This window comes from Dicentrarchus labrax, unplaced genomic scaffold, assembly GCF_905237075.1.
Source record: "Dicentrarchus labrax unplaced genomic scaffold, dlabrax2021, whole genome shotgun sequence".
In the NCBI taxonomy this organism is placed as follows: Eukaryota; Metazoa; Chordata; class Actinopteri; family Moronidae; genus Dicentrarchus; species Dicentrarchus labrax.
In genome coordinates this window covers 20,299,199-20,415,405 of record NW_026136705.1, presented here as the reverse complement: position 1 = coordinate 20,415,405, position 116,207 = coordinate 20,299,199, and the positions used below count along the sequence as shown (strand labels likewise).

The 116,207-nt window shown below is 38.8% G+C and overlaps 11 protein-coding genes, 1 long non-coding RNA gene and 1 other non-coding gene across 22 annotated transcripts; 6 read left to right on the top strand and 7 right to left on the bottom strand.

The window, feature by feature from the left end:
• The first annotated feature begins 3,971 nt into the window (after nucleotides 1-3,971).
• On the top strand, nucleotides 3,972-7,696 carry LOC127364271 (pinopsin-like). 2 transcript variants are annotated; one of them, XM_051401666.1, is made up of 6 exons: nucleotides 3,972-4,001; nucleotides 4,526-4,895; nucleotides 5,404-5,572; nucleotides 5,677-5,848; nucleotides 6,292-6,525; nucleotides 7,532-7,696. In XM_051401666.1, the coding sequence occupies exons 2-6, from the start codon at nucleotides 4,553-4,555 to the stop codon at nucleotides 7,694-7,696; spliced, it is 1,083 nt and encodes a 360-aa protein (XP_051257626.1). In that variant the 5' UTR covers nucleotides 3,972-4,001; nucleotides 4,526-4,552. The 2 variants fall into 2 exon arrangements, with proteins under 2 accessions (XP_051257626.1, XP_051257625.1); XM_051401665.1 differs by lacking the exon at nucleotides 3,972-4,001 and having other exon boundaries at nucleotides 4,481-4,895.
• A 655-nt stretch (nucleotides 7,697-8,351) lies between these two features.
• LOC127364273 (protein-tyrosine sulfotransferase 1) lies at nucleotides 8,352-18,364 on the bottom strand. Of its 3 annotated transcripts, none has more exons than XM_051401667.1 (6): nucleotides 18,115-18,364; nucleotides 14,472-15,197; nucleotides 13,611-13,769; nucleotides 13,178-13,446; nucleotides 10,265-10,466; nucleotides 8,352-9,236 (listed from the first exon to the last, which is right to left on the bottom strand). In XM_051401667.1, the coding sequence occupies exons 2-6, from the start codon at nucleotides 14,877-14,879 to the stop codon at nucleotides 9,201-9,203; spliced, it is 1,074 nt and encodes a 357-aa protein (XP_051257627.1). In that variant the 5' UTR covers nucleotides 14,880-15,197; nucleotides 18,115-18,364; the 3' UTR covers nucleotides 8,352-9,200. The 3 variants fall into 3 exon arrangements, with proteins under 3 accessions (XP_051257627.1, XP_051257629.1, XP_051257628.1); XM_051401669.1 differs by having other exon boundaries at nucleotides 13,193-13,446; nucleotides 18,115-18,362; XM_051401668.1 differs by having other exon boundaries at nucleotides 18,315-18,338.
• Nucleotides 18,365-19,863: 1,499 nt separating this feature from the next.
• On the bottom strand, nucleotides 19,864-25,072 carry crcp (calcitonin gene-related peptide-receptor component protein). The gene is made up of 6 exons (XM_051400818.1): nucleotides 24,993-25,072; nucleotides 23,385-23,421; nucleotides 23,172-23,270; nucleotides 22,955-23,049; nucleotides 22,746-22,803; nucleotides 19,864-20,531 (listed from the first exon to the last, which is right to left on the bottom strand). Exons 1-6 carry the CDS (start codon nucleotides 24,998-25,000, stop codon nucleotides 20,382-20,384), a joined length of 447 nt encoding a protein of 148 aa, XP_051256778.1. The 5' UTR covers nucleotides 25,001-25,072; the 3' UTR covers nucleotides 19,864-20,381.
• A 209-nt stretch (nucleotides 25,073-25,281) lies between these two features.
• On the bottom strand, nucleotides 25,282-39,369 carry LOC127363855 (serine protease FAM111A). Of its 6 annotated transcripts, none has more exons than XM_051400809.1 (6): nucleotides 39,248-39,369; nucleotides 37,889-37,960; nucleotides 37,233-37,286; nucleotides 36,989-37,087; nucleotides 36,541-36,889; nucleotides 25,282-27,601 (listed from the first exon to the last, which is right to left on the bottom strand). In XM_051400809.1, exons 2-6 carry the CDS (start codon nucleotides 37,940-37,942, stop codon nucleotides 26,061-26,063), a joined length of 2,097 nt encoding a protein of 698 aa, XP_051256769.1. In that variant the 5' UTR covers nucleotides 37,943-37,960; nucleotides 39,248-39,369; the 3' UTR covers nucleotides 25,282-26,060. The 6 variants fall into 6 exon arrangements, with proteins under 6 accessions (XP_051256769.1, XP_051256772.1, XP_051256771.1 ...); XM_051400812.1 differs by having other exon boundaries at nucleotides 25,282-26,246; nucleotides 35,213-36,889; nucleotides 39,248-39,358; XM_051400811.1 differs by having other exon boundaries at nucleotides 25,282-26,780; nucleotides 35,735-36,889; nucleotides 39,248-39,358.
• Nucleotides 39,370-39,807: 438 nt separating this feature from the next.
• asl (argininosuccinate lyase) lies at nucleotides 39,808-45,463 on the top strand. Its single transcript, XM_051400816.1, has 16 exons — nucleotides 39,808-39,994; nucleotides 40,139-40,333; nucleotides 40,880-40,963; nucleotides 41,148-41,204; nucleotides 41,395-41,492; nucleotides 41,617-41,694; nucleotides 41,809-41,886; nucleotides 41,973-42,025; nucleotides 42,164-42,226; nucleotides 42,365-42,479; nucleotides 43,000-43,084; nucleotides 43,627-43,686; nucleotides 43,779-43,862; nucleotides 44,433-44,513; nucleotides 44,874-44,980; nucleotides 45,100-45,463. Exons 1-16 carry the CDS (start codon nucleotides 39,980-39,982, stop codon nucleotides 45,242-45,244), a joined length of 1,398 nt encoding a protein of 465 aa, XP_051256776.1. The 5' UTR covers nucleotides 39,808-39,979; the 3' UTR covers nucleotides 45,245-45,463.
• A 317-nt stretch (nucleotides 45,464-45,780) lies between these two features.
• Nucleotides 45,781-53,664, bottom strand: ca4c (carbonic anhydrase IV c). Its single transcript, XM_051400817.1, has 8 exons — nucleotides 53,496-53,664; nucleotides 49,740-49,787; nucleotides 48,392-48,556; nucleotides 48,141-48,286; nucleotides 47,945-48,037; nucleotides 47,783-47,849; nucleotides 47,504-47,667; nucleotides 45,781-47,116 (listed from the first exon to the last, which is right to left on the bottom strand). The coding sequence occupies exons 1-8, from the start codon at nucleotides 53,647-53,649 to the stop codon at nucleotides 46,928-46,930; spliced, it is 1,026 nt and encodes a 341-aa protein (XP_051256777.1). The 5' UTR covers nucleotides 53,650-53,664; the 3' UTR covers nucleotides 45,781-46,927.
• A 1,563-nt stretch (nucleotides 53,665-55,227) lies between these two features.
• aldh3a2b (aldehyde dehydrogenase 3 family, member A2b) lies at nucleotides 55,228-66,663 on the bottom strand. The gene is made up of 11 exons (XM_051401796.1): nucleotides 66,500-66,663; nucleotides 63,960-64,122; nucleotides 62,494-62,725; nucleotides 60,102-60,187; nucleotides 59,471-59,679; nucleotides 59,210-59,327; nucleotides 58,855-58,996; nucleotides 58,530-58,696; nucleotides 58,227-58,326; nucleotides 57,395-57,633; nucleotides 55,228-56,144 (listed from the first exon to the last, which is right to left on the bottom strand). Exons 2-11 carry the CDS (start codon nucleotides 64,119-64,121, stop codon nucleotides 56,130-56,132), a joined length of 1,470 nt encoding a protein of 489 aa, XP_051257756.1. The 5' UTR covers nucleotide 64,122; nucleotides 66,500-66,663; the 3' UTR covers nucleotides 55,228-56,129.
• A 4,344-nt stretch (nucleotides 66,664-71,007) lies between these two features.
• On the top strand, nucleotides 71,008-75,395 carry LOC127364133 (retinal homeobox protein Rx2-like). Its single transcript, XM_051401362.1, has 4 exons — nucleotides 71,008-71,014; nucleotides 73,932-74,053; nucleotides 74,301-74,479; nucleotides 74,574-75,395. The coding sequence occupies exons 2-4, from the start codon at nucleotides 73,933-73,935 to the stop codon at nucleotides 75,204-75,206; spliced, it is 933 nt and encodes a 310-aa protein (XP_051257322.1). The 5' UTR covers nucleotides 71,008-71,014; nucleotide 73,932; the 3' UTR covers nucleotides 75,207-75,395.
• Nucleotides 75,396-75,453: 58 nt separating this feature from the next.
• Nucleotides 75,454-75,527, top strand: trnat-agu (transfer RNA threonine (anticodon AGU)). The gene has a single exon. It is a non-coding gene; the product is annotated as a tRNA-Thr (tRNA).
• Nucleotides 75,528-76,783: 1,256 nt separating this feature from the next.
• On the bottom strand, nucleotides 76,784-80,500 carry vtnb (vitronectin b). The gene is made up of 8 exons (XM_051402182.1): nucleotides 80,331-80,500; nucleotides 79,623-79,739; nucleotides 79,279-79,521; nucleotides 78,819-78,958; nucleotides 78,431-78,587; nucleotides 77,714-77,872; nucleotides 77,301-77,624; nucleotides 76,784-77,153 (listed from the first exon to the last, which is right to left on the bottom strand). Exons 1-8 carry the CDS (start codon nucleotides 80,392-80,394, stop codon nucleotides 77,017-77,019), a joined length of 1,341 nt encoding a protein of 446 aa, XP_051258142.1. The 5' UTR covers nucleotides 80,395-80,500; the 3' UTR covers nucleotides 76,784-77,016.
• A 138-nt stretch (nucleotides 80,501-80,638) lies between these two features.
• LOC127364123 (uncharacterized) lies at nucleotides 80,639-84,119 on the top strand. Its single transcript, XR_007884979.1, has 2 exons — nucleotides 80,639-80,668; nucleotides 82,005-84,119. It is a non-coding gene; the product is annotated as an uncharacterized LOC127364123 (long non-coding RNA).
• Nucleotides 84,120-85,536: 1,417 nt separating this feature from the next.
• Nucleotides 85,537-96,409, top strand: slc13a2 (solute carrier family 13 member 2). Its single transcript, XM_051401684.1, has 12 exons — nucleotides 85,537-85,920; nucleotides 87,441-87,569; nucleotides 88,099-88,235; nucleotides 89,394-89,650; nucleotides 89,745-89,913; nucleotides 90,011-90,133; nucleotides 91,117-91,326; nucleotides 91,807-91,907; nucleotides 92,105-92,220; nucleotides 92,934-93,095; nucleotides 93,186-93,323; nucleotides 94,087-96,409. Exons 1-12 carry the CDS (start codon nucleotides 85,810-85,812, stop codon nucleotides 94,216-94,218), a joined length of 1,785 nt encoding a protein of 594 aa, XP_051257644.1. The 5' UTR covers nucleotides 85,537-85,809; the 3' UTR covers nucleotides 94,219-96,409.
• Nucleotides 96,410-96,457: 48 nt separating this feature from the next.
• On the bottom strand, nucleotides 96,458-114,264 carry unc119b (unc-119 homolog b (C. elegans)). 2 transcript variants are annotated; one of them, XM_051401685.1, is made up of 5 exons: nucleotides 113,649-114,264; nucleotides 100,176-100,289; nucleotides 99,218-99,317; nucleotides 98,871-99,043; nucleotides 96,458-98,554 (listed from the first exon to the last, which is right to left on the bottom strand). In XM_051401685.1, the coding sequence occupies exons 1-5, from the start codon at nucleotides 113,905-113,907 to the stop codon at nucleotides 98,442-98,444; spliced, it is 759 nt and encodes a 252-aa protein (XP_051257645.1). In that variant the 5' UTR covers nucleotides 113,908-114,264; the 3' UTR covers nucleotides 96,458-98,441. The 2 variants fall into 2 exon arrangements, with proteins under 2 accessions (XP_051257645.1, XP_051257646.1); XM_051401686.1 differs by having other exon boundaries at nucleotides 99,218-99,308; nucleotides 113,649-114,254.
• Nucleotides 114,265-116,207: the final 1,943 nt, after the last annotated feature.

The following is a 116,207-nucleotide window of genomic DNA, read 5'->3' as shown; positions in this document are numbered from 1 at the left end:
TTAAGTATATATGGTTGTTAAAAACTATAAAAATACATAATAGATAATTGTATAAAAAGTGAAAATAAAAAATATCAAGAAAATATTCCTGCAGTTATTTTGTTCACTATTTGGGTTTATTGTACAGTTAATCAGTTGAATATAAGAGGTTGGGGACCACTGCCTTAGAATAAAGTATTATGGACATAAAATACTCCAGAGGGGGTCAGGTGTGTGTGACCTGGATGTCTTGTCACGTGTGTTGTATATATTATGTGCACATAATGTATTTCATTCATACACTTTGTGTTCTGTTTGAAAGGCTTGTTTAAGCTTGAAGTATCAGCTTTGTTAAGTGCAGTGTGACTGTGTGTGTGTGTGTGTGTGTGTGTGTGTGTGTGTGTGTGTGTGTGTGTATTTGCAAGTATGTTGCATTTTGTAAATCAGAGTATAGCTGAGATGTCTGTGTCACATTGTGTTTCAATTGCATCAGAACAATGGAACAAATCAGGCATTGTTTTGTTGCTGTATGCTTGCCCTGTGTGATTTTCAACATATTTCCTGCTGTATGTATTTATCTATTTATTCATAATGGGCTGCTGCAGAACCTGCAGCCTTAACAGAAAGCAAGAGAGAAGAGCCTCTGCACTACAGCAAAACATAAATATAAAATGAATATAGGTGAATATGTGCACAAAAACATCCCAAGTATTAAAGTGGCTCTGATCTGTTGGCAGGAGATAAAATTCACCTGCATTTTGCGTCAAGATTTACTGTGTAACCACAAAACCTTCAGTGGCTTTCTTCTCGTGTCAGGATGTTGTGTACGTGTAATTCATTGTCTATGTGTGATTTGATCTGTCACACACTCTGTTGTTCTTTTGGAACATACTGATATGTCTTTGTATATGTTTCTGTATATTTACCACCAAATAAGATTACTCTGACTTTACTGTGGTAAATCACCACCAACAACAACAAAAACAACAACAATCAAGATTTTGTTCTACTTGTTACTTCATTCTATCATTAGGCAAAGAAGGAGGCAGAAAAAAGGACAAAGAAGGATGATATGAATTAATTTGACGTCTGTAGGTTTTCACTGCAGAGATACTTAATATTAACCACTAACCTCTAGTGATAAAAGGTAAGTATTGTATTAAAGGTCCAGTCTGTGTCATTTAGGAGGATCTATTAGCAGAAATCAAATATAATATTGATAGGTATGTTTTCACAGTTGTATAATCACCTTTTGTTTACCTTTTTTGTCTACAGAGGGGTCCTCTTCTCCAAAGGTCGCCATGTTGAACAGCCAACAGTAGCCCAAAACAGGCAAACCAAACACTGGCTCTGCATCGAGCCTTTCGCATTTTTCTTTGGTTTTGCAGCCACTGCAACACTTGGAAGGCCGAGCTGTATTCACTAGATGCAGTTTGCACCACTAAATGCTACTAAATCCTGCACACTGGTCCTTTAAAGAGTTTGTATAGACTTTAAAGTAGTTCAGCTTCTGCTGCTTTATATTTCTACTCTACAGTCCATAGAGGAATATTATACTTTTCACTCCATCACACACTCTTCAGTCAGAGGATGGGCTTGAAGATAATTAATGAGCGAAGAATACATGCAATTCATGTATGTATTCAAATACATCTACAACAGAAAAATATTAAGATATCTTTCTGTCTGGATCTACATCAAAATACTGAAAACATTTATATTCAATTGAGTCAGACTCATTAAACCACTAGCCATTTAATTGAATCTTGCTACAATTAGTATATGTGTCTAATGTTATTTGGTTGCATTTGCTCAGTTGTGGCAGTTTATATTAAATGTTTAATATATATATATATATATATATATATATATATATATATATGATGTTGCAGAAAAACGGATGTCACAATTGTTCTCTAATTCAGTGCCTTTAAAGAGTTTTTGCTCTGATTTTTTCTTCTTTTCATCGTGTTACAACATTGAAATCACTACGGATGTTTTAAGCTGATAAACAGAAAAGATCTGAACACTTCTTCCACCACTACGTACGTCATCCCTTAAAGATAACTCATGTGAAATGATTAAATAACCTCACAGTAGAAGTATTCATGGCAGTAGAATACTTATCACATTTATTTTAGAAACCAGCAGTAACTGCCTGGTAAAGACAGAATCATAAAACCTAATGTTTTACTGTTTGGTACGTCTGCTCTCTACCCTGCCTCACCACTAGATGGCACTGTAATCCTGCTGTTGTCTCTGTTCCTTGGTGAAACTTGTTCTCCTATTCAGATTTTACACTTTTGTCACATTAAGGCCATAACAGGACTGTAGAGGGGTCTTTGAGTGATATTTTGAATGTAGGACTTTTACTTGTAACTGAGTATTTCTACACTGTGGTACAGCTACTGTTACTGAAGTAAAACATATGAGAACTTCTTTTACCGTTGGAATCAATATTAATTAACTGATGTTCTATTAATCACATAAAGTCATAGTGACTTCATCATTTATTAACAGTGTTGGGCTAGTTACTCAAACAAATGTAATGTATTACTCATTACTCTTTTAAAAGCAATTTAATTACTTTACTTATTACTCCCTTCCAACAGTAATTAGTTACACTACTAGTTATATTACTTTTCTTACCACAAAATTAGTAAATGTGTCCTTTCTCCCTAAAGTTCAGACTTACAACGATTAAAATCCAGTTTTGTTTGTTTAAATCAAAGCAATATGAATATTTCCAGCTGCTGAATCTTTCCATCATTAGTTTCCTCCACGATTACAAACATTAATCCAAGGATGTGATTGGATTGTTGGATTTCAAATCAGTAGGGAGGTGACAATAAAAAAAAGTAATATAGTAAATAATTATTTTAAGGAGGAGTAACTGTAATATTATTACTGAAAAGTATTAGTAATTAGCTACACTAATAATTACAGGGAAAAGTAATATTATAACTAGTAATGAGTTACTGCCAAACAGTAATGATGGGCAACAAGAATTCATGATACTTCCCACATTAAATCATGCATAAAATATATAATGTCAATTAAATCCTTCTATAACATTGGAACAATAAACAAACAACCCTTACTGTCAGAGAAACCCTCAGTGTCTCCTAATAATCACTGATAATGGACAATAAGAAAGACACATCGTGCAGCCGGCTAAGTAAATTCTGTGCCGCTCACCTGATCAGACCTGTCCACCCCCATGACAGCTTTAATTACAGTGGATGAACGGTGACGTAGTTTCATGCCGGCACAATGGCTGTGTGGGCGGCCACACTGGGCCGAGGTGACTGCATGTGATGTTGTTCAGGTCCTTTTTCTTCCTCGACCAACTAAGAGTAAAATGACTCAAGAGCGTGTGTGTGTTGTGTGACTGGATCAATGATTGTGTAAAGTGGAAGGGTCCTGACATACTGAATGGAAGAGGTCATAAACATGAGCTGCAAGTTCAAGGGATGTGTGTGTGTGTGTGTGTGTGTGTGTGTGTGTGTGTGTGTGTGTGTGTGTGTGTGTGTGTGCAAAGTAACAAATAAGGAGAGGCATCACTGAAGGTTAATAAAGGTGGTCACAAACCAGCACATCTATACCTACAGTCATTGTGTGTGATTAGTTACAATCTGCAACTTCATCACTATCTAATAAATCCTACACACTGGTCCTTTAAGATTAAAATAAAAATAAATAATTATAGAAAGCTTTAAAGAAATGATATTGCAGAAACATCACCAAACAGCAGTGTCTTGTGATTGTCCATCAGTTTAACGTCCTCTCATCAGTTACTGTCTTCTTGGCTCATCCTCTGAGGCAACCAAAGCTTGTATTATTAATATGTTGGCTCAGTTATTTAGGTCCCCAATCTGGTCTAGAATAAAGGCTGAATACCAGAACAGAATAAAGACAATGATGTTTCTGACGGTCGTCTACGGCAACACGTCAGCGTCTGCACCTTTGTTGGATTGTTTCTTTCATTCTTTCTTTGTGGGAGTCCTTTGTGTCTTTGAAAGGTTTGAAGATGTTTTTGTATTCTATAGAAACTGTGATTGAAGGATTCATTATGACTAATGTTTTGGTTTCTTTGCTGGTCTTGTTTATTGTTTATATTTATGTTCTGGGTTTCCCAAATGTCAGTATAGCCAGAAAAAAATAAATCACCTTTCTTATAATTGTATTGCCTTAAAACTGTGTTAACCATAATATAATTAGATACAATTAAGCCAGTCTTCTTCCTATTTGTATTCTTTTGTTGTGTGAGTATTTCATTCTCATTGAGGGTCTGTCAGGTTTGTATTGAACACAATCAACGAACAAGGGGGGAGGAGGTAAGCTTATGTGTGTGAGAGAAAGAAAAAGTTATCTCTCCCACCCCGTTCATCCCCTCCTCCAGAGTATTTAAACATCTTGTGGTCGTGGATTTCTCCTCATTGAGTTGAATATGTTTGTTTTCTGCCCCAACATACCATTTGTAAGAGTTACATAACAAAAACCGTCATTTTTTTCTTCGTTTTATAACTTCTGCCTCCGATTTAAGTCACCCTGCAGGGATAACCACGTTGCCATGGTGATCCTAGTGCAGCATAGCAACAACCTCAGCACCGGGCTCAGCTCCGGGTCGGACCCCGCCGCCGGTGCGCTGAGCCGGTCCGGTCACACCGCGGCCGCCGTGGTCCTCGGGTTCATCCTGGTCCTGGGCTTCCTCGGTAACTTCCTCGTACTGGTGGTTTTCTCGCGCTTCCCCCGGTTGCAGACCCCCGTGAACCTGCTGCTCATCAACATCAGCGCCAGCGACATGCTCGTCTGCATCTTCGGGACTCCGCTCAGCTTCGCGGCCAGCGTGCGCGGCAGGTGGCTGACCGGGACCTACGGGTGCCGGTGGTACGGTTTCTCCAACGCGCTTTTTGGTGAGTGATCAGGTCCTGTGTGAGTGTTTGAGCCCGGTCAGGAATCTGATTTCTTATCATAGCGAGAGAACAGTACTCACATACACCCCATTTAACATCTTACTCAAGAAGTATTCAGCAAAGTCAACCTAGTATCAAAACTGAAAATGTCCACTGTGGGTGTTATATTATTATATTTTACTGTTAAAGTTAATTTAAACTATTTTATATAACCGTCTGTTGTTAAGTAGTTTAATCTATAGTCAGATTTTAGGTGGATCATATGTTTTGGATGTAGAGTCAAATTAAATTGTAGCTACAGCTGTCAGATAAATGTGGTAAAAAGTGAAATATTTCTTCTGAAATGGAGTAGTAAAGTACACTTTCTGTGATTTTTGTCATAAAACAGTCTGAATGGAGATGATTTATTGATTGATTGATTGATTGATTGATTGATTGATTGATTGGCTCAGTTTGAGCACTAACTGCTGTTCTTTACTTTGCTATAATGTCTCTCTCTCTCTGTCAGGCATAGTATCCCTGGTGTCTCTCTCTCTGCTGTCCTTTGAGCGGTACTCTGTGGTGCTCCGGAGGACACAGCCGGACTCCTCTCAGTACCGCCGGGCCAGGCTCGCTGTCGCCGCCTCCTGGCTCTACTCGCTGGTCTGGACTCTGCCGCCGCTGCTGGGCTGGAGCAGGTCTGCATACTGCCCCTGATATCAACCCATCACTCCTCTCATAAGATCATTCACTAGGACGTATGTTAAAATAAATAGAGCATATGTTGTGTGTTATGGAGCAGCTACGGGCCGGAGGGTCCCGGCACCACCTGCTCGGTCCAGTGGCACCAGCGCTCGGCCACAGCTCGCTCCTACATCAGCTGTTTGTTCATCTTCTGCCTGCTGCTGCCCCTGCTGCTCATGATCTTCTGCTACGGGAGGATCCTGCTGGCTCTGCGAGCGGTGGCGAGACAGGTGAGCGCACAGCACACGTGACCTTTGACCTCCGTGTAATGTGTGTGACGTCAGAACTTCCTGCTACTCACTGCGTCCACCGTGTGTGTGTGTGTGCGTGTGTGTGTGTGTGTGTGTGTGTGTGTGTGTGTGTGTGTGTGTGTGTGTGTGTGTGTGTGTGTGTGTGTGTGTGTGTGTGTGTGTGTGTGTGTGTGTGTGTGTGTGTGTATGTGTATGTGTGTGTGTGTGTGTGTGTGTGTGTGTGTGTGTGTGTGTGTGTGTGTGTGTGTGTGTGTGTGTGTGTGTGTGTGTGTGTGTGTGTGTGTGTGTGTGTGTGTGTGTGTGTGTGTGTGTGTGTGTATGTGTGTGTGTGTGTGTGTGTGTGTGTGTGTGTGTGTGTGTGTGTGTGTGTGTGTGTGTGTGTGTGTGTGTGTGTGTGTGTGTGTGTGTGTGTGTGTGCGCAGGTCAGCAGGCTCAACCGATCCTCAGCTGAACGGAGGGAAGGCCACGTCCTTCTGATGGTGGTCTCCATGGTGACAGGCTACCTCCTGTGCTGGATGCCGTACGGTGTCATGGCGATGCTCGCTTCCTTTGGACGGCCCGGTGTGGTGCCGCCTGCCGCCAGTTTGATCCCCTCCCTGCTGGCGAAGACCAGCACCATCCTCAACCCGGTGATTTATGTGCTGCTCAACAACCAGGTAACAGCAACTCCCTGTAAAAACTACAAAAACTACACAGTCATCCGAGCATTGTTAGGTGATTGTATTCCCTTTGTTTAATAAGATCAGTTTTATTAAACTCCAAACAAAACAAAACTACAGAGGGCTTTGCTAGTTAAGAGTCTCAGTGTTTCATCATTTTATATCCAATATAATAACTATAATAACACACCATACTTCTAGCTACAAGACCACTGATTTAGTCTAAAGTTATATTTCATTAACTAACATTGTCAGACTCTCAGTGGACTTTTCTTTTAAAAAAAGGATTAAAATCAATGCAGCAGAACCAGATATATTGTCTTGTTACTCCACACTTTAAAAGGTCCAGGATGGAACATTTAGGATCTATTGGCAGAATTGGAATACAATATTCATAAATCAGTTTTTTATTGGTCTAAAATCACCTGAAAATAAAAATAATTGTTTTTGTTACCTGTGAATGAGCACTGCAGGTCACCTTACACGCCATTTCTTTTGTCTGTTCAGTAGCCCAGAACTGACAAACCAAACACTGGCTGTTAATAGGGCCGTTTTTGTGGCCATCGTATTTTCTTCTTCATGCTTAGAAGGGGAAGGTGAAGCGAGGGGGTTGCAAATCTGCAACTACACCTCTAGATGCCACCAAATCCTACACACTGGTCCTTTCATCTTCCTTACAAAACCTGGCACTTAAGTCAACTTTGAATTGCTTCATTATTACCAAACAAATACATCAATTTACCTGCTTTGCCTGGTTGGTCATCCAGCCTCGGTTTATATTCTCTTTTTTTTATCCCTGACTATGGTACCCCCACCTCGCTTTCAGTCTCTGTACTATAACAGACTTATAATATAATAAAAGGGCTGAGTGCCATTAATAATAGTGACAGTGAACAATCACAATAGCAGGACCTCCACTAAGTGGAACGCATAAATCATTCATTTCTTTACATGTTCTTGACCGGGAACAGGGCCACAGCTCTTATTTTGCTGCGTCTCTCAGTTCTACAGGTGTTTTCTGTACATGATCAGGTGCGGCTCAGAAGATCCGCCAACCCCGGTCCACCACCCACTGCCCAGCAGGAGGGGTGTGTGGCTTCACGCCCTCAACCCGCCAACCGAGGAACAGAACACAGCGGCTCCCATGTTTACATCCAGAGAGCTGTAGGTAGAGCAGCCTGCCCTGGTGCTAGTGGATCATTGTGCAACATAGAAGTTATTTTAGCTGCACGATCAATAAAAACATTACGTTTTTTAGTTTGAGATATTTTGTAACAAAAAACAATGCTGCAGGAAAGATTTTTGTTCTCCTTTTCTGTTTGACTGGTTTTGTTGATGGATCTAAATGACCATGTAGCATTATTTTAGTCCACTGTTAAACTTTGTGGTCTAGTCATATGGGCATGTGTGTATGTAGTTTACTTTAAACTACAATTTAATTATATATGTTAACAGTCAGCAGTCCAATCTGTCTCAGGGTTTGACTACATGTACCTTTGCACATTTATTTCTACTGAACCATGAAGACTGAAGTGTCAGAACTCTTATATATATATCTATCTCTATCTCTATATATAGAGATAGATATAGATAGAGATATCTATAGATATCTATCTAGAGATATCTCTATATATATCTATATATATATATATATAGATATATATAGATATATATATATATTTTTGTCTGCAACCAACATTTGGTGTTGTGTCTTTGTACCACAAGAGGGCGCTGTGGCTCAACTGACTGTCTAACATACATACACAGAAGGCAGTATGATGGAGTGGAGTGTATAAACTGAATAACATTTTTTTTTTAAAAGGTGACATTTAGGCTCTTTTTATTCGTCTTCAACAATATACAACAATTGAAAAGCCTGAATTCAGAGTAAACAACTTTTTAGATTCCTGAATGAATGGTCGACACCAAAATAATTTATTAAGAAAATAAACATACGTCTTCAAAAATATACAGTCATTATGCTTCATGAACACTGACTGAAATCTCAGTAAGTGAAAGACTTTTGTCTAAAGACACATTCACATTTGTGGTGAATCATAACAACTTACAGACATGTTGAAATACTTTCAGGTACGATGTGAGAGGACGTGTCAAAATGCAGTGTAATACTGTCGGTTCACCCTGGAGGAAATGTGAGCAGGTAGTCCACATGCGGTTCTCAGAGCCAAGATATAAAACCAGAACCGCCTTGAAGAGTCCGTAATTTAAACTGTTCCTCCTATTCCTCCGATATGGCCAAAATGTGGTATCGGTGAGTATGTGCATCTGTGCACGGATCTGATATCACATGATTTATTATCCCCAAAATAGGATGCCTTTTTGCGAAGTCACGACTCACAACAATATGATACCAACCTATATATATATATAAATATATATATATATATATATATATAAATATATGAAGTTCAGGTATCAGGAGGGAAAAAGGGAAAAACTGGTATTGAAACATCTCTATTTGATCCCCTCCAGTTGTATACAGACATTAACACCGCACACAAGTCTTACAAACAATTGAAAAATACACATGGAACACTTTAAAAACTTTCCTGTGAGGTGTATTTACTGCTGAGCTGGAAGTCCGTGTTAAAGGTGCATCCATATCGCGTAACAGCGAAAGCCTGGTTCACAGCATTTTTTCCTCTTCCCGCTTAACTCGGGTGTGGAGCCTCTGTTGCTTTCAAATTCTGAGGAGAGAAAAGCCACAATGTTCACTTATAACTGGAACTATTATCAAGGCTGAAAGAGAAAGTAAATAGTTATCTGTGTGGCTGGAGCTCAGTAGGGGTAAGTGGGAAATGTTTTTGTGACTTAAGTGTTAAACTTTATCACAATAAAACATTTAACTTCAGTCCATATTAATAATTATTGATCATTTTTCATATTTCTTTGTAAAGGCGAGGAGATTAAAAATTGAATTTAACCACCTGATTTATTGTTAAAATATTGTTGCTGAGTACCTCTTCATCGTGGACTGCCTGTGGGTTGTTTCTTGAGATATAACAGAGGTAGGCTGCGACTGATGACATGTTGTGTACTCCAAAGAGCGGATGTGACTATGGTGATTCTTATCGCATGCTCCATTATTCCATTATCAAGGAATATGAGAGGATGTTTATGAGCCATAATGTTGGTATCTACAGCAGAACGCCCATTAACCGCATTCGTTAAGTATTTAATCTTAAGCCTCAATTTTCTCTTCTCTTTTTTACCAATCGGGTTTGTGTTATTATTATTATTATTATTATTATTATTATTATTATTATTATTATTATTATTATTATTATTATTGCATTTAAAAAGGGACTTCTAATTTGGGCGTTCTCTCCATTTTTCTCTTCACTTTCCACTTGCAGACTTTAAGCTGTCAACATGCTCTGCTGAGCAGTGTCCTATTGCAACAGGAACAATCTTTTTTCACATAAAATCCAGTTGAAAATCTGTAGTTCTGAAACAAATACTTGATAAATTGATTGAAAGAAAACTAATGAACAACAATTAAGATAATCAATTCATCTTTGAAGTAATTTATAAAGAAGAAAAGCCAAACACTCAGGTTCCAGCTCATCCAATTAGAGGATTTGTTGCTTTGTTTTCTATCAGTGAATGGAATATATTTGGGTTTGGACTCACCCAAGTCAGATTAAACAATCAATAAAATCTTTGTCTTTCAGTGAACTTCAGTTCTTACTCAGACATTTTCTTTGAACCTCACCTGTGAGTAGTTGAACGGAGATAACATGGGTTCTGCTCTTGCGTAATCGGGAGGGTTGGCGTTGGGGTCATAGCCCAGGCGAGCCAGCATGGGGGCAATTTCAGCCATGTCATTTATAACGTCGGAGGGAATGTGTCCAACCCACTTCGAGAGGGCATCCGTGTTCACCGGCTTCATCACCTGGTCTGTGGAGCGCTCAACCCTGCACACACACAGTCGAACACAAGGTTAGTGTGTGTGTTAGTCCATAATGTTAATTAGTTCAATATGGAGGAGACGCTTGCCTCCGGACATTGAAGAGTGGCAAACTATGGAAGATTTAAAAGTTTTTATTTAAAAAAAAAATCGAATTCATTAAGTTAAGAGAAAAAGATAAATAACTGTCCTAATATATGTTGTCAATGGAATTGAGTCACAGTAAACGCATATTTAAAAAAAATAAAACAATGTGTATTGTTTTTCATTTATTTATCTTTTGTTTGATTTGTTTTAATTTAGGCATTTTAAATATTCCATACCTATAAACCCGTCCACCCTACATAACTTACGCCTGTACACATATGATTCAGAACCACAACATGCCATATTTCGTGATAATTAAATTTCTGAGGAGGTTACAAAACATTAGTGTGACTAATATTGCGCCAACCGTTGCATAACTAATCAAAATAAGGGTGCTAATTCTCTCAGAATGTGGCCTAATTCCTTCAAATACACGCCAGGTTTGGGTTTTCTGCGTTATGAAGCAGGCAGAGTCCCATCAAATCTCTTGAGCTTCTGCCCTGCAAAGAGATGCTCGTCTTGAATCACGACAAATAAGTAGAGCAACACAAATTAAACGTCTGTAAGCTTTACTTGACCTTTAAAAAGGTTCAGATGAAAACTGTGGCAGGCGTCCTGGAGGCTCAATGGACTCAAATATACGACTTGTGTTCTGTTCAAATCTGCTCACAACCTGGGCTGCATTTCAATTCAAGCTGAGTTTTTATGAATGGTTATTAAAATTGGCTGTTTTAAGACATATCAATATGAAATGAACAGATAAAGTAGTATCTTCCAACACAATTACATATGTGGAACTGTGGCAAAGGCTTTGAAAGTTGGCTGATGCAAGTTACAGAAAACAGTAATAAATACATTTTGTTTGGTTTTTCTTTTGTGTTCAGAAAATTGTTTGAATTCCCAGACTGATTTTGTGCTTTTGGAGGCTTGTCAAAAATCTATTAGTTAGGCAGAGTTGCACTGGGGGTGCTTTAAGTGTTTTTTTAAATTCCTAGCTACCAGGTGGTATAATTTAGTCTTTAGGATAACTACACAATTGTACATAATATAAAGTCAAAGACAATTGAGGTATTTTAATTGTACATGACTTGTATTATTAAGGTATTTTTATTATTTAGCCTTTTAATGGTCCCGTGTGTATCATTTAGGAGGATCTATTGGCAGAAAGGGAACATAACATTCACAGGTATGTTTTCATTATTGTAAAATCACCTGAAAATAAAAATATTATAAATGTTTTTTATGGGAGCGGGTTCTCTTCCACAGAGACCAGAACAGACAAACCAAACACTGGCTGTTTTTCCTTGGTTGGAATCTGTAATCTCACTGCTAGATGCCATTAAATCCAACACACTGGTCCTTTTAAAAAAAGAAAATCAATGGGAAACATCACGTTTCAGTGCAGCGAGTTCCAGAGAATCAATATGTTGGGTTTTTTTCTAGCCACCACTGTCAACAATCATAGATAGAGAAATCCAATTCAGAAGAGACTAAGGCTTAAATGATTAGTCCATTAATTGATCAGTAAATCCACAGAGAAATAACTGGCAACAATTCTGATCATATATTAATTGTTTGATTCATAAAAAATGCCAAAAACTGACTGGTTCCAACTTCTCGAATGGTAATTTTAAAATTAAAACACTTGTTTTTATTCATAATGTCAGATGTCCTTCAAGGAAGACACTAACTGCAGTAGAGGAAGGTCACTTGAGGGACATAAATAACACAAAATAAGACCTAGATTGAATTGTCTGATGAGTCCTGTGATTTCTCTGACCCTGCACTCTGACCCCTCCAGTGGACAGGGTTTCTTTTAGATTAATCAATAGAGTTTTAAATGACCTGTACCGCCTCCTTTTTACCCACATCCTCTCACAAATGGCATGAAAATAATAAAAACCTTCAGAAAATATCAGTACAAGTAAATCATTAAAACTAGATGTCTTGAGCACTTACTCTAAGATATGTATATACATTGTACAGTCATTAACAAGCTGCACGGGTGGAAGCAAAACCTGATTATTCTGAGCAACCGCTCAGGAACGTGTTTGGTTGACTGTTCTGACCGAGAGAGATGTGTGAGATGTGATCCTGAAATATATCCACTCCTAGTCAGCAAGGTGGGAATTCACAGGAGGAAAGATTATGACAAATAAAACACACAGCTAGATTAAGAGTTTTCTATCATTTACATGCATTTATATGGACTAACTATGGACAGTGGGGTTGAGCAGAGGAATTTCTGCTTATTAAATGATTTATGTTTGGTCACTGATAATCAGGCTGGTGTGTGAAATAAAAAATGTGTTTAGTTATCTAAAATCAGGGATAAAACCAGGAACAGTGTCCAACAAAAACAAAATAAACCTTTAAAACTGAGTTGAAGACAACAATACTGTGTGTATGTTTATGTATTTAGGCTATTTCAGACCTTGAATAGCATGTCTAGATACTGTTGTGGGTATTCAGACAGTTTCAGTTTAGTGTGCTGAGGTTTAGAGATACATGTCTCTGAAACTTCTCTACCACCGCAATTCATTTCAACATTTGAAAAACCTCAGCGCATAAAAATGAAACTATTTAAACTATACCACTGGAGTGAAAGAGGTAAGCTTGGAGCACACACACATTTCAAATACCCACTTGGACAGAGACACACCACCGACTTTCCCAATCAGCTCTTCGTGGTGCAATACCGACGGGTCCCACTGCAGCTCTAGGAAGTGAAGCAACTTCCTCATTTCCTCCTCTGCGTGGAGGACGAGCTGCTCATAGCGGACGGGCATACATCTGCCCTCCCCAGCTGCCTGGCACTGACTGTACATGGTCTCCACCGCGCTGCTCCACTTGGTCAGACAGTCCCTGTAGCTGGTCAGGTCGAACCCAGAGATGGTGACCTGTGAATGGAGTCAGATAAGATTAACACGGGCAACCAATCACGACAGAGAGTAAATACAGAATGGAAACTTTGTGTGGCACCAGCACAAACTTGTTTTGGAAACACGAGTTTGTAAGGATGTCCACCTGCAGCTCCCTGATAAGAGAAAGATACCCAGCATACCTTGCGTGATATCATGGAGTGGACAGTTGCCCGTCCGTCTCGTAGCATGAGCACAAATTTGGCTTTGGGGAAGATGCGTGACAGATATGACAGAGACTTCAAGGCGAACGGATCCTTGTTGCAAAGGCGAGGTGCAGGCTCCCCATGGCCGACTATCACCTGAAACACACATAGAAACAGTCAATATGACAACAAGAAATACAAGCAAACCATTCCTTCTAAATAGTTTTTTCATATGCAAAATATAAATGTGTCATTTACAACAACATGCTGGTCTTATTAAAAACATTAATATTTCACCAATAGCGAATATAGATTATGCCCAGCTGAGAAATGATCTGGCTCATAATCAGAAAATCACAAATTCTAGTTTTCACACATCACTGTAGACAGTTTTCAGTCTTTAATGCTAAGCTAAGCGTGTACTGACTGTAGCTTCATATTTAATAGACAGATTTGAGCGAATAAGTAAATAAGCAATTTTGTGTTAAATAGCCCTTTATAATTTCTTTAAATATTTAGGAGACATATAAACAAGAATTAGGCTATATGTGGTTTTAAAGTAAAATCTTACAACATTTTCTGGTTCCAGCTTTTAAATGTGAACAATTATTGCTTCTGTGTCATGTACGATAGTAATATTATAATATATAATATTTTTGGGTTTTGGATTATTGATCAGGCAAAGCAAGCAATTGAAAGACATCATCTTGGGCAATTTTGTTTACTAGCATACATGATACATCAGTCAATTTAATCATGTTAATTGCAGCCTTAGAGGCATATTAACAGGCAGATTAACAGATGCAGATGCGTGTATTTGGCCTAATTCAACACAGCAGATTGCAACGACCAGCTCACCTCTAACAGGAATGCTCGTACGGCCGAGTCCAACACCTGGTCAGTGACGCCGGCCTCGTCCAGTCGTATCCTCTCCTTCACCGAGCGGCTCCAGGTGGCCCGCATGGCCAAGAGGCGGGGAATCACTCGGGTCTCTTCCCCACACCGCACGTGACTGTGGGCATCCAGCATGACGCGCATCAGCGTGGTGCCGCTCCTGGGAAAGCCGCCAATGAATATGAGGGGCGTGTCTTCGGGGAAGTGTTCAGTCAGGGATAAGCTCTGATTGGCTGAGCCCAGGTTGAGCTCCATCCACCGGTACCGATGGCTTTTTGGAGGGCAGTCTATCCCGCTCATGCCCAGGTAGAGCAGGGAGGCGGAGCAGAGGAGCACACAGCCCAGCAGAAGGCTAAATCTGGTGTTCCTCATGGTTGTGTGTGTTTGGGAGTCAGATTCATAAAACAACAATCAGGGGCCACCTGAGGAGGCTGGCTGAATGTATTTGCTTCTTAAATTTCAACAAAGGTTAGTTGAAGACTAAGCTACACACTGACAGCCTGGAAAATGACTGCGAGAAAGACAGGAATGCTTGACGTTGTCCCAAAGGGTGCAGCTGGGGACTGATATTCAGGTGAGGGCTGGGGAGACTCCTCACTCCTCTGCAGCTCCTCAGCCCTGCTGTCGGATAGCAGGATCCAGGCCTGCTGCGCTCCACAGCAAGCCACGTCTCTCGTCCATCGCTCGTACCTAAAAACGTGAGAAGAACGTGTTTTACACCCGAGCAAGAGTTACACCACAATCAGTTTATATTGCCTACAACCAAAAAAGAGGAAGCATCTGTTTTGCCAGGATTGCAAATTGTACTGTAGAGCAATGAGAGTATTGGCTATGAGCCTCACTGGCAGGTAAATGTTTGTACTAAAATGGTCATGTACTAAAAACAGAGAGAGCCTGTAGTGCGTTTTGGTGTAATTTATGGGCGCACTGCTTTTTACCACTGCTATCTGTATGGGGTCACACACACACACACACACACACACACACACACACACACACTTTTACTTGTGTCTAACGTGTAATGTACTAAAACTAATGTACATGAACACTAAAAGACAATTTCTTATTTTGGTCTGTGGATCAGTCCTCTTGGCCAGTGAGGCAAAAAGTTAAAAGTTGGACACTGGTATGAGCTAATTTTTTTTAGTCCATGCATGATTTCACATCTTAACAAAAAAACAACCAACAACCCATAAAATTATGTTTTTAAAACTTAAATGAATAACATTAAGCCCTGGATGAGTGAGCTATTCTTAGCAAGCAGGGTGGAGTGTGATTGTTTGCCAAGAACACTTTCAGAGGGGCTGAAATGAATCCAGTTTTTTTTTTTCCCTCAAAGAAGCTATTTTGCATCTTCCTCCTCATGGGGAGGCGCTGACTATTGGCCATATCAAAGTTAACTGTGGTACACAATGCAGATAAACTCAGGCTGCAGTGTGTCTGAGGGTGTATCTGACAGCTTCCTCATGTTTTTATTCTCACTGACGGTTTCTGCCACACTGAAGCGCACAGCAATTTATTTAGGATCAAATTATTGACCGTTTGAGCCACCCTGCAACTTCCCAATTTCTCTTCTGCAAAGTGCACAGGAACAGTTTCATCAGCGCACGCTGGCCTCCAATTCCTCTTCTTAGAAAACACGAGCTTGCAAGAAGAACTGAATTATGTTGAGGATTTCACTACAGTGTTTGAATTACTTTTAAAGCCACAGTACAGCTTTGAAACTCTATAAAATCAAGACTCAAAGAGCAGCTTTTACTTCTTAGAGAAGCTCTAAAGCAAAATGTCTCCCTCTCTCAGAGGTATTTTGGTTTCTGTCTGTTCAGACTGAATGTGCAGGGATCCTGACATCTGGATGCCACGTGGGGAAAACTCCTCTTCCTGGCCTGGAGTAGCATGCCTGTAAACTTCAGTCTGACGATCAAAGCAAAAAAAAAAGAGGAAGAAACAGCTGGAAATGAGGACATCCCGGCCTGGTTGGGATACTTAGGTGCTGCCTTAAGCCATGCTAAGTCCAGTGGTATCCACAAGCTTTACATGTTACTCTGATGCATTTCCATGCAGAGATTAAGCCACTTGGAGTCTGCAGAGAATTAGGCCAGTGGTTTAAGACGAGTCATGCTGCTTTTTCCCCTCTAAGGGCTTTTTTACTTTTTAAAACGCTGGGTCGCCCAATGAAAATGTGTATTTTATCAATTTAGGGCTGCAACTAACAATTATTTTCATCATCCTTTAATTTGTCAATTATTCTCTTAAATAATAATTTGTTCGAGTTGAAAATCCCCATCATGATTCCCTAAAGGAAGGGAAACAATGGATATTTGGCTTTTTTGATGGAAAAAGATAAATGAAATGATTATTAAATTATAAAAACAGTTGCAGATTACTTTTATGTCCATCAGTAGAGGCAGAAATCTGAGAAATAGTAATATAACAGGCCAATAATACCCAAACTATGAGCCCGGTTAGACACTACTAAAGGTTTTTTCCTCCATAATGGTTCCTGGAAAGAATAACAGTGGATACTCGCTCTGATAAATCTGGGGACTGACCTTGAAAAGGCCACCGTGTTTGCTGATCAGGGACAAACCAACAAACAAGTCTATAATAAGCAGAAAACAGCGACCCGTGATCACAGTTGGTCTGTAGACGGTCGTTGTGGTGGCTGGCAAGAATGCTGACATTTCTTTGAGCAGAAGGTTGTCAGGAAACCCAAAGCCAGTGCCACCTCCTTACGGTTCGCAGGAAGGAACAAACCTCCTGTTAAAGGGATAGTCTTAACAGGGAGATCTCGTCCTACGTTTACCCTGAACTCGGGTTACAGCGCTAATATACGACAGTGGAGGAGCCTGTAAACTCTCGGAGCCGTTTCCTTGAAAGCTTTCCCATCTAACTTGAGTAGTTTTATGTATTTTTGCAATGACAATTCTACTTTTTTATACTCTTTTTTTTATGCTGCGTTGCAGATGTTGTGGTGATCCAGATGCACATTTGTGACATCTTTGACCAGCAGGTTGTCAAGAGATCCAACGCCTCCTCTATCCTCACATGACAGGAGGGCGACTTCCTGCTGAAGGGAAAGTCTGAGAGGAATTATTACTTATTTTTTTCCATGTATTTCTGTATGAGCTTGCTCTCTTAGTGGCAAAAACTATGAAATGAATGCCCTGAAGGCCACATATTCAGATGCAGCTGCTTCTTCGTGAACATTTTTCTTGCACAAAATATGTGGTGAGCCAGGTGCATGTTAGTAGAAACAAATCAAAGCTTTCCGCGCAGGCAATAGTGTGTGTGTAAAATAGGATTTACTCTGCACAAGGGAAGGCCCCAGCAGCCACGAACATCTGGCCTGGGCTTCATGATGCATCTTGTCTGCAAATATGGACCCGAGGCAGGCAGACAGGCCACCAGGTGAATGACCTGCTATCAGTCAGACACACCGTGACAGACCAGCGGCCACCTAACAACACACCATCACCCTCCTGCTGGTCACTGCGTTATTTAACCACCTTTAACCCAGTGTAACTAGTCTTATTTAAGGTGTCTGTAGGTAGCCAACACGCGTTGTATCTACATTTAAGACCCAGTAAAAATGGTGTTCACTCACCAGAATCTGGGAAACTGCCGGAGGAAAAAAAAAAACACACACACACATGAACCTTAAACCAACAGCTCGTCTATCCACGCAGACACACCGGTGTTTCCTCTCTCATCGGTGGAGGTAAAAAGCGGTAATGTCTACGCCATTTCTTTTAGATTAAAAAACAAACACATCATTAAGATATTAACGTTTCTCTGCGCGCTCACCGACGTTAAGTTTGCACCGTGAGAAGTCGAGCCGTTTTCTACCGTTGAGAGAGAGAGGGGGGGGGGCAAGAGCGCAGCCAGGCAGAGAAAGCTGAGCGCTGATTGGTCGAGGGACGTTCTGAATACTAATACGTATCTGTTTAGGCGGTTCCTATTGGTTGAGCTGTTAAAGGGCAATTCCGCCGCAGAGACAAACCAAGGTTGTTGTTTTCTCTCTCTCTCTCACGCTCAAGGCTAAAATTACTTTACTTCATCGATTCGTTGTGCTCTGCGTAAAAAGCCCACAGGGGGAAATTTAATCACAGTGTGGGGTTGAAGTTGAGGTTAAAACCCGCCTCGTTTAATTTTACCCACCTTTTCATTAGTACAACTTATTCTGGTAACTTTATGGTAGACTGCAACCCTCTGTGGAGGACCAAAATGTGACCAAATTACATGGGTAACCTTGTCAAATAACAATAAATAAAACATAAAATAACCACTGAAAATCATGAATAAGTAATTAGATATGTCAATAATTAATGAAATAAGTACATATGAAATAGGAAGAGTGTTCGCTTGGTGAGAGGTGCACAATAAAATCACTTTTGAGAACATTAATGACTGATTTTTACCTTATCTTGAATACATTTTATTTGCAACACATTTACCTGGATCGGGGGGAAAGTCACCCTTTTTAAAAACAATCCCGGTTAACTTACTTCGGCTTTTTCTTCCCCTCTTTTTTTTTTTTTTTTTTCTTATTAAATATATTTTTTAAAAAAAATTAATTATTTTTTTTTTTTTTTTTTTTTTTTTTTAAAAAAAAAAAAAAAAAAAAAAATTTTTTAAAAATAAAAAAATTTGGGTTTTTGGGTTGGTTTTTTTTTTTTTTTTCTTCTAAAAACCCCCCCTTTATTTTTTTGGGGGGGTTGGGGCTCCTGGATGTGCTGCTACAAAATCCGTGTTCACGATTTTCAGTTTGGCTCAGTGTCTTGCCCTTGCAAAGTACTACTGTTCAGTAAGCAAAGGAAACTGATGTGACACATTAACAGGAAGTTCAGAACAGAAAAATACATGAGTCTAACCAGCACATCCTTCCTTTGCTACTTCACAACATCCCAGCACAGAAGGCACAAGCTAACCCAGAGACTGCAGTCTTTGGGTTTCCGTGTCACCTTTTATATCCTGTGTTATCTCTGAGAGGTTACAAAAATCTACGAAAAACTGTGTGCTCAACTAAATGGGAACAATATTATTACTTAGGATGAGTAACTATTTACTTCCACCAGCAAATAGAACGGCCGACCTATTTATGGCGTCCCACAGGTGCTTTTACTACCATTGTGTTGCGTCGTCTGACTGTGAAATGGTTTCAGATTATGGTCCTAATTTAGCACCAGTTCTTCAGTCTGTCATGTCGCCCTGCCTGTTCTGAAAGCTGTTGTGCCAAGTTCCCTGCTCACTGACCATGACATTCAAAGTGACACAGATGCAGACACATTTCAGCTGTTTCATTTTGTTACAGAAGGAAAACATCAGCATGTTAAAAAAAACAACAACAATTACCTCTTGGTCCATACTCTTTATTACATAGCCTCTCTTAATAATACTGTCTGAACTTATGTTAGTGCTGTGTACCAGTGTAGGTTTAATTGCATGACTGACTAATATTACAGCTTGGGGAAATCATACAGCAGCAGAAACCCTTATTTCTATGCACCATGGGAGAAAGTGACGACTAACATTAAGTCAGAAACCAAAAATCAAAGTCTCTGCATGAACATTATCTGATGTGAAATACAGATTAGATCAGTCGGATGCAAAACAAGACATTTGTGAGTCAGAGTCCAACCTGTACTTATGCAAACGTGCACAAGTTTGAAGTTGTATGTGTACACGGAAATGCAAAAATCTGAATGAACTTGCTTTAAGCCCCGGTCAGGCTGCCATTGTGCGTCCCATCTCTCCAAGAGTTGTTCAGTTCAAATGGTGACGCAACAGGGAGCGCAGGTAAAATCAACCAGTAATAAAGATGAGCCTTCACTCCAGTTCTCCACCTTCAGTATGAGTCACTTCTGGCCTGTGTCACGACTGTTCTCCGGGTTGTTCATCCATCTCTACATCTGCTGGAGCTGCATTTTCCTGCTCCGGGTCACCGGGTAGTGCGTCTGCGACCGTATGAATGAGCTCCTCAATCTGCTCCTCTGATAACCGCTCTTCACTTTCTTCCACCATCTGAACACAAACAGAAAACGATAGCTATAGTCACCGATGTCTGTTCAGCAAGTCTGACAACTTACAGCTTAATTTTTTTTTCTCTGTGCCACACCCAGCCAACAGACAATGAGCAACAGGGTTCACATGACAACATTCACAACTTGGATCCATTTTAATAAAACCTTTTGATTCTTACGGACTAAAGGAACATAAATAATGGAGGAATGGACACTTATGGTACGGACTTTATCGCTTCAAAGATTGTAAGTCATCCCTTTTTCCCCCCGTCTCTCCTGTTTACTATGCCTGTAAATCTGAATGAATTATACTTTGGTGCTCATAGTTTCTGTAAAACGAACCAAATAATTGAATTGTGGAGAATCTAACTAATGTAACAATGTGTAGCATGCCAGTATTGACAAAAGTTTAAACAATTATATTTGTGTAGGCGCCCTAACCAGCTTATAACTCGCTCGAGCAGGCGACCATCGAAAGAATTCCTATAAAATTCAGACCAGGCCTCTAATGGAGACCTGCATCTATTTGGGACCCTGCTTTTATTAGAAGTTTTACGGTATTACAAATAGTTTGAGCACTCAAGAACTTAAACTGATTTTATTTTCCTCTTTATTGTGCTTTTTAAACACTGAAGCATTTCTTTATTTTATTAAAAGCCTTATTTAAAGCTCTTTGGTGTGTAACTGCTTTGCCTTAACCGTGTTAAATCAATTGATCTGCAGTTGTCAGCTTCATTCACCACCACTTCATCAGCAGCAGAGTTGTAGATGTTGGTGAAATTGCTAATATGGATGACAAGTCCTTAAAAAAGGACATATTATACATATTTCCAGGTTTATCATTTTACTTTGGGGGACTAGAAAACATTCACCCGCTTTGATGTTCAGAAAACAAATTCTCTCGTACTATCCATTGCCTTGTTTAACATCAGTCAGACTACACACTACTCTACAAACAAAGGAAAATCACTAAAACATTATGTAATATAAAAAAGAAAAATTGGATTTTTGAATATATTCAGTTTTATGACAACTGGCAAACTCCTTCCACTGATGAAGATCATGTGGTAGGACAGAAAGCATCATTTACTCATAATTTGGTGCACAATTTGTTTTTGCAACAGCAAGAGATGTAACATGATATCAGTAAACAAGGCAACAGCCAAGGGAAATATACTTTGCATCTGACTGAGTCGAGGTTGCTGCAGGGCGAGTTTACTTTTCTATGTGCACCACTGCAGTTTATTGATGTTCCCGGTGATGAACTGGATATCTGTAAACCCCCACAATGCAATGTACATGACATATTCTACAGTGAGCATCTCCATGAGAGCATCAGACAGCAGTAAGTGACTGTGACAGTGGTTTCCCTCCTATAATGGGATCAATGGAGTCATGTACTGTTCACAAATGGCTCCACACAGCTTGTGTTTTGGAATAGTGCGACACATTTAGTTGATCAAAAATAAAACGTTATTTAAATGGGTTTATTACAGAGTCTTAAAGGACAAGGCTGGCATTATTCCATATTTTTCTTATTATCAAAAATCCCATGTTTCTCACTACTTCCCCCATCCTGTCTGTGGCGCTCAGTGTGTAACATTTAGGAAGAACTATTGTCAGAAATCAAATATAATATTCATATGGATGTTTTCATTACTGTATAATCACTTGAAAACGAGAATTGTTGTGTTTTTGTTACCTTAGATTAGAATGAGCTGTTTTTATCGACAGGAGGGAGCAGGTCTTCTTCTACAGAGTCTGCCATGTTTCTACAGTAGCCCAGAATGGACAAACCAAACACTGGCTCTAGATTGGGTCTTGGCATAAAGCTGACAACTCAAACAGGAGTAAATAGTGCATTTGTTGGGGACTATTTTCACCTGCGGATTAATACACATTTGGTGCTCTAATTAATATTTCCAGCGTAAACCGCAGAGCCGTGTGACAGTGAGGCTCACTGATGTGTCCAAAATTGTTTTATACACAAACAATATATGTTAGTGAGATTATTTAATTGTTAATTTTGGGCTTATAAATAAATAATAAAAAAGAAAGTAGAATATCATTAGTTATATCCTTTAAGCAAGTCTGATTAAATGCCACACTACCTTATATATACACCACATGAAATGTGTTAAATAGTCATGAAAATGAACACCAGTAGTGAATAACAGATAAAGAAAGTAATAATAATTTAATTGTTGACACTCACTAGCTGAATTTCCACTGCTGTCTGTGGCCGGTGGTTCAATAGCTGCAGTTTTTCTGCCCTGATAGGGGAAAAATATCAATGAGTATATTGTGTTCAGAACAGTACATTCAAAGAGTACACATGGACACATGATCATCTAAAAAAATATATAAAAAATAATGTGCATCTTATGTAATCTAACATCTATGCCTTTGTGAGAGCTCACTGACTTTGTGAGCTTGTGAGGCATCATGGTGGTGAGGAACTCTTTGACAATCTCTGGACTCTGTCTGCTGCAGGGCATCTTCGACAGGTACTTCAGCGTCTGTTTGGAAATGCAGAAGAAACTGTGGGTAAACTGCTGCAATTTAAAGCGCACATTTGGCACAGCAGACACAGATAGAGCAGGTTTAAGTCCGTAAGGAGAGGGAGAGGACGTGAGCCGACCTCATACATGATGGTGTTGAGGTTCTGCTGCCCGGTGCTGTGTTTGTTCTTCCCGCTGTCCTTCCTTTGTTCCTTCAGGTCTGTAAGGAGTTTGAACACCTGAGAAACACACAGACAGACAAACATGGAGTGACACACGATTATTTATTATTATTATCTTTTGACTGGACAGTACCAGAAGATTGACCAGTGGGACATAACACATTATCTTACCTCATAGTTACTGAGCATAGCAGCATTAGCATTTTTCCTGAAGAGAAGAAGATAAGTCATGTTTAGGTTTCATTCTTGACCTCTGGGAACTGTATATATGTAACAAAATAATCTAAGGTCAAAAGGTCAATTTAACCAAATCTCATAGTCTTCACCTCCAGTCGCTGAATGAAGTGAGGTGGCTTTTGAAAGATTGTTTGGTGGACTTTTGAGCTTATATTTTTGGGCTTTTGACTGCCTTTATTTGATAATGATAGCTGAAGACAGACAAGAAAGGGGGGCAGAAAGAGAGGGGATGACACGCAGGTTGGATTCGAACCCTGGAGCCGCCGCAGCAGCAAGGACTCAGCCTCAGTACATGGGTCACCAGCTCTACCGATTGAGCTAACCGGGCGCCCAACTTTTGAGCTTATATTAGTTTGGTTACATAAACATAAGAGTTATGATGAGAGTTACAGATGCAGGCAAAAGTTTGGCCACACCTTGACAAATAACCCAACTGGTGATGTAAACACAGCCCACTTGAGAGGCTGTTTTATGGACATAAAACACAATATTTGCAGCAAACATTCATGCATTGTTTAGTTTTATTTTATAAATTGAACAAAAATAAAAACATCTTTGTGGTGTGTGCAAAGGTTTTGGGCAACCTAAGAGAAGACAACTGTGATTAGAAAGCATCAGCTGGTGCCAATTTAAAAAGCTTCACAAACACACTCTTCGGACCTTGTGTGAACTCTCACCAACCAGGGGTTCCTCTAAGCAGCTGTGTAAGACTCTGTCCAGAGCTGCTTGTGCAAACAAAAGCTTCATGGAAGAGTCAGTAGAAGAAAACCTGACCTGTGTCCACATTATAACATTTAACGTCAGGAATATGCAACAGAACATCTGTAGAAGCCTGATGTGGAAATAAGTGCTAATGAAGTTAAAATAGGACTCTTTGGCCACAGTCAGCAAAGGGATGTTTGTAAGAGTCGGGGTGGATGTTACTGTTTCACCCAGATGACTAAGGGTAAATAAAACAAAACAATGCATGAATGTTTGCTGTAAATATCGTGTTTTATGTCCCTTAACCTCATGAGGCTGTGTTTACATATTTTCAATGAATAGTCACCAAAATGTTATTTACAGACTTTTACATACAGCTGTAAATTAACATAAAACTGTAATATATGCAAGTACACAGGGTGCACTAAGAAACAGTATCTTTATCATTATTTCATGATCAACTAATCAATGAGTCTATAATGTCAGACAATGTTACACACACACACACACACACACACACACACACACACACATTATAAGCACATTAAACAAAAAGGTCCAAAACCCAAACAGATTAAAGGTTTATGTCAATTACCACTAAACCATTTTGTGTTTAAAGCATATTAAGTGTATTATAACTTAAACATTACGTAATGTGTCGTTAACGTTAAACTCGTTTCGCGGAAACCGGAAACTGCTGTTGGTGTAACAACGTTAGCTGTTGTGGCTTTTAACGACGATATTTGGCGATTAAAATACAAAATACGCAGCTACCAAATAACAACCTCACTGTGCAAAATACTGTACAGACGGAATAAAATATCAATAACAAAAACTCACACTTCCATTTCGCTATTCAGATGTGGTCCGTTGCAAAAGTGTCCGGGTTCAAGGTTCCGCCGCCAGCAAGCTAGCGTTCCGCTTCTTTTATTATTTATTTTCAATGAAAGAAAACGTTTTGTCTTATTACTTCTTCTTTTGAACTGTCCTCCACACTATGTTTGTTTTCTGTCATTCTGTTCATGAGAAAATAGTTTTACTATCAGGCATCAGTTTCCATCTGTGGTGTTTGACTTTTGACCTTTTATTTATATATTTATGCTGTTGGTAAGAAGACAAAGAAAAAACATTCATTATCTAAATATGATTTATTTATTGATTATTGATGAATCATCATTCATTTGTTAAAAGTAATGACATGATTTAACCAGTTAAGAAATCCCACTTCTCATTTTCAAGATACATTCCCAAGACAGCGATATAAGAACAATGACAGAATATTATCAAATATTATACAATTGTTGTTCAAATAAGATGAAATCAAAATCTCAAGGTGATTTTCTTAAAAACAGATAATTAAAAACAATAAAAATTAAAGCAAGATGGATTTAGAACATGTTTTTAGAAACAAACATTTCTGTACAAGACACTTTATAATCTGTGCTCTCTGGTGGACAAACTATGTAATAGAGGCACTGCTTCCATATTTCCTCATTGTCAAACATAGAGTATGTTTTGCATTTCTGTACTGCAATTTCTTGTTATCTGACAACAGATAATGCTGTCTGTTTTATTCATCAGTCTGGCTCTATAAGAAATCCAACCACTGCAGTGATATTTGCTGTAAACACAGAATTAAAAAACACAAATATAATATACATGAGCTTTCAGAACAACAATATGATAGTTGCTTAACAAAGAAAATTAACAAACCATAATAAAAATTAACATTTAAAGATACAAACATGTGGCAAATGACTTTTGAGTAAAGCATAGTTCCCTTTATCCTAAAACTGATTATGTTCTCAAAACAATGAGAGAAGTATCCTGATATATGAAAACAAAGACCTTAAAGCTCAAAATGCTCTGCTTTTGTCAGCAGTTAGCTTTATAACTATCTGTGTACGCTCAATCTATGTCCATTGGGACAGGTTCCTCTTTCTGAGAGATAAATCCAAAGAACTTCATCAAACTTTCGTCATTTGTGACCTCTGAATTGTTAACTGCATTTTTAAATGCTGTGAGATTTCTGCTCTCGACCAGTTTCTTCAAATCACTCATCAGGTTTTGGTGTCGCACGTAACTGCAAGAGAGGTATTTCTTCAACACATCAAACCGTCCTCTTTCCACTAACTGGACAATGAAGCGTACGATAATGACGGACAAAGGATGACCATACTCTATCACACTCTGGGTTTCGCCCCTTGCATCGGGGTAGGCATACCCCCCTGTATGCATTGCAACAACATTACAGTGCTCGTCAAAGACAGGAGAGCCAGATGAGAAAAAATAAAAACAAGACTCATAAGTTAGGACCTGTCTCCGTTTCTCAACAGATTCTGCAACACTCTCAAAGAAACGGGGAGTAACACATTGAATGGGTCCTTGGTTTTCAAGGTAATGCCTCTCCACAACCTGGATGCGGTTATCAGTTGGAACAATCAAGCATGGGTCTATTTTTTTCACACCACCATCAGGATGCCCAATAATGCAAATACCTTTACTGCGGGTAAGGAATCCAAAGTGTGCTAACAGACTATTGGGCAATGTCTGATCATCACCCAGCCTTAACAAAGCCCAGTCAGACTCTTGCCCTGACTCATTAAGACCGAACTCAAAGCCAGTGACCTCTTCCACTTTTGATCCTGAGTCTTGCCCTTCCTCCTGCTGGTCTAGACTTTCAAAAGAGAAATGGACAGTGACTGTCTCATTAAGCTGCCTTGTAGTCTCATCATATACTTTCATTACATGGCCATTTGTGAGGACAAACTTGTCAAACAAGAGAAAGCCACTCCCTTCTGGACTCCCATTTACTCTCACCTGGCAAACTGAATCACTGAGTTTCATCAGTTTCTTCATTGTTTTCACTTCTGCACATGTTTGAGCATTCTTCCCAAACTCCACACGGAATAAATTCTGGATACGGGAAAGCTTAGATTGAGGGGTTTTTAGGCCTTTCACCAAACTTTCAAACTGTGAGGACAGGTAATCCTTCATGGTTTTTGAATTGGGTATTTCACAATTTCTTTCTGCTGTCATATTATCATTTACTTTTAGTTTCTCTTTTGGTGTGTTGCTATTCACTGACTCAGTTGTGGCAGACTCCTGTGGAGGATCTTGGTTTCTGTCAGATTCAGAGTTCAGAGATTCATTTTGTATCATGTAAGCGTCATCGAGACTACCGGGCTGACTTTCTGGTGGAGCAGACTTATTGAGCAGAATGATCTTGAAGATTTCTCCATCAAGATCATCAACGAGACTGGACATTTCAGTGGTTACATCAGTGCTTTTGTGAGAGAGGCAACAGTTCTTTTTGAATACAATATCACGTAAACGGCCGTCTCTTTTCAGAGCGCGCTTCACTTTTTCCCCTTTGTATGCGTAAACAGTAATTTCCTGAAACTCAATTTTTATTGCTGGGTTTCTCATGATTTGTGCTACATTTTTACCTCCCTTTGTCAGCACATGAAACATCACAAGCTCGCTAGACGGCCCCAGAACAACATGGTCACAATTTCCCCCCAACGATTGTTTCTCCCTGCCTACAGCTTTAACATACTTGACAGTCAGACGTTCATCCTTAATTAAGCTGCATGGAAAGTGTAAACTGATAGCTTTCCCTTCTCTTAAAATAACAAGCTCTTTGTCTGTGTTCTTTTCTGCAATTTCTTTAAACTGTGAACTTCTCTTCAGCAACTCCTCAACAGTTCTTGCTTTATTGCAGGTCACAGTCGTGGGTTTCTTGTCGTTCCAGCACCACTCAAAAGTATGGGTTGTATGTGGCTCCTCTTCCTAGGAATAAAACACAGTCCCATTTAATGCAACAAGGCACTTGACTGACTGAAGCAATACCTCCCTTAAACCATCCATTTATTCAATAACTATCCTTGTTAAATGTAAACACATACTAACTTTGTTTTTGTCATGTGCTCCTATATAAACAAAATTCTATCTAACAAAAACAAGAAATGTGCCCCAAAAGTTAAACAAGAAGAATTAGTCACTGTGTAGACTATGTATACATTTTATTTGCCAACACAGTTATAAAATATAATATGACAAACCATTGCAGCAGGTTGTAAAAGAGGAGGCTGGCTGCTTTCCCCTTTCTGGCAGTCTTCTTCTTCCTTGAGATAACAGACAGAATGCATGCTTAAGACTTAATACATGTGGTTTTTGTGTATATTATGTATAAATGTATTTCCCTGATAGGATATATACAGCTGGATGAAAAATGGACAAATCTGTATAAATCATAGTCTCACAAATCCAAATGTTGTTGTAAACATATGTAAATTAATTTGAAACAGCTTGACATGAACTGATAAGACTTCGGTATAACATTTATTACATTGGAGAAAATTGGTACCTTCAAAGATTTGTCCATTGATCCTTCACTTTTGGGCTTCGATTTTGGTTCCATTTTTAATGTGATGTTTCCAGCTGAATATTAATGATGCTGAAAAGGTGCTGTAGTAGCTTACCTACAGGAAAAGGCAAAGAAGTATGGTGAATATCTAATGACTTAAAGCAACAACATTAAAAGCCTTATGTCTGCTCTGTTACTTTGTTGGTCAGCACTAAATTTTATTGTAAATAGTACAGCGGGATAATACCTGTTTTATTTGGAGTTTGTTTAAACTAACCTAGTTTTATTGTTTTAACCTGGGTTGTAGTAGTGTTTATGATGTATAGGAGGTCTATGAAACAGCATTGTTTTTATAGTTGTCAGAAATAAGTGTCAGAAATAAATTGTAAAAATGTATCCTGGTGTTATCCTTCATCTGTTAAGTGCTCTACCTAAGGTATAAATTGTGCTGTTTGTTTAAAGGGCTTTCCCCTGTTACATTATAAAGTCGCCCAAGAAACACAACTCACGTTTTGAATCCGTTTTCACAGCAGCAGCTGAACCTCCATGTTAATGATGTCACCTATCAAAAACGAAACTGTTGCTTTACCTGATCTGTGCTTGTAAAACATTCACATTGTTTCTCTGCAAAATACTAAAACGAGTCTCTGGCCATTAAAATATTCCGGCGGCCCGACCAAATAAATCTGTGTGTGTCAAACACTGAATAACTTTCCTGTGAAATAAACTAAATGCTTCAGGACTCAATAAAGACCATAGCTATTAATGTTGTTGCATCTTTATCCGATACAAAGACTATTTATCTCTTTAACTTACCAAAAACGTGATCAAACAGCCAGTCCCTGTGCTTTACAAAAGCTAACTAAGCTTCTTTTAATGCTACCAAGCCAACAGAGGTGTATCGTCTTCTCAGGTACGGCTGGCTTGACCGCAGTACAAGAACGGGGTGGGGCGTGTATGTTTTGGTCATTGGATTTTCCTTTCAGGGTATTAAAAAAACAGAAAAACGAGTGGTTATTTGATTTTCGTTTTAAAATACAAAAATTAAAATTGAAATACAAGGCGTTTTTCTTTTCATGGTCAGAAAGGGATGAGCGAAATTAAAAAAAATATTCGAGTAGCTCAAATATAAGAAAATATGAAATCTGGAAGTATAAATATGGGACTTTTATTCTTCAATTTCTCCACATTGGTACAGTAAAAATGCTTGATATTAAGTATACTTGTAGTCTTTGATGTGTAGAAGTCAAATATATCATCCATAGCCAGGAATAATTGAGCAATGTGTTTTTACAGTAGCTCAAATACATGAAAATACAACTTGGAGGTACAAATATGGACTTTTATTGTTGAATTTCTCCAAATTGGTACAGTAAAAATGCTTGATATTAAGTATGTTTGTAGTCTCATATGTGTAAAAGTCAAATATACCATCAGTAGCCAGGAAACACTGAGCAATATGTTTTTACAGTACCTCAAATATGGTCAAATATGCAATCTCTGGAGGCATAAATATGAGTCTTTTATTTTGGCATTTCTCCACACTGGTGCAGTAAAGATACTTGATATAAAGGGTTTTTTTATTCATCAGGGGCGCATGAGACACTTTAATGTAACATATTTTGATATAGTTTACGGCTCTAAATACCTTTATTTTGAAAACCGGAAGTAAATACGCTGTTTCTCCGCATTACCATAATGCTGAGAATACTTGTACACTCTAAATTTAAGTGCGGCTGATTTGACCACGGAGATCGGACTCACGGCTGGATTGACCGCAGTCTACTAGCCTACTGTTTCTTCTCCACAGCACCGTCCTGTTAATGACAACATCCGGTCTCAGAATATGAAACAACAGGCCTTTTTTCTGTTTCTGTTTTCTAGTGATTTTACTTTTGTTATATGAAATAGAAAATGAAAATCGAATATTTTTTTAAATTTCGCTCATCCCTTTCTACGGAGCCCCTAAAGGGACATGAAAAAAAAAAAAAAAGAAACGTTTCTAGTGAGCACAAGATACTATCTAGTGCGCACTAGATAGTATCTTGTGCTCACTAGATACGGATCTAGTGAGCACTAGATACCGCTCTCGTGCGGGCATGATGTCTGAGAGACCATCCACTGCATTTCGGTTTGTGTTTCTGTGTGAAAGAGAATAAGTCCACTTCTGCAGCCATTCTTTGAGGTTAAGATCTTAATGAGCCTAGAGGCATATGCACAGGAAGCACAACTGCCTGTGCTTAATGTAAGGTTTCTCGCGAGATCCGTGGTTTCTCACGAGATCCGTATCTAGTGCGCACTAGATACTATCTAGTGAGCACTAGATACGTTTCCTTTTTTTTTTTTTCCCATGTCCCTTTAGGGGCTCCGTACCTTTCTGACCATGAAAAAGAAAAACGCCTTGTATTTCAATTTTAATTTTTGTATTTTAAAACGAAAATCAAATAACCACTCGTTTTCTGTTTTTTAATACCCGTTTCTGAAAGGAAAATCCAATGACCAAAACATACACGGACCTATGCCTTATAGGCATAGCGCCCACCTGATAGCTACTAGGCTGGATTACTGCTGATAGCGCCTCACCCCGTTCTTGTACTGCTTGTTTTCATTTATTGGCAGATTGCATAATTTACTGACGTTGCATAACGGCACCTACACAGCAAAAAGCCGAGTGTTGAATTAACTCCCACAGAGTTGATTTCAACACTTTTTCAGGGTTTGTATAGCTCCACACTCTCCAAAGTTAAATTAACACTCTTGAAATAGTTAAACATTTAACACTTTGCTAGAGTTCCTTCTTTAACTCGCAAAAGAGGGTTAAACTAACACTGAGTGATACGACATAACACCGCTCTGAGTTACATGTTTTACTATTTGGGTGGAGTTCATTTTACTCCCCATGAAGTGTAAAATCTACACTGAAAAAATTAAATATTAATTATAACACTTAATTACAATACTCTCAATAATTTTCAAAAATAACATTTATTTTGCCTTTTCATGTGTAAAACAATGCACAATCATATCGTCATATAAATCATACAAATTAAAAACAAAATGTGCTTTGAAATGTCCATCAAATGGCTCAAGGGAGTGGTTTGCCTGGCATGAAATGAGATGCTTATCCATGGTGATGTAGAAGCTATGGATTGGTGGTATGGTTGTTGATCCTGCTGGTTGCGGAGATGATCCTCCAAACTGTGGCATGACTACGGTTGAGATAAGGAAACAGAGAGAGAAAACTATATTATTGAAGTGATTAAGCCTACTCTTAAATGTGGAGAGGGTGTCTGCCTCCTGAACCAAAACTGGAAGCTGGTTCCACAGGAGAGGAGCTTGGTAACTGAAGGCTCTGGCTCCTGTTCTACTTTTAGTGACTATACGGACCACAAGTAGCCCTGCATTCAGAGAGTGCTGTGTTCTAGTGGGGTAATAGGGTACTATGAGCTCTTTAAGATATGAAGGGGCCTGACCATGAAGAGCTTTATAGGTGAGGAGGAGGATTTTAAATTCTATTCTGAATGTTACAGGGAGCCAATGCAGAGAAACTAATATAGGAGAGATGTGATCTCTTTTCCTTGTTCCTGTCAGTACTCGTGCTGCAGCATTTTTAATCAATTGTAGCATCTTAATGGACTTATGGCAACATGATAATAAGAAATTGCAGTAATCCAGCCTAGTAGTAACAAATGCATGGATTTGTGTTTCTGTATCTGTTTGTGACAGGATGTGTCGGACTTTTGCAATGTTACTTAGATGAAAGGAGGCAGTCCTAGAGGTTTGCTTTTTGTGGGAGTTAAAGGACATATCCTGATCAAAGATAACTCCAATATTACTGACGGTGATGCTGGAGGCCAAGGCTATACCATCTAAAGTAACTATATCTTTAAATAATGAATTTTAGAGGTGTTTGGGGACATCCAGGTTTTTATGTTCTTAAGGCATACTTGTAATTTAGCTAATTGATTCATTTCATCAGGCTTGATTAATATATATAACTGGGTATCATCTGCATAACAGTGAAAGTTAAAGAAGTGATTACTAATAATGTTGCCTAAGGGAAGCATATATAAGGTAAATGGAATTGGTCCAAGCACAGAGCCTTGTGGAACTCCACGACTAACTGTAGTATTTATTGAAGATTCATCGTTAACGTGTACAAACTGAGAACGATCTGATAAATAGGATTTAAACCAGCTTAATGCGGTTCCTTTATTGCCAATTAGATGCTCAAGTCTCTGTAATAGAATATTATGGTCAATGGTGTCAAATGCAGCAGTAAGATCTAATAATACAAGTACAGAGACAAGTCCATTGTCTGAAGTAATCAAAAGGTTATTAATTTTAACCAGAGCTGTCTCTGTGCTGTGATGAACTCTAAATCCTGACTGAAAATCCTCAAATAAGCTATTGTTATGTAGAAAGTCACACAACTATTCGACAAGTACTTTTTCCAGAATTTTAGAGAGGAAGGGGAGGTTAGAGATCGGTCTTTAGTTGGCTAAAACCCCTGGGTCAAGAGTGGGCTTTTTAAGAAGGGATAACTCCCACAGAGTTCATTTCAACACCTTTTCAGGGTTTATATAGCTCCACACTCTCCAGAGTTAATTAACACTTTTGAAATAGTTAAACATTTAACACTTTGCCAGAGTTTCTTCTTTAACTCACAAAAGAGGGTTCAATTAAGCCTAGTAAAGAAGTGCCAACTAGGGGTTAGACTTCTTTAAGCATCCTAGTTGGGATGGGGTCTAAGAGACAGGTTAATGGCTTAGATGAAGAAATTATTGAAGTTAACTGATGAAGATTGTCCAAAGTATATACCTGGATTTACAGTTATTACAATTTGTTTTCCACCCATTCCTTCCTTAATTCCATTATTTTGAAATCTACTTCAATGTTTGGGAATAGCCACAGGGGAACAGCACTTACAGGGGTTGGGGAGCTAAAATGCATTTTCTTTCAGGCCATATTCTTCTGGTTTGATTTTAGGTCTGCAGCCAAAACCATTACCCTTAAATTATGCTCCCAGCATTCTTGTAGCACCGTTTTAGCTGGATTCTCGTCACTACATTCCTGTAAACTGATCCAAAATGTCCTGGTGTTTAATCTTGACCAAACCATGTCCTCTTTTCTACACTGCCTTCACCGTAATCGATTTCTGTATGCTGTAATAGTATCGCCCTTTGGTATCTGTGCTCCACTTCTTTTGCCAGTGCCACGAATCTCTCACTGTCTTCTTTATTAATGATTTGATCTTTTCCAAAGGGAACATTAATGATTTCATCATTTAATTCCAACAATCTCTTTGAAATTGCATCAGCTTTCTCATTACTCTCCACACCAACATGAGCAGGAACCCAACAAAACTATAGCTATATCGATTTCACTTATTCTCAGCATTTTCATATCAATTTCCATCAATAAATCATCTCTTGTTTCTTTAGAATTCAAATTATTAAGAGCTGTAGTAGAGTTTAATGAGAACTCTATAAGTCCTTTCCTCTTCTATTGTAATCCTAAAATAACTGCAATTATTTCTGCTGTTAACACAAATAATCTATAGTTTAGTCTTAAAATTATAATAATTTCTCTTCATATAATCTTGAACCAAATACCTACTATCTACATTATTTTTAATCCATTATCTCTCCTGCTCCAGAAGTTCACATTTGGTACTGGAAATATTCATGGAGGAACATTACCCCACACAGTATTTGGCCCATATATATATATATATATCTTTTACATTTTTGTTGTTTTGATTATTCCCAACAATCACACAGCACTTCTGTTGCAGGTTGTTTCTCTCCAGAGATGCTTTTATTGAATATTGTTAAAACAGATTTTTTAAGTAATAACATGATTTAACCAGTTAAGATCCTTATGTAATCCCACTTCTCATTTTCAAGATACAGTCCCAAGACAGCGATATAAAAACAATGACAGGATATTGCGATATGCAATATTATACAATTGTTGTTAAAATAAGATTTTCTTAAAAACAGCCAAAAGAAGAAGATAAAAATGTAGAAATTAAAGCCAGAAAGATAATGGAAGCTGATATTGGTATATAAAAAAATCAGATAACATGTTTTTATAAACAAACATTTCTGAACAAAAGACTTCATAATCTATGCTCTCTGGTGGACAAACTTTGTAATCAAGACACTGCTTCCATATTGCCTCATTTCTGTACTGCGATTTCTTGTTATCTGACAACAGATAATGCTGTCTGTTTCATTCATCAGTCTGGCTTATATTTCAGTACAACAATATGATAGTTGCTTAACAAAGAAAATTAACAAACCACAATAAAAATTTGCATTTAAAGATACAAACATGTGGCTACAAATGACTTTTGAGTAAAGCATAGTTCCCTTTATCCTAAAACTGATAATGTTTTCAAAACAATGAGAGAAGTATCCTGATATATGAAAACAAAGACCTTAAAGCTCAAAATGCTCTGCTTTTGTCAGCAGTTAGCTTTATAACTATCTGTGTACGCTCAATCTATGTCCATTGGGACAGGTTCCTCTTTCTGAGAGATAAATTCAAAGAACTCCTTCAAACTTTCGTCATTTGTGACCGCTGAATTGTTAACTGCATTTTTAAATGCTGTGAGATTTCTGCTCTCGACCAGTTTCTTCAAATCACTCATCAGGTTTTGGTGTCGCACATAACTGCAAGAGAGGTATTTTTTCAACACATCAAACCGTCCTCTTTCCACTAACTGGACAATAAAGCGTACGATAATGACGGACAAAGGATGACCATACTCTATCACACTCTGGGTTTCGCCCCTTGCATCGGGGTAGGGATACCCCCCTGTATGCATTGCAACAACATTACAGTGCTCGTCAAAGACAGGAGAGCCAGATGAGCCATGATAAGAATTAGACTGATAAGTTAGGACCTGTCTCTGTTCCTTAACAGATTCTGCAACACTCTGAAAGAAACGGGGAGTAACCAACTGAAAGGGTCCTTGGTTTTCAAGGTAATGCCTCTCCACAACCTGGTTGCGGTTATCAGTCGGAACAATCGAAGACGGGTCTATTTTTTTCACACCACCATCAGGATGCCCAATAATGCAAATCCCACCACTCTTGGGAAGGAATCCAAAGTGTGCTAACAGACCATCGGGCAATGTCTGACCATCACCCAGCCTTAACAAAGCCCAGTCAGACTCACCAGGACAGTACTCAAAGCCAGTGACCTCTTCCACTTTTGATCCTGAGTCTTGCCCTCCCTCCTTCTGGTCTAGACTTTCATAAGAGAAATGGACAGTGACTGTCTCATTAAGCTGCCTTCTAGTCTCATTATAAATGTTATTAATTACATGGCCATTTGTGAGGACAAACTTGTCAAACAAGAGAAAGCCACTCCCTTCTGGTCTCCCATTTACTCTCACATGGCAAACTGAATCACTGAGTTTCATCAGTTTCTTCATTGTTTTTACTTCTGCACATGTTTGAGCATTCTTCCCAAACTCCACACGGAAGTAATTCTGGATACGGGAAAGCTTAGATTGAGGGGTTTTCAGGCCTTTAATCAAACCTTTAAACTGTGAGGACAGGTGCTGCTGCATGATTTGATTTCTTTCTGCTGTCATATTATCATTTACTTTTAGTTTCTCTTTTGGTGTGTTGCTATTCACTGACTCAGTTGTGGCAGACTCCTGTGGAGGATCTTGGTTTCTGTCAGATTCAGAGTTCAGAGATTCATTTTGTATCATGTAAGCGTCATCGAGACTACCGGGCTGACTTTCTGGTGGAGTAGACTTATTGAGCAGAATGATCTTGAAGGTTTTACCATCAAGATCATCAACGAGACTGGACATTTCAGTGGTTACATCAGTGCTTTTGTGAGAGAGCGCACAGTTCTTTTTGAATACAATATCACGTAAACGGCCGTCTCTTTTCAGAGCTTGCTTCACTTTTTCCCCTTTGTATGCGTAAACAGTAATTTTCTGAAACTCAATTTTTATTGCTGGGTTTCTCATGATTTTTGCTACATTTGTACCTCCCTTTGTCTGCACGTGAAACATCACAAGCTCGCTAGATGGCCCCTTTCTCCGCAGAACAACGGGGTCACAATATCCCCCCAACGATTGTTTCTCCCTGTCTACAGCTTTAACATACTTGACAGTCAGACGTTCATTCTTAATTAAGCTGCATGGAAAGTGTGAACTGATAGCTTTCCCTTCTCTTACAATAACAAGCTCTTTGTTTTTGTTCTTTTCTGCAATTTCTTTAAACTGTGGGCTTCTCTTCAGCAACTCCTCAACAGTTCTTGCTTTATTGCAGGTCACATTGAATTTCTTGTCGTTCCAGCACCACTCAAAAGTATGGGTTGTATGTGGCTCCTCTTTCTAGGAATGAAACACAATTAAAACTTGTTTAATTTAATTACAGTACAACTCTGAAAAAGCAAAACCACTCTTAAACATTCATTCATTCATTAGCTCTACCTGTTTATCCAGAGGGTGGCGGGGGGCTGGAACTGATTCTTGCTGCCTTTGGGCGAGGGGCATACGACACGCCTGAGAAGGTGGTGGCGTACCACAGGGCTGACACAGAAACAGAAACATGTGCTTCTAATTTAAAAGAAATCGTCTAACAAAAGTTGTGCCTCAAATATTCAGATTAAAACGTTACGTCTGTGAATACCATCTATAACTTTTGTCAACAGATATAAAATTAAATATGACAAACCTTAGCAGCAGAATGTAAATCAGGAGGCTGGCTGCTTTCCCCTTTCATGTTTTTCTTGAGATAACAGGCAGAAATGTTAATGATAGCAATATATTACAGAATGTATGCTTAACACTTAAAACATGTAGTTATTTGTTTGCATTTATTTCCCTGATAAGATATAAACGGATAATTGATTGATGATTGATTAAATCCATATCAATCATAGTCTCACAAATCCCAATGTTGTTGTCATTGCTGGGCAGTGACTCATTACTAGTAATAATATAACAGTAATAACATTACTTACCACAGTAACAGTAACTAGCTGTGTAACTAACTCATTTCAGTAATAATATTACAGTTACCCCCCGAAAAATAATGAATTACAATATTACTTTGTTTGCACCCTCCTACTAATTTGAAATCCAGCAATACAATCACATCCCTGGATTCATCTTTGTAATTGTGGAGGAAACTAGTTTTAGAAGATGGAAACCATTACTTTGATTTTAACAACAAAATAATCAAAAGTAATGTAACTACGAGTGTAACCAAATACTGTTGGCAGGGAGTAATAAGTAAAGTAATAATATTACTTTTGAAAAGAGTAATGAGTAATGAGCAATAAGTAATAAGTAATAAATACAATTCTTTGAGTTATTGTAAAGATGTACCGTGATAAATTTGTCCATCGGTCCTTCAATACGGCGCTCTAATTTCGGACCCATGTTTAATGTGGTCTTTACCTACAAGGGGAAAGAAATGTGATTAATGTCTAAGGTTTTACAGTTCACATGGAGTACACTCATTTAGTATATTTATATGAATATTATATTTATTTTGATTATTTGATAATTTTCGACAAACAGCAAAACTGTATGAAAAGTAAATGGAGAAAAACACATTGGTCAAAGACAGTTTGGAAACACACACACACACACACACACACACACACACACACACACACACACACGCACTAGATTTGTGTAGAAGAGAAAGGAAAAGGAGTCCTTGGCTGAACTATCTGAAACTGTGATTAGGGAGAGGTAACAACAAGCTGAGCAAGCTGGTGAGGAAGGCCAGCACCCAGTAACTCCAACCCCTGCTGACTAAGACTGGTTTTAATTCAATTACACTTCTATAATATACTATTTATCTTTAAGTTGCACATGTACAGTTTCTTAAAATATAAATAAAAAGCTGCTTAAAATATTGTGCACACCACTGTACTGCACATTGCAAATAGTATATATATATATATTTCTATTTATATATATATGTATTTCTATTTATAGTTTTATATTTTGCTATTATATTTTGTAATGTACTTATTTTGTGATCCTTTTGTACTTGTACACCTCTGTACTCGTTGCACTACATTCCCCAATGCTGCTGTGTGTAATTACCAATAAAGGTACATCTTATCTTAAATTTAAGACTTTCTCGAGGGTGTTCCAGGTAAAACATGAAAAAAAAAGTACTAAATCATGATTTTTGCACAATCACACAGTTTGACTCCTGCATGAGAGATAAAGAAAAAGAGAAAAGGAGAAAGGGAGTTGTACTCTGAGCAGCATGTAAATAAATTACACTGTAACTTGAATGTATTCAAAGTGTTGTTGTTGTTGTTGTTGTTGACGACGCTGTTCTTCCTCTATATCAGTGTCAGCTGTACTCTCAGCCTTGTTTACGGCCCTGGAGCTTTCTAAAATGTCTTTTTCACGATCACAACATGGCTTCCTTCCTTAATCCGATACAGGAAAACTCACTTTGAGCACAGTGATACCAGAGGAAAACATCGCACTTAACATAACTTGTGTGCAATATGCAGTATATCGCTTTTGTTTCATGTATTTCTATAACTTATAGTTCCTCTATATCTCATATTCATATTTTAGCTGTATAATGCACGCAGCCATAAACTGCAGATTCCTCCACACGACGAAAAAGAAAGTTGTTACAAGATTAGAGGACAATAATTTGCAGATTCAACCAATAAAGTGAAGATTAAAGTGCATTTATCTTGAACTTACCAAAAACTTGTGGAAAAAACGTGACTTTTTAAAGGTTTGCGGAGTAGTCGTCGGTCAAATTTGCCGCCGTTAGATGCTCCGCCTCATCCGGACACGGACACCCACTACTGTCTTAAAAAAAATAAAAGAAACTTTATTAACATCTGGTAAAGATTAACAATAAATGAACAAACAATGCCAGGAAGGAGAGACAGAAATAATTGATTAAATAAGTTGTAGAATGTAAATAAATAAAAGGTTTTCTGCTGAGTATGGGAGTAATGTATTTGTTTGATTTCACTTTAAATATAAAACATTATAATAATAATAATAATAATAAAAGCGTTATAAAAGTAAAAACCTAGATTTATAATAATAATTATAATAATTATCTATAATTATATTATATTTTAATTTTGGTAGAGAAAAAAAACCAGCCACAACACAATACATTTCCATATAAAAAGTGTAAAATCAGAAACAATACACGTAAAAAAATAAAAGCACCGTATTTACAACCTTACGTATTTACGTAAGCGTCGAACGTCTTCAGTGACGTCTTTTAAAGCGGTACAGACATCTTTAGTGGGAGCCTCGTTCTCGCCTCTCACGCCCCGGCCTGAGCTCCTCCTGTGCTCCTGTACTGCCAGCTGTGGGAGTCAGCGTGTTTTTTTTTTTCTCTGGTCCCATAAAAAAACAACCACACACATTTCACCAGGCAGAACCGCAACAGGCAGCAGGTCGTCGACAGACATGGCCAACACAGAGGTACGGTTCACGTTTAGCTCCAGGAAGCCCGAGTACCGGCCTCCACGTGTTGTTGTTCTAACACCCAGCTGGTGGCTACCTGTCAAACTCTCTCCTCCTCAATGCTGTATTATCTCACCTCCCCTATCCTCTGCTCCTCACTAGGGGAGTAAACTTTGGGGGGGTCGGTTCGTGGGGGACACTGATCCCGTCATGGAGAAGTTCAACGCGTCCATCGCTTACGACCAGAGGATGTGGGATGCTGACATCCGAGGGAGCAAGGCTTACGTGAAAGCTCTGGAAAAGGCCAAGCTGGTCACCGCGGATGAGATGAACCAGATTTTGCAAGGGCTGGATCAGGTGAACACACACACACACACACACACACACAGATCTACACTCAATTTAGGGACAATAAACAATCATTAAGTCCAAGTTCACAGCAGAAAATGACTGAGCTGAATCATTATGTACTTTTCTAATCACAGTCCTCTCATACTTGCATGGGAATACACTCCTGCTGCATTGTGGGTATGTGTGTGTGTCACTGTCTGGCTCTTCTGTGTAGATATGTTAAGTTAATAGATGACAGCTGAAAATGTGCCATGGTGCAGAATTCCTCTGTGTGTGTGTGTGTGGTGAACAATACCACCGTCATGTGACAGATGTCAGCTGCCAACCAGTAGTTCATTCACTCTCACAGTCGGGGCAGTTTTCAGGGTGCCCTCTCTACACGGATGTTTTTGCTTTGTCAATGCAAGAGACATGAGGCGACCAATACATGCAAAATGTAGCTAGAATTCATTGTGCTGCTTCTTTACAAGTATCGAAGCAGAACTATTTCAGTGCACTTGAACACACATTGTCTGTATTTAGTCTACTTAATGTTCTTTTATTGTTGTCCAGATTTCTGATGAGTGGTCCAAAGGTGTTTTTGTGGTCAAACCTGGAGATGAAGACATTCACACTGCCAATGAGCGCAGGCTGAAGGTGAGGAAGAGTTTGATCTTCGTAACTGTGCAGGAGTGAGTAAAACTGTATTTCACATAAGAATATAATATGGCAGTTTGGAGTTTGTGGAAAGGGACATTTCTATGAATGAGCCCTCCTACTCAGTAATGAGACAGACATTGATGAGAGACGTTATACTCCTTTTTACCGCCTGTTTTTCCAGGAGCTGATTGATGCACCTGCAGGGAAGCTGCACACTGGCAGGAGCAGAAATGACCAGGTTTGTCTTTACAGTATTAAAACTCTAATGATTTAATTTATTATGGGGTTGCAGCCTGTGTATTACTTCAGTGTAAGAACTAGCTGATAAAGTATCATGAGACCGTGCTCTGTGTGTGTGTGTGTGTGTGTGTGTGTGTGTGTGTGTGTGTGTGTGTGTGTGTGTGTGTGTGTGTGTGTGTGTTGACCAGGTCGTGACTGACATGAGGCTGTGGCTGCGAGATGCCATCTCAACCCTGACGGACAATTCCCTACAGCTGATATCTACCATGGTGGAGCGGGCAGCAGTGTAAGACAGATACACACTAGTACACACAAACACACACACACACACACACACACACATCTACTTGTAATTGTGCATCTCTAAAGTCGCCCTTTGGTGTCCTCTGTCACCTTTTTCTGAACCTCAGAGAAATCGACGTCCTGTGTCCTGGTTACACTCACATGCAGAGAGCTCAGCCAATCAGATGGAGCCACTGGATTCTAAGGTGCTCTTTTATAAAGTAAAACCTACATTGTAACGCCTCCAACCTTTTTTATATATTAGATGATGTATCGTTCACGTCGGTCTCCTGCTTCTCTTTCCCCGCTCCCGCCTTCAGTCACGCTGTGGCTCTGAGCAGAGACGTGGACCAGCTTCAGGAGATCAAGAAGAGAGTTAATGTTTTACCTCTTGGCAGGTACGGCTGTGAACACACACTCACTGTCTGGAGCTGATTTTCACCCTCAGACATCAAATAATAAGAAGCATTCTTGTTGTTTGCAGTGGTGCCATCGCTGGGACGCCATTTGACATTGACAGGGAGCTGCTGCGGAAAGGTTACTAATTACTGTCCTCTCACAAGAGTTTGAGAGCACGTTTGTTACAGCTGCCTTTGGCCTATGTCTTGTTTTATTTATGACATTTGTGTTTTTAAAAACTGAAACTATATAATTTCTACTCGTCTGGATCTGTAGAGTTGGGCTTTGATGACATCAGTCTGAACAGCATGGATGCCACGGGCCAAAGGGACTTTGTCGGTACGTAAACCAAACATTTCAGCCAGCTACAGAAATGTATACGAACGATGAAAATTATTTGTAGGAAAGTATTTTCCTTTTTTATGTGTTCTCGAGTTTAAAGTGTTCTCAGGTTTGCTTATATGTATGTTTCTTCAGTGGAGTTCTTGTTCTGGGCTTCATTGTGTTTGACCCATCTCAGTAAGATGGCTGAGGATCTGATGCTGTACAGCACCAAAGAGTTCTCCTTCGTCACCCTCTCTGACGCCTACAGGTCAGTTTGTGTTTCATTATGTGATCTTAAATTACAGTTTGTACATGTTTCTACCACCTGAACAACTTTGGATTAATTTATTAATTAATTAATTTTTAAGTAATATATATATATATATATATATATATACATACTTAACATTAGTCCTTTTTGTCAAACTGATCTGACCGGTGTAGAGTCTTGCATGCATGTGTTATTTAAAATTCAAACAAAAGTGTTTATGTTTGTTTAAGGACTTAATAGTTGATGGACTTAAACATAAAAGTATTTTTTACATGGAGGTTTTGTTCCATTGATATTTGTGTAAACACAATAATATATCGCTATTGTACTAAATGATAAAATTGCACATCTTGACTCCCATGAGTCTAAGGGCTGCTGTCAAAATGTTATGACCTGCTTTACTTTACTTTTCATGAAGCTCACTCTTTATTGTTCTGTTGAAGCATGTGTTTACCTCCATTTTCACTTCTCCTCCATCTTTACCTTCTTTTCCTCTCACCTTCACTTGCGTGTGCAGCACAGGCAGCAGTCTGATGCCTCAGAAGAAGAATGCTGACAGTCTGGAGCTGATCAGGAGTAAAGCAGGTCGTGTCTTTGGCAGAGTAAGACCTAAAATCATTAAATAATTAGTTTATCTGTCCACTGAAGGGCTCACGTAATGCCAGTTAATGTCTCGGGAGCTCACACCTACTGCCTTTTTTCATCAAATGATGAAACTAAATGGAAAATCTAATCATGCTAAAATGGCTCTTTTAGTTAGTCTTTCTAAAATTAAATGGTGAAATCTTGGGAATGGAATGGGGAAAAGTATGAGAGCACTGCAATTAGTACAAGTGAATACCACATTTACCATGAACTCTGTTGCTTCCTGTAGTTTTTTCTTTCACTTATCACTCCTTCCGCCATCTGCTAGAAGCTTTTCTCTGGAAAACCAGCGCCCTCGTGTGTCGTAAAGCGGTCACTAGTTTTCTTGCAGAGTCAAACCTGGCAGCCCAAATAAAGTCATATTTAACTAGTCAGAGCTTTATGGATGAACATTTTTTATCTTTCAGAAGCACAGCAGCACATTCAGACTTGCTGTGCTTTGACAAACTTTACTGCTTTCTTCTGTACTACTGTCTAGTTGACATTGTGTGTATTTCAGTGTGCAGGGTTCATGATGACACTGAAGGGCCTGCCCAGCTCCTACAACAAAGACCTGCAGGTATGAAAGTTTCACTTTCACTTCATGGGAAGGACGTATTTTTATTTCCTCTCAAAAGTTTTTATCATGCTGTCTTTGTCATCCTTCTTCAGGAGGATAAGGAGGCCATGTTTGACTGCTATGATACTGTTCATGCTGTGCTGCAGGTGACAACTGGAGTCATGTCAACTCTCAAGGTCAGAGATTTAAGTCTGTTATTCATTTTAAAATGAATACAAACTGCTTGGTCTCATGGGTACAGTGTGGTTGTAGATCAAAATTTTAAACTTTTAAAGGTTTTGGCTGCTTGCCTGTATATTTTATATAAAAACCTTTTAAAACTTCTTATTCTGTTTTTTTCAGTCTAAAGTGAATTATAACCACCTGCACTCTCTTGTATCTAGACACCATTTTCACAGCACTGACAACAAAATCTTCTAACCTTGCTTTTAACAATGTTTAACATTTTGGCAGCCTTGTTATGTTCCTCTTGTGCAAAGCAGCAATTTCTAACAAACGACAAATGAGGAGAAAGTTTTAATTAGTTACACTGAGTGAAAGTTGCAGTTGTTCATGTGAAGGCGGTTTTAATAGAAGAAAGTTTGTGCCTAGCTACCTAAACACAATATAGCACAGCAAGAAGACTGCTGCATCACCTGCAACTCAAAATGTGCTTTTTTGCACCGTAAATGCCAAAAAAAAATTCTAGACCTTCTTTCAAAAGACAAAATTATTTAGTTTCCTTTGTTGTTTCTTCTGTGTTTCAGATTAACCAGAGTGTGATGGAAGCGGCCCTCAGTCCTGACATGTTGGCTACTGACTTGGCCTACTACCTTGTGAGGAAGGGGGTGAGTAGTGTTTTATTTCCATCCAGGTGCAAATTGTAAAAATATTTTCAAAAGATTATAAGGTAACAGTGATGCAGTCTGGTACATAATTATTAATTTTGGCATTTATCAACATAAATGTATCCGCCTCAGCTGTCCACACACACATCATGTCCCATTTCTGTCTGTTTTTGTTCTTTTTTATTTTTTGTTGTAACAGTGAGTGAAAAAATGTCTTACCTATATCTAGAATTATTTAGAATTTCTGGTGACTCCATTTGACAAGAACCACTGAGAACAAAAATCAGATGGGAGAAAGAATACTTAATATGTGGCATTTTTATGGTTTTACATGTATTTTGTGTTGCAATTGTGTCGCAGGTGCCGTTCAGAGAGGCCCATGGTATCTCTGGTAAAGCTGTGTTCACAGCTGAATCCAGAAATATCGCCTTGAATCAACTCACTGTGGAAGACCTCAGTGCTGTGAGGTGACTGATACACAAAACCTAAAATCCTGTAAACATAACTGTAGTTTCTCCTTCAACCATTTTGTCTTATGATTTTCTCAATTACCTCTCTCTTTTTTTTCTCTTCTGTTTCATTTTAGCCCTCAGTTTGAAAGCGATGTATCATCAGTGTGGGACTACAGGAGCAGTGTGGAGCAGTATACAGCCCCTGGAGGCACGGCCAAGAGTAGCGTTGCTGCACAGGTGGAGCACATGAGGACCTGGCTTAAGAAACTGGAACAGTGAACCCAAGTTTCACCTTAACATTATGAATCAGGTTTGCTGCCACAATTTAGTTGAAAGTATGAAATGTCAGATTGAGGTCAAAGTGACTTGAAAACCATGTTGCCTTTCAAACATTCTCCTCCAAGTACATATGATTTGTCAGTAGGTTGCTGTTACAAAGGACCTGTAAAACAGGTGGCAAAATGAATAAATGTTTTACAGCCTGGCTGATTTTCATCACATCTGAAGCAATTTATCTTCCTGTCTGTCCACACACAGACTCAAGGTGGCGCTGTTTAATGGCACAGAAAGACAAAAACAAAACATTACATGTCTGCCCAAAGTCACAAGCTCATACAGTAAAACATATGCATGGTTCTAGTTAGTTAATCAAGTGCTAACACATAAACTATCACTGTCAGTTTACAGTTAGTTATGTCATAAAACTCACCTATTGGTAGGCTTCACACACTGTACTAATACAAAAAAGGCAATTTAGGTATGTTTTTTTTTGTTTTCATACAGAAACTTTATGTAAAAATACTTAGGAAACAGAAACAAGTGATCAGATTTTATTGACATTAAATCAACAATCAATATTATCCCTTAAAATCAAAAATACAGTTTTCCTAATGTAAAATTATTAAGTCTCATTGGTAATTCCACACAAGTTCAAATAAATTCCCCCTGTTAATATGATGGCACATTTCTCTATTTCATAAACGATGATTATATACAAAGCAACGCATTAGAGGGTCATAATCATAAGCAGGAACAGAGAAGATGTTGTTACTCTGGCAGAGAATCACAGGTGTTTATGTACATTTATAACTCGCTTTGCCTTCACACAAATAAACAAGTGTAGAGTACATGTAAGAAACGCCTTAATCTTCTAATCTTACTTCTAACTTCCTCAGCTTGTAACTGTCAGGAGGAAAAAGAACTTATTGTAAACCCCCTAATTCTACACTTTTTATTCATTACACTGAAAAACACATAAAAGCTGATTAGAGTTAATGTAAAGTCTAACTGTGCGAATATAAAATATTAACCCCTAACAACAAGTAAAATAAGGATGCTAACGACAGCATACTAATATACTCGCAAAGACAATGTTACTCAATCTGGTTGCATGCTAACATTTGTTAATTAGTGCTAGCTGAGGCAGATGGGAATGCACTTAGTATTAGTTAGTGTTTATAGGTCATTTAAAAAAAAAAAAAAAGTATTGGACAAATTCAAAAGTCGACCAGATGATTGAGCTACATTAAAAGTTATTTTAAATCATCCTGAGGGGACATGAATGTCTGTACCAGAGTTCATAACAAAACATCCAATCCAGTTGTCATAACTACAGCCATGCATTTTCATCTCTAGTATTTTTAAATAAATGTACAATGTGAGTGAATGTTAAGTGTGAATAATACCAATACTAAGACAATACTAATGTGTAAAGATGTTACCAGAAACCACCAGAGGAAAATAAAACATTCACTTTGCACAATAACTCTCACTGTCTCACTGTCACAGCAATTATTCAGCAGGCCGTAGTTTATGTGCAAATGCAGTTGACATTTTGTTTAATGAATAACCATGAACATAATTAACAGGTTGTTGTTTCACTATCACACAGGTAAAAAGTTGCCTTTATACAAACGGTAGCTTTTGTCACTTAAATCAGGTGTTTTTTTGTCATGTGCTGAGTCAATGTATCAGACCCGTTGTCCCGAGCACAGCTGAGAAAACGCAGAACCACACGTGGATCACACTCTTCAGAGCTGCACTCGCCTTGGACCTGTACACGACTCTGCCGTCCAGAGGCTGCGTGGGTCTGAAGATGTCGGTCATAGGCTGTCCCGTCCAGAATCGACACTGCTGAACTATTGCGTCCAGCTGGAACGGAGAGGTATAAGAAAAAGAGTTGATTGAGGAGAGGAAGGGACGTTTATACAGGAAAGAGAGTGAGTGCAGATTCAACTTTAAATCAATAGTTGCTGTTTAAAATTATATGTTTTCTGTTAAAATGCTAAAAAGGGACATTAAAGTTTCTGTTAATAACTCAAAGGTTCGGATCCATCAGACTATTGACATTCTTGTAGGTCATTACAAGAGGCACTTGTTTTTAATTAACCATAGAAGTTTTATGTTGCCTGGGGATAAAACATTTATTTAAACATTTTTACTATGTAGAAGTAATTAAATGAACCATTTAAAGGATATTTTGTTTGATTTGTTGAGGAAATACAACCAGGAAGACCCCTAGCCTTAATCCTAGCTCACCTGTCGACTGCTGATGGACAGGGTCCTGTGAAACACTGTCCAGGCAACTGCCTGTTCACATCCCGGAGTTGTCATGGAGCCCACATAGCGGTAGTAACTGTGGAGCTCATTGGATGACGGGATAAAGTCGCTGAGTCGAAAGTTTGTGATCATTGTGCTGCTGCCTTAAGACAGAAACAAGAGAGGAGAAGTGTTTGGAAACAAAGCAACTTTAGCAAGTCTAATGTCTCTTATGCTACAAAAAGTTTGTCCTTCACATTTAAGTAACCAACATCATACCATTGTTTTGTACTCGACCCAAAGCAGATATTATTGGGTCCAAATTAGGATGATCATCAGTCGATTCCTGTGAGGAAGACACCGTCAACACTGTGGCACAAGCCTAAATAATATTTATTCTAATTTAATTAAGAATGCATGAATACATCTTTAATTTATTACCTCAAACAGGAAGGCAAGCAGAGCTATACCCGCCATATCGTGTTCTGCCTCTGCTAGAGAACCATACGGCTCCTTGATGTGGACTATATGAAGCTGGAAGCCCAAAATGCAGCAAAATGAGTTATAGTGGAGTGTAAGCTGACCCCTGTGTTAACTAAAAGACAACAAATTATATGATGGCTCCTGTGGGACATACCTCCATGGGGAACCTCTCTCCGTCAATGGTGTGCTCTGATCCTGGTCTTCCATTACCTCCCCAGTGGAAGTGAAACTGGGCGGCTCTGTAGTGACCAGGCAGAGCTCCTCCCGTCAGTCGGACCGACTGTGGTAGAACAAAGTGAGCTACAAGAAAGAGAGAATAAAGATGTGATTATATTCACAAACCAGAGTTCAACACCTGGTAAAAAAAAATGGTCTGGAGGCGAAGAGAAGTGGGCCCTTCATTACCAGAGTGTCCTTTGTTTTCCACTGTAATGTTGATTGTGTTGGTGTGACCGATGAAGTCGAAGGGTGGCAGGGCGCTGTTGACGTGCACTTTGTTGGTGACAATGTTAATCGGTGATTGGCGTAATCCTCCACAGCTGGGAAACTGAGCTGCCCAGTGGCTAGGGTCTCAACAACACAAACAGCAGCAGCAACATCATCAAATGTTATTCCCCGTGCTACTGAGAGAACACCGCTCTAGTCTCATTGGGTGGAAGCAGCATAAAGCACAAAGTACCTTTTTTAAAGCTCCATAAAACATATTAACATTCATCAGTCTAACCCCTCTATTGTGAGAAAGGTTACTAATACCGCCAATCCCACTGAGAATGAACATATCTTCTGCTTTCAGTTGTTCTGGCTGTAAAACTATAAAGAAAATATACTGGGCCTGATCAAGAATTACTATTTGACTACTTTATCTTGAGGCTTGAGACTGTTGTTGTAGTGTTTGTAACACTTTATTTTAAGGGGTGCTGTCATGAACATGAAGGAATCTTTATATATCTTTATGACTGTTATCATTAAGTGTTCTTCAGTCAATTAACCTTAAGCCCATTTAAAAATGACATAATCATCTTGTGTCATGTCAGTCTTACACACACCCCTTCAAATAAAGCCTGCACCACAAACTGGACGTTTGGTGTTTGAAAGAAGTGGCTGCTGGATCTAAAGGAAGTTGCATTGTGGGTATTTAAGGACCCAGCTTTTATTCATCACCTAATTAAATGTATATGGTGAACATGTGATCTAACAGTTGCCTGTTTACACATAAAGCAACATTAACATTAATTAAGTCCAATATTAACTTTCATGTTAGCTTTGTTATTGGTCTCCACCAGTTTCAAATATCTTTCTTATCAGCTGCTAAATTCTCCACTATGTTCACCAGCCAGTTGCTAACTGTGTCTGTTGGCTGTTTGGTGATTAGCAGATAGTGTACAGCGGTTTTCAAAGCTTTTTCACTGAAAACAGCGGCCTGCTGTGGCCGAATACGTCACTATGAGAGTAGTTTGAGTGAACCAAACAGTGAAGTTTAGAGCCTTAAAAACCGAAACAACGAGCTAAAGGATAAAGCTTCAGAGAACTGATAGACACTGAGCGGAGTTGCAGTTCTCTTTGGGTTCATCACTACAGGCAAACCCCTTTCACATATAAGTAATTCATTGTTAAGACAAAAATATTGATTATAAAGGCTTTAAAAACATGGTGTCTTCTTGCCTTCAAAGCGGTTTAATGAATTATAAATATATAGAAAAAAACGTTTGATTTGTCTCCTTAAATACTTGAGAGTCTTTGAATCTGGTCTTACCTCTACATGTGTCGTCACAGGAGTACTGACTCTGGTAACACCACTGAGCTGAGGAGAAAGGACAGCACTCAGGTCAGACATACAGTATATCATTGTTCGGTGACACTTTTCCCTAGTGCCAAACAAAATGGCTTTCTTTAGTTAATAAATGAGTATTAATTCTTCTCACTTTCACGCTCTATTAGCAGCAGTGGGTTTTTTTTTCTCGGTCAGCAATCTTACCAGCTGATCTGCTAATGAGTTTGTGCTGAGTCAAAGTCAAAGTCAAAGCGAGCAAAACAACTTTCTCACATGCATAAGCCAAGATAATTATTAATTCTCACATTACTAATCATGTCCTTCAGTTGCCTTCTTTATGCTCATCAATTAAATATAAATTATTGTATAGCAGTTATTTAAACAGAACTCGTCAGCAAGGACAAATAAATGAGGTATTACAGTCACAGGACACACAGTGACCTCTTGACCAGCTCAGAAAACTGAGCTTGAGGCGTGCAGCACAAACTCCACCAGGCGAGCTACCAGCCAAAATGTTTATTATTATTAATGACGTGTGCTTTGGTGGGATATTTGATAAATTATATACATGTAAAATGTGTATTTCTGCATTGTTTTGATAGACTACAGCCATCTTTAGTCCCGCCAATTTTTGCTCTGTGGCAACTTTCTTCTCTCCTGTACTTAGATATGATAAATATGCTATGTGTATTCAATATTTGGTCATCTTTTCAACATAGACGAGGTTCTGACTGAGGCTTGCTCAACTGTTATTGGAGCACAGATACAATAAGGGGATGTGATTTAGGAAGGGTCAATTATTTTTATATCTCAAAACTACCAACAAACAATCTTCTTTTTAACACAATGCATCAAATCTTAAGTTCACACCTGTAGTCATTTAAAGGGGCATAAACAACTCTGAGGTTAAAAATATATACTTGTTATCACAGGTCATGACCTCTGCAGTGTGACCTGGACTCCAAAATTTCCAACATTAAAATAAAAATCACTTTTATTGAGGAAAAGAGACCATTGTCTTTCTTAAATTTGTTTGACAATGGTCATCAAATGTTATCTTAATCATGCTTTTATCACCCTGTGTGCGTCTTACATGTGATTTCCTCATTTGGGAGCCAAAAGTTTCATTTGCACATTTTCAAACAGTCAATGAGTTCACACAACAGAAACACATTTTTCTTAATAGAAATATTAACAGCAAGAAAATGGTCCACAAACCATGCTTTTTATGTTCATGTTGTCCTGTGTAGAAGGTAAATAGAGCTAAAATCATTTAAAGTTGAATGTATTAGATGTTTTTAATGAGTGAAGTTCATAAAGGTTTGTATAATATATGCCTGTTGGTACACAACACAAGGAGCTCTGCTGTACTAGTAGATTTTTCCTTGTTTCTCACTGTTAGCACTCAAAAAGTGTTAATATAAAATAAATATATATTAAAATAGACACACTGACACACGCCTGCATATGGTAAAGATGGCAGCTGTGATCATATACTAATACTATAGTAATTAATGATCACAGTGGAAGCTACATTGCTATAAATGACTTACATACATATTAAAACAAATGGGGAAATGTCACTTGTTCTACAGCGTTCACAATTAAATGATTTCAGTTAAAGTTGTTGTCATTTAATGATTCCTATTATTATTATTATTATTATTATTATTATTATTATATCTGAACCAAGCACAGTGAGTTATAGATAAAGAGATACGGACTTTATTTTTAATCTTTCAGACAAGCGAGTTGTGTGTTGTGCTTACACTGATTGTATTCAGTGTAAAGTAGATCGCTGGCTCAGAAAACCATTATCTAACTTCTTAACTGCCTCTACGCCGCTGCATTAAACGTGTCCATCCAACAGGTGTTGATGAAGTCATTTAGTCTTGTGCTGTGGTTGTGTATTGTATTGCTGATGTGAATGAAACTCCAGTGTCTGACTCCGTGGTGGGAATGAAGGGCGCTATAGAGAACCATTTAGCTAATATAGGAACACAGATTAACCCCGCTGCCTCCCACAATGCCATTCTTTGAAAGGGGACAACAGTTCTCACCAACTGAGAACAATGCACAGGTGGAGGTTGGCTTTACTCCACCTGGCTCATACAACTGTGCCAAACTGAGCAGTGCAGAAAAGTCACACCTAAGACAATCCACTGTAAATCCACCAGCTCTCTTTTTTTATTATTATTATTTTATTTTCCCTTTTATTATAATTAAATAATGTTTTCTAATGAAGCAGCAACCTAGAGATTCATTGATTTATGTCATTGGTTCCCAGCCTTTTTTTTTATAAGCCAGCAGTATGTGGTGGCTAATGTTCGCTTACTTTAGATAGATATTTCTGTGTAAGTTTTATGACTTTAAGATGATTTTTCTTGTAAAAGTAGCTGTCTTTCAACAAAAGTTACATGGTTTCACTTTAAAGGACCAGTGTGTGGGATTCAGTGGCATCTAGCGGTGAAGTTGCAGACTGCGACCAGTTGAACATAGTGTGTAGGAGAAACTTGAACGCCCAATAAAACTTGTGAAACACATCAAAAAGCCCTCTCTAGAGCCAGTGTTCGGTTTAGCCATTCTCAGCTACTGTAGAAATATGGCGGTTCAACATGGCGGTCTCCATAGAAGAGGACCCACTCCTTCTGTAGATAAAAACTGCTCATTCTTAGGTAACAAAAACACAACGATTCTTATTTTCAGGTGATTATAAACTAATGAAAACATACCTATAAATATTATAATCCGTTTCTGCCAATAGATCCTCTTAAATGTTCCACACTGGACCTTTAAAACAAAGTCTACTTGAAACTAGAGCTTCAGAGATTAGTTGATTAATGGATGAGTTGAACGATAAATAATCGTTTGTTTGCACTGTTTACTGTGGCTACTGTGTTATGAGTGAATTTTATTTTTTTATTTTATTCTAATGCATGTTTAATGTATGTCTTGTGTGCTACTGGATACTTGAATTTCCCTCGGGATAAATAAATTATCTATCTATCTATCTATCTATCTATCTATCTATCTATCTATCTATCTATCTATCTATCTATCTATCTATCTATCTATCTATCTATCTATCTATCTATCTATCTATCTATCTATCTATCTAGTAGTTTTTCAAGCAAAAAGGCTTCACATTTGCCAGCTCCAGTTTCTTAAATAGTCGAATTGGCAGCTTTGTCTTGTCTTACATTGTAGTAAATTAAATGTTTTGGGACTTGTTGCTCAAACAAAACAATTTGATAATATTGCAGTTTCTCCCTCTGGCATACACGGATGTTTTTCACTGTTTTCTGATGTTTAATTAACAGTTAATCCATTAACTAAGAAAAATAATCAGCTGAGTACTAATGGTAATGAAAATAATAATTAGTTGCAACCTTTGAAACCCCTTATCATTGGTTTACATTTCTTTGTGTTGCAGAAAGGTTTTTTTCTGCTTTTAAACCATTGATTATTTTGTAATCCTCACTCCTGCCTCAACCCAGATTGAGAATCACTGCCATTAATAAAGTTATGCGGCTGTAAGTGTTTTTTAAGTAGCTGTAACCTGTCTCAATGAAATGCAACAATTCTCTTCAGTATATTTTAAATAGCCGCAAACTTGACAACAGGACATTTTTAATGTTATTCTGAAATAAAATTAATATAAAACAATGTATGTCCTAAGAATAGCTTCTGAATGCAGTTTTAATTGTTCTAGTATTTGTGTGTGAGTGTGTGTCCTACCTGTGCACTGAGTGAGGAGAGCAAGCAGAGTCAGGAGGTAGACAGAAAAATCCATGATTAGGACAGAGACCAGAGAAGATCCTGAGAGACTAATCTCAGCTGCCTTCACATACTGGCTCTGAGCTGCATTTGAGGGGGGGAGGGAGACGGTCATGAGTATGACAAAAGGTAAGGTGTGTGTGTGTGTGTGTGTGTGTGTGTGTGTGTGTGTGTGTGTGTGTGTGTGTGTGTGTGTGTGTGTGTGTGTGTGGAGCGAGAAAAAAAACAGCCACTTTGAGAAAATACCCTCAGTTGTCAGGTGTCTGAACGAGGAAAGACTGACACCTGGTGGCAAAATTAGATACTGTTGTGTTATTTCTTGTTATTTGTGTGCTATCTCTAACTGAAAGCAGCCTCTATCTCCTTCATCAGACTAAAAGCTGTGTCACAATCACAGAAATGCAAGTTCAGACCAGATTTTTAATGTGTGGCGCATTCCCCAAATGATTCCCTCCATGTATTTTACCCATCAAAGTAAAGTCTTGGTTAGTACTGCTGCATATGTGAAAATAAGCTGTATAAGATCTTTTGTGGCTACAGAGGGAGCTGTGTGAAGCCTCAAGTGATGTCACTTGAGTCAGCATCGGCTGGGTCTAAGGACTACTAGTCTGAAAATTACAAAAATACAGGGATGTAGAGTTATAAGTGAGTGAAGTTACCAAACCTCTGTAGCATCTGCTTGAGGCTAGTTGTTAGCATAACATACCCAAATGTCAGACCTACGTGTCGGTGGTAAAGTTGCGTTGAGTAATGTAGGCACCAGGGTCACAATAAAGACGAATATCTGGTTCTGTTGCATTGACTTAGATTCTTCAGTGTTACAGGAGTTTAATAGTAAATCAGTGGAGTAAACTTTACGATGTGATTATTATAAATGCTTTTTCTTTCCAGTTATCAAAATATCTTCTGTGAATAAAAGGCCAAACTAATTTAGCATTATACGTATAATGCTAAATTAGTTTGGCCTTTTATTCACAGAAGATATTTTGATAACTGGAAAGAAAAAGCATTTATAATAAGATTTGGTGAGTCAGGGGTAATGGTAGTGTCCTGGTTTAAACAATGGTTGTAATGCAATATAATATATATATAATAATGAATTGAAAACATGATGGTAGGCCTTTTTCATAGAATACATTTTAACATGTCACAGTGGGAATCATTGGCTGAATCCCATGAAGTTGCTTCGCTGTCACACTGTCATGACTTACAGAGACACTTGAATAGGACAGAGCCATTGTTAATGTTGTTAATGTTATTAGTAACACCTGAGTACCGGTGAAAGATCTATTTCCTCTGAATATCAGACTAGTAATTTGCATGTTAGCTCACTGTAAAGGTTTTCTGGGACTGAGGCGTCAATGATGTTATTACATACACCTCGTACTTCTTTCTGCTACGACAACACAAGCTGTGAACAACAGTGATTGTTGTGTGTTGTTGGGAAAATAAAATTGGAAATGGAGGAGCAAAGCACATCCAGAAGAAATTAAAATGATGATCGGACAGCTCATGAACATCATGGAAGGCAAAACATAAAGTCACATGATTAAAAAATATGTTGCTTTCTGGATATAAAATGGTCTGCACTGTTGTAGTAGTTAAAAACAGACATAGATTGAGGCCATACAATACATATATATAATATTGGAATAATACATCATGAAAATTAAATAACCAAGTCACAAACGGATACATGTATAAATATATTTATTTGAATATTAATCCCATATAGAAATACATGTATTTATTCAACTATTACATTACCAACATTTAGCAACTATTGTTGTTTAAAGATTACTAAACAACTGACAAGGCTGTTTAAATTTGTTACAGGCATTTGGTGTTTAAAGAAAATTAAATAAAAAACATCCTTAACATTATCCTGTTTGATTCTGACAGACTGTCGTCAACTAACAGACGGACTGAAAACTGACTGACAGACATAATGTCTTCATCACTACCGTCAAACTCACACTGGACAGAAATTATTGAGCAACTTCAGGTTGAATGTGGAGTTAATGGCTTATCTGTTACTGAAATGGAATGGACACAAAATAAACTGTAGGTAACTCCTACGAAACAATAACAACAATTTCACTATGACAAGAAATTGCATTACATTTGTTAAACTTTACTAACTTTTCAGTGAACATTGTCAGGAAATGCTACAATTATTGTTCAAATCACAGTAAAAAAGAAAGAAACTGACATTGTACTGTCAGTCTTACAGCAATGTTACACATTTTGTTCCTTCATTTAAAATCATTTAGTGTATTTAAGATATATATATTGAATATATATTAGGTATGCAAACCTGGTCTAACGGGTTAAAGTGGAACGTAGTAATGCTGAAAGCCACACTGTACCTTCATACCTTTGATTACCTTCATTAAAATAAGAAACCTTCTACAGCGAGCTACGTGAAACGTCTGACATCGTTACTGAAATGCAAAATGGATTAAGGCAACTACCTTTACGTTCCCTGTATTACAGCAGAGCAGGTGCTGATCTGATTTATATACGATATATATTCTTCTCTCTGGTCCTGGGGGTCAAGGAAACAGCAGGCTTGTTGGGAGCAGCGGGATGTCTTCAAAGGAGATATCTCTGAAAAAGAAAAGATGTCCTTCAGTTTAAAGGCCGATGAGTTGCTGCAGGAATAAGTCCTAACACCCAGAAATTAGTTCAAGTCAATGAGTTTTTGGTTAGATGCCTGAAATAAAGTCTGTGGTCAGCAAAAGCTAAAAAGGTCCATGTGTGTTGTTAGTTTGTCCCGTCTGGGCTACTGTAGAAACATGGCCGTTTAACATGGTGGCAGACTGCATTAAAGGCTCATTCTAGGGTTTAATTTAATTTAATTTAGTGTGCAATACCTCTTTAAAGCTTAGTGGTGGTGAGGTTGAAGTCATGCGAGCGTGGTGTAGTTCATTTATATATTTTTATATTTATATAACGTTAGATTTTTACTTCTGCCGATTGCATTTACGCTTTAAAAACAATAAACGTGAAGATTTTCTGGCTGAACAAAACATGTAAGTATCACAAACTTTTGTTCTTTTCTGCAATAACCCAATAACTTTTTGTTGGTGGAACCAGGGAGATGCTAACTGGCCTACAAAAACATCCTACAACGTCATCCCTGCAGCACCTTATGACTGACAAGTATCTCGCAGGTAAGCTGTAACATTTTCGCCCCCTGGTGGTGCTTTAGAGCAGTGTGTTGGTGAGTGGGCCCCTCTCCTGTTTGAGGTGTTGTGACGTGCATTTCTGCCAACTTTAAAGGGCGGTAACACACATTGACAGTTGGTGGTGGAAACGGGCCATAAAGGGAAAAGGGCACAACAAATTGGTGTAAACAAACAAACAAGAGATCAGTGTGGTCAGGGTTTTTTTCTTTAAAGGATTTTCATTATGACTGTGATTTATGTCAGATAATGGTTTATTATCATTTATTATATGTTTTTTATGGTTATGGTTTTTTTAAGTATTATTTATTTGTATTAATGAAGAAAACTCACGTTTATTATGAATTCTTGAGAAAGTGTGATTGATTTATAATTTCTTGTTGTGCCCAAATATTGTCTGTTGTGAAGACAATTAGTTTTTCTTCCGACTGTATTTGTATGTTCATTTAATGAGATGAGCTTTTTTGTGTGTGTTGTGTTTATGTGGTTGCAGTGTGTATAACTGTGTGTATAACTGTGTGCGTGGTGGAGTCCAGGAAGAATAACCAGTGCTTGTGCTGGTGCTAATGGGCATCCTAATAAACAGTAAACAATAAGCTTTGTTTGCCCGTGATACACAATGCAAACATTTCTGTTTTTGTAGTGCCGTTTCTCTCGTCCTCTGCAACTCACTTGTAGCACCACAGCAGCCACCACAGCCATGACGGCTAAGAGCGCCATCCGTCCAATCCAGCCCAGGTCTACGTTCTTTAGGATGAAGAAGCGCGCCCAGCCCAGCTTCTTGAGTGTGTGAGGTGGGTACCGCATGCTGTTCACACCCTCCATTTCCAGCTGTTTGATGAGACAACCACGCAGGTGGCTCAGCTGGTCAAAGCTGAACTTGCCGTGGTAGCAACCCATACCACTGTTTCCTGTACAGAGAAAACAGACAAAGGTGGTTTAATTGTGTGAACACATATTGGCCTCTAGTTTGATGGAGAGTCAAAAGAAAACCCTGAAAGCAGAGACAGTGAAGTTAAAATAGACACTGTAAAAAGTAGTAGTATTATAGAGGTGACTCTGGTTCATCTGAGCGTCAACTCTAAAATCTCTGATGTCAGCGTTTTCTTGACCACACAAACAAGGAAGAGATTTTAAACAGTTGGATTACTATATTTTGGTAGTTGAACACTGATAAAAAATGGAAACCTGAATATTTATTAACTGTGATGGTTTCATTATCTCCTAGCATTCAAAATTAAGGATGTCCCATTGTCCCGGGAACCTTGACAATAGCACCTGAGACACAAAGATATAGTATCTGGGACAATTCTGGGTAAAGTAGAGATAAATGAATACACTATATTCACTATGTAGAATGAAAAAAACTCTCCAATGTTGGCCAATGGTTGTCTGATTGATTGACTGGTTGATTTGCTCAAGCTAAACGTATGCAGCTTGAGTGAACGGGTGAGTTCACCAATGAATGAGAAAGTGAAAGAGACTCTTGTTTGTGTGTACTCACCGACTCCTCCAAAAGGCAGAGAGCTGACAGAATAGTGCACAAGGCAGTCGTTGGCCAGCAGTCCTCCACTGGACGTCTCGTCTGTCATTCTCTGTATCACCTTTTAGAGAAAAGAGAACAATGTTAGGCCCATGAGTCTGAATCTACATACTGTACATGTAGATGTCTGCATATGTGTGTAATGTCTGTCTATATAGCACCATTCAGACACAAGGCAATTCAAAGATTCATTAAAAATATAAACACATTGAAAATAAGCCACTACTACTAGAATTAGACATTTAATTATCTGCTTTTAGATACCTTTTTGTCTTGTGAGAAGATGTAGAGGGCCAGAGGTTTCTCTCTCTTATTGATGAACTGGATTGCTTCGTCCAGGCCGCTGACCGACACAATGGGAAGCAGAGGTCCAAATATCTCCTCCTGCATCACCTTCGCCTCTGGCTTCACGTCCCGAAGAACTGTGGGGGCTAAACACAACGCAGGAACACTGTTTATCACATGCATCTTTTTTAATATACTTGCATGAATGTAAACCATATAAAAACAAGCTCCCATTAAAAAGCTTTTTGAGACACCTGAGTCACATATTCAGGTAAAAAAATCCTCATGCTGTCCGAAGTATTACCCAGGTAGCAGTCTGACTCGTCATTGTCTCCTCCCACAGCGACGGTGCTGTCTTCCACCATGGCCATTATCCTCTTGAAGTGGCGCTGGTTGATGATGCGTCCGTAGTCAGGGCAGGTCTTTGGGTCGTCTGTGTAGAACTCCTGGCAGCGACAAAACAATCACATGACCACACAAATATTCTTAAAGCCAGAGATTGTGTTGGTACACTATAGCATGAGGCTCTCAGGACTTTCTGACATTGCAGGTTGTCACTTTATCATTTTAGGGCCTTTGATAATGAATCTTTTGGACAGAATTCCCTATTTTTTTGTAGTTTAAAACTGAATAAATTAATCATTACTGGTCTTCTGTACCTTAATGGACTTCTTGACCTCTTCGATGACCCGGTCCTGGATGCTGGGATCACAAAGGATGTAGTCTGGGGCGATGCAGGTCTGACCACAGTTAGTGTACTTTCCCCAGGTAACACGCCTACACAGTAGTGGAATAGTTAACAGGAAGCTCTCAGGAAGGAATACCGACAGTTTAAGAAAGACTAGATAGAAAACAAAGAAATACAATTGCTATAAAAAACAATGGAGAAAAGCCAAATGGTGTTCAACCATCGTTCTGACCTGCAGGCTATGCTTATGTCACAGTTCTTGTCGATGTAGCAGGGGCTCTTGCCGCCCAGCTCCAGGGTGACGGGTGTCAGGTGTTTGGCAGCAGCCTCCATGATCAGTTTGCCCACCATGCTGTTGCCAGTGTAGAAGATGTGATCGAACCTCTGGCGCAGCAGCTCCTGGGTCTCTGCCACTCCTCCGGTTATTACAGGGTAAAGCTCCTGACACACAGAGTAGAAACACACATCCAGTTATCACAAAGCAGCACCAAGTACCTGAAGCAGTGGTAATTTTATTACAATTTAATTTAGTTTTTTTTGGCTTTGTAGATAATTTCTTCACCTGTGTATGCAAGGTTGTCCATGGAAAGTTAATATACTATATTGGTGCAGTACCTGTATTTTATAGGATAAACAAATTATCCTAAAATGAAATCATTACAGCCTTTCTATCTGTTTTTACAGTTGCCGTCCAACCCATTTCTCAACCTCACTGCTTCTGTTACTGCACTTTACCTTTGTAGGGCAGTGTTGTCTGCTTAAGAAACAGTAGTCTTACATTTCATGAACAACAGCAGTGTCTTGTTTCACTCTCATGAACACTCAGATACGTATTGTGTGGATGTTATGAAACCCATCCTTACTTTGTCGATGTAAAGCGGCAGCAGTTGCTCCATGGCCTTTGCCGTGTGAGCACTGACCTCAGAGGGCTTGACCACCGCTGCATTACCTGAAAAATAACAAAAGCAGAAGATAGAAAGACAAATATTATTATACATGTAGAAATATTTCTTTTTATGGCAGTAGTGTGGTCTCATAGAGAGTATAATAATATACATGGGCAGGTAAAATCGTAGTCTTTTATGATTAGCAACTTCTGTAGTGATGTGAGTGCGTGAATCAAACATTAGAGGAAGACTAACCAGAGCCTAAAATTGGTCTTGATAAAGTTTAATGTATTTCTATAGCCTATATAGCATAAAGTTCAAAGTTCAGTTATTTATGCATTAGTTGTTTTTCTAGTGTAAAACTATACCTGTCGTTTGTTTTACAGTGGAGCAATATTTGGGTTTTTTTATTATGAAATTTGAATTAATTTGCATTTTAGGCTATAATCTGGTACCTGCCTTTCCTCTTTTTAAACAGACTCACTACTTACTAGTTTATAGGCTGTTAATGTCTATGTAAAACAGGTAAATCTAATATTCACTCTCTTTTAGCTCTGTGTTTTTTGTCTCTTTGGCTCTTGAGCTGCTAAATGTTCACCAGCTAGTCTCTAACTGTGTCTGTTTACCATTACTGAGGCAGGTAGTGTATATATAAGGCTTCTGGTTTACTTGGGAACATATGTAATACCTGCTTATTACATAGACTACGTCAGTGGTTTATATCTGAGATCTGTCAGTGTATTTGTCCTGAAATTAAAGCATGATAATAATTTGTCACCTCAGACGACATTTCCATACATACAAGAACTGTGTTTTTTGAAAAGTAACTTTTGCCCCCTCAGTGCCTCTTTATGCTATTGTCTGTTGATTATTACACGGATGCTACAACTGGCCAACTTTTTTAGAAGTTACACTGTGATTTTCTCTACAAAATGCACATCTCAGTATTAGAGGAACTGCATTTTATTTCTGCAACTTCTAATATACCTTTTCACCATGCTGAGATACAGTGTTTTATTAATTAAAATAAACTGATTTTCATTAATAGCTGTCAGAAGGTGGTGCATGAGGACACACACACACACACATACACATTTTCTTATGGACCTGAAACTGTATTTAAGGGTTAAAGACTTATTAAACAGAAAGTGCCAATAGTAACTCTGACCTGGATTTTTATTTTGATGATCGGTATCATTCATCAGCCAATGAATCAAGAGAAAAGACTTGTGACCTGCAGGGCTGATATGACTGTCCATGTAAGAGCTGATAATTGTGGAGCAAAGGATAAAGGATAAAGTCCAGACTGTACAAACACTGCACTGCACAGGCTGCAGCCTGTCAGGATTTAAAAGTCCCTCAGCTATAAACATGCTTTGTTTCGGATGAAATACAAATGAGCTGCTGACCTGCAGCATTTGTAGTACTAAAATGTAAACCTATGACTGGGGACAAGTAACAAACAAAAGATTCAAGCAAATAAAAGCATCAGACAAAAGACAGTTAAAAATACTGCTGTGTCATGCTAAACAGCCACAAGCAAACACTCCACACTGAGGTTTGCATCACAAAGCGATCCGAGCCGAGACAAAACACTCGATTCAGAGCCTCTATACAAGTGCAAGGCGGATGTTTGAGGGTAGCTTTTGAGAGCGACATCAATTATTCATGACTTCTTATCTTGGAGCTGAGTTTAACTTTGCTCTTCATTCACTGATAGGAACAACACACAGAGTTCAGACGTGTATATACATATATATAAAACAAGGACACCATATATATGATATGATACACGATCACCTGCATGGGAGAAATTACATACACACATTTTTTTATTACAAATCTATGGCTAATCTTATTACTCTCTAATGACTGTGGTAGAGTTCACAGGGTGGCCTTTGACCCATTAATCACCAGCTGGGTGAGACTTAGATTAAAAAAAAAGGAACTGGAGTGGTTATGATCACAAGACAAGGAAACTGAACAGGACTGAAAAATAAAAGACTAAATATATATTTTGCTTCAAAAAATGAGACAGAGTTGTGGTTTGAGCATGTTTGTTGCTTAATAAACTGTTATATGAGCTTTGATTTGCGTCTGGAGTCTGCGTAATACTGGGCACGACATTGTGATCCTTGATTCTATCTTGTGTAATTCTGAAATCGACTGTCTGGACGAAGGATACAAACTGTGTGTCAGTGTTTCAAAATTCAACTGCTGGTGTCTGAGATTTTATGCACAGACAGATTCATCACACGGGAAAATGGCAATGAAATCAGATACAAATGTGATCGCTGACCTCATTACATCATACACATGTGGCCCTTCAACCCCCCCCCCCACACACACACACAACATGCTACCGTACCAGCGGCGATGGCTCCAATGAGTGGCTGGATGGTGACCGCCCAGGGGTAGTTCCAAGCCCCGATGATAAGCACCACTCCCAGCGGCTGTGGCTGGATGTAGACGGTGTCCGCGATGGTCATCACGTTCTTCTGCACCGGCCGAGGGGCCGCCCAATCCTTTAGCTTCTTGATGGCCTGGCTGATCTCCCCCTCCAGGCCCAGAGTCTCATACAGCTGGGTCCCCACCTCGCTCTGGGGATGAAGACAATGACATTAGACTCATAGCTGATGTTGTATTTGTCTTTATCCTTTTTTACTGTGTGATTTCATTATAAAGTATGTCTTCAAAATGTTTTTAATAGCTTCCTTTGTGGAGATCTTATATGTTCTAATATGTTTCTACCCTCTACTTCATTAATATTTGCATTTCACAACAACTTGTTTCTGATCACTTTGTCAGCTTTCTGAAAACATTTTATCTTAATACTTCAGTGAACATGCATCTTTCTACTCTCTCATTTCCAACGCTAACATCTGGGCAAAACAGAAAGCTATCCGGTTGTCTATGCGACAGCGGCACAAGCAATAATGTCACTTGGAAATTCAGAGCTAATAGCCGGTAGCTGATTTGCACAAACTAAGAAATACAAGCCTGAACAAAAAGCCTCAGAACTGACTGTGACCCCAGTTTTTGTTCAGTTCAGAGACTCTCAATCTTGTTGGAGACCAGAGTGCTGTACTATTAAAAGAGTTGAACCTACTCAGATTATTAAGGGTTATCAAGGAAAGCACGGGTTGACAAACTCTGATTGTCTACACTGGTGTTAAACGGTACTACAGTTGAGATATTAGTTGAGTCTGTGTCAACTTAATCTGAGGTTTTTCATAATGGCTTGTGCAACGTAAGAACGTACTATGCTAATATCAGGATATGAGGAGTTAAAAGAAAAGTTAAAGGCCTAATCTCACTGTAGTAGGAGCCAACAACGACAGGGAGGCAGAGTAAATTCATAAGTAACATAACAGTGATCGTGTCGTAGGTTCTCTGTTTTGCTCTCAAATCTAAAATAACCTGTTAATTAATTAAGAAAGTGAGCCTGAGGGTTAACCTGGAGGAAACGTGTACAGTGTATTTGATCTTTATAACCATTAAACTGGGACAGATACTGAATTCCCCTGAGATGAGAATCAATATCTTTCATAGAAACATCATCGGGGTAAACTAGAGGATTTTGATGTGTGCCTGTATTTTTCTTCACCTCCACAAGATTATGGACAGAGGAGAGAAGGTTTATAGAGTAACAACCACAAAGACAACATGATCGGAGCGGTTAAGACATGCAGAGTAAATTGCCATGACAACATACCTCGGGTAAAACCTATGTAGTACTTTTGTAGTAAGAGTTAACCTGGAAGTTACACCTGAAGTCAGTTACCTCGATTCGTAGTAACGCCCTCTGGTAGAGAAGAACTGCTCACTACTCACCTTATTGAGGTCTTTCTTGATGGCATCTGCAATCTCTTTCTGCTTCTCAGTGAATAACCGCTGCAGGTTCTTCAGCTGGTAGATCCGGTAATCTAAAGATTTGGACCTGCCTGTTTCAAACGCTTTCCTGGCACGAGCCACTGCCTGCTCTTCCCGGGACATCCTGTGAAAAAAATGATAGTTTCAGTTTCAGTCTGCTGCATCCATAAGAGTCATTTTACTATCATAATCCAGAAACCAGAAAATGTATATTTCAGAAGCTGGATGTTGGAATTTTTTCTATACAATGACCCAAAACAATTATTGATTATCAAAATAGCTGCTGATTATTTTTCTGTTTGACCAGTTGATTAATTGACTTAATTGTTGCAGCTATAATCTAAAATAATAATTCAATAATGTAACATTGACACATCCCGTTAATACATTTACTTCATGACTTTTTAATTCATGACTTCACCTCAAAATTAAGGGTGCTTCGTCGTACCGGAGACAATTAAAAATAGCTTGTTGTTGTTAGGTCCTGCACAACATCTACGCTACGTCACATCTGCGCTTACAACAGAGAATTGATCTCAGAGGGGTCTCTTCCTCTCCTCTTTGTGCCTGGAAACAGTTGGTAGACTAGGTATGGTGTTAGCAGCACGTTTGACTTTTCTCCCACTCTTACTCTCGTATCTCTGGATTAGGGCGTTTCTATCACTTGTAAATATGTACATAGTTCATTTGACCTTTTTCTCACTCTTTCTTATCTCCGGATCTGTGGATTAGGGCGTTCCTAAATATAATATGTGTAAATATGTACCTACTGTAGTTTGTCTGAGCTAGTAGATGTTTAAATTGTTTGTTTGATGTTCTCCCTCCCTTTGTGGATTTGTTTAAGCTTTTTGTTGTATACCAACATACACAAGTTTGCATTTGTACTGCAGTTTGCAGTTTATGTATTTATTGAACAAACGGTTGGAAATAAACAAGAAACAGTAACTCAACCAATGATTAAAGGAAGGTATAGGTGGAGGGAACAACTGGCAGAACTTCAATCAAGTGACGCAAGTTACTGAAATAAAGTTAATAAACTATATTTATTATGTAGAATGAATAAAAAGAAGTGGTTGTTAGAGGTCATAGTGTTTAGGATTCAGGGGCAATTAGCGGTGTAGTTGCAGATTGCAACTCCCTCGCTTCACCCTTCCTCTCAAAGCACAAAGGAGAAACTACGGTGGCTGCAAAAGGCCAGTCCCAGTCCTAGTGCCAGTTTTTGGTTTGATCGTTCTGGGTCTGTAGATATAAAAGGTTCATTCTAAGGTAACAAAAACATAACGATTCTTTTTTCAGGTGATTATAGACTAATAAAAGTTATGAATGTTATATTTTCTTTCTGGCAATAAATGTTACACACTGGACCTTTAAGTCTAGAACAAATAAAAGAAGAGTTTGAGACATTTGTGGGACACAGAGAGAAAACGTTGATTTCAAGCCAAGAGGGGACCGCGGTCGCTTTTAAACCGTCTGTCACTGCAATCACTACAGAATAACTACAGAATATTAATTGGCAAATATTTTGTAAATCATTTAAACTATTTGCCATGCAAACAATATGTGTGTGTGTGTGTGTGTGTGTGTGTGTGTGTGTGTGTGAAAATAAGATGCTTTTCCTTTTAATAATTTGGAGTTTTGGTTGGATAAAACAAACATTGTGAAAGTGTAACTCTGGTATATGTAACAGCATTTTTCACTGTTTTCTGAAGTGTTGCGAAATAAACAATCAATCGATTAATCGACAAAACAATTCGCTCAGATTAATCCATAAAAAAAATCATTAGTCACAGTTCTTTAGAAAAAAGTTAAAAAATTAGTTTTCTTGCTTTTATATTAATGGATGAGTAACAATAACAGTCACAGGGGCGTTTTCTTTATGCATTAAGTACTTTTGATTAAACAAACTTAATTATAATGCATTTTTTACACTGTATTCTTTACTTTTACTTAATCAAATATGTGAATACCTCCTACACTACTGCAAAAAGTAGTCCATCCAACCAGCAGCCTTCCTCCTCACTATGGGTCTTACAGCGCAGTTTAAATGCCCCTCCTGCCTAATGGTAGCCTCTTATGTTGCTCTTTGTGTTATGTGTTGTAATAGCAGTGTAATAGGAAACCTCCATAAGAATTACATCCACTGGGTCAGAGTTGAAGGTGCAGTAATATCATATACACACACACTTTATACACATATATCATCACACCGTATGATATCCGGTTGATCCTACTCCCTCACTGCAGGAGACAATAGCGGATATTTAACGTTATAACTCTGTAATTCACCCTTAACTCTTCCACAGTTGTCATTCAATATCTTCCTAATCTGTCACACTGGTTGGTTGGTAGTCTTTAATCCTCTGTTTTTCCTCACAAATAGCGTTTTTTTAGTCCGTTTCCTGACCTTCACTCAGTGCCGATGGTCGCTGCAGCCAGTCAGATCAATCTAACCATTAATCGATAGAGAGAGAAATACACAGCCGCCTTAGTTTTATTCCTACCTGATTGGTTTTCAGTGGGTTACTTTCTTGAGATCCCTGTTGGTGTTGGTGGTGAGAAAACCCGCTGCAGAGGAGCAGAGGAGTGACAACGACGGAGAAACATAGCTCTCCCTACCGTTAGGTCTCCACCCCCACAGGGGCAGGACCTAACTGCCTCTAGGCTTTCAGCCACTGCTACCAGCACCACTGCACTGTGGAGGACCAAAACTTAGACTTGATCATTAAAAATACATGTTGAGGCAAAATTATTAAAAATGTTTATGATAAGAAGTCATAATGTGATAAATAATATCTAAATAATTAGTTAAAAAGACAAAACAATGAGATTAAACATTAACATTATAAGAGAAAAAGTCAAAATAATGAGTTAAAATGTGAAAATTATGTAATAAAAAAAATCCAAATTACCAGTAAAAAAGTCAAAATAATGAGACTAAATATTAAAATTATGTAATAAAATCTAAATGATTAATTTAAAAAAACTAAATTATGAGATAAAACTTCGAAATTATGAGATAAAAAGTCAAAATGTGATAGAACGTCAAAATTATATAATAAAAATATCTAAATTATGAGATTAGATTAGAAATTATGATATCTTATAATTACCTGACTCATAATTGTTCCATACATTTTGTACCGACATTCATGGTCTCCAGTGGATGCACTCTGCCTGTATACTTATCCTGACTTTTCCTCTAGCGCCACCATGAGGTTGACATTTTAGTTTTTTAGCGAGGCCGAGTTAAATGTCTTGACGATTAATAAATAGTTCACCATGAAACTTCAATTTATGACCAAACCTGCAAAACAAATGTCATTATTAACCGCAGCTTTACTTTGTGTTTGGTGTTAATAAACTAATGTGAGAATGCAAACACACTCAAAGATGGTAAAGTTGAAGATAGTAAACATTATTACTTATTAACTAAACATGTTAACATTGTCATTGTGAGCATATTAGCCTGTTAGCATTAGCAACTAACTGAGCTGTGGACTCGAGTCACATGAGTCAGACTCTAGTTGAAAATTTCATGACTCGACAAGATTAAAAAATACTTGTGACTTTAACACCAGTGACTTTTGGCTTCACTTGGATTTGTGCTTTTTGACCTGAAACTACTTTTTCATTTCCTGATTCTCAAATCCGACAGCATCCAATCAAGTTGCACGAGAGAACCACGAAGAGCTAACGTGACGTTTCTGAGCCCCAGTTGGAAGAAAGTGGACATTAATTTAGTAAAGAGCGCATTAGGACTTGTTTAGGACTAAAAGTTTAGGACTTGCAAAACAGTGACTTGGTCTCACCTCTGGCAATTCTCTCAAAGCACTGCTGTGCCTACAGCCTTACAGAGCCACTAGCATGGCTCTTTAGTGTTCTCTGTTTAGATCCACCAGAAGGATCAGCTGTGTTCTGCAGCCACATTTGGAGATTTTATCCCAGGTGTTCTGGTTAGACCTGGACCCCGCTGTCCCAGAACAAAACACTTCTGCATGATGACCCAAAGAGCTCTCCTAACTTCATAATAAACAATTATTAATAATAATATAAATAATAGCCTACGTTATTTGTTGTGTTAAAATGCTCGTGGGCTTGTAGCTGCCAAAACAATGAAGTATCCATCATAAAGAATAATAAGAGTGACTACAATTGCAATTATATCACATGGGATGAAAAGTATTCAGCTTCCCTCTGTGTGTCTGCGGGAATTAGACACCTCCCAGTGTGTTTGTATCCAACTTCCTTATCAACTGCAGGACAGGTGTTGCCAGGTAAGAACTGTGAGCCTGTAACGGCGGAGGAGAAGAGAGCTACAGATAGTAATGTTCTGACCTTGTTAATAAACATGCACATGTATGTAATAAAGAGTGATAATACATGGAGGCTCTTACAAGCAATAATGAATCCTCTGGAATAAGCGACAAAGACAGATATTGTGTCTGAGTATTTATTTGCTCTTTAATCTCACACTCACTAGATTTTACTGTTTGACTCTGACAAAAATCAGCAAAAGGAAAGAAGAAAGAAATGAGCTCTGTGCCTTGAAGCAATTTGTAGAACAAACTTTTTTAAATTACATTTTGTGAATAAGGCTTTATAGTACTAACAGATATTCTCATACTAGTTTTAGGAGCCATTTTCTGACGCTAATACAGTTGTATATAAATCGTCAAACACTGTTATATAATAGATATATGGTCCTATCTAAATAATGACATCACAATACAACAACTGAATTAAAAGAGTGTGTAATAATATAATCAATAATGATATAATACACAGTGTTTATTCAGTTCCCTGTTGTGGATTTATCCGTCTTTTATCAGATGCCAGCAGTCACACTTACGCTGTAGATCTCAGCACTGTGTGATACTCTCTGACATAATGATCCGGTCGGATTTTCCTGGAAATCCTGGAATTGAAAGAATATTCTATTTCAGGAGTGAGTATCCCGTCGTCCATCCAGCCTGATCCACGTCCATGAGAGGCAGTTTTTTTTTTGTGTGTGTATGTGTTTATTTGCTGTGTTTATCTCTACAGAGACAAGTACCACAGCATTTCTAGTCCTATGTCCATATGAGTCTTTGTACAAATACCAGAGGTTGTAAAAATACACACATTCCTTACTCAAATAGAATTATAGACACTGAAAGTAAAGATGTGCTCTCCTGGTTTCTCTGAAGGACTTTTCTACCAGCTGTTTCTGTGCAAAGCTAAACTTCAAATAGGTTATTTTATGTCGTTTTTTGTGATGTTACGGTCTTGATATTAGGAAGACGTGCAATGATAAAAACAAATAAAGACATCGATAATTCCTTTCAAATGCATGAAAACTAAAGTAGTTTGTTCAAATTTGTTTTGAAAAAATTAAGTATTTGTGTAAAAAAGTAAAAGTAAAAAGTTGAGTAAAGTACAGATACCTGAAAAACATTACTCAAAGGTCCAGTGTGTAACATTTAGGAGGGTTTTCATAGGTATCAGAATCAGAATCAGAAGATTCAAGATTCAAGAGGTTTATTGTCATATGCACAGTAAGAAACACAGTGGTTTATACGTACAATGAAAATCTTACTTTGCCCGACTCCCTTTACACAACACACAAATAGAAGAATAGAATAAAGTTAAAATATCAAATATTACATGTAACTTAAAGTGCAGAACAGGTAAACAGTAAACAAAGAAACCTGAGTTGAATAATTAATTAATAAGTTACAATTAAGGTGCCAAGAATCAGGTTTATTGCCATGTAAGTTTTCACATATGAGGAATTTGCTTCAGTACATTGGTGCGTAAGAATCACAATGAAGTGTAGGAAAATATAAATAAAGATAAAAAGATAAAAAAATAGAGACAATAAAAAGAAGCTTCTATATACAAATATAAAGAGTGAGAGAATATGTACAAAATGAACTAAATAGATACTTAAATAAATGAGTAAAGAGCTGAACAGAAATGTGCAAAATTCACCAGGAAATCTGCAAGATGTGTGACATATATTTACATTTTCAATGTGCAAGATAGAAAAACAAACAGATGTATGTTTTCATTAGTGTATAATAGAGAAAATAGGAATCCTTATGTTTTTGTTACCTTACAATAAACCAAACACTGGCTCTAGATTGGGCCTTTTGCATTCTCATTCCCAGCTGGTCAAATACAGACGCTGGCAGTGTTCAGTTAGTTGCAATCTGCAGCTTCACCACTAGATGCCACCAAATCTTACACACTGGTCTTTTAAGTACAGTAACGAGTGTTTGCACTGTATCCCTTCTCTGACAAATACATAAAGCTCAACAGGAAAATATAAACCTAAAACCAAACATAAACAGTAAGCAAATGTCACTCTTGAGAAAGAATCTGTTTGCTTTTTTTTTTTATATTTTGTGTAATTAATATAGTTGATTGAACAGTAAATGAACTCAGCCTGAAACCACAATTCTCTTTATGAACTTTCTGGCTTTGTACTTTCATCAAAGTCAAGCTTGAGTGACACCGACCTGCTAGATCGCAGCGCTGTAAACGGTGCTGACAGAATATTTCAGTTTCTTGTCCTCTGCATTCCCTCTGAGTCGTAATATCTATTTATTTTGTAACTATAGCTGCACTAAATCACAAGTTTCCCGTCTTCCCCTTTACAGAGCCTGAAGTTCTTTTATCCACAGCCAAGCTGAAATCACACTCAGCTTCTATTTCTCAAATCCAGAAAGACTTTTACAGCGCAAGGGACACGGGCGAGGAGTGACCCCCTCACCTCGGCCATGCAGCACATGGATTAGGCCCAAAAATCTCTCAGGATGACAGGAAATGTGGACGGAGTTTCCACATCAAACAGCGGGCTGAGGAATGGTGTTTGTGTATTGTGAAGGAAGGAGCGAGGATGTAGGTGAGGGAGAGGAGGGCACAGCGTCATTCACACCTGAGTGTCAATCCCTGATTTTTCTTCTTTTTTTTAGAGAGAGGAGTGTGGACACAGAAGACCAGCGTTTCTCTGTGTGCACACCTGAGTTTGTGAGGTATAAACTGAAGCATTCAGACACAGAGAGAAGGACTGTATTGTGTGTATTGTGGGTTTGTTTTTATGGAAGAGGTCACAAGATACAGTTTGAGCTACAGGACAGAGACTCAGAATGAAATGAAGAAGGAATGTATGAGAAGAAAAGGTGTGGTGTTTGTGATTTAACCCCAGACATTTCACTATAACTAGTTAATAATCTCAGCAGCAGCAGAAAAAGAAAGTTTGTTGGGTTTAACCACCTTTATTATTCTTAGTCTCCCAAACACATAAATAGGTGAAAAACTACAGGAAACCCAACATCTCCCAATCTTTTTCTAATAGATTCTCCAAGTATCTGAGCTCTCCTGCAGGGTTTGATGGCACTCTTACAAAAGATATTCCCTCATTTGGTGTTTTCGATGATGGTGGAGGAGAGAGCTGTGTAACACATAGCTCCCAAATCTCCAATAGATGTTCACATCTGGTGACTGTGGAGGTCACATTGTCACCTATCCTGTGTGGGAAGCATCTGCATTTGTTATATTTTTTCTATCTGTCTATCTATCTATCTATCTATCTATCTATCTATCTATCTATCTATCTATCTATCTATCTATCTATCTATCTATCTATCTATCTATCTATCTATCTATCTATCTATCTATCTATGTTGTCTAATGCTGCCACCTAGTGGTTTTGTTTTGTTCTGTTACTCTCTTTATGCCTCCACACTGTAGAACCTGAGTCTTCAGCTGGGGTTCATTTTGGGTGCCACTAACTTATTGCTTAATGTTTAGAAAGTTTTTATTTTTAAAAATATGTCTAAAAATACACATTAACATCCAACAAGTAATTGCTTATTTATATGCATGATAATAAGGTTTTTTTATGGCTCCATAGGCCACCATATTCTAGGCCTGGTTTAATATGCAACACAATTTTATTATATATATATTTATATATATGTGTGTGTAATACGTAGAGGGGGTTTTTGCATGTAGAGGAGTGACTTAATACATGTCTTCAGAATGAACCAGGTCAACTAAAATAAGTATAAGACCAGTGGTGGAGGAAGTATTCAGATTGTTTACTTAAGTAAAAGTACTAATACAACACTGTAAAAAAAATACACAGTAAAAGTCCTGCATTGAAAGTTTTACTGAGGTAAAAGTACAAAAGTATTATCAGGCCCCTGTGAGTCTATAATTTATCTAATGATATTATATATATGTACTATTATATATCATTAGACCATTATTACTCATGCATTAGTGTTTATGGAGAGTTTACTGTCAATATGAATAAGTAAAAGCACCAAAAGCTGCTGTGTTTAAGGCATTTTGTATTATAAAGAATCGTAATTTATAATAAACTGCAATTAATTCACTACAATTAACAGTTGCTTTAAAAAAATATATAAATCAACTCATTGATATACAATTTAAATGTTGTTAGTTTATTTTATTTATTTTTTTACAATGTATAATGATTTAAACATGCATATTGATATGTCATACATTGATTTGCTAAGTAGTAACTAAAGCTGTTGAGTGCAGTAAAGTGTGGCATATAATGGAAAATTAAAGTAAAATACAGAATCTCTAAAGCACAGTACATTAATAGTTACTTTTCTACCACTTTACAGGCCTATTATATCACAAATAAAACTTTAAAAATAAAAAAATAAGCTTTAAAAATGGATAACATAAACTATAAAACACTGACACAATAACTGCTCAGTGTCAAAGTCCCAGAGGTCACAGAGGTCAGTCACTGGACTCATGTGACCCGGTATCGACAGCCCATCTATTTCTGGTATCAATATATTGTTAATTAATTTAAGTCATGTGACGACCAGCAGGTAGTTTGAGTTATGATCTTAATGGTCCATTGATTGTCCAGGAGAGTATGAGTCAATGTGGACTACTTCACTGCTCATCAAGGTTAATGCCTCATCTTCAAACTCATTTCTCACATCACGTGACCATATAAATACCCCGATAAGAGATCTATTTTGACAAAATGTATATATATATATATATATATATATATATACACACATTATTTTAAATAAACCACCACTAATACATTCTTAAGCCCGTGTTAGCCTTTAGCTTTCTGAGCCCTGTCTTATGTTTGGAGATTTAAATTCCCGTCTGTAATGGCCCATACACTGTGAGTCTGGCACTAGCCTGGGAACTGGCTGTGCATTGGACTGTGTGTTATCCGGTTGTTTTGATGTCTCGATCGGTGGAAACGCAACCGACCAGGAAGGAGGAAAAAAAGTAGTCCGATTTGTCACCTCGACACATTATAGCTGGCTGAAGCCTCACACTCCGGCAGCCTCTTCAATACACTTCCACCATCCACACACACACACACACACACGCACACACACACACACACACACACACACACACACACACACACTGCTTTATTTCTGCTGCGCACCAGGAGGCAGCGAGGCTGTGGAGGTGGAGGATGTGCCACAGACTTGAAGTGCGATTGATTGTTACCTGCCATGTCCAAATGTAGTATTTTAGTTTTTACAAGATGGAGGAAAGCAATAAATCAACAAGATACGTTGAATGTCTGAAAATTAAATCGATATTTCATCTAAAAAGATCTCAGTGTTGTGTGACCTGACACTCCTGAAGGGAAGGACAAGCTCCGTCTAGGCTAAACTGGCACATTAATGGGCCATCGGGGATCAAACACACACCTATTAGACCGACAGCCGTTAATAGGTGTGTAACACATCAAAGGCACGCGTTTGTAAGAGGCCTCACTACATCCACAGAGATGTGGGGGGTGCAGGGGGGGTCGTTTTGTGTCTGTCAAGCAAAGTATAAAAACCTCTGGCATCCTGAGCGTTCAGTAGTGTCGAGGAGAGACTTTGAGGAAACATACACTCTTCTATTCTTTGTGTTGTGAAGGATGGCTCTCGGGTTGGATTTTACTGGCGCTGAGATGAACACGTTTTACTCTGGACACTACTGGCCCGCCACATGCCTGGATATGAACAACAACGACGATTACGCACAGGACTCCAGTAGAGGTGAGTGACTTACGACCTTATTTTAACTGGCTTAATAACCAGAGAGAATATAAGAGATAATAAAGCATGGTGTCTTTTATTTTGTTTTTGTTTTTTTTGCTTTTAAAACCGAGTATAGCCTAAAATCCACCACCCTTTCTGTATATTCACTAATATCCAGATTTAGTTCATATCTGTGCTCATGCATGTGTTTCATTCAGTGTTAGAGGTCAGTAAATAACTGTAAGATGTTGTCCTCTCCCTGCAGTGCATCACGATGCTCCCCACAGGACGCGCTCGGACACACAGCGCCGCCGGAAGCGCACTACTTTCAGCAAGGCGCAGCTGAGCGAGCTGGAGAGGGCCTTCTCTGTCACACAGTACCCGGACATTAAAATGAAGGAGTCTCTCGCCTCTATCACGGGACTGCCGGAGTCTAAAATTCAGGTATGTGACATGCGCTTCGCGGACTTTGCCCGTGCGTAATCTTCGGTCCTTGCAGTGTGCAGTAAAAATAACCACATTTCATTCCTTTCAACAGGTCTGGTTTCAAAATCGACGCGCGCGTTATTTCAAGAGCAAGAAACCAAACAGAGGGTTCCCCAAATCCTCCACAGACTACATCCATCCATTCACCTACACCCCAGCTCCCAGTCCGCCTTTCTCCCAGCTGGTTCCTTCTTTCCCTCCAACTCCCAGCTTGCCGTCTCCACCAGGATACCCTGCTCCAAGTTTACCTCAGTCCACCAGGCTCTCAACCATTCTGGGGGGTCAGGTCATGTCCTCGCCCGCAGCTACATCCCCGACCTCCTGCTCCCCGCATGGATCGGATCTCCAAGGGATCCCCCAAGACCACTACTACCAAACCCCAGACTTTACTGGTTACTGCCCTGATGCTTTCCCCCACAGCGGGCTCTGTGAATGGGATCTGACAGAAGACTTTGAGGCTTTCCTCGGAGATGCACATGGGTCCCAGCCTGTGGGCAGCCGCTGCGCTGCAGTCGCACATCCCGGACCCAGGGAGAGCGTCCAGATCCAGCAGGACCCCCAGAGCTTCTCCAGCACCGAGGAGTCCATGGAGGACCTGAGCGGTCTGTGCTTTCACGACTTGGGCGACTTGAATCTGTCAGATTTGGACATTTCTGCGGCAATGATTGATTATCTTTTGGGTTAAAGAAAGTTACATAGTTAATTACCACGTTGTAAATAGGCGCAGCTATAATGGAGTATATTTATAGTGAGATTCAGCCTTGAATAAAAGGCTTTATCATGTGAATAAAATGTATAGAAGTAATCAAATATGGTAATTTACACACTGTATAGTATTAAATGAGCCTTACAGAATAAAACAAATGTTATTTTATACCCGTTTTCTGAGTGTGTTTCTTTCATAAGATCTGCTGCAGTGCTCGTCATCACGTGGCGCCGTGGCTTAGTTGGTTAAAGCGCCTGTCTAGTAAACAGGAGATCCTGGGTTCGAATCCCAGCGGTGCCTTTTAGCAGGTTCAATGACTCGTGTGTACAGGATGTCTCTCTGGACGACCTGGGCATGTTACAGTAGAAACAACACTTAATTGTGCTAATAAACAAGAAAATAATCTTTTACAGTCGACACCGGAAGCGACTTTATATGTTTTTATTGCGAGGTGTTAAATATGAATTTACATTGAGATGTTGCACTTAGTCTTTACATGAAAGTAAAATAACATGCTAAGGATGTTAGTTTTTTACCATTGACAGTATGTTTTTTACACTGTAAAGCGAGTGAAGTGCAGTAGACGTCGTTATGGTGACTGTAGTCACGGACTCGTCATTATTCAACACTTCACGTTCGGTTTCGAACGCGGCTCAGCCAATCAGAAGTCGTTATTCGACGACGCTAGGCAACACATTAACTGCAAATGTTTTACAACTGAAAAAGAGGTAGTTCACAGAAAGACTTGTGACAAAAGTAGTAAATAGTAAAAGTAAATATGGAAAAACTAAATATCAGACTTTAGGATATAAAGTGTTGTGAGTCTATACTTTATCTAATTATATTCTATATATACTGTTATATATCATTAGACCATTTTTACTCATGCATTAATGTTTATGGAGCATTTTCCTCTTGTTGTTGGTTGAGGTGGAGCTAATATTTTTTATTATAGTCTTAATTAAACAGAGTCAATTGTCATTAAAGATAAGTAAAAGCACCAAAAGCTGAAACCATGATAAATAAATAAATAATAATAAAACTAAATATGGAAAAACAAAATATGAGACTTTAGGATATAAAGTATAACAAACAATACAGTGAGTAAAGGTAGTATCGAGTGGCATATATTGTGGCTATTATTTAGACAGGATAAATGCATGCAAACTGAAAAAAAAAGTGATGCAGTGTGCTTTTTATTTGAAAAATGATATACACATTATTTTATTTGTTGCATTCTTTTGCCCAGTAGAGGGTGCACCTCTTTCAGGGTAGGGATGCAGGTGAATATATTGCCCAGCAGAGGCCAGTGTATGTGTGTCAGAGAATAATTACTCAGCTACATGTACCAATATGATCATTTGTGAGAACTAATTTGAGCTTTAGACCTTCATAACACTAACATTTTTTGGGATTTGACTTTTTAAAGGTTACGGTCAGGTTTAGGTAAAAGATAGCGATTAAGGTTAGACAGTTGTGTGTGTGTGTGTGTGTGTGTGTGTGTGTTGCTTATTTAACATTTGGACAGGAATATTAAGGCACTCACAAAACTGAAATCTTTTAGCTTAATCTCAAGTTTATTAGATCATGCAGAATTACAATCTATCCACCTAAATATAGAGGGGACATTAGAGCGGGTGTTTATCATGAACTAAACGCTTCAACAACAAAAACAATAACAAGTTATTATTAATTCATATTGTAATTACTTTGTGACAAAGAGATGTGTATAAAACACAGAGTGGATTTTCTCTCTATTTTCTCCATACTACAGACCCTACAGCTGGCCTTATCTCTTCTCTGCCCTTGATGCATCTGGTGTCTCTTCATGCTCGCAGCCCAGCCAGTATTTCGCAATGGATCGTGGGTAAGGAGGCCTGGCAGAGTCCACACGTTTTGTCTGCAGATCCACCCTGTAGTATTTATCTGCCATCACGAAAAGAAAAACAAACACACAAACAAAACAGTGTTAAAGGAAGAAGCTTAAAGAGAATTTTATTTCTTGTGATGGTTTTTACTGAAATTTTCTGTTGTAATTAGTAGCACTTAGGGGTAAAAATTACTCCACCATACCTCTCTTGAAAAAATACACATTTTGAACAGGGGTGCTTTTGTACTCCTGTGTGGTGCTCTCATCAGTGATGTCGCTGTAGTCGCTGTAGTCAGACCAATCATCATAACCCCACAAATCATCAAACAACACGTGGCGACTCTGCCTTCTTCGCTGGTCACGCTTCTTGCTGGGCCTCCTCTTCCGGCTGCTCCGTCTCCTCGTTAGTGGAGGAGATGTGGGCTTGGGACTGAGGTAGACTCGTCCCACCATGGCAGCATCTACAGGGGGCCTGATGCCCTGCCAGTCCCTGCTGGTGAAACGAGGGCCCGTGTTGTGGCTGCTCACTGAATGAGGGGGGGAACAATGAGAGCTGATTAGGGACGTACACACAAGTAAGTACGCAGGAAAACAAACAAACACAGCTGAGCCTTACAAGAGCTTCCAAAGAGGTCTGTGAAGAAATCCTCCCACGTCTGATCGCAGAAGAGGTCAGTGTATCGTGTGAACAGCACAGACGGGGAGGACCTGCTCATCTGGACACACTCTTCATGGGAAGGCTGGTGCTTGAACTCGTACTGGTGATACTTGTCCCCTGAAAAAAAAAAAGAAACACACAGGCTTTTTGTCACTAGAGACTTTTTGACATGGATTCATGTAGTATTTAGTAATTAAGCTTTCCTCAGTACGACATGATGAGACACGGAAATGCCACTTTGGAGCAGAGGTTTCCAGTGGTGTAGTGGTGAAATACTCAGATCACTTGAGGTAATGCAGCAATACCACACTGGAGAAATACTCTGTAAGGAGTATTTAACTTGTTATGAAACAGTCTTAATACTGATGCCTCTATATGACCTACATAAGCCCAACAAGGTGGTGGAAACACTACCACCTTTGTCCACAGAGGGCGCCAGAATCAACAAAATATGAAAGTTCCTTGTGGCTGCTTTAAGTAAAAGTACATTCAGTAAGTGTTAGCATTAGCAATAGTAAAAGCACTCTCGATAAGCAGAATAAACTATTCAAATAAGACAATCGTTAAACTGCTTGGAACTCACATATGTGAGTCCAGTTGCATCCGACCACTTACTACACTGGACACAAGGAGCTTTTAAATCCAGAAAAATATCACACATCTCTATAAGAATACCTTTGAAAAAGTAGGCTTTCTCTTTGCCACGGTGACTTGGTGCTGGTATGGCAAACGCAGCATCAACAGCATCTGGTATCCCATCAAAGCCGACTGAAATGTCCCGTGGATAGTCTTCATCCAAGACATCACCGTCAAACCTCCAGTACTGGTTCCCCTGAGGAAGAAGAAACACAAAGCGAGGGTTATTGCTACCACTGCAATGCTCAAATACTGACCCCTTTATGTATCTGCAGATCTAATTCATTAAAGGGAATAAGGCTAAAATAATATATCTAAAATAAATATTCCTATATGTTTGTGAGCACCACCATTAATTGGGGTTTTCATGTAAAGAGTATTCAGAGTACAGAATATTCCCAGACTCTCTTGAGACTGAAGTTCCTACCTTAAAGATGTAGGATTTCCCTTGGCAGTTGATGCGTGTGAATGCGGCGTCGATTGGCCCAGACATTCCCCACACGTCCTCGATGAGTTTGGGGTAACCAGGAAGTATGGACTTGTCATCCAGTTCGAAAAAATATTCACCTTGGATGAAAACCAGGCTTTGGATCAATGTCATGTCCAATCACAGTATCAACAATGAAGAGAATATCAAATAAAATGCACTCTTGTCCAATCAAGTTGTCCAGATTTGAGTTTAAATGCCTTCAGATTAGTTTGATCCCTTATAACAGGCAGCTGAGTGCAGTAAAGACTATGTCAGTAAACCATGACATATGTTTTTAAACACTTTAATACAACTTTATTTCAACTTGTCCTTCATTGGATAAACTCAAGTGCTCATCTGAAAACCATTCTGTGTATACACTTATACATCAGAAACCCCTTTGGATGTCCAGATTTACCTCTAAATGCATAGATCGACCCATTCTTCAGCTGCAGAAAAGCATCAAAAGGTCGCCCACTGCAGCCTGCTGCATCAGGCTCTACACTAGGCGTGGGCCCTGGTATGGTTGTGGGCGGGGGAGAGGCAGGGGTGGTTGCTGCCACTGTGTTAAAAGTTGATGTGGGAGTCATAGTGCTCTCGCTAGGAGCCGCCACCTCCACTGTTACTTCCTCTACTCCCTCGAAGGTGTCCCCACGAGCAGCTGAGGGCAGAAAGTTGTTTCAGTGTTTCAGTAGATATTAATACTTTACAAAAGCCAAGTACTTTAATTATAAAATCCAAGTATTTTATTCTGATTCTGACTTTTTTTAGGACACATGGCGTCGAAGTCGGTGCAGCAGCTTCCATAGTACACACACATGGAGTCACACTGACATTTCCTCTGCGGGTCGAAGGAACCACAGCGACCCACACAGGACTCTGTGGAAGTGCAGTTTGTTTGTTTCAGTGTAAAATGACTTAACAGTGGTGGAAGAAATACTCAGCTCTTTTACTTAAGTAAAAGTAGATTGGTTGCACTGTAGGATACTCCATTAGATTTAAGGCTAAGATTTTGCATTTAAGTTTCCACTCACATAAAAAAGTGCAGAAACATTATCAGGAAAATGTACTTTAGTATCAGAAGTACAAACATTCCTTCTACAGAAAAAATGCTCCTTTGACTGATATATTATATTGCATGATTAGATTATTACACCAATGCATACTGTAAGTTACTATGTATTTTAGTGGTTCCCAACATAGGACCTGGGTCCCTCCAGTGGGATACTTTGTATACTTACAGTGTACAACCAGTGTACACTGTATTAAAAACACTTTAAACAAAAGCTGTAATTGTTCATCAAGAATAAATACAAAAACACAACAGAGAATTGTTTTCTTACGTTCAGACACACTGTATGGTAAATGCACGGGAAAGTACTTGATTAAATACTTTAAAGATAAAGCATATGTACTAACATAAAAACACTGCATTTTATACGTCTAAAATTAAATTCCTGGAAGACTTACCTTCTGCAGCAAAGGTGGTGTCCAGCAGGAGGACAAGGCCCAGCAGAACCACCGCTGGCTTCATGCTGACTCAGAATATACCAACTTTTAATTCAGTTTTCAACTGTGCACATTTCTGCCTGTTCACACCAGTGAACTATAGATGAGTTTGAGCTGAGTGCCCCACTTTGGGCTGCAGTTTTGTGTGCAGATGATCAATAGATATTTTTCAGAAGCTGTTGACCCCAGGCGTCCGCTCTCCTGATTGGTCAGTTCTCTGTTGTGATAATGATTAAACTGTTGATGGCTGATCTCTGTCCTGTCTGTCCCAGAAACATCATGAACATGATCACTTTAAGGTACAGAATTTACAGAAAAATAACATCTAGAATTATTTTTTATACCAAGACAGGTAATTAGAAGAGTCTGTTTAGCTGAATGCTTCTGAATTAGGAAAATGGTTGAAATGCAAAATTACAAACCAGACTAGAAACGGTAAAAGTGTGCTATTGTCTAATAAAGTCGATACATAATGTAGTATATAAGTTTATAAGTATAGATAGGTGTTAAAATAGAGGAGAAACAAGTATTTAGTCAGGCCTCCTCATGCAACCAGAACAGCCTCAATGCTCCTTGCCAAACTTTGGAAACTTTATTGGACGATACCATTCCTCCAAAATATATTCCCTCATTTATATTTACAACTTTATCTACACAGATAAAGCTTTCAATACTTCAACACTTGAACAAAAGCAAATCTGTGAACACTTTATTATCTTGTAATATCTCTCGTCCATTCTTAAAGGGTCCTTGCACTCATTGTTGTTTCAGTTTCTAGTTATCTTTTGTCTATGTTTGATTGTTTTCACCTCTGCTTGTATTAGAGTGTTTTATTCCTAAAAAAGCTCTAAAAAGGAACAAGGACTGCAAATAAACTACGGCTAGAAGTCCATCAGTTGCATTTTTATTAAATGTAACAATGCCTAAATGTATAATTCCTGTCAAATACAAAAAATTTTTAAAAATAAAGATTTCCTTTGCAAGAGAGATTTGAGTGCAGAAGACAGAAAGAAACAACAAAAGGACAAACAGTCACAGACACTGAATATATTTGAAGATAACAGTCCATATTACATTGTTTGGTGATGGAGGTGCGTTGTCTTCAAAGGTGTTCAGCTGGGTTGAGATCTGGTGACTGTAAAGGCTGTAACATTTTATATATGGATATGATACCATATGTTATTTTATTTATGTTAATGCCCCTGTTTGGTAACTTGTGATTTAACGAATGGATGAATGAGGGAACAAGTATCTGAGCTCAAACATTGTGTAACCAGGGCAGTATTTTTCCTCTATTGATCTCTGGTGTAAAAAAAACAACCCTAAAGCAAACACAGTGCCATCTTCCCAATTTAGCTCTGATAACTAGAGCGGCATTATAAAAAAGAGGTGCAACAAAATGTGAGATATTTTCTAAATTTTAAAAAAAGCACATTTCTTAATTTTGGACTATGGCCAACAGGAGATTATCTGAAGTTAATGATCAGATTCAGCACCATGGAGAGACACAGAGGCTGAAACCAGCAGATCACTACCAGGCGGACAAGCTGGAGCCTGCGGACAGATTAAAGCGATATTATTACTTCCTCATCACTCAGTTAAACATTGAAAGATCTTGTTTGTTTGTTTTTATAGAAAGGAAATGTCTCAGTCAAAGAGCAGTGAAACTGAAGCACGTCTGGCCCCGTAGCACCAGAGCCAGCAGTGTGAAGTGCAGTGAGAACTTGACAACCTCAAGGTAACCCAGACTTATTATTAGGACTTTGGTTCTCAGTGCAGCTTCTATCAGTTGAGGCTGCTACCATATCTGTAATGGATCACTTCAAGGACCACACACTGATAAAAAAAGATCTGATTAGGGTTGTATAATAAGTCGCGGTTGTTCTATTATTACTCTGATTATTAATATTATTGTTCAGATCTATATATCTTTAGCATTAATGGTCCGTTTGTTGATTTCCCCTCCTATGTTGTAGTATAGACTATCGGGGGAATTCCCATGGTGCACTGAGCTCCTCTCTTCCTCTCTCTCTCTCTTTCTGCACTCATTCATGTCCCATTAATGCATGTTACTAACTTTACTTCTTCCCCGGAGTTCTTGTGCTTTCTCGTCTCGCAGGTTCTCATGGATCCTGGTGGAGCCTCCTGCCATGGTCCTGCCTGACTGCCATCGCTAATATCACTGATATTATTGTTATTATTATTATTATTGATATTATTATTACTACAGTTACTATTATTACTATTGTCGCTGCTCATTGTCCCCCATCGTTGCTGTTGTCGTTGTCATCGTCTTCTTCATGTTCATCATCATCAGTCACTACTATTAGTGTAGTTGTTGCTACTGTTGTTGCTGTGCACCTGTCTGTCTGTCTGTCTGTCTGTCTGTCTGTCTGTCTCTCTCTCTCTCTCTCTCTCTCTCTCTCTCTCTCTCTCTCACCCCAACTGGTCGAGACAGATGACCACCCACCTAGAGCCGAAAGTCTGTCCTAGGTTTCTGCCTTTTAACAGGCAGTTTTTCCTTGCCCCCGTCGCCAAGTGCTTGCTCATGGTGGAACTGTTGGGTCTCTGTAAATGTTATAAGGAGTTCGGTCTAGACCTGCTCTATTTGAAAAGTGTCCTGAGATAACTTCTGTTATGAATTGGCACTATACAAATAAAACTGAATTGAATTTAATTATATATTGTTTTTCTCCAGAAAACCGACTCAGACTGGAGTTATAATGATTAAGATTTAAGTTTTAAATGAGATGCACCAATAAGGATTAAGTTAAACTAAGATTGTGTTCATTTATATAAAACAAAAAGCGTATTTAATTTGAAACTGAATTAATATATGGTAAATACAAGTAATATAGAGCAAAACTTTAAATAATTAAGGACAATTAAGGAAGCTTTTGTGCAACAGAATGTTAGGATAAACAAGGTATATTTCCATTAGTGTACAATGAAACCTGAAAATAAGAATTATTATGTTTTTGTTACCCTTAAATGAGCCGTTTTAATCTACAGAGGGAGCAGGTCCTCTTCTACCGAGTCTGCCATGTTGAATCCAACCAATCACTGGCTCTAGATTGGGCCTTTCACATTTTCTGTGAGTTTTGTATTCATATGGTTGCAGTCTGAAACTTCACTGTCACTGAGTCCAACATACTGGTCCTTTAACTGAGTTTACTTTGTTCAGTCCAACCCACCACTAAAGCCAAAATCTATATTGACCTTCAAGGCGAACTCCAGCAGTTTAGTGTTGCAGTTCCATAAAGTTGTGGGACTCATATTAGCAGCAGAACCTAAACATCCCAAAATATGGTCCTTATGGATCAAGCTTCAAAAACAATGGATCCTACATTTCCCACAATACACCTCATTAGCGTCTTTCTCCAGTTATAACACAGGCTTTCTGTCAAGAGTTTTAGGTCTAAGATCCAATCCAAGATTACCTTGATGACGTCTCCAGTGTTAATTCCTCATACAAGAGCCACAGAAAACTATTTTTAAAGACTGAGTGGAAGCCCTAAGGATGAGAAAACTGAATTTCATATGTAAAATTGTTGCAGCTTTAAGTTAATAATAATTGTTTGTAAAAGTTGGAGACACTTTGAATACCTATACTGATTCATATTGATGAATGCTGATCGGTATCACATCCTCATTGCATTTCCTCCTTGTGGAAAAATGACTGATTACAACTTCAATGAGTGATTAATGATTACAACTGTGTGTGACTGAGAAATAAAGATTTTATATGCATCTTCTTCTCATGTGAACACTGATAAAGCGTTACATACTAACTTTTTACATCAAATATTAAACCAGTCATTGAACACATCAGCAGCCCTTCTTGTGACGAAGAAGAGGCCGGCTTTCAGAAGACAATAATCACTAAACCTTTGAACTTGTCCTCATAGACAGTGCATTGTAATACTGGCTGCCATAAAACCTGCAATAACACAGAGTGCAGTCCAGTCCTATTCTTCAAGTATTTAGCCGGCAGTAAAGCAATTGATTGTCCTTCCTTCATTTTCCTTGTTGTTGAAAAGTTGAAAACATCCAAACTCTCTTGTCATTGGTGGTTACATCTATATTGAGCTTTCCCACAATGTATATAAAAAATATTCCTTAAGCTACAGAATTAACTTGCTGCGTTACTGATTTAAAATTAATAAATGAGTCACCAACTTGTGTACAAAAAAGCTGCATCCTCCGTACTGTCCGTGCTTTCTGTGATACAGCATAAGCACTTGTTTGGATTTAATATGACTGACAGTGTGTTTTATGGCTTAATTGAAGCTATTCCTAGCCTTATCTATATGAAGTGTAGTAAGTTATAAAACCGAGAGGTCTCAATAATTTCCGTGTGTTGTGTAAGATCATAAAATGTAGCTCTTTATTGGTTTAAAGGCTTATTATAACATCTATAAGCTCTAATTTGTAGTCAGTAACCCACTCTTCAATCAAATCATTGACAATGCTAACATAAAGTTACTACAGAGATTTATCTAAAATCTGGTAAACTTAGCTGAGTGCAAAAACTGGAAGCAGCTAGCCTAGCTGTGCTGAAGTCGAATGACTCTAAAATGTCCGTATTTTTATGCTGTAGACTAAACTGTAATTAAGGTTCATAAAAACATAAATAAAACATTTTAGTTTAATTATCTAACTGACAGACTTTCATAACCCAGGCGACTTTAGCTTGTTAGCAAACACGGTAAACCATAGAAATAAAAGTTGTGGAGTTGTTGCCAGGTCCTTTTCTTATATTACTGTCATTTTTTAAACTTTGGTTTTTGTACAGATTAAACAGAAAAGACGTGTTTATGTGTGAACTTTTTGTCACAGTGACAGAGCCAAGCTGTTTCCAGTCTCTGTGCTAAGATTGAGCTTCCCGGTTGATTCAAACTATTATGTAATTGTAAATAAATAGTACATAATAGAGTGTAGTGAACTGAACAAACTTTCTTTCAGCTCACTTGCACATGAACAGCAGCACCTGACCTTTGACGGAGCTGCTCTCCTTGATAAACCTCCCTATTGTTCGGTTCTTTCTCCTCACCTGTCAATCCCTCCACCCCCTTCAACCTTTACCGTTCTCTCTCTTTTTTTCTTCCAATAACTTTATCTGCCTCTCTGTCAAGGATTGTGATCTCTTTGGTGTTGAGTTAATGTTTGATATGCCACAAGAGATAGAAAAAGTAGACTGCAGTCATGTTTAGTCTCATTACCTCAGTGGCTCCCTGTGGAGCACATCTCTGCTTTTCCTCAGCTTCCTTGTGCTTTACCGTTAGCTCACCTGTCCTTGGTGTGTAGCTTCATTTTTACCTGTCTGGCCTTCTGTCTTTTCTACACAGTACCAGTTGGTGTTGATCTTTATCTGCTGTTCGAGTTACCTGAGAGTCTTCTGGATAGTTTTTCACCTCTGGGGTTTCTTGTCAGTTTTGCCATGAAAATCTGGCGTAGTTGTTTGAGGTGGATGTGGTATCACAGAAACTACATGATCATCGTTCTCACTCCGCTCATACTCCTTCCACTGCCACTCAAGTACCCTACATCGGTGAGTGTGTGTGTGTGTGTGTGTGTGCATGGAGATAACTTTTTAATTATCTGTGTGGTTTATCTTGACTGAAAGAACATCAAGTGTTTTCCAGAGTTTAAACGATGTTGCAGTGGGTTTGACTGTTGCTAAATGTATTTGTGTTCCTATCTGTGCTCCTTTTTTCTACTTATGTCCTTCCTCAATGTACAGTTCAGTCCTAGAGGTACATCATGAAAACATGCATCATGCTTGGCTAATATAGTTCTGTTCATTCACACAGGATTGCAACAGAAGTGTACATATGGTTTCATGTGCAGATCAAATATTTGTCCTGAGGATTTGTTATTCTTTGAGAACAACCTGTTCAAATAATCAACTTGACACAGAAATAAATAGTCCAACTTTGGATAACATCAGCTCAATCGGCAAAATCAAGCAAATGCCACACTGGAGACAGTGTTTGATGTTGTGTAAATCACGTTTTTTACCAATACATACATATATGCCATCACAGTTATTTGAAACATTATGGCTTAACACATAAACCAAAAACCTTCACATAAACCTTGCAAAAGGTAAATGAGACTGTTTGTTACTTTGATTCCCACTTTTATTATAATATTGCAGTGGAATTGGATTTTAGGTGACAACATAGACGTTTCTCAGTCTGTAAAGGACAACATACTCCTTCAAATTGGAATTTCAAAGGGAATACTGAGAACATAAATCTACATTATATCAGCGCCTAACATTCCCCTAACATTATCAAGAATGCATTTTATCTGCCTTTTGTCCACTGTACTCATCAGGTCTTCAATGTTCTTAATCCAAAAAAAAGATAAAGTATGTCTCCAGGGCCGAATTCCTAACATGATCACTACAAACTCAGTTAACCTTATAAACCATGTGACCCAAGTTACCTATTATGTATTTAAATGCTGCAACTCAACAACAATTCCTCAGCATATTGATTGATAATAAGGCTCCTTTACTTTATGGCGGATCGGAGACCAAGGTGAGGTAATGGTTCACCATGCGCAGGTGATCTTACAACCAATTTGAACCCTTGTGCCTAAAGAAAGAAACAACGGTGTGTCTGCATAGCAGTGGAAAGTTTTGTGTCAGTGTAGTTAAACAGTCTTTGTGAAAAAGCTTTTTACTGAGGAACCATAAAGACTTATCTTGTGAGACAAGAGAACAACAAACTGTTTGTTTTATGATCAAGGGTAACAGCTATCTGCACGTGTAAAGTCTTATTGCCTTTTAAAGAGAGGCTGGAGATAAGACCAAGAACATGAAAGCTGAAATACTTTATGTACTTAACTGTTCATGTGTATCTATCTCTGCTTCCGTGTGCGTCTGTCTGTACCAAACATCTGTGTATCACACAAAAGCACATGAATGCACTGAATATGAGTTGCTTGTCAGTTCTCGTTTAAAGATTTTGGCTTTAACACTGTGTGTGTGTGTGTGTGTGTGTGTGTGTGTGTGTGTGTGTGTGTGTGTGTGTGTGTGTGTGTGTGTTTATGTGTTTACAGGAAGCAAAATGTGGTTATGCTATCATCCTCATGGCTCTGTACTGGTGTACAGAGTGTATGCCTCTGGCTGTTACTGCCCTACTGCCAATCGTCCTCTTCCCTATGATGGGCATCATGCAGGGTGGAGCGGTACAGTCCTTATTTACACTTTTGTGCTTCATTATATGCCAGTTTACATGTACCTGTAGTTTAAATTAATTGCAGGGGGGTTTGCTGTGTAGTATTCCCCCTCCTCATTTGATCAATTGATTATCAGATTTAGCCGCACTGATGCTGTAGAAATACATCTTTGAGGTTTTATAGCTTTTCTAGTTGCCTTGCCTCAGCTTAACCTCATATTTGTCTTTGCTCGGCCCCACAAGATGAGGAGGTCAGAGGTCAGGATTAGCTAAATCAGTTTAAGGATGGCGGAAGAACAGAATCAAAGAAAAGTACAAAAGAGCAAGAAATCTGCTTTGTCTTAACCGAATTAACACGTGCATACTGAACCTGTTTCAGTCGCTTTGAGATGAATCTGCTGATCCCTGTGTTTTACTTTTATTGCTCATAAAGAAATAGTACTCTGACAGCAGGTTCATACATTACTGCAGCAATTCAAAGCCTTTGTTTGTATTTCTAATTCTTTTACTGAAGTTAGTGTCTGTGTGCTCTGTTTCAGGTCAGTATTGAGTATCTGAAAGACTCTAACATGCTGTTCATCGGTGGCCTGTTGGTGGCCATCGCAGTGGAGCACTGGAACCTTCATAAGCGCATCGCTCTCGGAGTTTTGCTGCTGGTTGGTGTTCGTCCGTCCCTGTAAGAAATCCTTGTGATACAGCTCACCTGTGTACACTACAGCACACAACAAAATACAGCTGTGACTAGAGAAACAACAGAGCCTGAAATAATCTTAATCCGTTTTCACATCACATTTATTTTTATTGACATTAAATGTTAAAAATGCAACGCAAACTCTCATGATATAAAACTGTGTTTGTTTCTGTGGGATGATAACATTCAATGCTTTTACACTGAAAATAAAAACCGCAAAAAGACAAACAAAAAGCAAATTAAGAAAAAAACAGCTTTCTGACACATTTAATTACAGAACAAAGCTCCAAAAACAGAAAATAGAAATAGATTTAGAAACACTGTAAATTTCACAGAACACAATAAAATGAGTTGCAAAACAATTTAATTCACTTAATGGAAATGAGCTAACCATGAAAGTTTTTTTATTTTTTGTTTTAATGTTCTGATTGCATGGCATGGTTCAGATATGTTTACTTATAGGTTCACAGGAAATATCTGCACTCATTTCTTAATCACACAATCAGAAACTAAAAAACAATGTCAGCTAATTTTTCAACACCACTGATTCAATTTCAGCAACTTAATTCAAGTGTGTCTGGGCGTGTTCATCACTTTCTTGTGTCTAGAAACTGTTGTTTTATAACGAAGTTTCTCTATGTTCTGTTTGACTGAAGTGAAGATGTTTTTTCATTTGCTTGTTTTTAGGTACTTTACAATTTATTTAGTTCAACCCAAAATATAAAAATACATTTTAAACATTCAGCTGAATTTATTCAATTATTCAATGACTTTGTAGTTTCATTAGTTAGAAAATAGTTTCAGTATACTGAAACAACAAATAACAGATGTGAGATGCCTGTTACCATTTAATTGCAATGTTACAGTAATTTTGGTTCATTCTTTCTTGTTAAAAATTTGATTTTGTGAATCAAACAATTAACAACGAAAATTTTTTTGAATTTGAATATTGAAAAATAGTTCGAAATAATGGGAAAGGATATCATCTGACAACATAAAACTTTTCATGATAAACTACACCAACATGGTGCTACATGTTATAACTAAAAATACTAAGAAATATCCTGCAACTATGGTACTCTGTGATTAAGATCTGATCACCACTGCCACTGCTTTCCTCATGATTTCTAACCTTTCACACAGGTTAATGATAGGCTTCATGATCGTCTCGTCCTTCCTGTCCATGTGGATCAGCAACACAGCCACAACGGCTATGATGCTGCCCATCGCCCAAGCCGTGCTGCAGCAGCTGAAGGCCACAGAGGCCCAGGCGGATGCACGAGAGTTCTCGGGTACAGCCGAGGACAACCAAGCATTTGAGCTTGAGATCAGTCCAACTAAAGGAGAAATGACAGATGAGAAACAGCCAGACACCAAGGCTCAGCTGGAGGACCGAGTGTGTAAGTCAAAATTTCTGCTAGATAAATGAGTTTCTGGTCTTCTAGACAGCAACTTTCTTATAACTTTAACTCACTGAATGTCTTGGGGCTCCAGGTGAACATACAGACTTACAGCAGGAGATCAGGAGTCGAGCAATGGAGGCAAAGTACGAGCTCCTGACCAAAGGGATGAGTCTGAGTGTGTGTTACTCTGCCAGTATCGGAGGCACGGCCACGCTCACTGGCACAACACCTAACCTCATCCTCAAGGGTCAAATTGACAAGTAAGGCATTAATAAATATTATTACTCCAGATATGTTACAGCTGATTGTACCCAGTTCCCTCCTCTCATCTCTACATCTTTCTCATCTTTTACGAAGGCTCTTCCCTGACAATGGTGATGTCATCAACTTCGCCAGCTGGTTCGGCTTCGCTTTTCCCAACATGGTGCTCATGCTGATACTGACCTGGCTCTGGCTTCAGTTTATATTCCTGGGCTTCAAGTAAGGCAACTTCAGCCTAATACAGTTAGCCACAGATGCTTCTGTGAGCAATGAGGAAATATTTTATCTCATACTCAGCCTTATGTTTAAAGGTCCAGTGTGTAACATTTAGGAGGATCTATTGGCAGAAATATAATGTAATATTTATATGTATGTTTTCATTAGTGTATAATTACCTGAAAATAGGAACTGTTGTGTTTTCGTTACCTTAGAATGGGCTGTTTTTATCTACAAACTGCTACACCGCTATGCCACTACACACGAACCCTTTCAATGACCACTTAACACATAAATAAAAACAAAACAAAACAAAATTGTCCTACTAACACTTACTTTTTTAGAAATATAAAGAGTTTTCTTCTTCTTTATCCTGAGTAATCAGCATATTGTTTGTAGAGAAACATCACACACATTCAATTCACCTCCAGTGTACTTTAAGACCTCCATTGAATCAACTATTTGCACGGCTCAGAATCATTAGGGGTATTTTTTATGTTTTGGGTGAACTGACCATTTAAAAGTGAAGCTGCATTCATACTAAAAAACACACCTTACCTAACCCGTTAACATTTGGTAAATATGTTTATTTACTTTCTGGTGGAGAGTTAGATGAGAGGATCTATTAAATATGAAGCTACAGCCAGCAGCCTGTTAGCCTTAGCACTGGTATAAGGTGCTGTAAAAGAGTTCTCAGAGATAAATCCAGGCTTTTTATTTTTGTTAATCGAGTGAGAAATATCACAGCATCAAGGCACACAGCACTCATTTTTAGAGTTTTAAATGCTTCAACATGATTGAACAGTGAAGGAAAAACTCTGCTCTTCCACAACGCCACCATTATGAAAAATGCTGTAAATCCACGGTTCACTCTCACTTAAAGTTTAACTAGTTTATTGACCTTAGTCCATGCTTATAAATCTTCAAACGTCCTTGATTTGTTGACCAATCTGCAGCATCTTTGCACTTTGTACTTTTCTCCTCAGCCTGAAGCAGACATTTGGCTGTGGCATGAAAACCGACAGAGATAAGGAGGCGTACGCTGTGATGAGGGAGGAGTACAAGAAGCTGGGCGGCATGAAGTTTGCTGAGGTGGCGGTGCTCATCATCTTCGTCCTGCTAGTGGTGTTGTGGTTCACCAGGGAGCCAGGCTTCATAGCTGGCTGGGCAACACTACTCTTCAACAAGGAAGAAACGTGAGTCTCGTTTTCTTTCCTGTATTTTGGCTTTGACTTTAAACAACAAGAGTGGTGATATTCTATTTTTTTAGTGTCAACAGTGGACTGGTCTACAGACAGCTTCTCTTCTTTTACAGAAGCAATTGTATTTGTGGCCCTTTTGTAAACAGTTGCATCTTATGAGCTTTGGGCTGAGCGCTACAGTTATGTTGGGGAGGTCAGAAAGTATTGAGAGATGATTTGTTGACAATAATAAAATTTCCAGCTTTATCCTTTTAAACTCCTCCTCCTGTTCTTCATTGTAGCTCTCTTTTTCATTCGATGCTCTCTTTATCCCTTCAAAGTGTACAGAAACTCTTAAACTATTGTCCTCCAGTTAAATGTTTTGATCTCTTCATCACCACATAGCAGTTTTACATCAATGAATGCGTATTTGTTCTTAGTTCACGCACGTTTGCACTGTGACAACATGGCAGCAACATATTCTGTGTCCATCAGGTTTGTGACAGATGGAACCGTCGCTATCCTGATGTCTATGCTCTTCTTCGTCATCCCCTCCAAGATGCCAAGGTGCGGAGGCTATGGTTACAACGATGAAGGTGAAATGTTGATTTTAAACACACTAATCACATTTAAGGAGAAAAAAAAAATCCCCCTTAATACAATGCCTTAATGATGTTCGTGTGACCTACATTTCAGCTCATTGGAGCGCTGGGTGATGATTACCCAGCGGATATGACGCTGCTCTTTAAAACTAATTACTGTTTCACGCTCACACTTCATCTGGGTCTCACAGGTAAGAAGGTGAATGCTCCCTCGACTCTGCTGAACTGGCAGGTGGTTCACGAGCGAATGCCCTGGAACATCATCCTGCTGCTGGGAGGAGGCTTCGCTCTGGCTGCAGGCAGTGAGGTAAACATCCATGAATGCTGTATTTACTCCTTTTAAGACTTCATGTCCCCTTTTATATTGTGCTCAAAGGATTTGTTGACAAATCAGTTAGTGAATGTTAGTTTTGATCATCAATTATTAATCAAATTTCTTTTAACAATTCAAAATGCCATAGCTTTTCAAATGTGAGGATTTCCTGCACTTCTGTGTTTCATTTAATTGTAAATGTAAATTTGAAAGAAATTAGGCACTTTTAAGATTTCACATTGAGCAAATGGTTACTTAGTAAATAATTGGAGCCTCACTTTTTTATCAGATAGTTTGAAGGTAAAGGAACAAGGAGTGATTTCTGGGATATGCAGTACAGAAACCATGTAGCATCAAAGATATTACCAAATTAATAATAATGTGGAAAAGGATCTGAGTCCCACTAAGACTAATGTTTTCCTGGTCTAACTTGATGATGGCCCTCGATAAAAAGTGGCCAAAAGCAATACTTTACATTGACACTGTATCAAATACCCGCTGGTGGACCTAGACGAGGAGTCAGAGGATCATCAAAGCCTAGAATGAATCCTCTAGTGAAGATAAATGTCTGTGTCAGATTTTATGGAAATACATCCAATAGTTGATTAGATATTTCAGTCTGGACCTTACCGTACCTTGAGCATCGATAATAACAGCAGTATTTTTTCAAAAAGATGAACATTCCTGCTTGAAATATTTGTTTACAGGTGTCAGGTCTCTCCAAGTGGTTGGGAGACAGCTTGGCACCTCTGGAGAAAATTCCCCCCTACGCCATCTCATTGCTGCTCTGCCTGCTGGTGGCGACGTTCACCGAGTGCTCCAGCAACACGGCCACCACCACCTTATTCCTGCCTATACTGGCCTCAATGGTAAACAGCGCTCAGATGTCCACATGCACACACAGGCTTTAACACACAGCTTCTCCATGTATTTAACTAGGTTGTTCTGGTGTGTTTTAGGCCATAGCTATTAAGATACACCCGCTGTATGTGATGCTGCCCTGCACCATCGCTGCCTCCCTGGCCTTCATGCTGCCTGTGGCTACACCACCCAACGCCATCGCCTTCTCCTTTGGAAAGCTTAAAGTCATGGACATGGTGAGATATATTGATTATACACAATCTATTTTGCAAGTATCATTCATGTGAGAAGATCTAATTTAAAAGATGATAACTGTTGAAGGATTGTGTCTTTGTTGCGGTAGGGGGATATATATATTGTAGATTTTTTAAGAGCTGTTTTGAGTCTAGAAGCAGACAATCAATATTTTTGGGGTAATAAGATTGGATTATGTTGGTGGGCTGTGGTCAAATGAACCAGAAAGCAAGTGTGAATGTGATAGGAAGGCATATCTATCAATCAAACAAGCTCTCCTTGAAAGGGACCCCTTTTTAAGCCTTAGTATCTTCGAAAATAATAATCAAATTAGCCATCGAGACACACATCAATGGAAGTGATAAAAACTAGTGAGACCCACACTTCTTGTTGGAAGAAATACACTAACATTGTGTTTCTTGAGGGAAGTTTTTGTCCCCATTAACTCCTTAGTTATTTAAATTAGTTGCATTTTGAAGCACTGGCTTATTGGCTTCTGTATGGTGGCAGCAATATATAAGAACAATCAGTTCTATGATATAATTAACTTTTAACTTATTGGGTAAAAAATGACCCTCATGAGCTTCCTGTAGCTAGCAGGTCTGATGGTGCTGACTGAAACCTTCTTGTGCACCACCCAGTGTTGGGTCACTTTTAGTTTATACCTAAATTCTTAATAAGACTTTTCAAGACCTGCATGTACCCTGGTTATTGACCTTTACTTGTACTGTATACTGATATGAATGTAACTGTCTGTTCCTCCAGGTGAAAGCCGGCTTCATGCTGAACATCATTGGGATTTTGACTGTTAATTTAGGCATCAACACCTGGGGATACGCCATGTTTGACATGGGCACCTTCCCTCAGTGGGCCAACACTACACAGGTCAAACCTTGAGTACTGGAGGGCAGAAAGAGAGATGGAGAAGGGAATGACACTCAGTAGTTTTTTTTAAAGCCCTTGGAAACTTCAAATCTATTTCTCTGTAATATACATTTTCATGACTAAATAAGCAACAATCTAAGTAAAAAAGGTCGAACTCTCAAAAACTCAGGTAATGTGCATTGGAGGTGGAAGTATATGACATCACCTTTTTCTAACCGTGTCCCGCCTACTTCAAACCAGTGAAAAGAGCACAGATATACGCTGTATAATTTAAAAATGGACACCGTGACGTCACCCATAGTGGGCAAAGACGTAGAGCATGAGTGGAGCTGAATGAAACCTGGTTTCTGAAACCAGCCGCCTGTGAAGGCACCCACCTGTCACTCAAAGCACTTAATAATGCATAAGCCTTAATATAATTTATTATATTAAGCCCCCCCCCGAACAGTTCTTGAAATTAGCAATAAAGACCAGGCTGTACATGTTTACTTCTGCTGTAAGGTTGTAAATTTTAACACAGGCTTTGTGAAGACTGATCACTTCTGTAGTCAGCCTCAAGTGGCTGTTCGAGGAACTGCAGTTCAGTGTTGGCTTCATTTGCCACAGAATTTGCCGCTTGAGACACACACAGAAATACAGAAATCTCTCAAGTGAAATGACAAAAAACTGTTCAAACTTTTGAAGAAAACAAGTGTGTGTTCATATGGATCCCATGACTATTAAGAAGTTTTCAGGGCCTCTAAAGGAAGGAAGTAAAATCCATGTTGAATTTCAAGAGCTGTAGCAGAAGCTTTGATTATTATCGAAGGAGAAACGAAAGAAAGGGGGGAAATGAAAAGTTGGTTACTTGGTGAATGAACCTAATCCAAAATTTAAATTAAGACCCAGTTTCACTCAAGAGTGAGGTACTACCACATACTTTGAATCAATAAAGCAAACATGTATTACTAAATAACCAGAACTGAGATAACCTGGAAACGTTTGTACACAATGTTAGTGTTCAGTACTTCCTCGTGTCATTCCAGTGACAGAACAAAACAAACTTGAGGTCATTTCTTTGTACAAATTTCCTCAAATGTGATGTCATTTTATTAATCTATTTATCAGTCTGAAATGATGCAAAGATGCACAATACTGTATGTTTGAGTGATTATTTAAAATACTTTGATTTTTCTGAGTGAGGTTGTGTTTAAAGACAATATGTAAATTAGCGCAAATTGAATTAATTGTATCAGTTAATTTAACTTATTACTGTGGTCCTTATGTTGGACCTTAAGTATTTGTTTTTCTGTTGTATATTTTATTTTTTATCAGTGTTTTTGTCACACTGTTTTTACCATGAACAAGCATCAACTTTCCTATCTTGTAATTCTGTGGCAGACTTCAGCTGATTATTTCTTATTTCTATAACTCCCAAGATGAAAACAGGTGAAAGCTCATAAAGGAATAGTTGGCATTTTAGGAAATACGCTTATTCATTTTCTTGATTGAAGATTGATCACGCTCATGACTGTACAGTAAACATGAAACTACAGTGAGCAGCTAGTTAGCTTAGCTTAGCTTAGCATAAAGACTGGCAACAAGGGGAAACGGCTAGCCTAGCTAAATTAAAGTAAGCTTGTAAAGATGAATGTTTTTACACATTTTTACAACAAAAGTTGTGTACCAGATTATTTCTTGGCCGGGCGCAGTGACTTTCTGGAGTCTTGTCGTTGCCCTGCTGAGAAATAGTCATGAAACCAAAACATGTTTTACACTTTGGTTTTTGTACGGATTAAATAAACAAGACATCATTTATTAATTAGTGAGCTTCAGAGGTGCTGGTAGACTCATTTTCTTCCCTTCAGACAGAGGCAGACTAGCTGTGTTACCCCGTTTGCTGTTGTTATGCTAAGCTAAGCACCTCCTAGTGCCAGCTTCGTACAGGCATGAGAGTGATATCAATCAAAAAAGCAACTATTCCTTTAACAGATCCACTCCAGTAAGTTAGGAGGATGTCTACACAAAGTGCAGGTGACGGTGAAAAACATCCTTTGACAGTGAGAAAGGAAGGTGTTACTAATATCATGTAGAGAGTACAGATAAAAAGGTTTAAAATGTAACAGAAAGACGTCCCAGCAGAGTAATGTGTGTGTTTTTTTTCCCACATTACGTGTTTATGGACCAGAATATTCAGAAAATAAAGCTTCATTGTGTGAACAAAGTGTGTCCCCCCTTCCTCTTTCCCACATTAACAGACAAGACACTGTGATATTGCAAAAAATCTTTATTTATTTCACTTTTGTTCAGTCACACCAACATTTGAATTGTCAAAAACTTAACATCAGTTCAAAATAATTTGTAACACGAGTCACAGTCGGTCATAAATAAATCTTTTCTTAAACATTCAAGTCCAATCGCCTCCCGTCCATTTCACTGCAGGTAACAATCAGCAACTTGTGCAGGCCAAAAAACCCCAAAACAAAGTCACCCAGATTTTAATCACTTTGAGTCAATGACAATCTGAATCAATTTACACCTTTTTTTTGTGTTGATCTGAACACACAACGGGTGCATTCAAGTAATTTCCTTTCAACTGCCAGCAGTTCCTTACAGACCTGGCTCAACTAGTATTTTTTAGCGTTTGTTTGACCACACTTGTTGTGACAGATGGGTGGAGTTGACTGCAATTAAAGCAGAATCACCAAAGTCATCAAACACAGACACTAAACTGACTTTCAAACGCACCAAATCAGACAGAATGTGCAGATATGCTGGGAAAAAAGAGCTATTTGGATACTATTTGAGTCAGGTTGTGTCTCAGCACAGACAGAGAGACAGCTAAGTGTGCATATTACAGTTTAGAGGCATCCCAAGACAGTTCAGTTACTGATTCCTGTGTGATCTGCGTAATAAATGCCCTCAAATAACAAGAGATCAACACATCAACTCACTGGAATGTGTCAGAGTGAAAACAACGACATAGAAATGTATCAGAGGCAGAAATCAGACTGCCAAACAGAAACAGGAACATCAGATTACACACAAACAAAAAAATATATGAGATTTAAGGGTGATTTGTTCTTTAAAAGACTTCTGCTACATTCTCAAATCATCTTTCTTAATTTTTTTGCAATATAATTCTGACATAAAATATCAACATTTACAAAGTTTTCCTTTTATTCTCTTATGAAGAGTCTCCAAACTGCAAAACTTTAAACTTGGACACATACGTTAGGTACAACTTAACAAAGTTCTTTATCACCTAAACAAAGTAACACGAGGCTCGAAAAGTACAGTTCATACACGGATGAGGACGTTTTTTTTTTGGTCATATCAGATCGGCTCGCCCTTTTACATGTTTCCTAATTGTTGGCTCTGTAGAGATGTTGTGCTTTGAGCAAAGACAATAAACACATATGTCCTACGGTTAATACAGGTCACGGGACAAAGAAATAAAGGAACAAAGGGGATAAGGAAACAAGAAATAGGTCTGATAAATTCAAAATGACTAACTGCTGTGTAGAAAATGTGCTAACAGGTTTTTGGAAATCTATTTGACCATTGCAAACTAGATGACCACATTACTGACATTTAAATTAATATATTTTGTTTTTTACCAGACCAGTAATCATGCTTCAAATTGACATACTTACACAGACAATCATACAAAGTACAGAAACACACACACACACACACACACTCACTGAAGATGAGAAATAATATTCTCAAAACTGCTATTGAAGTCCTAAAAACACACGTTTTCAGATTTGATCCTAAAATAGGAATGAAAAAGATAATTTCTATCAATGTTGGAGGGTTTTGTTTTTCTCACTTCATGAAGTGGCTGGACAGAGAAACCACCGGATAATTCCTAAAGAGTTGCTCACTTGCTGGTTTATCATGTTACAAACACACTTTGTTACAGTGACGCCACACCAACCCGTTAACTGTGTGTCCGTGTGTGTGTGTGTCTGTGTTTGTCACTTATTGCATGTGGCTTCTTTTTTTTTTTAGGCTTCAACCACCTTACACATGCTTACACACACACAGACACACACACAGACTGCGACTGACGCATCTGCATGGGCGTTTTTTTTCTAGGTGGCATTCACTCAGTGGGAGAAAGAGATACAGAAAGAGATACAGAAAGAGAGATAGACCACTGGATTGACAGGATGTTAACCCCCACCAGTGTGCTCTAATCGTCCCTCAGGTCCGTACTTCCACCTGCCTCTCGTGTCAGCGCGTCGCCTCTACGTCCCGCCGTTGTAAGAGTAGTCCGCCTTGTTGTGCATCACCAGCTTATTGTCCACAAAGTAGAAGCTGTCAGACTGCGTCTCATACGGGTACAGGATCATCTCTCTGACTGTGAGCGGACACAGAAACATCATTGCTGTTAGAGCGCTGGTTCCCAACTGGGAGTCAAGGTGATTAACGATGAATACACATACTCTTTATATACTTATTTTTTTAGCTATGCTAGCTGCATGGCTCTATAGGGATGCAATGTCAGTCTGTAGACACACAGCCTTGGTCCAGACTGAGATATAATATTAGTTAGATTTCCATACAATTTCCAGACATTCATCTGCACCACCCTGAGGTTGACATTTGTAGGTTGTGTGTGTGTGTGTGTGTGTGTGTGTGTGTGTGTGTGTGTGTGTGTGTGTGTGTAGACTTACTGCTGTCCTCAGACAGAGGTGGAAATTCATAGATGTGTTCACATGTGTTCTTGCTGCTGGGCATGCAAAAGCCGAACTCAAAGTCAAAACTCTTCAGCAGCTTGTCTCTAAAATAATGTCTCTCGATCATCCTGAAGTTTTCTATCGGCATGTCTCCGACCGTGAACTCAACCCTGGAGGGACGAAGAGAGACAGACAGACATGCAGGCAGACAGACAGAGAGAAAATAGGTGAGTGAGACAGAGAAATCATAGACAGCTAAACAGAGAGAGAGACAAAGGACACCGCAATCAATCTGCTGGTAACTTCATCGTTGTAGGTAAAGATTCACACACGTTCTCACTTACGTGGCTCCAACTTGTCGCAGTCGGAGAAAAGCAGGGGTGAACTGGTAACGGACAAATCGGCCGGCGTTGGGGTCAACGTCCCTCTTATCGCCTGCTTTGTCTAACGCGAAGATCAGTTTGTGTGGGATGGAACAGAATAAAATGAAATAAAATATTTTTAGACATGGACATTTTCCTTTGGCTTGTCTGTGGTGGCTGAAAACAAACATTTCTTACAGCAAATACAATATTGAACAAGCCAGAAAACCATAATGAGGAACAGGTCTATATTTCAGTTTATGTCTAGTAGGAAAAATAATGCATTTATTTGGTAAAGAACAAACAGCCATTTGTTTTCCTAACTGAACTAAACATTGTTTTGTACCCATTAATGTACAGACAACTATAACAGGATTACATTAATCACTAAAGACATAAGACTGCAGTTATATTTTTATTTATATATAGTTTCTTTGTTTTGGAATATGAGATAATGATACCCTTGTAAGTGTAAGTCCCACTGAATCTAAAAATATGTGTACCATGTCTGTGTGTTCAGAATTGACTGAGTTATGACTCAGAGAACGAGCATGATGTTTAATGCAAAATGTGGCCGTCAGTTTTAGAGTAACTTAATTGCCTCCACGAGCTGTGTGTCACTACCAGCATGCACCTCCTTATAACTACATTGAAGTGTGTTATAAACCATTTAATAAACATTGATATTGTGCTTAGAAATTATAAAAGTGTGATTAAGACTATGATGGGGATCTTTTGTTTCTATATTTTATAAACTTGACAACAAAATACATAAAAATCTCAAGAAGAATAATAATGAGGATGTTTCTGATATTAGTAGATTTTTTTAATGAATGTGTGCAGCACGTATGAAGCTGCTTTATAATGTGTTTACTGTAAGTGTTTTCATGGTAAATAAAGGGTTAATGAAACAAATCCATAGAGTGGTTTGGTGACTCGCCTGTGGACGGAGGTTTGGTGATTTCAAACAGAACTGTGCCGGTCTCCATGTCTCTGATCTTGAACCTGGTGAAGTCGATGTTGTAAATGTTCTCGTCTGGGCTGCACAGATAATCTGAGAGAGAAAGAGTGAAAGAGGGTGGAGGGTTACAGATAAGACACAAAGTACTGCTTAGTTCATCATATAGCTGGGGAGCAGTGGGGCTGAGTATCAAACCTCAAGTTTTTGAGACTGAAATTAATTCATAGAAGAGAGGTTTAAAACGTGAGAGTTGGCAGCAAAAGAATGGTTGATTTTTAGACGTTTTTATTACTTTCTGATCAGTTATTTCCTGATCACATTTACAAAACTTTAAATTGTATTTAAGCAAAGTTGTTTATTTGAACACTGACAAGGCAGGTTCATTTTTTTTATTACATTTTTAAAAATACCTAATTTGCTACCTATTAAATATATTTATTTTCTTTTTTATTTAATATATATATATAAAGATATTATATCACTGAAATTACGACTGAGAAAAGCAGTTTATTTTGACAAGCACGTTACTAATACTGCAACCAAACATTCATATACCAAAACCAAAACAGCTCTCAATCAACAATACATTTGAATAAATAATAATATAAATTCAATTCTGTTTACTGCAGTTTCAAATCAAATGTTTTAAGTTCATGAAATCCTAAGAATCCAACTTCGCCAGGCTTCAATCTATGACGTGCATATCTGAACCTTTGTGGTTTGGACCGATCAACGTCCTATGAGAGGCTACTGGCAGCTACGGCATGAGCTGCAGCCGTAGTTTAATGCTAGATGTGAATGATTGTAACGACGTGTGTGAGAAGTGACTCAAATAACAACAATGGCAGCTGCTACGAAGGTTAGCGTTGATGCTGCTAGCTTCAGTCATATGAACGCTGGAGTATTTCTTCCATGAAAGCAGAGTAAAGAACTGACTGAATTTCGCCTGTGATAGACGGACGGTTCATCCAATCACCTGCCATGTATGTTTTTGTAAGTGCTTGCCCTTTTCCAGAGTTTCCAATGACAACTTCCCTCATGGTTCTGTGCAACAAACCATCTGGCACAGTCAGGTTGAGCATTTTAGGTGGATTATTTTTTTTTACACGAATCTTAATGAAAACTGTGTTAAGGAGACATTTCCTCACAAATTCACTGATGCAGACACACACATGCATAGCTAGTAAGAAAGAGAAGAGTTATTTTTATTCCTCTAATCCTTCCTGCCCTCACCAGGCAGTGTCACTGCTTATTAGCGTTCCCCAGCAGAGCAGACTCTTCCTGCTTCCTGCCTGATCCAATGATACCGCTGGCCGGCAGGTGTAACTGCAACAGCTCTCCATCATCTCCACTGAGGCTCCCTCGCTTCACACAAGCTCGTAGGATCTCGGTGGATGATAAATAGATTAAAAATTCATTTGAGATAACATTGTTTCGTAGATTTGAGAGCGGATCACTGTGGGTCTGAGCAGCCATAACAGGAACTGAGTCAGTAAATGTGTTTCATTACATGCTGTGTCTATTAGCTCAGTGTCTATTGTTCCTTCTCACTGGATGTTAACAGATCTGCGGTTGTCTCTACATGTTTCTATTGATGGACATTGCACACAGTGTGTCCGCTGTGTTTGCTGACAGCGAGCCAACCACATCTGTCTGCTCAGAGACAACAGTAAAACAGTGGGGACATGGACGTCTAACAGTACAGAGGGGGATAATCGAATCTCTAACGATGGCAGCTCTGACTGGCCAATAAACCCACCAGCTGTTCTTTATGACACATTGACAGCAGCAGCTTCCCACAAAAAAAAAAAAAAACATTACAAAATGACATTTCCAGATGTCACCATCACCTCCAAACTGTGGATTTCATGCATGTATTGTTTTTCCTATTTCTATTTCAATGTGAAGATGTTTGCCAATGTGAATTAAGTATCAAACTTCCTGAAAACAATAAAAAAAAGGGAGCAGATTTTTTATTTTCACAAAATAATTCAGACACTGTTGAGTTGAGGGGCCAGTGTGACTGTGTGCAGAAGGTACCAGGGTCCACATGCATAAAATTATGTAGATTTATGATTAAAACTTGCAGTCATGTGCATACCCATTCTTTTATAGTCAGGCTGGTGCGTACGAATGGTACTGTACTAGTATAAAGAACACACCACCATGTGCATAAAATCTGAGTAAAAAAAGTTTGTGTGGGATCTACGTGTGTATTTATCACAGTCCCTGTTATATCCAACATTAAACCCCCTAGTTTATGTTATGTAGCTGTTCGGAGTTTCAACACAAAAATCAAGTGTTTTTTTGAGAATCGATACAATATCACAAAACTAAATATCACGATAAGATATTTTTTGATGTTTTCTTACACCCGTACAATTGATCACACTAATTAAATCAAGACAGGTGTTTTAGACGTGTGCACAAGTACAGGTATAACATGGTGGTATTTTGACATCTTTAGCAGTCAAGTTGACCAGGAAAGTGATGGGACATCAGTAAACATTTGAATAATACACCTTCAGTAGTAGTTCCTAAATGTGAATGAGATAATATTAGATAATTAATCGATATATGAGATATATCAGGACCTTTTAGGATAAAAGTTTTTATAGCCATACATATGGGCTTGGCATGCCTCAGATTGACTCTTGGGATCTGTCTCCTCTTTACAACAGGGCTACCCGCTTAAGGTGTGTCTTTAACTGATGACGTTAGAAAGCAGCGCCCTCTTTAGTGCTGTTTGCTATTGCACTGTGTGCGGTTGTTAGTAACCAGCTACGTATTTAAACATCATGTACTTTCAGGCTGTTGTTACGATTTCGCTTGCCATCTACTGCTTAGCCTATTTGCTCGAATAGCAGAGAATAAAATTGATCTAGAAGAGGAAGCCATTTGACATTTGAAGAAAATGGCAACAGAAAGAAGACTAAGAACCAATATTGTGTTTACTGACAAGCATTGCCTCCACTGGCGAATACGGCTCGTTGTTCAGATGGTTTTAAATTCTGTTACTATTTCGCTTTATCTGTATAAATCACATACTGGATAGAGACAGATAGATATATTACCACATAGTACCTCACTGTTAACTGACTCTGACCTCGGCCTCCACCTGCTTTGACTCTTTTTCTGCTCCCTGGATGGTGTTTATTTCTACATTAATCCCCCCCCCCCCGCCGGAGGACTTTTTACGGCACTCCCTGCACGTTATTTTTCATGTTTATGTATTCATGCTGGAGCACGCCCGAACTAGAACCATACCCCAAAGTCACAGCATGTTGTCAACTCCATTTACTGTGTGAGCTGAGCATTCCTGACAGAGCTGATCTGATTTATTGTGACGCTGTGATGCCTTTGCTCCTCTGTCAGTCTGAATGCTGAGGTCGGCTCTTCTGAACACATCAGCTCTGTGTACAGTGCTGAACACACACTGCTGTACAATACCTGAAGATTCACACGCACAAAAGAAACAAACACCCTCAACAGCCACGTCATTTTAATTAATAACATACAACATCTGTGCCTGCAAGGAGTGGGACTATTAATAACAGTTCTGTGTGTTTGTGTGTGTGTGCAGAGTGTGTGTGTGTGTGTGTGTGTGCAGAGACTGTGTCTGCGCATGCGTATAATATACTGTACCACAGCTGGTGTTGTCCACGTCCTTTTACTAACCTAGTGCTAATAGTTACCTATGAGCCTCCTAATGAAGTCCCACGAGGACAATGAATTTGAGTCTGTCTGTGTGTCTGTGTCCATTTGGTGTGTGTGGTTTCACTTCGCCTCACAAAACCTAAGGTGTTTGTAGTAAATTACAAGCAATCTGTCACCCCAGGTCTCTCTCACACACACACACACACACACACACACACACACACACACACACACACACACACACACACACACACACACACACACACACAGCCATCTGAGGTTAACCTGCTGCTAGAAGCTAATGAAGCCACGAACAGACTCCAGTTTATCACTGTCAGCTCTCCTTCTGGGCTGTGATAGGAAACACCTCCAGACAGAACAGCTGTCTGTGTGTGTGTGTGTGTGTGTGTGTGTGTGCGTGTGTGCGTGCGTGTGTGTGTGTGTAGAATTGGTTCGACTATAAACAGTTAAAGCTGTACTGAGTGTTTACTGATCCAGAAAGCGGGAAAGAGGAAGCTTGTCTGCAAAACACTTCTTCAAACTTCAACATCAGCAGGTTTTAACAATATCCTGCAACGACTTCAGACTTCACGGACAATGTATCCACCTCCAGATCGTAATTTTAAGAAGAAATCTTGCACATTGTTGACCAATTGTAATCATCAATAATCTTTTACAGTTTTTGATCAGATGTCTATAAGATCTCAGGCGTGCTTACTAAGTTAACCTGCAGACTGTGTGAATAAATAGTTATAATACACTAAACACAACTGTAATCCATTACAGTTACAGAAAAAAGATGTAATCATATTACACTTGGGGATCATTCAGAGGATTATAATTTTAAAATTCAGAACAATATACTACCATCCACACGCACAGTGAGTACACATTACAGCACTTCATCACAACGGCACTCTGGTCTTGATCTAATCTTACAGTTGCCAATTCATTATCATGGCCTTTCTTGAATTTCCCTCGGGATAAATAAAGTGTCTATCTATCTATTGAATAAAATGCTTTCACTGGGTGGAGCATTATTTTAACATTATTTTGCATTATTTTGTCTTTAAAGCAGAAAGGGAACAACATCCCACTACAGTGTACATTCTGCCTTCCAGCTGTTCAAATGGTCAATAGCTGACACATTTTTGATGCTAAAAATCTTGGTTTCCTTTTTCTTTTCCAAGGTTACATTGTTCTGTTGTCTTAGAGAAGAAGAGTCATCTTGTTAATATTGCTTCTCTCTTGTCTTTATTTGTATATTTGCTGCTAAGGTAAGATGTTAGATGAAGAGCTGCAGACAACAGGCTGCACATCATCAAGCAAGGAACCAACTTTAAAGCGTCCCGCTGTTGTGCAGAAAACTACTCACACCATGTGCAGCATGAGATCTGATTGTAGTTGCAATGGATTGTTTTGTGTTAATATGATTCTTTATTCAAATAACGTGAGTTTGGTTACACTGTAAATACACCAGTTGCTCTTCTGTTGTATTTCTGACACAGACAATGAGCTGCAATTAACAGCTGATTTACCAAAATGAACTCAACAGCAGCCCAGGGAGAGAAAAACAAGACTCCCATATAACATGTCAGAAAAAGTTTTTCAAGTCGTCTCTCAGCTGACATCCTTCCTGTCCGCAAGCTGCAGATGTGACAGAACTCATCGGTTTACAACCAGACTAGGTCAGGTCCACAGTTCAACACATACTACACCACATGACCCAGATTCAGCCAAAATAAACAGTTCTGAGCTCGTTTTAGCAGTTCACCCAGATAATGCAGAGACGTTACAGATCTAACCTTCCAGTATGACAGTTCAAGATCACTGCCACATGAAACCATATTAAAGGCTTATAAACACAACATGCAAGCTGGCGAAAATTACAGCTGACACTGACAATAGGATCTAGTTCAGTCTGTCCCACTTGCACTGCGGATTGGTGGGTCTGTCCTCACTGGATGTTTACACACTTACTTGTTTTCACACCCCTGCAAGTAGGATGCACATTTAATCAAACCTGATTGTGTGCGTCACTTTGATTTTAAAGTGAGTGATCCAAGTTTACTTAATACTACTACTACTGTGGATTTATTAAGTGCCGTATGAATTGAAAATAAAGGTAGTTTTCAGTCAGTTTAAAAATGATTAGGCCTTATTGTTTGTTTACTTTGTACTGACTTGTAGCCCACAGATATGTCTGTATTTCTTCACAAGGGGAAAAACATTTAGAATTAGAGGTGTTCAGTGCATGATGTGTGAATAAATGTTTAACACTGAATCTTCACTGTTGTCAGTGACTTAATGTAGCAGCAGAGCTCCTTTCACTGCCACTCAATCATGATACACAGTATGTTGCGTATGTAAGTGCATTTGAAAGGAAATGTTCTCACAATTTCCACTGACTCTTGTGGCCCTTCGACTGCCTCCCATTTAAAGTTGTGGCTGCTTTGCTTTAGCAAGACATTTTATTAGTATCCAACCTCATGTCAAACCCTTCCTTCCTTCCTTCCTTCCTTCCTTCCTTTCTTTCCTTCCTTCCTTTCAGCTCTGCAATGACATGGTTTACAATTAATATATTTTGTTAGTCTTTACTTAGTCTTGTTCAGTCAGCCAACTCACGTTTGATATGTTTATTAAAGCAGTATAGCATATTTAGATTTTGGCGTCTAGGCTCCGACCTCATCACTCCCTGCAGATATGTTTACATAGAGATATTGGGGAATGATGCACAAATACCTTAACCCCCAGTCGGAGCCTACAGGTGGATGCTGGGGTGGTGGTGGGGCTTAGATGCAGGGCAACAGCGGCATTGACAGAGCAGAGGGAGAGCTGGGAAATTGTGCAGTTTAAATAGACCGTCAGATTGAAAGGGTGTGCTTGGTTAGTGATTATGGAATAAGGCATGTCACGTGTGTTTATCAGCGCAGCTCTAGTTGACTGCCTGAACTAGCTCGCAGGCTTCGCTCCATTTGTGGATGAAACTTGCCTACTAATGGAGAGGAACAGGGACTAAAGGACGAGAGAGGCCAAAGTTTGTGATAATTTCAAGCTGAAACAAAACAAAAACTCTTTCTAGCCAACAACAATAGCACAACATCTGTGAAAAGTAGCTAGATAGCAGCTGTAAGACATTGTAGCAGACCAGTGTTTGCAGCAGGTCCTGGGACTCTTGGAGATTTGTGGGCTGCAAAGAAGAAAAGCCACCAGAAACATCCAGGAAGCTACTAAAAAGGCTTCGTGTTGGCTTGGGATGAAGAAGGGTGACACGTGGTAGAATGCGCTACCTGGACACAGGTGGGCCCACTTCTGGACTTCTGGACACTTAATGGGGTCCTCTGTCCTGTTGGCATGGAAACTGCACATGTTGTCTCCTGCTCACCTGACAGCGGCAGTCGGGGCTGAAGGTAACAGGTCGGACTCACGAGTATCAGATGCTTCCCTCATTGCGTCTAGATGAGGGCCCTCAAACTCTCTCTCACACACACTAACGTGTAATTTTCATTGTGGCAATCAGGACTCTACATATATCTATAGAAACACATTATAAAAGGTTCAAGACAAGAAAGCGGAAGACACAGTGTACCTGCACTGCAATACAATATATCATTTAAACATGAACAAAATGTTCATCAACGATACTGTTTAACACCACATATTCATATTTTTATTTTAATCTGAAAGACAGACAATTAGAACCACCAATAAATCACAGAGCTGATGTTTTTGGCTGACATTGGCTAATCACAAACATTTTGGTACACAGTGTAGGACACATGTTTTATTGACTGCACTTTTATGTATACTTGACTCTCTCTAACTCCATTTTACTATTATATTCCAGTTTAATATATTTTTGTTGTATTTTATTTAAGTTTTAACCCAAGAGAGCCTTGCCAACAATGTTATGTTATGCACATGTGTAAACAATCAATATTACCTTATATATTATCAGATTATATTTTCTTTCAAATGTTGGTTTTTGTTTTAGCCTAAAAAAAGCCACTATCTGCTGACACTTAGAGGATATTACACTTATACATGATGATAAATATAAACAACACTGTGGTCTGTTTTGGTAAAGGAAGGATCTACCAGTTAGGGGGGAGGAGGAAGGCCCAAAACAACTCACATGGACTAATCTGTTTTAGTTTCTTGTATAAAGGGAAATCCAACTAATCACTGTAGAGAGGGGGCAGGGTTAAAGCAGCAAGGGGGAAGGGAGATGGGGATGAAACTGAGATAGCAAAGCCAATACTTGAACGCTCCTCCCTACATTGTGCTTTGCCTAACAAAAAGTTTAAACATGAAATATTCCAAATTACAGGCAGACAACGCTCCAAAATGCCTCATTATCATTACTATAACAACTTTTTAATTAGTTTGCGAGCCATAGGAAGGTAGAAAGCATTCGCAAAACATCTTCAGTATGAAAATGCCACAGATTGTTCAGCAACTTTAAAGAAATGTTGGCTAAACAAAAGCTGAATAATTAAATCTTCTCTTGCAAAATCAACTTTTTTTCAAATTTTTTTTTAATCCAAACTCTTGCAGTGAAAGCAGGAAGTTCACTATTTTAGGCATTATTAATATACAAAAAGTCTATAAACTATACTTTGATAATGATGCACGGCCCAATCGTGCATATAAATGCATTACATATACGTGTATATGTTTTCAAAAACAGAAGTTATTGTTCTTTTTCTCAAATTCAGCTCAATTTAAAACAGACTTGATAACAACAATTTTCTCTGCTAAGCACTCTGTGAACTGTGATGAAGCTTGATAACATGCAGGTGTAGAGGAGAGTCGTGTCATGGCAACACTGCTGTGGTAAAAATGGGGATAGTTGTATAAGAAGGGACAGTGAAAAGAGGGCCAAATGGGGAGATGAGGGAAGGAAGAGAATCTGAGATATGGTTTGGTGGAGGTTCTTTGTACGACTCCAGATATGGATGCAGCTTACAGCAGTTAGACCTAATTACAATACTTGCAGTTTGACTTTGTTTACTGTCAAGAAAGGTTTAAAAAACAGTCACATTAGAGCAAAAAGCAGGTTCTGTGATGTTCTTTTTTGTCTTTTAATGAAATATAGACAATATGTTTTGGTATTTACCTAATTGATCACCATCTTGACAAGCAAACAAAGGTGGCCTGGTTTCATCACCTGTTACCCCATTTAACTTCATAGTACGGAGCATTTAACTGCATCAGATCTGCACCAGCACACTGCTAAAGGAGAACAAGCTGCAGGCCTAAGTGGGTTATTTGAGCTCTGGATGCTTAACAGACTTTGTGGGTTGTAAAAGTTTATTCTCACAGATAATTTATTTAGCTCTCACTGAAGACCTCACAGGCCTGTCACATTTGCATGGGTGCTTCTCAACTGACAACGCACAAATAACTCACCACTGTGAATGATTTTAAAAGATAATCAGGAAATGTATTTTAAAGCTGTGAAACTACACCAGTGATATCAAACAGACTGAATTTACCACAGCACCGACTGACTGAAAGTTCTGGTCATGAGTCCCAACAGAAGTAAAGCGATGTTACAACACTTTGTGATTGGCTGGAAGGTCTCAGTTATAACTGTATATCAGTCAACACTTCAGACTAAACAAGAATGCCAGTAACCATAGCAACAAATCTGATGTTTCTATCATGTATTAAAATTATAGTAACCAAATTGAATGTCTTGTTTTGCCCGACCAACAGTCCGAAACCCCAAAACATTCAATTTACTTTAATGTAAGATAGTAGAACATTTGGCATTTTTGCTGAAAAGGTTACTTTAACAGTTAATCAATAATCAAAATAGTAATCAAAATAATAATCCCCTAATCATTGCAGCTCTACATCTGACAACAGCACTTCAGTCAGAGACACATCAAGGAATTGATTATTTTTACAAATGTTATACAGGATTTGGTAGAAAAGGCTCCAAACAGACCTAAGACCTAATCTGCCCTTTGTAAACACATACATGCACATTAAATCTTAGTTAAATCAACAATACAAAATACCACAAACGGAGAAGGTTGGGCTGGTAGAGAGAGCTGCGGCAGCAAAGGGCGTTGGCATGAGCGTGATCATTAGAGTAACAGCGATAAACCCCTGCGTGGAGATGATTGTTACTACCACACAGCTGTGAATGAGCCAATGATTGTGAAGCTTGTGTGAAACAGCTGATGCCAATCAGCTTACATGAGCACAGGCTCAGTGCTCTGCCTGAACTGCTGCTATGTGCAACAAAGTCAGCCGCGCTGCCGCTGCTAAAAATGAAGTGAAAACTCAATATGTCCAAACATAAAGCCACTGGTTTTGAAATCGACCAATACATCAGTCTGGACAAATGTATTGGCTAATTTAAGGTTATTACAGATACGGCAATATCAGGTTATATGTTGGCTGATAAGCAGAAATTTCAGTATGAAATCCAAAGATATGTCTGTGTTATAGAAACTGGTTATTTTAACTGTCTCTCTAAGAACAGATCTTAGACACAAGTCCTTAATAACCAAAGCAATCCATATGAAAAACCTTCATATTTGGCACTTATATGTACAAAACTCTCAAATTCAGCTGAAACAATGAGTTGACTGATCAATTATCCCTAACAGAAATAAGTGTCTAAAAGAGGGACCTTGCAGCTCTGAGGGTTTGTGATGGGTTCCACACCGACATGAGATTAAGATTCAGTTAAGAACATAAGTTTGGATCAGATCAGTCGACTGAGCAGAAAGCCTGTTCTGTCTATGCAAATCTTAATCATTCTCAGCAGCTTGCTTTCATTACCAGACGAGTGGAGCACAATATTATTTGTGGCAACTCCGTCACATTTCTGAGAATTGATCTGCGTTTTCTCTCCTGTGAGACATCTGTGCTCCAAAAACAGGTTCAAACAACAACCACTCAGTAAAAAAAAACACAAAAATGTTTGACTCTGGACTGTTAGGGTCAAGTCTGGCGGAGCTGTGCGTGTGAGTATTGTCAATTGTGTATCATGCCACTTAAAGAGAGGGAATCAATTTCAGCCACTTGAGAACATGCAGCAGCAGCAGAGAGAGACGAGTCACAAAACAACAGAAGGGCTTGAGTGTCTTCTCAAGAGAGAGAGCTCAGGTTGTTTCCTGCTTCGTTTGACCGCCGCAAACTTTGTGAAGCAAGTTTGAGCTTACGTGTGTCCATTTCTGTCCCTGTAACTCATTTAGGTGACAGCACAACTCCTCTGTTAAACAGGGGAGCAGAGGAGAAGAAAGAAATGAAGGAAAGTAGAGGAGGAAGTGTGTGGGAAAACAGAGCTGCGCGCTCCGCTGCCTGTGACCACGGGGAGATGCTTCACGTTGCCGTAGTGATTCAAGCGTGTGTCCATGTTGCTGTGGTGATTCACACATAGCTCCTCTTGCCTCCAGCGATGACGCTGCGAGGTAGGAAAGTGAGAGTTTCCAAGACCATAATAGGGTCCAGCGTGGGAGACAGAGTCATTACAGTGCTCCCGTATGCGCCGCCGTGCAACTGGACTACCAGCCCCGCATAGACTCACTCATGAGGGATCACCAACAACGACTTATGGATTTTAAAAAAACACACAAAGAGGAAATAACTCTTCTTTTCCTAGCAACTGACTGGTTAAAAGGACAATTAAAGAAACTACCAGACTTTACGGTGACAGTCAGTAAAAGAGGAAGGACAAGCTGAGCCAAAGGATGTTCTCAGAGCTCTTCCTCTTCTCAGTAAGCTGTGATTATGCCGGGCTGGACGAGAAAGATCTCGTTCCTCATCACAACATAAACTTCCTGTATTATATTAAGCAACCTGGAAAAAAAAGTAAGAAAAAAATAAGAAAAAGAGGAAAAGGATAAGAGGATGAAAGTGACACTGCAGGAATAGTTTCAAGAGGGTAAAAAGACTTGTTTTAAAAGCATCTCTCAGTCACATGTGGAAGGCTGCTCGGTGAAAAGTGCACGACGAATTTGTGACCAATGCCCAAACGCTTCCTAAAACAGAAAACCCAGACACAGTGTTTGCATGTTATCTCACTCAGTATGTATCGTAACAGCAAGTGTAACCATGTTGTGTAAGTGAGGTATTATACTGGCCTTTAAATAGTCGAATGCCCCGCTAGGCCACCTGTTAGCTAACTTCTGGTTTAAGACCTGAGTTGGTGATAGATGTAGGTGTTCTTGGGCACATAAGAGCTTCCTGGCTGCTATCTCTCCCTCTGTTTCTCTGTAAGAGGCTTGGTTGCGATTTAGAGGTGTGACATAATTAAAAAGCAGCTGCATTAAGTAATGCGCTACATTATCAGCAGCGTTTTTTCATCTTGACATTACGAATAAGCAAAGTGAGCTACTTCAAGCTTTTTTTTCTCCCCCAACAGCAAGTATGGTAATCAAAATGTCACAAGTGGCTCTTTGCCATGAAACTATATATCAGATGAGTTTATCAGTGAATAAGCAGCTTTGCTTGTGTTTAAAGAGCATATACACTGTGCTTAAATATTACTTTGTGAGACACATACTGTACATGTTTGAAATTATTATGCTGTTTTAGGAACACAAGCCAAGCACTTAAAGTTTTTATGTTAGAGCTCTAATCTGCTAATCTTTTCTCTGAAATAAAGTATAATACAATAATCTGGTAGAATTTGAAAGTACATTTACTCAGCCAGTACACTTAAATACAATCATGAGGTACTTGTCCTTTACTTGAGTGCTTCCATGTGTTGTTGATTGTTTGTTGTCATCCCATTGCAGATTAAACCTACCTAACAACACAATCTAATGAGGTTAAAATTAGCTCCAGCTCAACTAACAGCAGGAGTAAAATGCTTCTTACATGAGAATACATCAGTAACAATATATCACTAATAATATATAACAGTATATAAATCACAGGGTTTGTTTCTTTGCATAACAAATACAAGTATTTTGGTTACTTTAAGTATATTTTGCTGATAATACTTTTACTCGTATTGGACCTTATTATTGCTATTTTTAAGTAAAATCTTAACACTTCTTCCACCACTGATATAATACCACTCTTACACTCATTTTGGTGTTTATAACCTTCTGCTAAGGTTATTTTTGAATCACAAGCTACCTGACTGCAGAAATAACCCACAAACTCTTTCAGGAACATTTTTACAACACAGTTCCACTGAGTTTGAAAAAGTCTTTTAGACATCTGTAAGTAAGATATCTGTAAAAATTAAAATAAGAAACAAAAACATGAGTCGTGGGTGTTTTAACTCTCTGGAGAGGAGGGAAAAGACAGGTGAAAGCCTCTGCGCTGAACTAAATGTGAACTCATGCAAAGGAAGCAGGCTGTTTTTAAGGTTGACCCCTCAGTCAACCCAGCACCTCACTTTGCACCCTTCTACCCTTCTAGTCAAATGAAATCACGCTAAAGTGCAGACTCAAAGGATGATGTATAATTTAAGAGGATACAATGTAAGCTTGTCCAGTAATTAACTGTCATCTGCATTCTGGGGGAGACTCCTTGACTGTGTACAAAACTTAACCACTGGTGGGCTGACACCTCACCTCCACAGGTCACAGGTCTACCAAGATGCCAGCAGAGGAGATTTAACGCACATCTGCAGACAGGTTGGCAACAAGGGGGCTCCAATGATGCACCATGTGTTTGAATAGGGCCTATATACATTACATAAATAAGGGGACACTGTAATGACGTGATGCATGACTCATAGAGGAGCTGTAACATTTCTGCACCTTTTATCCCCCCCTTTTTGTCACTCAACAACCGAGACAGCAGCAGTGAACTTACTCTCTGTGATCTTCTGCAAACCCAGAACATCCTCCGGAGTGATCACCATGCTGGCGAGGAGGTCCTCCTCCGTGGTCACCGGGACTCCCACGTCGGTCGAGTTGCAGCCTTTCTTCACTTTCATCGCCGCCGTTTGCTTCGGGCTGCCGTCACTGCTGCCGTCTGTGCCTCCGGTGTCTCTGCCCGGATTATTACCCGCAGGCTTCTTAGCGCTTGATGGGTCCTGGCTGTTGCCTCTGCTGGTACAAGAATAGCTCATTCTCCGCTCCTCCTTTCCCCCCCTCTCTCCAAACCCAGGGCTTCCAAGATACAAAACAGTTGCCTCCCTCTCCTCCCTCTCCCTCCCTCCCTCGGCGAAGGATACACACAGTTGCTGTCTGTTATCCGGTGCTTAATTCAAATCCGCTTCGTCTTTATGAGCCTGCAGTCTGTTCTCTGCAGACGGGTTGCATGCAAACGGCTCCGGCTCTCGTTGGCTGAGCGCAATATGATGCGCAGAGCGGGATCCTTTCTGCTGCTTTTCTGCGCAGCTGCTCTCTTCAGACGCTGTTTCGGTTGTGTCAAGTGAAGCTAGAAAGTCTGTGGGAAATAAACTGCTGGGCTCGAAATTAAAAAAAGAGGCGGCAGATGGTCGTTGTATGTGAAGGGCTTGGGGGGGGCGTCTGTGAGGCTGACAGACAGCGACTGGTCTCTTGCGCGCAGTCTGCGCTCCAACCGACGACTGCGCGCACTAATAAAAACGACAAAACCGTCTTTTCATTCAAAAGACTCATTATATTTGCAATGTGTCTGTTCTTTTTTCTTTTTTCTTTTTTTTTGAAGGCCCACAAACAACACAAGCACATCGGAAACGCAGTTAAATGTTGCCATTAGGCCTACGTATAAAGGAATAACGCACTGGAGCACATTGTTTGATTTGCAGCCTTTAATTGTGCAGACTAAAGTTTCGACAAATATTGTTTCTGCATCTGAGGAGTCTGGCTGGATGAAGACTGAATGAAAACTTGAGGCAAACACATACAACAGGTGACCAATTGTCATTGGATAATTGGTTGAACAGGATTTCAAATCAATTGGATAATTGATCCAAGGGTATGAGTTGCCAATCAATGTCAAAGGGCTACAGTCCATGCACTTATAAACATCAGAAGCAAAAGAACATCAATATATCTGAAAGTTACAAAGATAAAAGTGCAGGAAGTACAAGTACTGCATCTATCAAGTGCAATAAATTAGTAAATTAGGCAACACAAGAAATTCATTTAGGTCAAAAGGATTAAGAGTGAATCCAATGTGCCTCTCTGCAGAGCAGTGAGATGTTAATGTCTCCACCTCTAGAAGAGGGTGATTTTTATCCAATGATTGTTCACCTGTTGACTATATATGTGTGTTTCCCTCATGTCTTCTTACATTCTGACTCTGGTGAAGACAGCAGAGTGGAAACATTTGTCCATTGGCTGCAGATCAATCCGTGTGCTCCATGTCCCTTTATTCCCTTTGGAAGTTCACTGTGACTTTATTGCCCTTAGATAGATAGATAGATAGATAGATAGATAGATAGATACTTTATTTATCCCGAGGGAAATTCAATAATAATCAATAATAAAAATAAAAATCACATTACAGATATCACAACAGTCCTACCGTACACTTGTTTGTTTTGTCTCTTATATGCCAATTTGCCTGATTCTGTTCAGTGCTGGAATACATTTAAACCTTTATACTTCTACTCCACTACATTTTGGAGGGAAATATTAACTAAACTTTTTACTACTTAGATACAGATTTGACGTATGTATGAAGCCGTTAAACATCCATTTTAATCAACTTCAACAATCAGTGCTGGAAAGTAACTTTGAGGTACCTGCAGTTTAGTCAAGTTTATCCATTTTGCGCAACTTTACAGTTCAGATCCACATTTCAAAGGACAATATTGCACTTGTTACTTCACCAAATGTATTTGATATAACTGTAACATAGCTGCCTTGAAGAAAAACTAAAGAAAACCACTGCATATACACTGAATGTCGTCCCTACAAACAGGCTTCATCAGATCAATGTAACCCAATTGGAGAGGAGAGAGCAGAATGGGAACAACTCTGTGAGGTTTTAATCCTATTTCTGTCTCTCTTTCACTCTCTACTGATGCATGTAACGTCTCTGCATGACTCAGTGGAGATCTCAGTCACACATGACTGTCCATCACAGCTCTGCAGTGGCACTGTGTGATGATGATAACAGTGACAAACCAGCTCTCACTGCAGTTAACAGCAGCCACAACAACGAAGCATCAGTGAAGACAAAGGCCTGTCGAAAAATACTCAGGTCCATCCGCAGGGATCAAGGAGCTGTCCTTACCAGCTGTTTCACATATGGCTCTTCAATGATTGACCCAAGAAAGTTTGAGAGGTCACTAAGAGTGTGCCAGTTCCCTAAATTAATCATCATAATAGACCTGGAAAGTTGTGTGGAGATGTTGCACCCTAGAGGCAGTTTGTGTTTACTGCAATTCTAATTCTGACTGGTTTGTCTTTTTTGGGGCAGCTGACGAAGAACTAA

Bases quoted from the DNA above. Each gene is read 5' to 3' on its own strand.
- vtnb (XM_051402182.1), bottom strand. From the start codon at position 80,394: ATGAAGCCAGCGGTGGTTCTGCTGGGCCTTGTCCTCCTGCTGGACACC. The intron at 77,873-78,430 runs GTATTCTTATAG...TTTTTTTTTCAG, and splicing joins GAAAGCCTACTTTTTCAAAG to GGGACAAGTATCACCAGTAC. The intron at 77,625-77,713 runs GTAAGGCTCAGC...CCCCTCATTCAG, and splicing joins AGACCTCTTTGGAAGCTCTT to TGAGCAGCCACAACACGGGC.
- unc119b (XM_051401685.1), bottom strand. From the start codon at position 113,907: ATGAGCTATTCTTGTACCAGCAGAGGCAACAGCCAGGACCCATCAAGC. The intron at 99,318-100,175 runs GCGAGTCACCAA...TCTTCGCGTTAG, and splicing joins CACCAAACCTCCGTCCACAG to ACAAAGCAGGCGATAAGAGG. The intron at 99,044-99,217 runs GTAAGTGAGAAC...TCGTCCCTCCAG, and splicing joins CTGCGACAAGTTGGAGCCAC to GGTTGAGTTCACGGTCGGAG.
- LOC127363855 (XM_051400809.1), bottom strand. From the start codon at position 37,942: ATGGGTCCGAAATTAGAGCGCCGTATTGAAGGACCGATGGACAAATTT. The intron at 37,287-37,888 runs GTACATCTTTAC...TGTTATCTCAAG, and splicing joins CGATGGACAAATTTATCACG to AAAAACATGAAAGGGGAAAG. The intron at 36,890-36,988 runs GTAGAGCTAATG...TTTCATTCCTAG, and splicing joins GCCACCCTCTGGATAAACAG to AAAGAGGAGCCACATACAAC.
- LOC127364273 (XM_051401667.1), bottom strand. From the start codon at position 14,879: ATGAGGAACACCAGATTTAGCCTTCTGCTGGGCTGTGTGCTCCTCTGC. The intron at 13,770-14,471 runs GTGAGCTGGTCG...TGTGTGTTTCAG, and splicing joins TACGAGCATTCCTGTTAGAG to GTGATAGTCGGCCATGGGGA. The intron at 13,447-13,610 runs GTATGCTGGGTA...CTCCATTCACAG, and splicing joins ACTCCATGATATCACGCAAG to GTCACCATCTCTGGGTTCGA.
- ca4c (XM_051400817.1), bottom strand. From the start codon at position 53,649: ATGACCGTCTCCCTCCCCCCCTCAAATGCAGCTCAGAGCCAGTATGTG. The intron at 48,557-49,739 runs GTAAGACCAGAT...TGTGTTGTTGAG, and splicing joins CTGTGACGACACATGTAGAG to ACCCTAGCCACTGGGCAGCT. The intron at 48,038-48,140 runs GTATGTCCCACA...TTGGGCTTCCAG, and splicing joins GAGAGAGGTTCCCCATGGAG to CTTCATATAGTCCACATCAA.
- slc13a2 (XM_051401684.1), top strand. From the start codon at position 85,810: ATGAAAATCTGGCGTAGTTGTTTGAGGTGGATGTGGTATCACAGAAAC. The intron at 89,914-90,010 runs GTAAGGCATTAA...TCTTTTACGAAG, and splicing joins CTCAAGGGTCAAATTGACAA to GCTCTTCCCTGACAATGGTG. The intron at 91,327-91,806 runs GTGAGTCTCGTT...TGTGTCCATCAG, and splicing joins CTCTTCAACAAGGAAGAAAC to GTTTGTGACAGATGGAACCG.
- aldh3a2b (XM_051401796.1), bottom strand. From the start codon at position 64,121: ATGTCCCGGGAAGAGCAGGCAGTGGCTCGTGCCAGGAAAGCGTTTGAA. The intron at 62,726-63,959 runs GTGAGTAGTGAG...CTTCATCCCCAG, and splicing joins TCAAGAAAGACCTCAATAAG to AGCGAGGTGGGGACCCAGCT. The intron at 58,697-58,854 runs GTAATACTTCGG...CGTTGTGTTTAG, and splicing joins CGAGTCAGACTGCTACCTGG to CCCCCACAGTTCTTCGGGAC.
- crcp (XM_051400818.1), bottom strand. The intron at 23,050-23,171 runs GTCGGCTCACGT...ATTTCCAAACAG, and splicing joins TCAACACCATCATGTATGAG to ACGCTGAAGTACCTGTCGAA. The intron at 22,804-22,954 runs GTCAGTGAGCTC...TTCCCCTATCAG, and splicing joins ATGCCTCACAAGCTCACAAA to GGCAGAAAAACTGCAGCTAT.
- LOC127364271 (XM_051401666.1), top strand. From the start codon at position 4,553: ATGGTGATCCTAGTGCAGCATAGCAACAACCTCAGCACCGGGCTCAGC. The intron at 5,573-5,676 runs GTCTGCATACTG...GTTATGGAGCAG, and splicing joins CCGCTGCTGGGCTGGAGCAG to CTACGGGCCGGAGGGTCCCG. The intron at 5,849-6,291 runs GTGAGCGCACAG...GTGTGTGCGCAG, and splicing joins TGCGAGCGGTGGCGAGACAG to GTCAGCAGGCTCAACCGATC.
- asl (XM_051400816.1), top strand. The intron at 41,493-41,616 runs GTAAGACAGATA...TCTGAACCTCAG, and splicing joins ATGGTGGAGCGGGCAGCAGT to AGAAATCGACGTCCTGTGTC. The intron at 44,514-44,873 runs GTGAGTAGTGTT...ATTGTGTCGCAG, and splicing joins ACTACCTTGTGAGGAAGGGG to GTGCCGTTCAGAGAGGCCCA.
- LOC127364133 (XM_051401362.1), top strand. From the start codon at position 73,933: ATGGCTCTCGGGTTGGATTTTACTGGCGCTGAGATGAACACGTTTTAC. The intron at 74,054-74,300 runs GTGAGTGACTTA...CTCTCCCTGCAG, and splicing joins CGCACAGGACTCCAGTAGAG to TGCATCACGATGCTCCCCAC. The intron at 74,480-74,573 runs GTATGTGACATG...TCCTTTCAACAG, and splicing joins TGCCGGAGTCTAAAATTCAG to GTCTGGTTTCAAAATCGACG.